This window comes from Tauraco erythrolophus, chromosome 2 (genome assembly GCF_009769465.1).
Source record: "Tauraco erythrolophus isolate bTauEry1 chromosome 2, bTauEry1.pri, whole genome shotgun sequence".
Classification (NCBI taxonomy): Eukaryota; Metazoa; Chordata; class Aves; order Musophagiformes; family Musophagidae; genus Tauraco; species Tauraco erythrolophus.
The window spans coordinates 51,717,886-51,854,214 of NC_141466.1; the positions used below are offsets into that span (position 1 = coordinate 51,717,886).

The 136,329-nt window shown below is 38.5% G+C and overlaps 1 protein-coding gene across 1 annotated transcript; it reads right to left on the bottom strand.

The window, feature by feature from the left end:
• Positions 1 to 27,723: 27,723 nt before the first annotated feature.
• PXDN (peroxidasin) lies at positions 27,724 to 121,395 on the bottom strand. Its single transcript, XM_086608353.1, has 23 exons — positions 120,931 to 121,395; positions 92,715 to 92,786; positions 91,039 to 91,110; positions 82,484 to 82,555; positions 75,483 to 75,554; positions 74,847 to 74,918; positions 72,734 to 72,903; positions 71,292 to 71,409; positions 68,988 to 69,157; positions 67,746 to 68,018; positions 62,928 to 63,044; positions 61,325 to 61,483; positions 59,165 to 59,277; positions 57,984 to 58,140; positions 54,324 to 54,432; positions 53,741 to 53,898; positions 47,339 to 48,842; positions 46,411 to 46,545; positions 42,150 to 42,358; positions 33,237 to 33,357; positions 29,801 to 29,933; positions 28,465 to 28,578; positions 27,724 to 27,846 (listed from the first exon to the last, which is right to left on the bottom strand). The coding sequence occupies exons 1-23, from the start codon at positions 121,158 to 121,160 to the stop codon at positions 27,724 to 27,726; spliced, it is 4,473 nt and encodes a 1,490-aa protein (XP_086464479.1). The 5' UTR covers positions 121,161 to 121,395.
• Positions 121,396 to 136,329: the final 14,934 nt, after the last annotated feature.

Sequence of the window (136,329 nt, forward strand, 5' to 3'; positions counted from 1 at the left end):
ATTGCTCATAATTTAATGTATAAAACATCAGCTTGGTATACCGAAGATAGGGAATCATGCTGTTTCTGCTATAGAGATCGCAGAAAGCAAGAAGGAAATGTTCCTAGGAACATGGGGGAAAGGAAGAGGATCTGAGCATGAATGTTCAGCAGAGAATTGGAGGAACTAACTGAGAAAGATGAACACCTGGCATAGTAATTGAAGCTCATAACATGATTTTACATTGAACGTCATATCTGTATCAAACATTTAAAACTAGATATGTTAAATACAATTCGTAAAACATATATCTATGCTCCAAAACATATCAAAATGTCACTAGCATACAATAATATATTAATAATTTTAATAATGAACAGCTTTTCAGGGAACTAAAACACAGGAACCTTGATTCTGCATAAGTCAGACTGTAAAGTAACTAGTAAAGCAAAGTAGTATGAAGGAAAATTCCTGCAGTTCATAGCCAGATAAATATTGCACTTCATTTTAATCATTGTTTAAATAACTAATTGAGCATCCCACAATGCTTGAACTAGGAAAATAGAGTTTTCTACCAAATACATGATTACTTTATTTCTTGCATCTTGCTCTAAAGGTCAAAGAGCTCAGTCCTGCAGCTCACCAGAGCAGTGACTGCCATTGAAAGGGACCCTTCACGTTACGCCTCTGATCTAGGAAATATTTGCTCTAAATATAAATTTAGAAATTCGTCACCTCATCTTTCTCAGCAGCCACTGCCCCTTGAAATATCTCTCCCATTATCTGAAAAGGAGGAAGAAAAAATCCAACACATTTAGTTTGTTAAAGAGAGAAAATATATTCTCCTTCCTTTATACTACTACCAGAATTTCAGCAACAGATGTAATTCAGCTACCAAAGCTTCTGAGACCACAAGGGTTGCAAATTCCCTTCCTCTTGCCCTAAGTATATAAACTGTTGTCTAGGCAGTTTTTGACTGATACATCCTAGACAGAAACGTGCACATGTGCTCCACAGAACAAATGGAATGAGCTGGACACAGATCCAGGACACATGGAAACCACTGCGTATGTGATGCACAGATTGACCTCTCTAAGCAGAAGTGTGTGTTTGCAATAGGTCTGGTCCATCCAAAACATGGCTATCAGTAAGCCGTATGCACAATATTGTTAATACAGCAGTCTCATTACACCTAATGCACTACTAGCCTCCATTGTAGTAGGTATAGTTAGTGGCTAAGATAAGACAAATCGTCCTCACAGATGCCTTTAATCCTCAAATTCCATTCAGATAAAATTTTCAGGTGAAAAAGAGGACATATGCAGGACATGCCCATGACCATCTGGTAAATAATGCTACTTCTAGGGAATATTAACAGCGTGTACCAATTTACCCTCCATAACCAGAAATTATGTTTTTCATCTCTTGTCACGAGGTAGAAATTTTTAGTCATTTTTGTTATTGTCACCATTACCCTGAAGCAGCATTTATTTACTCACCAGCACCCCTTCTCTCTCACTGGAGAACACAAGTCTCAGAAAAATCACGACCATGAAAGAACACTGTTAGCAGCATCAGGAAGAAGATGGACCGACAATCTGGATTTGACAAAGCTTCAAAGCAAGGACATATGCACTCTTGTCACCCTTTTATCTCCTTTGCCCTTTATCAAAACTCATATCTTGCTACTCTTAACAGGATACTCCAGGGCATCCTGAATAGCATGAGGTCTGTCAGTGTACCTTATAAAATCAGTGAAAGTCCTTAGGTCTGCAGGGTCATGGGGGAATGAATGGTGTCACTTCAATCACATGAACACATAATTAATCAGATAGTAAAAAAGTGCTGAGCTCACAAGGTTGTACTCTTTCTCCAGTTACGCTGGCCTTTATCACTTCCAAGCAACTATTGAGAGAGCATGACAAGAGAAAAGAGCAAGGTCTCTGGATTATGAGAGCTCACTATTAATCCATATGTGAACTGCAAATATTGATAACATTCTGGGCTGGGCACTCAATTTCAGGTATCCAAGTGAAGGGCTGTTTTCCTCCTGTATGTGCTGAGGGAGAGCCTTAAGGAAGTTGTCCAAAAGCAGATTGAAGAACATTGCTCTCCCCCGCTGCACACCTCCCAGAGGAAGGGAACTAGTGAAGAATATACATAAGCGAAAAAAAATAAAAAAGACTGAAAAGAGGTTACAATAAAGCAGAAATCGGAAACAGGCATAAGTTAAAAACAAGAAACAGTCTAAATAGAGACAGGCTGGCATCAGTTCAAGTGATAGGACTTAAAATAATTTAGACAATCACTTTTAAAAAGAAGTCAAAAATGCCTTGGCTATGTCAACAACTTCAGACCTACTACACAGTTAAACCTCTGTTTCCCTTCCTTTCTTTTCTCTGTTTTCTCATGCATCTTTTCATTTCCCTTAGGTCCTGTCCCTCGCAGATAATTTTCCTTATGTTCAGAAAGGTGTTATGTAGACTACTTAAAACCAGGTTTTCTAATTATACTAATAAGCGGTGGTATTATTCCAGATCTTTGACAAGGGGTGAAATTTTTAAATACTAAGTTAATACAACATAAGTACTTGATATGATCTTTTTACTGTATTATGGCTCAAAATAATAAGGCAATCCAAAGTATAAACACTTCTGAAGAGATAAAAATGCTTAAACATTGCCATCTATAAAGATGAACAAATAAGAAAACCTAACATACGAAAATGTGGTTACCGTAATAAAACAGCCTGCTATCTGTAAGGGGATTTTTTTGTTATTTAAACGGGATAAAATGTTGTTGAAAATTCTTTAAAAAAAAAAACTTTTACAAAATGCCCTGTCACAGAAAACATGAATGGTGTTGGCTATGTCCCAGGTAGAAAAAAGCTAAAATATCTACCGTAATGTCATAAAGATTTTCCAGGACCTCCTTGAAAATGTGAAGTGTGTCACAAGGGGGATTTTCTTGATGAAATAATGTATAAATAATTTCAATAAAGTAAGCAAGAGAGTTAATTCTGGCAAAAGGGATCTGCTTTGAGTTATTGAGAACTTGCTCTCTCCTTATGTATCTTTTTCTGACAATTTAAATCAACAAATAGTACAACTCAAACCACCAGAGAAGAGTAAAAGGTGGGACTGTTAACTTATTACCTCATTGCCAGTCATAGATCTTGAGCTGCCAGGAACCTCCTCTGTCCCTTTTTGGCTCAGCACAGGACACTGTTCAACCCATCTGTCTACCCCTCTGCCGTCTTACCCCTTTACCCACACATACATGCACAGGAAAATCTAGCTACAGCTAGCTAGTTCAGAAAAGATAATTTGTTCCAAGCTGTTATGTTTCTCAAGTGAATATCAGATGAATTCGTAATTGTGGGAACTCTTGAAACGTTTCCAGCTTTACACAACATGTTTGTTTTAGGGCTCTGGTGACGTCTGTAATGTGTGGGTCTGCTGAGATTTGGAACAGATGCATTATTTTCCTCAGCCACCTGGAAGAAAGTAAAATATTGAGAAAAGCTGGTTTATAAAGACTCCCTGGTGTCCACAAACTGGTCTGGTTAATAAGAGAGAAAATATCTCTGATTTTTTTTCAACTGCAAAACAAATGGCTAAACATATAATTGCTGCTTTCCTTTAAGGATAGAAAAATGTCAAGAGACTTGCAAAGCTTAAAATTAACACACAGTAGCTTGCCTAGTGTCCTATTTTGAGGTGACACTAAGGATTTGGGAATGTATTTTTCAGACTTGTCCTGTAAACCTGAAACTGAAAAGACCAAAACCTCAAACCTGTGTGCAATTCAGTGTAAACTAGACAGCTTTAGCAGGAGTTAGAGGAAAGTCAGGAGGTTGGTTTACGTTCTTAAATTCTTTTACTGGGGAAAAGATACACTTGAAGTATACACTTGAGGTTGAGAGTAAAAGATCTTTGAAAAAAAAAAAGGGCCCAAGTTCAAATGGCAGTCCAGAGAATAGGTTTTTATCCAGATAGAGGGATGTTCAGTTTGTTGCAAACGTCCTTGAAATTAACAGGCAAACTACTTCCCATACACAAACATCACCAGCCATACTATTTGCTCAAGTCTTCCTTGGCTTCCCCTCAATACAGTTAAATGTGGCAAAATAGTCTGCAATCCCCATTCCCTCTTTTGAAAGACAGGCATCTGACTTCGGCTGTAGGCTGAAAAAAGGAAGCCTGTCCCTGCAGCCTTGAGCCTGCGAGCAGGCTGAGTGCCCTTCATCTGCCAATAGCCACCTCATCGCTGGAGCAGAGCCTCAGGCAGAGCTCAGGAGCACCTGGAGGAGACCCCACCAAGCTGCAGAGGACTCACAGGGCTGGATTTGCTGTTCTGCTCAGAAGTAGTCGCATGACCTCAGAGAGTCTGCAGTGGCCTCCATAACAAGAAATGCCAAAGCTGGCTCAAGATGGAGCTTCTCTTATGTAGCTGTCATTTCTTGACTATGTATAATGAATCTTCCCATACGCAGAGGCCATGGGTTGTTACAGGCCAGTCTACAGAACCTGGACATGTAGTTCAAGCCTTTAAAGCATCCCTATAATGTCTCTCAGTTTTGCCTATGCTATAGCACATATCAAAGATCTGCCTCATTTCTTTGTCTCAGATTCCTCTTATTTCTCTGTCTTGGAGTAAATCTTCATGATCATGGTTAAAAAAAAAGAGCTTCCAGCCACAAGGTTTCCCATGGACACTACTCTGGAGGACTGAGGCTGTGTGTGCACAGCCAATACGTTCTTTATCATCCAAGCAAACTATCCCAATCTATGGAACTGGGGACAGCAAGAGATGAGGCTGCTGGTGCCTCACCTTTACGTTTTTCATTGATAAACTATGAACAACCAAGTTAATGCATTGTATCCTCAGAACATCAGATTAGCAATCTGGTGAGAACAGCTGTTGAAGTAAATCTTTACTTTCTTTTTGTTGATGAATATTGAAAACATAAATATTTTTGTCTATACTGACTTTAGGATTTCTCAGGTGGCCAGGGAGAAACTTACTACTTTTTAAAAGTCTTTTAAAATGTCTTCACAGGCTGACCAGAGTTTTACCACATTAAGATATACAAGGTGTTGTCCAAATTTATTTACAAATTCACCTGAAACGTCATCACTGTTAGGTAAATGAGGAAAGGTATTTCTTAACTACTGCTTGGAATAGGGGGGAGAGAGTATATACAGCAAAACCCACTTGTCAGAGACAAGAGACTTTGTCCAAGATATACACATTTCAGAAGCAAATGTAAAAACCAGTTGCCTCATCAAACATCCTGAGCTGCTGGCCTTAAAATGATATGTTTGGGTAGATAATGTTCTAAAAGAGACAACTCTCTGACCAGCTGTGTTTACAGGCTTTACAACACTGAATCTAACTCTCCTTTACATGCTACAGATCAGCTCCAAGACACATACACTGGGATTTTCAAAGAACTAGGTTTTAGTTCCATATATTCCACTGAAATGATTTTTTGCATTTCTTGGCAACTATGAAATTTCAAAGAAAACAATCTGCATCTATCATCAAGAGAATATCAAGTTTAGCTGAAGATTTTTTTGCCTCTGCATTTTAGAGATTAAATGGCACTGATTAAAATATGATTCTATAACAAATTTTATGCATCAGTAACAAAACACTTGCATGTTTTTTGTGTGCTGGCCATTGCATAAGGCCAACTCTTTACCACAGTCAGTTCATCTCATCTTTGAATAATCATGACATTTATATAGCAAGTGTTGTGTAAAGGGATCAACATGAGAGAAGTAGTTGGCACTTCTTAAAAAAAAAAAAAACCCAAACAAATTGTTTCTTTTTCAAGCCTGCTTTCTGCAAAATGAGCTAGAATATGAAGACATTTAGTTATAATGTTAAAAAATAAAATACAGAATACATTCCCCTCCCCTCACCCCAAAAAATCTAAATCTTCATTACCTAGTAATGTAAAATTAGCTACATCTGCAAAACTGCATTGCTGCATTTGAAAATCCCAAAGGTCTTAGTGCAATTTCTAACAGATGTATCGCTGCTCTTACACAAAGGAGAACAATGGTCCAATCAGCTCTTCAGCCCACTAACCACAAGAAATACATCAAGTTATATATCCAACATCTGGTGATGATATCATGTCCCAGTTTGTTTTCCAGCATCCTACATGGACCTAGAGCTAGGTCTGGCTGTGAAGCTTAGCAACGAATTGCACTACAGTTCACTTCTTATTACCTTTTCAGAAATGCTATGAAATAATTCATTGAAATGATAAAGTATTTACGAAGTCTATTATTTAGTGAGCCATTTGTCATCCTTGCAGCATGGAAATAATGCAGATATCAGGTTTATAGGAAATGTCTGCTTATGTTAGACTCAAAATTGCTCTGCTGGGGCTTGTTGACATGCTTGATTCTTTGAACTAAGCTCATCTTGGAGCCAAAGTGGGAGGGAGATGAGCAGACTTGGATAAAAAGCTAATGTGAGTAGAAGGATTAAGATGAGGAGTTAAGGATGCAAGGAGAGGGGAAAGAACAAGTAACCAAGATGGCAATGCAGTAGAGAAGGCAAGATGAAGGGTGCATCAGAGAAGTGACAGCAAGGCTAGATCCAAATAGGGATTGTCAGCTAACATAGGAATTACGTAAGATTGTAGTCTTCAAGCTGCTCACATAATTGCCACTTATCCAAGGCATCATCTAGCTCATTGGTGTTTAGATGTCTAAAAATTGCCACTTTTTAAAATTCATTGGCCTGATTGTGCTAACTTTTTGGAAAGTGTTGCTTGGAATGAGCTGAAAGTGTGCAGGTTCTTTCTAACAACGCTCGAGTTTGCAGGTATGGAGCCTGTCATTGTTTTATTTACTGTCATACAGAGCTTCAGCATCCTGATCTCCTGAATCAGCTACACGTCAGCATCACTGCCCTGGCTTACCATCGGCTGTTCTTGCATTTAGAGCAGCCTGGCCTTGGGATTCTCAAGTCAGTAGAGAAGTCAGTCATGTGTCAGTATGTGGCGGGTTAGGCCACTCCGGCAACTAAACCCTACACAGTCCCCTCTCACCCTCCCCCACCCCAGGGATGAGGGAGAGAATCAAAGAGGAAAAAGAAAAGAGACCCGAGGGTTGAGATAAGAGCAATTTACTACTACCGCTACCAATATATATACAGATATGCACAAGGATAAACATATACAAACAAGTGATGTACAGTGTAATTGCTCACCACCCCTTGACCGAGGCCCGTCTCGTCACAAAGCTGCAATTCCAAAACAGATAAAACTCGATACCGCGATCCCAGATGAATGGGAGGCCCCGAGACAGAGAGCGAGAGAGAGAGAAAACACTCTGAGAGCCCGAAAGTGAGAGTCCCGGAAGGGCAAAAGCCCTTCTTTCCGGCTGACCCTCACTTTTATACTGGGCATGACGCTGCATGATATGGAATAAGGGGTGGATACCCAGATATGTTGGAACTTCAGTATGAACTGGAGTCAAAGGCAGCTAAGTGGTATGCTACAATTGATATCACTAATGCATTTTTCTCAATTCCGTTGGCAGCAGAATGCAGGCCACAATTCGCTTTTACTTGGAGGGAGTAACCAAGTGACAATGGGCCCGCCTTTAAGACGGCCATAATCTTTTCGAACATCTCGCAGCTCGCTCATTTTTAGAGATCGGGTGGTTATAGTCTCATCTACACCCTCACTTCTCTGGGGCGAAACGGAATGTTCCCGCTTCATCTCTCGTGATGGGCCTGGTTGCTCACCATCATCATCCTCTCCTCTACGTTCTGCTTGCTATCAGCATTCTTCTCAGAGCAAGCCTCTGAGTAAAAGCAAAACACGGAGCTCTTCTAGCTGCTAAAAAGAAGAGCTAACTCTGTCCCAGCTAAGACCAGGACACAGTACTACTACTGCTGTGAGTTTCGTCTGCCTGTATTCCACGAACATTTAATATTAGACAACACCTAGTTCTCGGCCTCTCAAGTACTCCTCTGCCACTTTACAAATGATCAAATTACTGTAAAAGCACTGAAAAAATTAACTCTCAGTTGAGTTTTAAATTGAGTGTTAGCAAGTAGCTAAAAATTAGCAGTAGCACGCCTTTTCTCGGTTATATGTGAAGGAAAATGTGACTTCACAGAATTGTTTTCAAAGAATAGCTAAAGTGTATGCTCAATGTTGTTTCCTGGAACAAGGAATGGCGCTTTAGCCTTCGTGGCACATGGAATATAAAGTCCAGACAGAGGTGATATATAATAACCTTATTCTCAGGATGTCCCTTCAGGTAAGTGTAGGTTGCTCACTGTTCAGCATATTCTTTTTCATACATCCTTTTCAAATTTCTTAGCTCTCATTCTGCATTATGTTAAGCTTAATATCCAACACTTCCATTTCAGACTTTTTTTCAGGATCTGAGTACCTTAAAGATAAATATTTATTTAAGGAAATTCTTCCATTCTAAGACAGTTACTTTTGAATATTTTCAAATTATTAGCTAGCTGGTGTGCTCACTTCTGTAGATTCCTAGAACCTTCACACTTGCAATTTGAACCTCTTACCCACAGGCCAAAAAGTCAGGGTACCCTGTGACCAAACACTCTGGGCATAAATGAATATAGAGGGACCATAGATGTGTCCTGTTTAATGTCATTAACGATCTGGATGACAGGGAAGAGTGTATCCTCTGCAAGTCTGCATATGACACAAAAATGGGAGACTCCCTCATAGGAGATGTTCAAAAGCTGTCTGAACATGGTCCTGAGCAACTGGCTTTAGGTGGCCTTGCTTGATCAGGGTTGGAAAAGAAGACTCTTCCAATCTCAACCATCTGTGACTCTGTGTCCAAACAGCTAATACAGTGAGCATGGTTTATATATTAGCATCAGCAGCATATTTTCAGCCTTTCTTTCGCTGTAGCAGAATGCAAAGCCAATCAGGTTCAAGATTTCTACAGCTATGAGTAAATCAGTTTGACGTTTGTTTAGCCAGATTTGCCTGACTAACTCACAGGAAAGGAAATTTGACTATTACCTTGAAACTGTAAAGATACTGTTTGTATTATAGCATCCAGTGTTTGCAAGCACTACTAAGAGAGTTCAGCGTTGAGTGATGTTAGAGAGTTCCTGACAGAGTGAATCCTGGATATTCATACTATCATGTAAAATCAAATAATAGCATAATTTTTACATTTAACAGCTAATGGAGTGATCAAAGCCAGAAAAGCCGTTACATTTGAAAAGGCAGGAAAATCTTGTGAATCATAGAATCATAGAATGGCATAGGCTGGAAGGGACCTCAGAGATCATCTAATCCAACCTCCCTGTCATGGACAGGGACGCCTCTCAACTAGACCAGGCTACTCAAGGCTCCGTCCAACCTGGCCTTGAACACCTCCAGGGAGGGGGCATCCACAACTTCTCTGGGCAATTTATTCCAAAGTCTTACCACCCTCGTACTGAAGAATTTCTTCCTAAGATCTAATCTAAATCTGTTCTCCTTCAACTGAAACCCATTTCCCCTTGTCCTATCAGTGGACACTCTTGTAAAAAGTCCCTCCCCAGACTTCCTGTAGGTTCCCTTCAGGTATTGGAAGGCAGCTATTAGGTCCCCCCGAAGTCTTCTCTTTTCAAGGCTGAACAATCCCAGCTCCCGCAACATGTCCTCGTAGCAGAGGTGCTCCAGCCCCTGGATCATCTTTGTGGCCCTCCTCTGAACACGCTCCAACAGATCTATGTCTCTCTTATGGTGGGGACAACAGAACTGGACGCAGTATTCGAGTTGGGGTCTCACAAGAGCAGAGTAAAGGGGTAGAATCACCTCTCTCGACCTACTGACCACGCTTCTCTTGATACATCCCAGGATGTGATTGGCCTTCTGGGCCGCATGAGCGCACTGCCGGCTCATGTTGAGCTTCTCATCTATAAACACCCCCAAATCCTTCTCTTCAGGGATACTCTCAACCCACTCTGTGCCCAGTTTGTATTTGTGCCTAGGATTGGCCCGACCCAGGTGAAGGACCTTGCATTTTGACTTGTTGAAGCTCATGCAGTTTGCACTGGCCCAATTTTAAAGCCTATCAAGGTCCCTCTGGATGGCATCTCTTCCCTCAAGTGAGTCCACGGCACCACACAACTTGGTGTCATCGGCAAACTTACTGAGGGTGCACTCAATGCCTTCATCCATGTCGCTGACAAAGATGTTGAACAGCACTGGACCCAGAACAGACCCCTGAGGGACACCGCTTGACACTGGTCTCCATGTAGACATCGCACCATTGACTACAACTCTTTGAGTGCGACCATCCAGCCAGTTCTTTATCCATCAAGTGGTCCATCTGTCAAATCCGTGTCTCTCCATTTTAGAGACAAGGATGTCATGTGGGACAGTGTCAAACGCCTTGCACAAGTCCAGGAAAACAACATCTGTTGCTTTACCCACGTCAACCAGCGCTGTAGTTTTGTCGTAGAAGGCCACTAAATTAGTCAGGCACAACTTGCCCCTAGTGAAGCCATGTTGGCTGTCACCAACCACTTGGTTATTTTTTATGTGCCTTAGTACAGCTACCAGGAGAATCTGTTCCATGATTTTACCTGGCACAGAGGTAAGGCTGACTGGTCTGTAGTTTCCCGGGTTGTCCTTGGTCCCTTTTTTAAAGATGGGGGTTACGTTTGCCTTTTTCCAATCTGTAGGAACCTCAACAGACTGCCAGGACCTCTCAAATATGATGGCTAGTGGCCTAGCAACTTCAGCCACCAGTTCCTTCAGGACCCGTGGATGTATCTCATCAGGTCCCATGGACTTGCGCACCTTCAGGTTCTCTAGGTGTTCCCGGACCTCATCTACTCCTACCCTGGGTGGTTCTTCACTCTCCCAGACTCAGCCAACATCCTCTGTGATTTGGGTGGCGTGGTTCAAGTGGTTGCCAGTGAAGACTGAGGCAAAAAAGTTGTTGAAAATTTCAGCCTTCTCCATGTCCTCAGCAACCAGGTCACCCGTATCTTTCCAGAGGGGCCCCACATTCTCTCTCGTTTTTCTTTTTTCTCTCACATACCTATAAAATCCTTTTCTGTTATTTCTAATATCGCTGGCCAGATTTGACTTTGTCAGGGCCTTAGCTTTTCTAACCTGGTCTCTGAGTACACGAGCAACTTACTTGTACTCATCCCAGGTTACCAGTCCCTGCTTCCATGCTTTGTATAATCCCCTTTTATATTTAATTTTAGTCAGGAGTTCTTTGTTTATCCATATAGGTCTCCTGGTGTTTTTGCCTGATTTCTTCCTTTTAGGGATGCAATGCCTTTGAACTTGGAGGAGATGATCCTTGAAAGTCAACCAGCAATCTTGGGCTCCCAGTCCTTCCAGGGCTTTATCCCATGGCACACTACCAAGGAGGTTCCTGAAGCGGTGAAAGTCAGCTCTTCTGAAATTGAGGGTTTCAAGCTTGCTGAGCTTCCCCCTCTTAGCTTCCCTTAGGATCTCAAACTCCACCATCTCATGGTCACTGCAGCCCAAGGCTACCCACGAGTTCAACATTACCTACCAGCCCTTCCCTATTGACGAGAACGAGGTATAACATGGCGCCTCTCCTTGTTGGTTCCTCTATCACTTGGATAAGAAAGTTACCGTTAATGCATTCCAGGAATCCCCTGGATTGCTTGTTCCCCGCCGTGTTGTTTTTCCAACTCATATCAGGGTGGTTAAAATCCCCAGTGAGGACCAGGGCTTGTGAACGAGCAGCAACTCCTATCTGCCTATGTAGGACCTCATCCACTTGGTCCTCCTGATTGGGTGGTCTGTAGCAGACTCCCACTGTAAAGTCTTCTACCCTTCCTTTCACCCTGGCCCACAGGCATTCAGTTCTTTCGTCATCACTTGCCAGGTGGAGCTCCATGCATTCTAGCTGTTCGTTGACATAGAGGGCAACACCCCCTCCTCGTCTCCCCTGCCTGTCCTTCCTGAACAGTTTATACCCCTCTAGTCCAACACACCAATCGCAGGAGTCGTTCCACCATGTCTCTGTGATGCCGATCAGGTCATAGCGCTGCAGGCTCACAAGCATCTCCAGCTCCTCTTGTTTATTGCCCAAGCTGCGGGCATTCATATAGAGACATTTGAGTTGGGTCCCTGATGAGGTACCTGGAGCCCCCGATGATGCTCAGATGCTTCCACAGTAACCAACCCCTCAACAACCCCTGTGCTCTGTCTGCAACCTGGCATGACACCTTGATCCCTTGCTAATTCACAAGACTGTGCGATCTTGCTAGTGCGTTCCTCTCCCACAAGCACTGGCATACTGCATTCCGGCTCCCTTCCAGTGATCCTCATTTCACCCCCACCCCCTTTCATACCTAGTTTAAAGCTCTGTCTATGAGCCCTGCCAACTCCCTTCCCAAAACCCTTCTCCCTCTGTGGGACAGGCTATTACCATGCCTTTCTAACAGACCTGGCCTCATGCAGATCCAGCTGCTGTCAAAAAACCCAAACCCCTGCCAGACACACCAGGCTCAGAGCCAGGTATTAATCTGTTGGTACTTCCTGCCTAATCCCTCATCATTGCCCACAGCTGGAGGGATAGAGGAGAACACGACCTGTGCTCCTGATCCCTTGACCAGGTGCCCCAAGGCTCTGAGATCCTTCTTCATTGTCCTTGGAGTGGTTCTTCCTAATTCCTCACTGCCTACCTGAAACAACAAAAGGGAGTAATAGACTGAGGGCCGTACTACGGAAGGAAGCTTCTTCCTGACATCTTTGACCCCTGGGAGGCAACAGACCTCCCTGTGCAGTGGGTCCGGTCTGCATATCGGGCCTTCTGTTCCCTTAAGCAGTGAGTCACCAATGTCAAATATTCAAATTACTTGCTTGAAAGAATACATCCCTTTATCTGATAACCCTCTTCCTCATGCTCCTCGTCCTCTTCCCTCTTCTTAAACAGCAGGTTTAAACCAGTTATCTAGATGCAAAAGTCTGTTAATTTTCAAAGACATCTCTTCCCCAGTGAGTGTTAGGGACACACATCTCTTCTGTAAGGTCTTACTGATGGTTTCAGTACTTATTACAGAAATTATTATCCTGCTTTAATGATAAAGTAAAACATTATTTCTATGAGGGTTTTATATTTTTGCAAAATGACAGCAGTATTGTACAAAGAATTGCCAATGTTGCACTTTGGGAAGGCCAGTGGGGACAGTTAATGCAAGTTAGGACACTAATGCTGGTTTTCATCTGGGGTAGTCTTATAAAACACTGTTCTGTAACATGGAAATGGGAACTTTGGAAACCAAGTCATATGATGTGTTTCACCATTAGAAAAGTAGACCAGTACAGTGACAACTCAAGGAGTTTTCAAAAAGATTAAAACGTTGGACTGCTTCTACCTCATGCATTCATGTGACAACAACAGAATGCTTATTCCATCGTAGGGCACGTATATAATAAATGCCCATTGAGCAAGACTGGAATATCACTCCTAGAGTCTTCAATACTATTAGATGTCACCTAAGCATAAAAACAAACAAACAAACAAACAAAACCACACCGCAACACCCCCCCGCCCATCTTAACCTGTTCTTCTGCAACTGTAGATTTTTCTTTTTTGGCCTCTGAGCACAGCCTTACAAAGACAATTTGTGGTGTTGATAGAAAGACACTTGAATTCTGGCATGAGGCTACTAGAAACATGATCATTATGATCAAAATCCAAATCTGAAGTAAATTCTAAAAGAACAAGAGGGCAGTGCTTAATGCCTATCTAACAACAAATTCTTGAGATGCCCAAAGTGATGTCATTGTAAGACTTTTGATGTTGCTACTTTTATATCACAGTAAAAATAAAATTGTTTTTCACTGAACTGTAATAAAACATCTATGTTGACAATTTTAAAAATAGACACACAAACACAAGAGTTACTAATAGACCCTGCCCGGAGTACTGCGTTCAGGTCTGGAGTCCCCAACACAAGAAGGACATGGAGCTGCTGGAGCGACTCCAGAGGAGGGCCACGAAGATGATCCGAGGGCTGGAGCACCTCTGCTATGAAGACAGGCTGAGAGAGTTGAAGCTGTTCAGCCTGGAGAAGAGAAGGCTCCGGGGTGATCTTATAGCAGCCTTCCAGTACTTAAAGGGGGCCTACAGGAAAGCTGGAGAGGGACTTTTTACAAGGGCATGTAGTGATAGGATAAGGGGCAATGGCTTTAAACTGAAAGAGGGCAGATTTAGATTAGATCTAAGGAAGAAATTATTCCCTCTGAGAGTGGTAAGGCATTGCAACAGGTTTCCCAGAGAAGTTGTGGCTGCCCCATCCCTGGAAGTGTTCAAGGCCAGGTTGGATGAGGCTTTGAGCAACCTGGTGTAGTGGAGGGTGTCCCTGCCCATGGCAGGGGGGTTGGAACTAGATGATCTTTGAGGTCCCTTCCTACTCAAACCATTCTATAATTCTATGATTCTATTCTGTGTTTACTATTGCATATAGTATTTTCTGTTAACAGCATCTTGATGGCTAGAAAGTTGTTCTTCCTATTAGAGATATAAATTAATATAAATTCTCTTTTGATGTTATAATATCAAGCAATTAATGGCTGTTCAGAAAATTTGCCACAGTGTAACAAGAACACCAATGATTATCATATGAATGTTAGTAAAATCACCCAGGCACACGAGGTAAGGAATTTAAAGACTGACAGAGAGTGAGAGTGCATTTAGGAAATGCCCTGCCTAGTTTTACCTTTGCTCAGCTTTTTACAGGGAAGTCTCTAATTGAACCTCTTCAATAGAATTAAAGCTTTCGACCCCTTTTGGGGAATGGGAATGAAAATGTAATTCATGCCTATAAAGATATATATATCTTTAGTCAGGAGAATTTGAATTCAGCAGTGGAATCCTGCTCTTCATCCGTTGCATTTATGAAAGGAGGCATTTCTACAACTTTATCAATTTGCCTGTGATGCAAAACTTAGAAGAAATAAACTCCCTACTGAGGAAGATTGGGCATTGCACGGCTGTGGAAGCTCTAGCGTGTTGAGAAAGTGGAAGTCTCATCTGATTCCATGTTTGCCTGGGAAAACCTAAGGAAGCGAAGAATGACAACAGGCTGTGAATTCAACATTTTCCAGACAAAGTTAGGCCTAAGTTGTCCGAAATAATACAAATTCTGATGAAAGACGGGCTTGAAGACTCATCTAACATCTCAGAAGTTAAACTGATGAAAACTTAATTCTATCTGCTAGCAATGCCAACATGCTTGCATGTGTGCTGTCTGACAATGATGATTTTAAGTTCACTGGGGTTCAGTAAAATTTCGGGATATTCTATGACTATTTTCAAACTGTGTTAACTGACATTTTCTCTTCAGTTTAATTTTGAGTGAGTAATCTGAGGTTCGAGTGATTTGAGGATTTATTTTTAAGAGCATAGGCTATCTGACAGGAATTAGATATGTGTAAGTATAGTCTTGCTGTTACTAATTCTCCATATGCCTAATTACATGTACATGAAAGGAAGGGAGAAAGGACAGAGAACGTCACCTCTAACCCTTAAAGTCCCCTGCAGAGCAGCTGGTGGGAAATGACAGGCACCACAAAGGCATTATCAGTCACTCTCAGACCTGGAAAACTTCTATAATAATCAGATCATCTAAACTTCATCTTCCCCCTCAGGTTAAAACTCACAGAGGTGGTGTAAATGGTAGATTTGTCTTAATTTGGTCAACCAAATTCCTATTGGAAATAAAGGCAAAGATAGTATAAAAATGAAAAACAAATGGGAAAGGCAAATAACACAGAAGAAGGGACAGCAGTAAGCTTTCTCGGAGACATAAAAGACTACTGGTGACCTTCAGCAGATTTTAAAAGACTTTACCCAGACCTGCATTATTATGTCTTTTACAGATGGGAGACTTCAACATCAAGAGATTAATGAATTGCCCATGCACGCTGAAAGTCAATGCAAGAAGAAAACCACCTTGTTTCTTATCTTCAAGGCCGTTCTGCCTTCAATCAGCTGTTCGAGATTCAGCCAGACAATGGTTAGATGTTTTTCCCTCTTTCTGGCTTGGCCCAGAATATTTTTTTAGGATCAAGATGGCAAATAGTATCAACATAGAATCTAGCAACTCTGGAGACAGGACCAGCAGCTCCGTTAGCCACACATCCTTTCCAACCATCCAGCAGTCCAGATGGTTTCTTTAGAGCGCTTTTGATAAACAATCTCTACAAACATATTGCAGTCAAACTTTTAAATTACTCATTCAAAACACAACCCATTTTAATGTGTTTAACAGCAAAATCTCCTCCTAAATTCCATTTAACTGCTTGGGCTAACCCATAGCTTGACTGGAAGAGCTGAAAACCATTTTTGCTCTTATTTAGTTTTGACAATTAATTCTACCTCTGACATTTATTTTTTTTTTTAGAAAAAAAAAGAGTTTTATTTCAGTTACATCATTTATATAAACCACATAAAGTACAGGATATTGTATACAGCCTGTAGAGTAGTCTCAAACAGCACATTTCCACTTCTTAGTACACAGGTCTGTGCTGCCTTCAGGTCAGGGAAACAGAATTGTAATAGAGAACAGAAAAGCCAGTTACAGGAAAGTAGCTAAAATATGGATCTATATGTAAAAAATACTTAAGTAGTATCAGATACTGGGAACAAGACACCTAATTAGTATAATGCTGTCACATTAATATCATTAGCAAATGAGTATGCACTTCAGTAACATAGTAAAAGCAACTTACCACCTAAAAAAATCCCATTTCAAATACTGCAGGTAGTTCTTATACCACGGTATTCCTTTCACAAAGAATGGAATGTTCTAGGTATGGATGAATAAATCAGTGTAAAAATAAAAGCAGGTATGATGTGTTTAGATATACTGCAATTCTTGCAAATAAGCAATTCATTATTTATTTTTGTGTACCCTGCACTTAATTTAGTAGAAATTTTACCATGAGCTGAACAGATGAATCTCTTCAGTTTACTTCAGGGATTATTTCACACTTTGATCAACTGAATAGAGTTGCTTAATGCTCAGTAAACCTTTTTCTCCTTCAAAATTGCATTCTATTTAAACCACTTCAAACAACCCCTTCCTTCCATTTTTCCAAATATTTCCTTCAAAATAACTGTGAATTGTTTTCTTGTTTGGTCATTTCACGATAGCCTTTTGACAAAAGCTCCTTTAACCTGCCTTGTGAAATCAGCCCCTGTGGTACCGTAAATGTTGTTTTTCTCTTAGATCCACTCCCTTTGACAGAATACTTTAGTGAGGACTTTAGATCCTTGTTTTAGGTGCAGAATCATCAGTGCCATGTAAGAGAGAGGCATGTGGACTATAGATGTCACTAGATAGGCATAAGAAATATCATATGCATCATAGAAATAAGTACACGTAATCACTACAGTCACAGAGGATTTCAACTCACAATAATATAAAATATTTAATAATTAAAAAAATATGTGTAATAAAGAAATACCATATTCAGTGGAAGTTTCCTTCCTGCCTACAGCTGGAAATTCATGTATTCCATGGAGATATTTTAACTAATTGGCTCTCAAGTTTACAGGACAAAAGGGAAGCATGGTTTTTCTGCCTGATTGCCAGAGATTTTATTCAGGGCCTGAGAGAGAAACGCATTCATGTAAATCATGATCCTGTGCAAGCTTCCTCGGTGTGGTGTGCCAAGACTGATGTAACAAGCTTTGGGAATCTTCACTGAAGACCAAAAGTGTGCTAACTGAGATCTGAGATAGCAGCCATCATCCTGACAGTCTGGCAAGCTGCCTAGGAGAATTCACTGTATCTGCTGGGAGAGTTACAGACATTCTTTGCAGAGTGAACGATTTCCTGAAATCCGGCCAAAAACACGTAAGTTAGGTTTTACACAGATTTCAATTTCATTTGTAGCTAGATGCTCAAGAGGATGGACCTGGTGCAATAAAAATTACTTAGAAAAAAAATTAAAAATATTTTCTACCATAATGTCACCAAGGCTTTTATTATAAAGTGACAAACCTGATGGTCTCCTGTAAAAGGAATTCTTTTAGTGAAACCTTGTCCTTAAACTGCAGTCACATACTATCTCTAGCAATCTAATTAGGAAAGATTTGTAAGCAAATTGGTTATAAATGTTTCTTGGGATACTTCTGTTTTCAGGAACTGCAACTGTAACTTTTCTGTTTATTCAGTTCTATTGTACTGGGCACCTGTAAACAAGGACGAGTCAGGACACAGGCCTGGGATGTTGCAGAGGATAAGATTTCTTCCTAATAAAAACACACTGTTTGGTGCTGTCGTACTAACCTGTAGTAGACTGACGTTATTGAAATTCATCTCCTGATCTTGTATCTTAGACACTAAATTCCTTCTCTCTTTTAAAACAAAATCCAGAACTACAGGAATACTATTAGATTATTTGGGGTGAAATTCTGGCCCAATGAGGGTTCTTGCCAGGACCGATCATGCAGTGTTGATGAGATTACCACATTGGCTTAGCAGAGACAAGATTCCAGCCCTGTCTTTTATCTCCCATTAACAGATTTTTATGGGATTTCAGAAAGAAATAAAAGCCACTTGGCTGGATGAACATAGGCAGGCGAAAGAGAAAAATAATGGTCCATTTAGTCAAGCAGTTTCTACAGCACTTTTGCAAGATCATACTTTATTAAAATCTTAAATCATAAGTAAGTGCTTAAATTTTCCATAATCCCATATTAAAGAATATGATTTTAAAACAGCTGAAACGAGCTGGCACAATCATTGCTGTCAGCTTTCTTCAGACCAGACTTAGTACTACTGTCTTGTTCGCTTTGCAAGAATCTGTGAAACTATACCATTTTCCATGAAGTCTGAGACGAACACTCTAGTTTCTATTTTAGTAATAAGCAGTCAACCCCTCAATGCTTGGTTTACAAAATGAATGCGTGATTGTTGTGGTATTTACATTTTCCTTTCCTATTCTAAAATATCGATTTTACTTTTACCATTTGAAATAGTAATCGATAAAAAAAAATACCATGAAGGCAACTTTTCTGTGTATCAATATTTTAATATTCCAAATAATTAGTATTATGGGTTTTAAGGTGGCCATAGTTATATACTACTGCTAATCTGAATGCTTCTAGAAGACAGGTAAGACGGTTTGCAGTGTTTCTAAAGGAGAATCCAAACCATTATCAGTAATTCTGCACAGAACAGAGAGATACTCCTTTCTACCCCCTTGCAAACAATTAATTATCACAAAATTATCACTAGATGAGGCTTTGAGCAACTTGATCTAGTGGAAGGTGTCCATGCCCACAGCAAGGGGTTGAAACTAGATCACCTTTAATGTCCCTTCCAACCCAAACCATTCTATGATTCTATGAAAACTCACCAAGACTGGTACTTGCAGTGTTAGTCTCAACAAAGACACCAAGGTTTGAATGAACTCAGGTTTTCATGAGTCTGAATAATTTTCCAGAGCTGTGGTGGAGTTCACTGGCACTGGGAAGTTCTCACATCTGCAAACCATGGCTGTTCAGTAGGCCAACAAGGCATTTTATTTTCCAGTGGTGCAAATCCAATACGAAAATATGCAAAATTCCTGACCACAGCTATAGCTTAATGGAGCCCAAACTCTTTAAACTTCTAATATAAATATTTTCCCCAACCATATTTTTCTGCTCTTTCATAAGTGTGGGCTATTCTTGTTTTAATTTAAGTTAAATTAAAGACAGAAGTACAGGCTGCAATGAAGACAAGTTTGTGGCCTGAAAGGGAAAGGAGAGACGAGATTATCACTAGGAACACACAACCTACACAGTATGTTACTACAGTGTAAATCCTGACTTTCCTATCAAAGACCCTCTCTCAAAGCTGTCCTACTTTTAAATAGTACATCAAGAATGAAGCAAACAGCAGCAGATGCGAAAAAGACAATAGTGACTGTAACCAGCCTTTTTCATTTTGTGAACAACTCTTCACCACAGAAAGGAAGCAGTAGCTCAGTCTTTATTTTTCCTTTACTTTCTTGCTCTCTCAAGTATGATCAGTCATGCTTGGCTGATTTTTTCTACAAGGAACATCAGAGAGGAATTCACCTGTAGCTGCATCAGAACCTCTATACCAGATTAAATTATCTGAAACCTTAAGTAAATTACTTTCTCTGATTAAATTAAAATAATTACAGACAAATCTGGATTGCTTTCTAGACTGAGTTTATCTGGTTAGTGTAACACAGTTAAATACAAGGTCACTCCAGGGGGAATAAAGAATGGGACTCCTACTTACATAATGGGGAGCCATAAAATAGCTAAAAGCAGCTTTAGCATCTGGCTGAATGTGAATTCTTCGTGTGATTTAGTGAGTAAGGGTCATCTTAAATTCTGAATGTGAACCTACAAAACTTGAAAATTTTTAAAATGAGAAATAAGAAGCATTATCTAATTTGCAAGTAGAAGTGAAACTCAGGGTCAGGATGAGCAGTGTGGTAGTTGAATACCTGGACATGTACACATAAACTATTCTAAGCTGAAATTCTTTTGAAAGTAACCCACTATTACCATGTACATTATGGTGATGCAAAAGCAACATTTTAAAATTTTCAGTTGAGACTGCATGTCTTTTCAAGACATTATTCAAACAAAAGACAGAGTCTTAAAGAGGATGAATTGAGTTTAACACGCTATGCAGATGCTAGACAGGACTGCAGTGACTTCTCCAGTCTTTAAAAGTATATTAATCTAAAGCAATAGGTAGCACTTTTTTTTTTTTTAATTCCCAATGTGCAAAACACTTGATCTTAAAAAAGTAAGGTCACATTTCCTGAATACATCTGATGCTCAAACGGAAAATATTTGCTGCTTGTGAGGCAAAATGTGGGGTAACAATAGCATTCCACTACAGAAAAAAAGGAAGAACATAAGATGAAGGTTTTAAAATCCACATTAACATTTGCCTGCACAAGAAACAAGCTGTCATTTTTTAACCTTAGGGCAGCTATTGTCTGTCATTGTCCAAATCGATTGTTGATATAAAACAAAATCCAAATAATCCCATGACAATCTGGAAATACTCTCAATAAAAGAGAATAGCCTGGCAACAAGTAAGGCTGTATGCAACTATGCCAAGCCAGTTCAGCTGAAACAAAACACTTATTCTGCTCCTACAAATGTCTCCAGTCCGCTGCGCTGCATTCAAGAATTCAAGAAGGCCTTTTCTACAAAGATTAATTAAAAAAAAAAAATCTTCCTTCTCTGTGACAGCATTTGAGGTTTTAAATAAAAGTATAGGTTGCAAAATAACTTGATTTCACCCAGATGGAGAGAAAACTCTTGATTAAAACAGCTTGAGTATTCCTTCAGTAACTGGAATTGTTCTCTCTCTCTATATGAAAGTTGTCACACTTGCTTCCCCCGTGTAAGAAGAAGATGGCTTTCTAGAGCAATGGTGACTTAGGAAAGAGCGAGCCCTCAGCTTGGTGTCTCCTCGCGGAGTTTCTTGGAACTGTACGACCATATTACGAAAATTTGTATCAGACAGTGCTGATACACTAAGCACGGGAAAAGGACAGGAACCCCAGTATGCCCCTTTGGTTGACCCTGAACTCTCCTCTGAAGCATCCCATTTAGGCCTCTAAGTCCTCATTCACCAGCTAGGACGTGCCATTCCGAGGGTTCAAGCTGATGATTTGCCCCAATAACCTTTTTGGCTTGTAGCCTTGAGTTCATATTTAAGTCTTTTAGCTGTGAAAGCATGGAGGAGGAAAAAAAAGAAAAGGTGGACTTCATTGAAAGAGAGGCAATGCCTCAGGGTGGAGGTAGGGAACTAAAAGCCTGCCTTACTACCACTCCAGTACCTGGTCAAACTGATTCCCAGTGCCTGGGGACTCTCTATTGCAGTCTAGTATATATGTTGCTTTGGCATAGTTAATCAGTTCCTGATGAACTGTTGGATTTTGCCTGAAAAAAATTCAGAGTACTTGATGAAATCTTTCTTCCTCCCTCCCTCCCTCCCCCCCCGCAACAAAGCGAGAGTTTCTTTTCCTTTCTCAGGACAATTCCTGATTTTTTTTTTTTTGCCTCTGGGTACATTTTTCATGCTAATCTCTATGAAGAGAGACATGAAGCACTTTACTGAGCTGATCCTTGGAATGGCTTTGAGCCAGGTTAACAACAGAGAACATCTCATAAAGATGTAAGTAGGTAATGGGATTTGTTTTGGCAACACAGCAACATTTTTAAAGCATGTGACTTGTGGGAATGTAAAGCTCTTTCACTGAGGGAAGCATCAAATAGACACAAACATCTTTACTGAATGCAACAATCGGGTTTACTCCTTTATCGCAGGAATTGCTGTTCTGTTCCATTTCTGAATCTAAACAGAGATATTCATTTCATAGCTTTTCAACTAAACACAGCTGGCCAGATTTTCTTGTAACTTAGACATATATGATCTGTACTCTGCTCCATCTGTTACCAGGCCGGAATGCTAAAGCACAGTGAAAGGACCATTCATAACACTGTCAGGACAGAAAAGATGTTGGGCAGAAAACAAAAGGAAAAGCATGTTGGAGTGCAGAGGTTTCCTCACTATGTCACAGCAGGCTAAGTGTGAAAAAGGGAAAGAAAAGGAACTCTTGCATGACACTAAGCAGCTGGGATAACTGCAAAGTAACAGTCTGATATTGCTAGGATTTCTGCTTTAAAATATGGTATTAGCAGACAACACTGCCTTTTCACGACTCAGTACCATCTCCTCTCATGCAAGGCTGGGTAGGACAGTATTACTATCTAGTAATTTCTTACATGTTTAGTAGTTTATTGATTTCCAATAGTTTTCATAAGGATAATGTTTCATTTCACTGGGAGTCTGAGTCTGACAAACTTTCAGCATGAATAAGCTATGTTCATATCCTCATATTGGTATTTTTTGTTGATATGCTCTATCTAACAAGCTTTTTGTCACATGTCGAATCTAATTTTTTCTTGTAGATAAAAAAAATTACTGTAGTGAATTCTTAAATATACCTCACTGAACCCCACATTGTAGATGAGAGAGACCATGAGAAGGCAGTACGTAGCCTTTGCTTCTACTGGTGATTTTATAATTGCATTATCCTGCATATGCAAAACACTTAGTCTATTTTAACAATATAACAACAGAATAATGCAGAAATTTTGAGAAAATTAGTCAAATACACCAGCTTTTGATACCTTATTCTAGTTTCCAAACTAAAGCCATGGAAAAGTCCCAACATGTCTAAAAACGTCCCTGCATTACTGATTTGGTAAATACTACAGGAAAAAAGCATGAAACTAGTAGAGGATTAAAAAGAAAATATAACAAAAAAAAAAATTAGATTATATAACGACATACACTATGGCAGCAAAATATTATTTTACAAAAGAAAGTTACTGAGTATGGGAGGTTATTCCCTATAAAGACAACTTTTATCATACTGCAGCCAAATGATTCTTAGCTGGAATCAACTAAAAGGAATAAAGTCAATTTACTCAGTTTATTTCAAACATAACTGAATCTTTTTCAAAATATACCAGTATCAGTCCAACAGTTTTATTCTAAATGTCTAAACTTTGTTTAAACGATTAAACTTGGTTTGTTTTTTTGTAGCTGTTAGCAGACTTCTTGGCAATTAACTATGTTGAACCCCGGCTATTGTCTTGTTTGGACTAAAACAAAGTTATTTACTGAAACAAAACTGTCTCTTCAAGGCTCTGATTGTTTTAGTTTCATGGTAAAAATAAATAATAATAATAATTAAAAAAAAAAGGTTGAAATGTAAATATTTGAGTAGTACTAGTTTAAGATTAGGAATTTAGGAACTGACTATGTTTGTTGAAAGAAGCATGCATTATCCATCTAAGTTACTAGAAAATGTATAGCAGTACTTTGTCAAACTAATTTTATCTGCATTTTGAGAAAAATAAATCTGATTAATATATGATTTTTTACAGGATAATGACTGAATACTATTCATCAAGATTTTGGAAGAGCAACAGGATATTTCAGCAGACTGCTGGAAAACACATAAATGAACCTATTGCGGTTCTGCTTTTCTAGATTTGCCTTATGCAATACTCAAAGTCAACCTATAGTGAAGCACAGTCAATCGCAACCTGAAAACAATTCTTAACTATGTGTCCTGAAGTCCATCTTTAACTTCTCCCATTTCGCTGCAAGGCAATTTATAATTATATTAATTACAATGATATTGTATCACAAAATGCTTTATTGTATGAAGTCCTGAAGAAACAGATGACTCTCAGGTGGATCTAACAAAGGAACTGACCCAGTGCCCTAGAGACCCTAACATCTCTTGAAAGGATGAGAGTAACTCATCCTGTGTTCAGCAGTAATTCATATCCTGTGACGGAGAAACAAGATGAGGTAAATAAGAAGATCTCTTTTGCACAGAAGACTCATTTTTAGCTGAGATTGTATGAACCTGGCTATCCATTTGTGAAATGATGGGAATAAAGAATGCATGTAGAATCAAATGCATTGGAAGATAAGTCATACCTGGATCTGTTTGAAGACATGAGGAATTGAAGAAACTGTGTAAGAACAGGCTGTATGTAAGGATTATGACATTCCCATGAAAATGGGAAAAAAACGTATGGCACTGAGTTTTCAAATATACATTTGTGCTAAGAAATAAGTGCGTTTTAAATACCCTTTCTGAGTCTACGTGTATTTTTTTCCCTTCACCTAGAAGAGAATAGTGAATACATAGTTTAATTCTATGTGTCAAAATAGTAAAGAACTTACTGAATCTACATGACCCATGGCTTAGTTCTCAGAAATGGCACCTTGATCATGACAATCCTGCATAATTAATATCAATCTTTGATACAAGCCTACACATTGAATTTTCAGAAAACAGTTTAAACAATACATGTATCAAGAAGAAATCACTTGGAATTTACTTGGAAATGTGGCCCATTTTATTTTAACTGAAAAGCATTCATTATACAGTGCAAACAGTTCTTTGGTAAATTTACTGATTAAAATAAAAACAACAAAGACTTTGTTTTAGGTAACATTAAAAAAGAAAATAAATATGTAAAATTTGCAACATATTACAGCAATATTCTCACAGTGGATACTGAGGAAATGGTCATAAGCCATTGGCCACTGTTTCAGAAATGTTAAAATCAATGCTGACTCTGCAGACACTGCAATAAAACTGAATTAGTACAATCCATGACTAATTACATTTTAAACTGTGGATAAAGACCTGTTTTTCCTGAACGGTTTATAATCGGATGGATGGCAGAAAATAACTCAATATTACACTTGTTTAAGCATATCCAGACCCCTAAGGCCATTTTATATACCATATGAATAAACAGTGAACAACGAAGAAAACCTCCCACTTTACTCTGGAGGCTGGAGAAAAGGAACAATCAGATATAAGGTACTATTTTATAATGTATAAATGGAAACTCTTCTCCTATAAGCGGAAATCTTGAGAAAGTTTATTTAATATAAAATTGGAATAAAAGAATGCAAGTAGTAACCAGCTGGATGTATTACTGCCTTATTTAACCGTTTAGACAGTTAAATTATATTTGGTTTAGCTCTGCAATCCTTCCTCTTTGAGGAATTCCTGCTATAGGTCAATGGGAGTTCCATCTGAGTTGGAATTACAGGACGAGACATGTGGTTTGGACACCCAACAAAAGTCAACAAAATACCAGAGTATCAAAGAAATACAGGAATGAGGAATGACAACCTCTAGGAATCATATGATACTCAAACATGCTCGCCACACACAATTTCTAAAAGTATTAACATAGAAAATTACATAAGTCAAAACATTGTATATAAAATCAATTAAAATATTCTTAAAAATATAAATCGTAGTTCCATGTGTACCTCTACCACACACCTTTAACACAGCACTCACATGTACATATTGCTCCTACCATAGTATGAAACGAGTTTCTGCAGTAAGCTTTAAAGATACACCAAAGTTTGAATGTGTGCCACGGTATCAGTTTATCAAATTAGAAATTATTCATGTTAGTAATCAGAGAAATTATGTGCCAAAAAATATTATAGTGGAACTCATATTGCTGTGCTAGGTTAGTTATTAGACAGGTATTTGATCTGCCATGCAATAATTAAGTATTCAGTCTGTTTGCATAATCTTAAATGTTTAAGATGAGAATGTTTACTTTTGTGCAGATTTCTTTGATATCCAAATCTTTGTTCCCTAAATTTGAACAATAACTCAGAAGTCAGTGAACTATGTAACTAAAGAAGAGCTCTGATTCTAGTTAGTCCTGACTTAGGACTTAAGGACAGAGCCATAAACTCTAACATATTAAGTATTCAGAGAGATAATCAATTCTGAATAAACACCAAAAAAAAGCTGTAAAATGAGGTATGATAGTTGTCCTTCACTGAATATAATATATAATTCCTGGTCAAAAATATGCAGTTTGTATTCTACAAAGTATACGACTTTGAAATGCCAGTGTAGACATATACTCTATAACGTTAAACATTTATTAAATGGGAGATAAAGTCCACTGGCAGACCATTTTTAACACGAATGATAAAAATATTGAGGTAAAAAATATATATGCATTAGATGAAACTGGAAAAAAACCCTACAAAAAAATCAAATACCTTGTCAGAAAAAGTAGTCAATCCACAATTAATCATGATGCTTGATTTTGGTTGTTCTTTTTTTCAACAAACAGTGCCACAATATAATTAGGAACATACGCCTATTGACAATATGCACAATGAATCAGTAGGAAACTTTGTATACAAAATGGCATGTGACATCTTTTCACATTTTCAAAACAGGGCCATACAAATACGTGAGCAGATCTGAGATGAAGAGAAGCAAGCTTTAAAACTGGACTGAATGGTCACGTTACAATGATTTCAAATAAACGCAACAAAAAAGTCGCCAAGCAATTACATATGTTTTGACAGGATTATATTCATTTTAAGACCAAATGCTACTGTGTCATTTACGTTTTCCTAGAATGAGGAACACTGTCAATTACATTTGTAAAATACATTCAGTTGCTTTTTGTATCTTCCAATTACATTTATTTATACTTCCTTAGTAATTCTAGCTTTTTTGGTTTGAAAATTTTGATTAATTTTGCTCCTTGAATTAATGAAAGGATGTTGAAAGGCGTCATGTAGTTTTCATTTCCTTGCTGGTCCAGACACAGAAAGGATAGTGTAATTCAAACGAATTTCCACGCTTAGGTGGGTTTGCAGAAACTGGCCCTCTAAGACATTGCTTTGGGCACAGTGACCTTGTGTCTTCCTTTTCCCTGCATTTACTAAATAATAACAAAGAGCTAAATATCAAGTCAGACTGGTACTGAAAAGGGATAGTAAACTTTTAATGTTGCTAATTAAAGTGTCCGTTTTAAAGTCTTAAGCCCAGTCATTTTGGGTACCTAAAACTACCTGACAGTGTTCTTTTAAAGTAGCACCAGTTTGAGTTTGTCTAACCTGAGAAGTTTAACACACAATTAACTTTGACCTGTTTGCTAATTTCCCTTTGATTAATTTTTGCATTGCGACTACCTTCACGGGCAGAAAATAAACTGATACATTATGTTATACTGTTACAGCACCATTAGAATGTTGTAAATCTTGATTTATTGCTGTTGTTAAGATTGTAGTTACCTGGTTTTGCCATCAGCAGGCATTGATATGATTTGAGGAGTATGCACCCTAAATTCTTAAAAAGCAGACTTATGGCTTCTTTTTGTTAATATTTTGTTTTAAGCAGACTGGACAGCAATCTCCTTTAACCTTCACAGGCTCTTCGCAGTCAGCCGGCGGGCATGATTCTACAAAACAGGTAATCTGACCAGCCTGCATGGGGAAAAAATTAACAAAACCACAACATACTTAGCCACGTTTTCCAAACAAGAAATACACTTTTCATCCTATTGAAGAACATGTTCTCATTCATCCTCTCTAAGATCTTGGCTACTAAGCTTAATTCCACATAGTTTATCAGCATAAACTCATACTGAGAAAGCTCTTTGTATTATATCATCTTCATGGAGCAGTATAGCATTTTATCTAACATTCAGGCATGAAACTCTGGGTACCAAGTACTGACATACTTCTTTAACTACCTTTCTAAAAATGTCACCATGACAAAAGAAAACAAAAATCTAGCACTAAGTTAGATGAGCTTTTATTGATTTTTATGCATTTTAGTAAACTTTTTCAAGAACTGCCAGCAAGCACAACTATACATGAATGTAAAAGGCAACATAATAGTACATAAAGGCTGGATTGAAAACTGGTGTCAAGGAGAGGGATATCTGAACAACATAATTTTTTGCACCGCATAACTGAAGGTCCATAAAAAAACAATTAGCAACTATTACCCAGAAATTAACAGGCACAAAACTGGAACTAATGTTTTAGAAGCAGAACCTAATATAATTTCTGTCTCAAAATGAGTGTCTACATACTCACTTTGCATTCACACAGAGTACACGGGTCCCTTTTCCAGGTTTCATTGCTGGAGTATGATTTACCCTTTTCATCAGTGCAATCAGTTTTACTGAGACGTGATTCAAGTTTCTTTATCTGAAAACATTAAAACAAGTTAATAACTGAATCAAAGAAAGGTTTTATATATGCAAGGTATTCTGTCTTTTATGCTACATAATCTGTGATTACTCGTCTGGGTTTTTCTTCTCACTACTTAGTTTTCATAATGCTAAAAGACTGGAAACAGGAAATACGTATGGAAACATCCTTTAAAAAGAAAACTAATAGGAGATACATCTTTCATGCCACTGGAATACACAATTAGAGCATACAAAGAGAAGCAAACCACATGTGACATACATGGAAAGACGAATCTAAACTTTCAAAAATGTCTGAATGAAAAGAAGGTGAAATAAATAAAAAAAACACTTAATTAAAAATGTTTGCTTGGATTTTTGACTATCTCTGTTTTTCCTTAATGATGAAAGAAGGAGTTACGTGATTAGCTCATCTTGCTGATTGTGTGCTTCTTGGGAAGGCACAATTTGCAACAAACTCTCAGTCTTTTTTACATCCAAAAAAGACAGAAGAACTGACTGAAATGTAACAAGTCTTAGCATAGTTTTTCCACTGTCAAAATGGGAGCATTGAAGACAAGTATGATTAATTAATACCATCAAAGACAGAATCAAGTTACTATGCAAATAAATACATGATTCATATCTATAAATTACATGGAAAAGCTGCTCTGGAGGAACTTATTTATTCTAGGCAATCATTTTAGCCTGCTTTGGATTTGCTTGTCCTGTATGGTATACATTTTTAAAACTGAATTCCACTATGGCTGAATTATTCTGAATAAAGAGTTTATTTATGCCACATTGTAAAAGTCTTCTCTAAGTGATCTAGATCTTAACTATGTTTACAAGTGTAGCTGGCATATTACTTCTTATGAAGTCCACATTTTAATCATAGTTTTACATAGATTCTATACGCTTCATATTGGAAAAGATTTTACTAACTACAGCCAAATTTTTAGAGAAAGACTAATCCCATGTTTAGTATACAATAGCTACATAAGGCATCAGATTCAAAAGTCAAGAGGGTCTAATTGTAGAATAGTTCAGTATGATTTCAAAACAACATAGAAATAAAGAATAATAACACACCATGTTCTGTGTTGTGTTTTGTTTGAGCTACTATGTGGTGGGTTTTGGCTGCAGTGGATGTCTAAATATTAAAAACATAAGAGGAGTGATGTTAGGAAAACATTATAAATTAAAACAACAATTAGAAGCTACCCATTATAGCACGTTACCTGGTTTCTTAGGCTTGAAATAGTTTTTTGCATTTCCAAAACAAATTCTTTGAAGTCATTCACCGCAGGCATGTTTGTATTTTCATTAGATGCTGATGTGGCATTACGAAAATATTTACTCTGTTTCATAGAACTGCAACAAATGAATGCCAAGTCAGGGTATTCATCTAACTCATTTTCATTTGGCTAGATATTTTACAACACTTAACAAAAGTAAAAGAAGAACAACCAACATGTGTAGGAACTGCATGAACCACAACAGCACACAAGATCCACTGGTGCCAAATACAGTCTCAGGTCAGGTGAGCTGTGGATTAATGTTAATATCACTAGCAACAGAGAATTTCTTCTAATTAGAAAAATAACAAATGTATTTAATGCAAGGGGACACACAAGCTGTCACAGAGCTTATTAAAGCTCAATGGCATGAGCTTTAATAAGGCCAAGTGCAGAGTCCTTCACTTGGGGTATAAAAACCCCAAGCATCGCTATAGGCTCGGGGAAGAGTGGCTGGAGAGCTGCCTGGCGGAGAAGGACCTGGGGGTCTTGGTTGACTACCGGCTTGATATGAGCCAGCAGTGTGCCCAGGTGGCCAAAAAGGCCAATGGGATACTGGCGTGTATCAAGAATAGTGTGACCAGCAGGAGCAGGGAAGTGATCCTGCCCCTGTACTCGGCACTGGTGAGGCCGCACCTGGAATATTGTGTCCAGTTTTGGGCCCCTCGCTTTAAGAGAGATATTGAGCTCCTGGAGCGAGTCCAAAGAAGGGCGACTAAACTGGTCAAGGGGCTGGAAAATAAAACTTATGAGGAGCGGCTGAGGGAGTTGGGGCTGCTTAGCCTGGAGAAGAGGAGGCTAAGGGGAGACCTGATTACAGCCTATAAATACTTGAGAAGGGATGGTGGGGAGGTGGGGGAAGGGCTCTTTACATTAGTGATGGGTGATAGGACAAGAGGAAATGGGTATAAGCTTAGCCAGGGGAGATTCAGGTTGGATGTTAGGAAGTATTTCTTCTCTGAAAGGGTTGTCAGCCACTGGAATAGGCTGCCCAGGGAGGTGGTTGAGTCCCCATCCCTGGATGTGTTTAAGAATAGGGTGGATGAAGTGGATGAACTACTTAGGGATATGGTTTAATGGGGATTAGGGACGGTTGGACTGGATGATCTCTAAGGTCTTTTCCAAACTAGAAATCTATGAAATCTATGAAATCTCCTTAAATTCACTAAGAAACCTCCTGAGCCTCCAGTAGGAAAGCAGACAAAAGTGAGAGAGTCTTAAAAAATATAACTTCCAAAATTGAAATTCACATTTTGCATTCAGATTCATAGGTCCTCCCTCTATATGCTCATTACCAGAACATGTATTTAAAGAAATATGTCTTTAAAAAGGAAAAATTTGTTTTTTGTAAATAAATGAGAAGTACTTTTTTGATACGAATATATTCCTTTGTCCTATTTTAACTAACATTTGAAATCAATACTGATTATCGTACACAAAATTTAGAGTCTTTTGTCTATAGCACTTTCCAGCTGATATCTGATAAGATATGTACAACATTAAATTGTGTTAATCAGTTCAATCTGTTGATGGGAAACAGTTATCAAAGGAACTGTCCATAACTAATAATATATTATTTGGCATCATTTAAAAAACATATATTCAAAACCAAGGATAACACTGAGTCACTTATAACACTAAGTCACTTATTACAGTAAGATCCTTGAATCCATATAAGCATTCCTATTTTCTTAGTGTGTCTTCTCCAGAGCTAAGGGATACCCAAAGAATGAACTGGCAAAGAAATTCTCTCTCAAGTAATAGGGCTCATGATTTATAATCTTTCTGCATAAATTAAACCAGCTTATTGGCAGGTGTTCAAGCTACTTAGTTCCTCATAGTTTTTAATCTAAATTAAAGAAATAGAACTCTAAACAACATAACATGCAAAAATTCAAGTAAACCAGCTGCTATCTGTATAACAAAAAGTTTAATCTTCCCCACCTGCTCAAATTATTGAAAATGAAATGGAAAAAAAAAGGAGGAAAAAAATCTTCTAACCACGAATGTAATTTAAATACAACATGAGTATAAGAACTGATGAGAATGTTAAAGAACTGAGGTTGTTTTATCTTTGTTTATGCTATAAATAAAGTCTTGTAAATTTACTATTTTGTTGTCTTAATTAGTAACTGGACTGTTGCAGATTTTTGAGCTTCATTTCAGAAATACAGTCAAACAGCAAGTTAACAAAAACAAGCTGCTTCTCAGATCTAAGCATTTATTTTTTCTTGTTTTAATTTTCATTTTTATTTAACCCTTCTACAGTTTTAGAATTATGCACCTAGCATCTTTAAAAAGTGAAAAGCTTTTCTGTAAATTTAAAAACTTCTAATATTTCACTTGCAAAGACAGACAAAACATCCTTCTTCTATGGTCTCTTCAAAGGAATCTTTCTTTTTCTATTGTCTAGAAATAAGTTTATACTTAGCTGCTGTCTTCTCTTGTCAAAAATTCTAAACACCCAAAGGCTCTGTTACTTCAGGACAGCTTCCTATCAATTAAGCGAAATATAATGGTGGTGTTTCTTCAGTGCTACAACATCTGCATGAGTATTTGAAACAAATTTACCTGTCTACATATCTGCCTAGCTGCTTTCCTTGCCAGAGTGGGTACACTCTGCCTGGTCGTCTTGGTCAAGCAGATAATTTTATTTGCTAAAAGAACACATGCTATATGGAAAGAGCTATAATGCAGAAGAGTCTCAAACTCACTCATCATGAAGGATCTTCATAAGAAACGTTTGGTCTAAGCAGAACTCATCTCATTTCACTAGTTCACAGGTAAATTTTGATCCCTTGGAAATTGCAGGGACACTGTGTAATTGATAATTTGTGACTGATATCGTGACTTACTTCCCTGCTAGAGTATTTTGAGGATTAGGGAGTGATAAATAACATTGTCTGCAGCAGTACTGTTCTCAATTCCTGCTCTGAGTATTTTGGTACTAGAAGCAATCCCTAACATTATCATAAACTTCTATGCTAGTGTTATCAACACTTGGTTTCCTCCTATTTCTACAGGAGGACCTAGCAGCTCAAAGGAGGAAAACATAATTTAATTTGGTTACTGCAGGCACAGCAGGAATATGGGATTCCAAGTCCCCCAAATTATGCTTCATTACTGAGTTTTTTCGCGAAAAGCACAGGAGTAACAAAAGCACTATACCATGTCACTCTTACACAAATTTGAGCTGCAAAAAAAAGTGGTTTACTGTTAGCAGATATGCAGAAGTGTCAGAATGAAATACATCAGTCATAAACCTGAGAAAGCAGACAGTGGAAAAAGTGGTATGCACTTAGAAAGAAATCATTCAGTTTCATTCCATTTTGAAAACAAATGTTTTTTCATAGTTCTTAAAAAAAATAAAATGTCTCACCTTACTGTTTTGGACATTTTCATTTTCTTCAAGGGCTTGTCCTCCTGAAAGCTGTAATCAAGAGAACGTCTTCCCCGAAAGTGATATGAAAATGCATTAAACTGTCCTCTAGTTCTACAGTCTGAAATTAGAAAAGAAATTACATATTATGAACTACAGTATAATTTTGCAGTTATAATATTAATATAGTTTTACGGTATCTTCTGAACTGGCAAAGGCAATTCACACATTCAGTCTGATCCCTCTGGAATCAGTTTGATGTCAGCTGAATATGTCTCAGTGATACAACATTTAAGCCTGCTAGATGCAGCGAGTTTGATTACTCACAGACCAGCTTTTTGGTATGAAACAAAGGAATAAAGATTATTTTCAGAAATATATCATTGCTACTTTAACTATTATTTTCACTTCTGAAATTTCCACTCTCTTGGCTTTTAATTATTTTCTGCTTTTGGAATAGGGTAGTTACATATGGAGGAACACAATGATAGAAAAAAACAGCCTATTGCTTCCTCATCCATTCCAGGCATTATTATTTGTTATTTTTGGCATTAGAAAGAGAATCTTTAATTAAATCCTGCAGAACATTTGCAGACATGCTTTACTGGTTGACCAGCCCTATTTCTAAATTTGAGGTGTTTGAAGGTATCACCAGTCACTTAGTCCATAAGACCTCAGCACAGAATGAAAATTTCAAGCCTGAGAATAGTCATGACAGAAATCTTTCCCTAAGATCCTACAGGGATGTCTTCACAGGATGAAGTACATTTTTCCTTCAGTTCACTTGATTTAGCCTTCCAAACACAGTGAGCATTTGGAAGGAGTCCCATTTAAAAAAGAAAACAAAACAAAACTGGAACAGCATTTTGGAGAGGAGACAATGAGAAAATATAGTTTTCTCATTTCTGTTCACAGAAGCTTTAAACCAAAAAGTTACAATGGGCCAAGCTGCAGCGGGAACCAACATTATGTTCAACTGTTAGAAGCAAAGAGTCTGCTAAGAAAACAGAAGGGAAAGCCGAAATACAGAATCCCATGGATGTATCCCAGCTAAGCCTGGTATTAGCAGAATAAGCCATGAAAGCAACTGAACAGGGGAAGAAGTCATTTTCCCTAATGTTTCTCTTAACTTGCACCAGAATAAATTTATTCAGAAGAAAATCAATAACATTTTCATAAAGTATTTTTCTGGAATTTAGCAGGAGCTAGACTGAAAACCTAAAGTATTAACACAAATTATTGCACAAGTTTCAAGTCAAGAAACCAGCCTTTAAACACTGTTGAGCTGAGTAACATGAGAAACAAATGTAAAGTTGCCCTGTGATTATATAAAAGTATCTTGGACTACTTTTAATTGTATTGGACTTTCACTTAAATCAGACTATTACAATTTCCCTGTTAGGAAAAATTTAATTTGTCCATGGCTTAATATCAGTTATCATAGGGAAAAAAAGACAAAAAAAAAAAACCCAACATTTGATTATTGGTTCAAAAGCAATACCTACAGATCATTCTTGAACTCAATTTACCCACACAATTCTCCTTCCCTCTTCTTTCCTTGCAGCTTGTCATATTCTTGAGTAAATTTATTACCTTCCTCCTATAAAAACAGCACCACCAAAGAACTAGATGATATTTACTGCCAACATATTGTTCATTCTTCTTGTGTGTTCTGCTGTTTTGCACATAATCTTCTTGCTATCCACTCAGAAACTAAGCTCTTTCAGATGGGAACAGACAACTGTGTCTGTAAGATGCTTGGCATGAAGGCATTTTTGATCACCCTTGGAACTTCTATATTTAGAATGGTGAGAAAAGGGGTCACACTCTGAAAAGTCACTGGAGAAAGAACCAGTTTTGGTCAGAGGAATTTTTTTCTTACAGCAATCCGTTGCTTAAAGTTATCCTGAGTGTCATAGACATTTCAGTCTCTCTTGGAAGCAATTTGCGAAAGGTTCTGCTCTCCTACTTTGATTAGTAACTGCTAAGGTAATCTCACATAATATAGATTTTCTTTTTTTAGTACAATAACACAATGACCCATTGTTGTTTTATACCTAGGTTGGTTTTTAGAAACAATGGTCTGAAATCCTGGGAAGGTTTTATCACCTTAGACTGGTAAATATGAGAACCATATGTTCAGTGGCAGCTTCAAGTACACAGACCTGACATTTCTGTAGCTTTTAAAGACTTAAATATGTCAACTTGCCAAATGAACAACTCATGTCCCTGGTTTCTATTTCAGGTACAAGGAAGAGGATTGTCACTGCTGAGAGGTGCAGGACAGAATGCTCTGGCTTTCAGAAAGCCTAAACCACAAAGCTTCTTACCTTCTCTTTCTTTTCTTCTCTATCTTAGCAGTAGTAGTAAATGAGAAAAACGAGCCTAAAATTCTGCTTTTTTTCAGTCTGCCTACAAATCTCAAATTAGCTACACTCAGTCCAATTTATTTTCTACACAAAAGTTGAATATTTAAAAGTATCCTAAGAATTCTTTTCCTCTATGGACAACATTATCTTCCAGAAACCAGGTATTTTTACACTGCAAGTGTCAAGATAATCCATTTGTATATATGGAAGATATGTTCACATCTTCAGAAAATCCGTTTCTCACAAGGTTTTAAAAATGCACCTATAAAGTAAATTGGATAGAAAAATCCCTGACATTTGTAAGTATTGAGCACTCTTAATTCCCAGTGAATCACCTCTCAAAATCTGGGTCAAGGAGAATTAATCTAACAGTAGATTAAACCAAAACAACTTGAGAGACTAAGGGAATGTGAAGAAAAGCACATATAATGTAACTATTGCTTCTATTTGATAATACTTCAATCCTCTGAGATTAATTGTAGTAAATAAGTTGCTGTTACTGCAAGCATTTGTATACATCTAAGAAATTCCTGTCATGTCAGTGGGAGCAGTAAAAGGGAGGAGAAACACTGAAAATTTTTGATTTTTTGAAAAAAATCAGATTTTTTTGAGTAGCTGTTTTCACAAAGCAGCTGCTTAAAAATCATACAACATAAGAAAAAGACTTTTTACCTCAAACGAAGTCCTAACTCAAAATAGCTGGTTTTGTTATTGCTAAATAGGCCACATCCCTTCACGTTACACTGTTTCTCTTTGTTTCTTCTGTTGAATAAGACTTTCTAACAAATGATGAATTAAATAGCAGCAAAAAATGTAATATATTAGTTTAAAATCCAACAGCAATCTGCTCAGATTGGAACAGATGCATTTTGCATAAACATATTTAAACATCTGAACAAAAATAATGGTATAGAACGTAGAAGATGAAGTGACAACCCAGACTGTCATCTTCCGGCTGATAAACTGAGAATTCTGATAACATATATGTTCTCTGTAGTTGACTTCAAAGCTCACAGACTGATGGTATCAAAACTAGGCTCACACATAATTGGAAAACCTAATATCCAAATAATTTAGGGAACATGACTATAAAAATTGTTAATACATGGCTAATGATAGCCTAAAGACATGTATAAACATATCATGTCTTTGTGATCTGAATAGGTTTTTGATGGCCTGCAGGAAGATAAAGAAGAACCATTAGGTTCTTGACACCAAACCAAAGCAAATCCAATCTCCCCAGCAGAAAAATTAAACAAGTTAGAAAGCTTTGCAGATCAAAATCATGCATCTTTTGGAATATAAATATCACAGATAAATAAGAAAAAAAATGCAGATGTAAATCCATGGAAATCTGGAAATTTGAAAAGTAAGGACGCTAAGAACTGATTTGCCTATTAGATTGCGAAGGTATCAGCGTCTTAGAAAGGCAGTTAACAGTTCACAGGGAAGAAGAAGGTCCTTCAACTGCCTAGTTTTGCAGAAATCACTCACACCCCTCCATCAGGATGCTTTCACAGAATCATAGAAAGGTTTGGGTTGGAAGGGACCTTAAAGATCATCTAGATCCAACCTCCCCTGTCATGGGCAGGGAAACCCTCCACTACACCACGTTGCTCAAAGCTTCACCCAACCTGGCCTTGAACACTTCCAGGGATGGGGCAGCCACAACTTCTCTGGACAACCTGTTCCAGTGCCTCACCACTCTCAGAGGGAATAATTTCTCCCTTTGATCTAATCTAAATCTACCTTCTTTCAGTGTAAAGCCATTGCCCCTTGTCCTATTACTACACGCCCTTGTAAAAAGTCCCTCTCCAGCTTTCCTGTAGGCCCTCTTTAAGTACTGGAAGGCTGCTAGAATGTCTCCCCAGAGCCTTCTCTTCTCCAAGCTGAACAGCTTCAACTCTCTCAGCCTGTCTTCAGAGGAGAGGTGCTCTAACTCTCAGATCATCTTTGTGGCCCTCCTCTGGACCTGCTCTAACAGGTCCTACCCATTTTTCCTTTACAGTCGATGGACATTGACACAGGAAGAGACTGAATGCTGAATTGCCCTCTAGAGGCATCTCTTTATCTACTGCCTGCAGTAGGACTTGGACAGGTTGCAATCTTAGATTTGGGGACTCATTCAGGAGTTTGGGTTTAAACACAATGAATGACAGTCTATTGCTTCCTTGTCACTTTTCACTACAGATGGCAACTACTGGCACGAGACCCTTGGCAGCAAAGGCAAAGCAATGTCATAGATTAAGTCTCCTTATTTTAAGTTTATGAATTAGAACTGTATTTCACTGATCACGGACACCTGAAAAAGATAAAATATTCTTGACTTGGATGAAATATAAATAAAAATACTGATTCTCTCCGTAAAATTTGTCATCACACAGAAATGCTGGACTATATTAAATGTACTTCTATTCAAAGGAAAATGAATGTAATTCTTATAATGACAGACCATGGAACTTTATTTTGGTAGCCTAGCACAGCCTGAATTGTTATTAAGCTAATAGACACCGTCTTTAAATGTAAATTTAAATGTAAAAAGATACATTTGAATGTAGAAAGAAAAAATAAATAGACATGACAGAAGCAAACGGCAAGATCTGTGTAAAGAGAAAACACGTTCAGGCATAAATTGCATCATTTTGGTATTTTTAAGAGTTCTTGGTAAACAACTTTCACTGTCACAAAAGATCTTGCAGTCTCACACTGAGACTGCTATTAACATTTTAAAATGTGAGTCTTCCACTTCATTTAGTGCTTAGCCCAGTGTTGGTTAGTATTTTCATTGAAGACAAAAGGGCAGAATGAGAAGCTCATAATAAGATATAATATTAGAAGTAAAAGCCAGACAATTTTTAACTTGGAATAAAGCACAATTGTTAAAACAAATAGTTGATGGCTTTCTAGAAGCAATGCTTAAATCAAAGTGATTATATGGTCAGTACAGAAGCACTGGATAGCATAATTGTTGGTCTGGTCTTAAAACACAGGAGTTCATAAATATAGGTCTGTCTTACTAGAAGACCATATATAACGCACTCAGATTAAGAATGTGTCTTAACTGTTTTAATAAAATTCAGTGGGATTTAAGCATGTTTAATTATAATTTGTATAAGGCTGTTTTCCTGAATTAAACAAAAAAGAACAGTATCTGATACAGGAAATACGTGGGTTGCTAACTGAGAATCAGTCAAGAAAAATCATCTTCCTAAATGAATGTACACTTACGAGGATGACTTGCATCTTGTCTGAATCAATTCTTCCTGGGTCATTGCTTGATATAAAATAAAAGGCTAAAAACATTTTTCATTTTGATTTAGAAAAAAAAAAAAGTGTGAAACTTTTAAAGTCTCAAAATGGAAAACATTTCAAATGTACATATTTGGAGTAAAAACATGTTTCCATTTGAGCCAGTATGTCTTTGCACCTAATTTCTAGTCTATTTTTTTTTAACTAAATTCATCTCACAAAAATATCTTGCATAACCATAAGAGTATGCTTATATGTGAGGGAAGAGATGTTTATCATTTCTGTGTTTTGGGTTCAGAACTGAGATACAAAGTCAGTAAAAGTAATCATGCAAGTGTACACTGAGTACTTTAAAACTAAAAAGTCTTTTTTTTTGCACTAGAAAGTCTGAAAAAAAGCACCAAAAGTTTCTTGTTTGAACAATATGAAGCTTGGATGCCCTTTGCTCAAATAAAGAGCTGCAGTAAATCTGCAGTAATTCCTCATCATCTCTGACAAGACAAAGAAAGGTAGGAAGTGAAGGAAACCAGAAGAAAAACTTGTGTACCTTAGTGGAACTCCTTCTTTTTCCCACCATAAATGAGTAATTCTGTTGTATGATTCATTAACTGAAATCTAAAGATAACCTGATATTGTTATAATAAAAAGTAATAACGCTCTGCTTTATAAGAGTATAATAGCTCATATATAAATACTATATACAGCTCATATATAAATACTAGCTTTACTCAAGAAATTTAAGAAGTAGCTGTTTGTAACTAAGAAGATTTTCTGTTCTTCATATGGAAAAGTATTTTGACTTGAACAAAACAGGAAGCGTTTTTTAACCAAGCTGAATCAGCTGAACATACGGGTCACTTATTAAACATACATAAAGTGCAATGAACAGTATTCCATATTCTAAATTTTAACCTAGGATAATTTTAATTATAAAATAATTAAATTATAAAATAATCAGAAATATTTTAAATGTGAAGAATATTGGTGTTTTTTTCCCTTTAAATAATAAACAATAATAAATTCAAAGAGACAAAAAAATGGAATGTATTTAACTTAAAGTAAATGCTACTCCTGAATGTATGCTGTGTATGCCCTCCACCTCAGAGTAGTAGTGAGTCCCTAGTGCCACAAAATGAAATAATGTTTTTTAAATTAACTGCTTAAACCTGGCTTCCCACCGAAAATGTCACACTCATTCATCCACGCAAGAAAGTGGTTCAAGCCATGCACACTTCATTTTTTCTTCATTAACCTCTGCACAGACTTCAAAAGAGTTCAGAAGAAGGCGATACAGATAGGCAATTTTTTAAAGAACATTCGTTATTTACCATTTGTTTTGCTTGGCAGTTGTCTAACTGAACTGCATCCAGTAGTACTCTCTGGTAGTAACATTCTTGAATGAAAATACAAGCTAGGCTGTTGAATGGCTGAGTACTTTAAAGACTTTCCAAAGATAACATCTGCTCTAGAAAGCTCAGTGATAACATAACATTTAAAGAATCAACACATAATTTCTCAGAACAGCTTTACAATTTTTCCAAATCAATATAATTAATGTATTTGTGAAGCTGTCTGCCAAATTTCATGAACCATGGCAAAGTGAACTTATCCTGAACTGATAAAATATGATTTATTTGCTTATGGTAAGGCATTTGAAGAGTGATAACTGATTTTCTCTCAATGCTTCTGACATATGTCAGGGTTATTCCGAAGAGATTCTGGAAGACTTTGCACTAAAATTAAAATCTAGAGTTTTGTAAGTTATATTATCATCTATTTGGGAATGGTAAACCTAGTAAATATTTTTTTAAAAATCTGAAAAATGTCAAAAAAAAAAAGGTAAAAATTAGAGTAACAGCTGAATGAAATTATATCTGGGGAAAATTGTACAAGATTTCATTGAAATCTGAAGTATTTATTTCTCCTAGTCTCACATAAAAAAATGACATTTTCAACCAATTCTTCAAGGAAGAATTTTCTTAGTGATTTATTATTTAAAGAGTTATTTACTGGATAAGACAATACAGTAGTCAGTTTAAAAACTAAATTGTGCAAAACTTTTGAATAGTAAATCTCCATCTACTTTTTAGATTTTTAATCATACCTGAATTTGTTCCCATGGTAAAGTCACACTAGTTAGAAACCTTCCTCAGTATTTACTGTATTTGTACCAGGTTGAAGGGACATCCTCCATGGGTTTACTCTTTAACTATGCCTTAAAGTCTGAGCTGTATCACCTAAGGATTCTGTTATCGAGAACAGAACTATATCTCACCAAAAGAGTTAAATGAACACTAGTGGAAGCGTGTGACCTCTCAGAAATACAATCCACTGCTTCCTTATTCATGCATATCTTTTGACAGAACATTGAATAGTCTACTCAGCAGTATTAAGAGAATCAGCAGTAGCAAAGATGAAGAACTCAGATCCAGGTATCTTTCATCAGTGAATCTACAAGATATTGGTATTGAAAGCTAGATTCTTACTAGGTAAATTAGAAGATTCTAATAATCGTCAACTGATAGTACCATTACCCTCTCTAATGAAAGCAAGTTTTTTAGTTATTAATTTGTTTGACAGAAATTTCTAGATAATCAGAGTTCCACAGAGAAGTTCCAAAAATTCCTAAATTTACTTTTTCAGCCCGAGCATGTCACTCAAGTTTTATCAAAAGAAAACAATAATAATACTGTCAAAGAGATCTCAATAAAGAGAGGTCATTGTCCTCTGAAGTATTTTCTTGTTGATGCTACCACAAATCATTCTGTAAATCTGTGTGATTCAGAAGATTCTCTGGGGAAGAGATCTTCTAACTATGTTACAGTTAAGTCTGATACGACGGCTAAAGAGACGCCACGCAAAAAATCTGTATGTGAGATAGAAGCCAACACACAGGCTATCAAGCAACATGGGATTCTCAGTGTCCTGTGCTTCATGTAGCTAAGTAAATCCTGTTCCAGAGAAAAAAAAGTTTATTTCTGAAGAAAAAGAAACCGCTCCACTGCCTTAACTGCTTTCCCGTCCTCTTCCTTTTGTGGATAAATATTCCTGTTCATTGCCATCTCCTTCAAAAGTTATCTACACCATGCAATACTCAAATGTATGCTACGTTTAGAAAGTGTCTATTTAATACAAAATATGGAATGATCACTCACACAACAAGGGCTGTGCTCCAGATTTGAGTTTGTAACATCTTGACAAAAACTGAACAACAGTCAAATTTCTTCTTAAAATAAAATGAACAGACACTAAACAAAGCACTGCTTAATACACCCAAATCCACCTGTATACAGACCTTCACAACAATCTTGCCACATCCTGAGGTCCAGTTTAGGAATATCTTCACAGCCAGTATATCCATGTGGGAATTCAGCCACCTTAAAGACATCATGTTGTACTCTGGTTATGTTGTCACCATTGTCACACAAAACTCTGGCGAGAGATATCTGCTTGATCTGAGTGAGCTGAGCAGGTGTGAACACACCCGGGTTCTCATACCACAACCTGTAATCTCACAGAAAAGACAAATTTGCTAGTGAAAAACCAAAATACACAGTTTTCCAGAGATATTGCAATACTGTATTTATAATTAAATTAATTATTCCATAAATCCTGTTCTCAACTTTACATTTTATCTGAGGGAGTCATCCAGATGCCAAAATGGAAGTGTTTGGTGTCATATCAGCCCTGCTTAGTCTCATGCTGACACTCTGAAAGGGCCCAAGTCTTCAACACATCTACTGACTTCTCTTCTAGTCCGATTTTGATGTCTTTGGTATCTCTGGACATCTAAAATGCCACTATACTACCAAATTTAGGGTTCTTTTAAGCTAGAGGTTTACAATATCATAGATTTCTTTCTCCAGGCAACTACCCTATGAGTATGAAAAAGTGTTGATAAAATTGCTGAGATTAGAAGAATGGTTAATCTATACCTAGTTTATCATCAAGATAAGTGAGATCGTTTAATTTACTAAGGAATTTATTTTCTGTAAACTATTTTAATGACTATACTAATTCAGGGACTTATTAATATACGCTCAGTTAATTCATTGTATTACAGGAGAAAACACTGTGGGTTTTAATAATTTATTTTTCACACATAAAGGACTAAAAGCCTGATATCAATAGAAAATACAAATAAGACATTACTATGAAAAGCAAGCCCTTGTAAAAGAAAACGTTTTAAGTTACTATCCAGGATTTGAAAACATTTTACACTATTCTAACGTAAAAGAACTATTCACTGAGATGTGGAGAAGGCTGTGGCGCTCCATGACTATTTTCCGCTCAGTATTTACTGACAAGTGCTCTAGCTGAACCACCCAAGTCACAGAAGGCAAAGGCAGGGACTGGGGGAATGAGGAACTGCCCACTGTAGGAGAAGATCAGGTTCAAGATCATCTAAAGAACCTGAAGGTGCACAAGTCCATGGGACCTGAGGAGCTACATCCACGGGTCCTGAGGGAACTGGTGGATGAAGTTGCTAAGCCGCTATCCATCATATCTGAGAAATCGTGGCAGTCCAGTGAAGTTCCCACCGACTGGAAAAGGGGAAACATAGCCTCCATCTTTAAAAAGGGAAAAAAAGGAAGATCCAGGGAACTACAGGCCAGTCAGTCTCACCTCTGTGCCTGGCAGCGTTATGGAGTAGATCGTCCTGGCGACTATGCTAAGGCACATGGAAAATAAGGAGGTGATTGATGACAGCCAACATGGCTTCACTAAGGGCAAATCCTGCCTGACTAATTTGGTGGCCTTCTATGATGGGGTTACAACATTGATGGATAGGGGAAGAGCAACTGACATCGTCTACCTGGACTTGTCCAAAGCATCTGACATTGTCCCGCACAACATCCTTGTCCCTAAATTGGAGAGACACAGATTTGATGGATGGACCACTCGGTGGATAAGGAATTGGCTGGATGGTCACACTCCAAGAGTTGCAGTCAACGTTTCAATGTCCAAGTGGAGACCAGTGACAAATGGTGTTCCTCACGGGTCAGTATTGGGACTGGCACAGTTTAATATCTTTGTCGGTGACGTGGACAGTGGTATCGAGTGCACCCTCAGCAAGTTTTCAGATGACACCAAGTTGTGTGGTGTGATCGACATGCTGGAGGGAAGGGATGCCATCCAGAGGGACCTTGACAGGCTGGAGAGGTGGGCCTGTGAGAACCTCATGAAGTTCAACAAGGCCAAGTGCAAGGTCCTGCATATGGGTTGAGGCAATCCCAAGCACAAGTACAGGCTGGGCGAAGAATGGTTTGAGAGCAGCACAGAGGAAAAGGACTTTGGGGTGTTGGTTGACGAGAAGCTCAACATGAGCCAGCAATGTGCGCTTGCAGCCCAGAAAGCCAACCATATCCTGGGCTGCATCCAAAGAAGCGTGGCCAGCAGGTTGAGGGAGGTGATTCTGCCCCTCTACTCTGCTCTCATGAGACCCCACCTGGAGCACTGCATTTAGTTCTGGGGCCCCCAACATAAGAAGGACATGGAGCTGTTGGAGCGAGTTCAAAGGAGGGCCATGAAGATGATCTGAGGGCTGGAGCATCTATCCTCTGAAGAGAAGGCTCTGGGGAGATCTTATAGCAGCCTTCCAGTACTTAAAGGGAGCCTGCAAGAAAGCTGGAGAGGGACGTTTTATAAGGGTGTGTGGTGACAGGAAAAAGGGTAAAGGCTTTAAACTGAGAGTAGATTCAGATTAGATCTAAGGAAAAATTTCTTCAGTGTGAAGGTGGTGAGGCACTGGAATAGGTTGCCCGGAGAAGTTGTGGCTGTTCCATCCCCGGAAGCGTTCAAGGCCAGGTTGGACAGGGCTTTGAGTAAGCTGGTGTAGTGGAAGGTGTCCCTGCCCACGGCAGGGGAGGCTGGAACTAGATGATCTTTAAAGGTCCCTTCCAACCCAAGCCATTCTATGATTCTATGATATCATCTACATCACACAAAACTATAATGTTATAATTCTATATTGATCCTATTTCAACCAAAAATAAATAGGAGGCTCTTTAAACTTGATGAAAAATCAGTAACGATTTTGTATTAACCATAGAATGGTCAACGAATTTCATTTTACCTACTTATTCTATCACTTTCGTAAGGCACTGGACAGTGGCCAAGGAATTTCCACGTTCTGGGATCAGAAAAAGAGATTCTGAAATTTCCATCTTGACATGAAGTTAGGGTCCCTTCAAACATCACTCATTTTTCCTGCACAGGCACATTTGTTTTGCATGGCGCTGGCAGCTTTGATCCTCTGCCCATTGTAAGGCTTTTCAAAGAAGTGAGAGTTGCTTTCATTATGTCTAATAATATTTTACTACTTGCTGGCATGTTGCTTCAAAACATTTGTATTCTTTGGACAGCAGAATCCCATTTCCTAAGTACTCAATGTTTTCCTATAGTTTCTAAATGTTGTTTCAGAAAAAGGAAAAAAAAAAACACCTTTTGCTGGAAAAACGCAGAGAGATACACACAAAAAAATTAATATCATTATCCTGTCGTGACAGAAATAGATACTTGTTCACCAGCAATCTGGAGCTCATAGTGCATATATTTCTCCTTTTACTCCCTCTGCCTCCATGCATGAGTTTTATGTTTCACAGCTTAATTTTGGAATAGATTTTATAGAAGAAAGTTGTTTTTTTAGAAAGTATGCAATAAGACTTGTGTTACTGACTACAAAAATAAAAATGCCTTTATACTATCTTAAGTAGCAATTCTGTAACTTACATAAAGCAAATAACACTCAATAAAGTGAATGGAATATAATTTCCTAATTCTTCCTCTTTTCCCCTTTCACTAGGATGACACTAATCAGCATAAGCCTTTCTACCGTCATGCCATGCAAAAACCAGGATTATAGGTCACAAATTATGTTAAAATGAGGGAAATGTTGATTTTCAGATTCCTAACGAGTGCTGAAAGTATGCAAAGGAGATCTGGCTGCTGTAACAATAGCAATGACCATTTTCTTGTTTCAGGTACTGTAGAAACTGAAAATGAGAAATTGCTCATAACCCGCACGTAAAGTAATTTAAGAACAATTATCAAATTTCGTTCTTTGGGATAAACTGTCTACTTTTAACACTCTTTGTGCACAGACTGCTTGTATTGTAATATGCATATGAATTGTATACACAGAGTGATACTTTTCTAACCTATGCTTAAGTAACAGAGATGGTCAAAGTGTCTCAACCAACCACCACAACTCTTGTCAATAAAATAATTAAATACCAAGGAAAGGACATGAGTAACATCTACTTTTCAGAAAGGAAAGTGACTTGAATAACTGATAAAAAGAAACTCAGCATGTTAGCTGTAGTGCTTTTTGGAGGTCAGTATGACATACTCACCATGAAAAGTAACAGATTTAAAATATAAATTAATCATAGCTTCTAACAATGTTTTCAACCTGTATTCTTCATCTTTTCAATTTTATATTAAAATCAGAAATTAATATAAAATGCACTTTGATTTGGCAACAAGACATTGCAGCTGTTATTAAACATCCTCAATTTAAAATTACTTTTGGTTTCCATGGTATTTCAATTTACCTGTCTCCATCCCGAATACGCCTAAACTGTGTGCTTAACAGACACATCAAAGTTGGCCCCAGTCGGCTCCCTGGAACTAAGTCTTCTACCATTAGAGCAGGAAATAAGTCTATGTTCAGTGGGGAACCATACAACCTATGAATAGAAACACACAAATATTGAATATCAAATATTTTACATTTACAAAATAACCAGTATGTGGTAACACTAAGGCTAAGAGATAGAAAAACTCACCATAAAAGAGACAGTGATAGTGCTACATCTTTTGTGAACAGTTTGTAGGTGTATATGCAAGAAATCCTGCAATGTAGGATTTCCTTTCTCCTAGTAGTTTTCTTCTGATTTACTAGAATTGTGAGTTTTTTTCAATAGCTTCCCTTTCCTGTCCCTCTGTACACTTTTTCTTTTACCGTAACTAAGATTAATTCTCTGATTTTGTGTAGATAAGCTAGGGGTCCCAGGTAGCTGAAGACTTATTTTCAAACACTGATGCTCTAAGAATAACAGATTATTGGTAGTGAAGGATGTTCACATGAAAATTCAGTGAACGATATTCCCATGTGTTTTAGTGTACAGAACGGATGGAACTGGACATGTAAATACTTGCATGAGACTGGTATTAAATATGACCTTACATTGAAATAACATTCGTATTTAGCAGCATTTATAAAATCAGATATTTCAAATTAATACTTTAATGAACACATACAGTATATATTAACTTCTTGTTGTTCACAGAGATGCAGAAGTGGAGAAATTATCTGCATGTGGGAATCTTCCACATCTATTTCCTGGTACAAATGGAAGTTTCTTAAAAATATCCCTTTACGCCTTTCTTAACAAATATTTTCTTCCAGATAAGACCTTTAGCTACTAATTTTGCATGCACATTCAGATAATTGACTGTTTTTCTTCACCTCAGGCTCACCTGCTAAGTTTCTCCCTGATTTCAGGATTCTTAATTTCATTTTTCAGATCTTCAAAAGTCTGAGCTGAAGAAAGATTACAGTAAACTCTAAAATCATGGTAGGGAGGAATTCCATGATCTCTGCCTCTCTGAATATTCATAGCTGCCAGATCTAAAGCCACAGTACGTGCCATGGAGAAGAGTCTTTCTGTTAATTCTGTATTGAGTAATTGTGATGGGACACGCATCTTACCAGCAACACCAAACAATCCCCTTAGAAGTGGATCAATGCCTCCTTCATTTACAATCCGAAATGGAGAGAAGAATGCCTTATGAAGAGGTAGATGGCCTTGTGGAATAGGTTCAAAGTTTTCATCCAGTCGATACAGAAAAGGATTAATGAGTGTGTGACCAAACCTAAAAGCGGCAGTTGCAAACTCATTAGTTATGCCAGAATTAACACTGGGATCATAACCCTTATATTCGCCAAGCATCTTCATGCCTACCTCTCCAAAGATCTTAGGTAGCCAGTGGCTAAATGTTATGTGTTGCATTTCTGCACCAACAATTTTGCGTGTTTCGTGATATATTGTGTCACCATCCCAGTGTGGATTGAGTTTCAGTAGCTCTGTGGCAATTCTGTTGTGTTCTCTAAACCACAATGTGTGGATGCTGGTAAGACCCAGCTGTTCATTAGAACGCTGATCACCAGCTAAAAAGCAGGGAATTGGGCTCTCATTTTCATCTCTCATACATTCTGTTGGTGGGCCAGTAGCGAACGGAAGAAGGGGCTTGCCAGATCTCTGTATTATACCCTGTCTCAGAAGACCCCTTTGACTTGCCAAGTCTCTGATTTCTAGTGCTTCATGGTCCGAACTGCCATACACATTGGATGCATCAATGTATGAAGTCAGCTGGTTGATTTGTTCTCGTGGGTACACAGAATTCATCAGGAGAGATGTCATGCCGCTTCCACAAACTGGACTGGAGCGTACAAAAAACATGCAGCGTGCGCCGTTTCGAACTCTGGGATCATTTGGTGGTATCATTATCGAAAAGCATGGAGGATCATTTGTACAAACTGAACTGCAATGCTGACCATCTGAAAACCTGGCCTCACTTAGGGCAGCCACAGTGAGGTCAAGGTCGTGGTCAAGAAACTGACCCCACTGCATGAGCATGTGAGTGTACTGGTCATCAGGAGTTATTGTTTCTGTTCCAATTAGAGTAGTTGAAACCAAGCGAGGCATCGGGAGCGCGTAGCCATTAGAGAGCCTCTTGGGTTCAATTCCCCGAGGCAAATTAAATCCATTTTCGTAGACTGACTTTAACAGACGTTCAAATGCTGTCAGAGAAGCCCCCCACATGGGATGCTGAAGGTTGTTGCATGTTCCATCGTGTGTCCTGTACTTCTGGTGGAAGCACATATCTGAGCAGTTGTTCACTCGTCGATGGGCTGTACAGCCTGAGAGATTAGCTATCAGATTCAAGTACTGTGGGGATACAAGGTCGTTATAGTGATAACCTGAAATCGGAAGAGAAATGGAGAGAAAAATCAATGACTTCATAGACTCATGGTCCCCACAAATAATGAATTTCTTTGAAATGTTATTATATTGCATTTTCCACCAGATTAAATACACCTATTGTTTAAAAAGAACAATAATAATAATACATGTAAATTAGAACATTAGCTCACTTAAGCAACAGCCACTATCATGTCAGGAGGGAACTTTGCAAAATGTAAAGTACAACTTTTACAAAATGTTTACAAAAGGAGCTCATTTCTTATTCGGTCACTTAAGAACGCAGAGATATTTTCAGAAATGAAAGTCTCAAATTTTTCCCCATGTCAGTAAAAGCATTTAAAAAACTGTCAGTAACAGTTACATGGATTTCAAGACTTTATCTTTTGAGACTTCAAAATTCACTGAACATTACTGTTTTGTTTTGCTTTATTACAGCTAAAGTTGCACAATTGTAAGGAAAAAAATCCAACAAAAACCACAAAAGAAAACAATCACAGGCGATATAACTAAAAAGAGGAGTGATCTCTAGGAAAAGTGATGTGCAGTAACTCACATTTCACATTACCCAGGACTAGTTTCTAAAGAAAACTGGTGTTTGCGTAACACTTGGCACAGGTTTCCTCTGCAATCCACACCTTTCACCTCTGGGACTTCAACATACTTATCGCATTCCTGCATTTTTTTCTCAGTTCATAGAAAAATAATATATACAAAATATATACTGTAACTCATTAGAATTATGTTTTTGTAACTTCAAACTAAGGCTATGCGTTGTATGATCTCTGCTATGGTATGACAGCATGTGGAAGGATTGAAGACCATAGGCCTCCTAGTACAGTGTTGAGTGACTGCAAATTGAAGAACAGTCAGGCTGTGCCTTATTCATGCTGTCTATTAGGAGTCATTTAAAAAGGGACTTTTTCTTAGAAACATTTGGGCTTCTTTTTCAGGAAAAATGCCATTAATTTGCTATATCTACATTATCAGCTTGTGTATACTAACAGAAGTATGTCTCTAGAGTGAAATTTTTGATGCTTAGAAAGACATCTCTACTGTATCCACTGTGTAATAGGAACAGAAAAGCTTTACTTTGTTCTCCTTGACTGAATGTGGCCCTGGACCACATTTTTCACTTAATTTGAAAAGAATCCACGCTGTTCAAGACCATACCACAACTCACACCAAAGCATAGTAAGTCAGGACAACTGGGAGATTCACTTCAAATGGGCCCTGCTGATCCAAAGCACAGGCACCACCTTGAGCGATTAATGGATATACACTGTGGAGGAGTGAGATTCTAGGATCCAGGAGAGATCTCAGGACATAGAAAATTTAGCAGTGCAGATGTACTTTTAGCTAAGAACCATCATAAGCCACTACGGTTCTTGATCTGGAAAGCTTACAGTCAGGAGTAAAAATGAACAAGCAGAATACAGGCAAAAGGAAAAAAGACAATGAGTGATTGTACAGTGGTACTGTGTTCCCACAGGCTCACAGGGTTCCCACCACGACAGTAATCACTCAAGAATATGAACTGAATGCAATTTTGAAAGAGGTCAGTGCAGGCTAATTGCGCACAGTCAGGAAATGTTCCTTTTAATCCTGAGCTCAGTCCCAGAGTGCCTGCAAAGACAGACTTTAAACTACATTCAGCACATAAATGTGTCCTAGACGCACTGTTGCTCTCCGCCAATTGCTACAAGGCAGGACAATTTCAAACAAATCACCTAAAGCCCCTCTGTCTTTGCCTTGAAAGGGACTGGATTGCTCATAGCTGCTCAGCTGGGACAGGACCTGTGCTCAGACAGGAGATCTATATTTCCTCAGCCTCAGTCTATGTGTACTCCAAGTGGTTAACGAGTCAAAGTAAAGACATCAGACATTTACTGCTTGTATTAGGCAAAACTAATCTGTTCTTGTAGTGATAGGACAAGGGGCAATGGCTTTAAACTGAAAGAGGGTAAATTTAGACTAGATATAAGGAAGAAATTTTTCACTCTGAGGGTGGTGATGCACTGGGTCAGGTTGCCCAGAGAAGCTGTGGATGCCCCATCCCTGAAAGTGTTCAAGGCCAGGTTGGATGAGGCTTTGGGCAACCTGGTGTAGTGGAGGGTTTCTCTGCCCATGGCAGAGGGGTTGGAACTAGATGATCTTTGAGGTCCCTTCCAACCCTAACCATTCTATGATTCTATGACATACGTACATTATTTTATGGAATACTCCAGAGTAGGAAAAGGAAAAATAAAGCACAGAGCGAAACCAGTAACTGCCACTGGCTAATGCCACAAAATACACTCTTTGCGGATATTATTGATAATATATTATAATATGCTGGTTACTGGGGCAGTTTAATTCTAAAACTACACCCAGAAAACATATATTCTTCATAGTAACACTCCTTTTTAAATGATCTTCATTCATCATGGGTTCTTTCTTTATGATCATTGTTCACGCAGTCTTTACATAAACATTTGTCTGCTGTGGTTATCCTGGCTGCCACTCACATTTCTGAAATCAAGTTGTGACTAAAACTCAACTATGAATGTTTTGGGTGGAATGATCTTCATTATCAATTTAAAATAAAAGGCTCAGCTTCTCTGTTTAGAAGTTCAAGTTGGAGGCAATGCCTCAGCTATGGATTAGATTCAATGGATTTCTGAGCAGAGAGGAGGCTGCCATAAATGCCAGTCTCAGACCCTTAATTACCCCTTGTGTAGTAGGCACTAACTCTGGCTCTGCTTTCTAAAAGGCTGGGCACTGAGGAAGGTGTTTCATAGACTCATAGAAATATTGATTAGGAGGGACCTCTTACCCATACCAAGCTCCTGCTTGAAGCCAGGCTGTCTCCAGCACTGGATCAGCTCAGCTGTATCCCTGTCTAGCAGGCTTGAAAACCTCCAAAGATCATGGAGCTTCCAGGTTCCTACGGATTTTGTAGGGCTGAGAAGAAAGCTCTGGTTGTGAATAGAATTTCCAGTATCACAAAAAGTCACCTGATTTTGTTTTCATTAATTTGTATTTGTATGCTTTAATGACAATTTTTTGTAAACTTTAGATGGTTGATTTTCACTATTACAAATCCTAGTGAAAAGCAGTCAAGACTCCACAAAGGTTGAGTCTTCTCAGCCTTTCTGAGTAAGTTGTTCCAGTGCTGCCCTGGCCTCCTGCTGGGAAAGTGTTTCTTAACATCCAGTCTGAACCTCCCAAGCAGCAATTTGTGGCCATTCCTCTTGTTACACAGCCTGGCACTGCAAAGGAGAATTTGGCTCCACAGTCTTTCTTTGGGATATTTCAAGATTTTACATGAAAAAAAGTCTCTGAATGGGAAATTGTCAAGTTTCTCAACTGTTCCCAACACAAAAGGGCTAAATAACACCTTTCATTGGGCTCTGCAGTTTGAAACAAAACCAAATAAGGACAAATATGAGTAATAAAATCTAAACATTAGACTATTTAAATGAAAACAGATTTATTTTACTATTCAAGTTTCCCTAAAAGCCAGGTTTCTATGGATTTTGTAGGGCTGAAAAGCAAGCTGTGGTTGTGAACAGAATTTCCAGTATTACAGAAAATCGCCTGATTTTGTATTCATTAATTTTTATTTGTATGCTTTAAGGCCAATTTTTTGAAAACTTTAGGTGGTTGATTTTCACTATTACAAATTCTAGTGAATAATCAAGCAGTTCTGACACATCAGATTACATATGTTCCTAGTATTATATTCAATATGGTGGCATATGCGTCTAATCAGAGAACCAAATTAAATTGGGTTGCTTTTATAAAACACAAGCCTTCAAAGAATTTTGAATAAGTTTTTGTGGTAAACTATTCATCACAAATTATTTACTCAGCTCTAATAATGACTAACAAGCTTCTTTTACTAGCAAATGTTACGGTACTCCACAAAGCTTGCAGTCTTTGGTCTTATAAATACTTGCCTAGTTCACGATCGGAGTTAAAGTTTTCGGAAGTTACAATAAATACTCAATTATAAACATCAAAAAGACTATAATAAGTAAAAATATTTCCTCTAGATTTTCAGTGTAGCTTTTGGCTATGTCTCAAGTCTCAAAAGCTCTCCTAAAACTCTATCATTATTTCCAAATGTCTCAAGCCTATCCACACACATATCTACACACATTAGCTGTATACGTTCCAGCTGGACTTCATGAATTTGAACGTAGACTTCAGCAACTAAAAGGCAGAAATATTAAACCTCGCATTTTTCTGCTATTTATAAAAAGCAGCAAAAATTGTATTTCTCATTACATTAGATCAGTGTTAAAGGAAACAATTAACTTAGTTTGAGATGCACTTAAAGAATGGGTGGCAAATAATTCTTTGAATACTATTGTGGTACATGCAGAAATCTTAGTTTGTAAAGTATACAAATCCTTCTTGTTATATCATCTTTTCTCCTTGCCAAGGCACGCCAACGCTAAATGGTTTTACTTAAAGAAACATGAACAAAATACTCATTATTTTTAATACATAACAGAAAAGCCTGTTCTGCTATTAAACAATGGTCCTAACGAATTAACACTCAGGGAGTTAACAAACTGGATGCATTATGCACTTCCACTATACCAAATTTGACCAGTAGAAGAATCTGAACATGAATTTTTCCCTAATATGTCAAAGTGAAGAAAAATAAAAACACTCAGAGAACTCAAACACACTGAGTTACACCATAAAGTAGCAATATGCAAACCAAGGACTGAATCAGGCAAACACATAAATTTGGTAAAGTTTTGCAAAGCCAAATACTCCACTGATTTCAATGTAACGGTTCTGCAACTGGGACCCAGACTCAGAAAATAAACGTCTCTTGAAGCATAATGACTTATGGCGGCAAATACACATCAACACAGGAAAATAAGGAAAGAGTACTGACTTGTTCCATTCAGGTCAACCATTAGACCATCTTGTACATGATCTTGAATAAGCTGTAATGTCCTTTCAAATATTTCCCCAGCTCTTGCTTGCTCAACAGTGTATGGATCCCTTGGGTATCGAAATAAGGCTAGCAAATCATTTGGAGAACGAGGACGACTGACAGATAATTTGAAAAAAATAGTAAGTGTACACAGGAGTTACAAATGAACAATACTACATAAATCATGTAAAAGTTCAGCAACATGATTAGTACATACCTTGGTTACTCATCTCAAAATGGAAGGCAAACAAAAAAAATTTTAATAAAATAATAAAACATTAAACAGTTAGTAGCGATTAAACATTTAGTACCCTTTTAATACACATCATCCCAGCAGAAAAACTGCTGCAGCAGAGATCCCAACAGGAGTGTTTAAATAATAGGAATCCTTACATGTTAAACTGTTAGCATTCCCAGAACTAATCAGATGTTAAGAATATCATTTAAATAATAAAATGGCTTCTTGCTTAATAATGTTGTATTATTTCTAGTATATACAAAATTATTTTGACTTCTCAATCCAAAAAACAGAAGAGGATACCTGTCAAACAGATGTGTACGTGTTGAATTTATTGCTCTGTCAACAGTTGCAATTGCTTCCACAATTGATGTTTGTACAAAAGGATCTCCATTTCGGCTGACATTGGGGACTATAGAAAGGGGAATTCACATGTTATTGCAAAAATGGCCACACACAAAAAGATACTTCTATAAAACAGAGTCTAGACACGACATCATTTCAGTTATACAAAGTAAACCCCTGTTTTTTAAGCATTACTTTGTCCAAATATAAAATTCTTAACCATTTTGGAATCCTATCAAAGCCTATTACAGTAGAGCAAAACTCATTTAAAACAGAAGTTAATGTAAGTTTAAAAGTCAACTTGCTTATAATTCTAAAACAAAGTGAAGATAAATGCATATGGCATTTAACTGCCCATTAATTAGTCCTACAATTTCAAGTAAAAATTGACCAAAGGAAAAAATGAATTATTATTAAGAGTTTTTTTTCTGGTGTGGCGTATTATCAGCTTTCAGGTGTTGATAACAAGAGCCTGACCTATATTCACTGAAATCAGTGCAAGTATTCCCTTTGCTTTCAATTAGTACTGAATTAGTACTGAATTCAATGTAAGAATTTAAAAGGTTTACAGGAAGGTATTACAACAAGTGGAAAACACGTGCAGATTTAGTTTGCCTTTTAGAACTCATGCATCACATAAATTCAAAGAGATTTCACAAAAAAATGAATTAAAAAAATATTTAAAAACCCCACAGAATTTTATATATACCCAAGTAGCTACAGTAAATTAACATTGGTACACTCCTGAGCTTAGTCTAGTAAGTAACACACATTAATTTCAAAGGGCCATAAATATTTTATTTATTTTGACCTTATTTTGTTTTCTACTTTAAAATTATCTAGCTTTTTAATACTACGTTAAAAATCACATGCTTAAAAAGCTATTTCACGACTCTGCCTAATACTGGAAACTCACTAATGTATAGGCCCATTCATGTCTTTTTATACAGTACTCAGTTGCAGCTGGATGTTTGTACAACATATCTAAGGCTAATAACCTTCCTTTTAATCTAAACCAAGAACTACCAGATCCAGGGGCAACAGCTAACAATTTCCAGAGTGTTTAGATTGGAAAAGTCACACAGGAAGGAGGGTAAAGTAGGGAAAAAGTCCAAAGCAAACACACTAGAACAAAATCAGCAGATGTACGAAATCAGCTGACATAAAACCCGTTTTTTGCAAGCTTTTAATGACTTTTTTTTTCTTTTTTTAGGTAATATTTCATTATCTCTTCATAACTGGCAGCTTAGGCTGTGTCTATATGAGTTTCTGAGTCTAGACCTGGGTAATCAAACTTAACCATCTACACTGTCAAATAAAACAGTCCCTGGCAGTCTGTAGCTGTAGCTGCAGCCCCTTTCTCTGCCCTGAGGCCAGCTGCCTTGGGCTGCTGACAACATACTCCCAGCATCCAAAACGAGCTGACCCTTTCCACAGTCCCTGATCTGCCCTAATTACCAACTGTCTTCCTTGTTTGACAGCTTCATTTTCATAGCAACTATGCAGAAACATTATCAGATAAGCTACTTATTTTAAGGAGAAATATCATTTACAGGTTTGCTACCCTCATTTTAGTTGTTTCAGAGTGCCTGTGTGCCATGAACCATCTTAATGCTGCCACATGGCAGACTATAAAAATCCGGTGGCTGGTTACCTTCCCTAGGGCTGTCTATGATAGACGTCATCTCAATGTTCACTTTAGACATGCGTTTTGCAGAGCTTTCTTTCTGATTAACGGTACACGTAGGCTGAATCATAAACCTGGGTCAGATGTTAACTATACTGTGCTTCACTTGTGTTCAGACTATTTGCTGCCAGTAGTTGTCTTTTTAGACTGATAAATACTAAAAGTTAAAGGCTCCCTGCAAGCCTTTCACACAATATCTTTTTTTTTTTTTTTGAGTGGAGGGAGAAAAATGGCAATTTTTTCAAGGAACGAAAACTTAATTCACGCACATCCTGCCTTACATTTAATCCAAAGACTCTTATGAAACAACAGAAAAGGACAGAATAAAATGGCAAAAGAAAAGCATCTTAAAAATATTATCAAACATAGCCAGCAAAACCTGCCTCCCAGCTTCTACACACTTGCCTTTATTCCGTCTCAATGTTAAGAAAATACTTTTATGCACTAAGAACATTCATAAAACATTAACTTTGTTTAAAATAAACGTTGACATGCAAGTTTTTAGGCACTTCTGGCTATGCCATTATTAATACTATCCAGATAGCAAGTATCCAGTATTTATAATCTGTCCACTTGTCCTCCTTGCTTCTCTGACACATTCATTTTTTATAGCAACCATAGAGAAACAGTATCCGGTATCCCACTAGTTTTAAGGAGAAACATAATTTATAGTTTCAGGCTGCACGCAGATTAATCAAGGGTAGTTTCACTAATTTCAGTGCTAATTTATTGATACTATAGTTTACAAGAAAAATAATCACATGACAATTAAATACTGCAAATCAGCTAGCACCAAGTTTTATAGTTTGCTGATTTCAGCAGATGAAAATGAGCAGTTAACGCCTGTACTAAGTGAATGAAACTGGTTTCCACTGGGGTTATAGTTCAATTCATGGTTTCATTTTTCAGAGCTGTTATTGATTTGAGATTTGGCGAATCTTTTTTTAAAATTTTTTAAACAAGAAATTTTTTTCTATGCATCTCCAGAGTAACCAAGGTTAACCGATTTTTATGGACTTTCATTTGCAGACTTCATATATGTAGATGAAATCTTATCATTGAATGATTCCCAGCCCAGTAGTTTTTCTCTCAGAAATTATCTTTACAGATTGAAGGAATATTATTTTTGATAGAGGAGGGGATAGATTGATAGTCTACTAAAAGCAACTTAAGTCAGGCAACATCATAGTTTTATTGATACCATGTGATTGGTATCATGGTAATCAATACATTAGAAAATCACTGATACATATTTATGAATTTGGTAAATAAAATACAGAACAACAGATCTAACACTGGGAAACAAAATCCAATATGTTAAAGAAATCACTGCTCAATACTCATTTTTCAATTATACAAAAATATGCCATATTTTCTATTGAAAGACACACAAAAAAATCGCAGTTTCCTTAATATTTTCCATCAAAACGAGTCTGAAAAATCTGCCATTATTACTTTCAAATAATTAGAATAAGCTCAAGTATTCTCATTTTCTTTCTCTTCTCTCCTTTAGCTTATTTTGACTTTCCTAAATTCTTTCACAATGGTTGCAGACTAATTTTCAACCAAGTGCTGTTAAGGGCCCCTTTAAAGGTACCACAGGACTTTTTGTCCAGTTATCTATCCCTAAAGATTAGACTGTGCATTCAACTAGCAAATTCTAACAGGTTCAAACAATATCTCAAGAGGAAAGCAGTACGACTAACTGGAGCCCAAAGCATTGTTTGTTTTGAAGTTTAACTCCTAGAGGCATTTTGGCTGATATATTTCCGTCTTACTCACATCTGTGCAGATAAAAAAAGAGGATTATGGAAGAAAAATATGAATAAAAGAAAGAATTTACCATTTAATTAACTTTTTTGCATCTTACAAATTCAGCAATTAGAATAAAACTAATATTCTAACTCATACCTCTGATTCATACACCTTACCATTAACACTAAGCACCATACTAACAGAGGAGTATCCTATGGTATTCCGGGCAACACATTCATATCGACCTTCATCAGCTGTTCCAACATCGCGAATGGTAAGAAATCCCTCTGGACTAACATGAAATTTTCCACTTTCAGTTACCTGTACTCCATCCTGCAGCAAAGCACAACGCTTAGTTATTCTAAACGCTTTTTGTTTTCAAACCTGAATATTTGTCTTCTTTTTCTCTTTTCTTTTTACATTTTATTTTATATTTCTATTTTGTAAGCAGAGATAGTACTCAAATAGGTTTAGATAAGCTTACATAAAAACCTCACATACTGTTATGTTGACAGGAGGACTTGCATGTACTTCTAAATTGCACAGTGTATTCATTTACTTTTAAAAGTACTCATTATTATAAATCAAATTGTTTTAATAGTTAGAGCTCCCCACCACGTACAATTTAGGACCCAGAAATAAAATAGCACCTCCTGAGAACATACGCATTTGATTTTACTCAAAATTAATCAACTAAAAAAGATCTCAAGAGCTTTATATGTATCAATTCTTCATGTGCTATGCATTTAGAAGCTATTTAAGGTACATTAAAGTACATTTTCTAATTCTCACTAATTGAAGAGAAGAAGATAATCAGGAAAATTGAAGATCAACATCAGCAACCCAGTAATTCACCGGTAACTCTACTCATAATTCTAACTAACAATTTGATACAACAATTATTGCACCAATGGAAATCGAAGCCAGAGATAGTTTACCAAAGATTTACCGAAACATGTTCTGGTTGAAGTGTCAACTAACAGAGTCAAAGGGCTCAGCAATACAGTATTTTTTATTGCTTTATACCTATAAAACCATTGAAAGTGTGAATATTAATATATGATATTCATACGGAACTGTCACTAAAATATATGTCTTTCAAGGCCTACATTACGAATTCTAGTTGATTTGTATAATGATTTGCATAATCGTATATATTTTTATATATATATATAAAATTCAGGCTGGGTATCTATATACATTCTCTGTATTAAAGAAGATATGCTGATCGAACTTCAAGTAATGTTTTCAGACATCAGAGCAAGCAATGACTTGACAACGTGCACTTTAAATAGTTAGTTATGAAGAGAGAGAAACGCCACTGCCTTTCTGCAACAACCAAACAAATATCTAGTACCTTATTCCATGTAATTACTGGCTCCGGCTCTCCTTGAGCGCTGCATGGGATCTGCACGTTTGTGCCAACCTCCACTGTCATGTCACTGGGAACGCTGGCAAATACAGGAGTCACTAAAAAACAAATGATACATTGACAAGGTATGAAGTACATCTTGTGCAAAAAACAATCTATAAAGAGGTCACCACTGTTTATTTTTTTCAGTTACCCAACATTTCTTAATCTATAATCCTATTCTGTCTGCAAGTTTTTAGTTGCTTATAAGTTTGTCTTATAGATAAAACTCCTTATTCCTGTCTGTTTCAGGCATTTTTTTTAAGGACCCAGCGTACGTAGTTACCTAAATCCAGTGTGAAGAAAATTAACACGTTTTTTACTCCCAATTTCCTTCAAATCCAGATTGACATCCAGCACTCGTATATCATCACGAGAAGCACATATAAGATTATGAAGACATTAAGAATTGTGTTTCTGCTGTAACATATCAGTATTTTGGAAGGAGTGGGAGGGGGCTGTGCTTTTACGAAGATGTATTTGCCCACACGGCATACATTTATACTACCAAATCTGGCCCTGGTGTTAAATTGTTTGTACGCAAATGGCTATCAAGGACCAGAAATCATTTCAAACAAGGCATCCAGAGGCAGGCGTCCAGCACTGGGAGGTAAGAGAGTTTGGCTCTGTGGATGTGAGTCATGTCATGCCAGCAAACAGACCTGGGCCATTAATCTGTATTCCTTAATATAGATTTAGCCCCAGTGACCGCTGAGATGAACAGTGCTTTTGTTAGAAGCACAGAAGAAAATGTTTCCTCTTCTTGAACAACTGAAAATTGCATACGCAGCCTTCAGTCTTGTAGTTACTATCTTCTGGTGACTGGAGTCTGCAACCCAAATTACGCAAAAATCATTTTATTAAACTCTACTCAAGTTCAGTGAAGTGTAACACAGCTGGAAGGCTATAAAACTTTTTAAAACTGACTTTTGTTTCATGGAATTTTAGTCAACAATTGCATATAGGTGAAAAAAAATCTCAATTTTGACGAATCAGTCTCCCAGTACTGCTCTTAACTAAGAAAAATCAATTGAATTTTTTTGCTAAAAAAGAAACATCTAAGCTCAGGAAGACATTTGAGCCCCTTTCACTAAAATACTGTTTAAAATGAGGTTATGAACAATAAATGCTTTTAATTAAATGTTTAATCTACTTGAATTTAGCTAAACACCAAAGTACTTAACTAAATTATAACTACTAATATGATTCTAATTAATCCTAAAGTAGCTTGCTTAGAATTTACTTGAAGAAAAGCATAAGCAAAATGGAATTATTTTTTTTCCTGTGTCAGCTTATTTTGAGTATAACAACTTTCCATTGTGAATGTCATTCTGCTGTGGTAAAATAAAGTGTTCTGTTTCTGGACATGAAAACATCATGTTACTAACACTATTTAGTTAACAGCATAGATTCTTATAAGAAACTAGTCTTTTTGCAAAACAAAATATTTTCCCAAGCATAGGAATACTGTCATCCTCAAAACAAATCTCCATTCTTTCAAAAAAAGAGCAAATCAGATAAATCTTTTTCACAGAAGACAGATTGTTCTAAAGGAATGATACTCTGTACAAATACTAATAAGTATTCATACATGTTATTTATTAAAAATCACCTGGAATTGAAAAATAGATAGAAATAATGTTCAGAAATATGAAACGTTAGCAGTAGCCAGAACAGCAAGGTTTTTAAACAAAAAAATTTAGCCTCATTCTAACAAGCTTTTATCAAAAAAAGCCCATGTTTAGTTATAAGCTTATGTAGTCTCGAAGTGTCTTTGAACAAAGTCTATCAGGGCACACTAACCCACATGCTTTGTTTATAAAAACTAATAAAACATCTTCTAATTCAAAACCAACCACTTAGAATCATTGTAAAATGTACCAAAAGTCCTGAAGATAAACCCAAGCATGATTCAAGCTCTGTTTCGAATGTTTTTTAGTTCTAAACAAAGATAAACTACTTCATATTAACATTTTGTGCCATCAAAAATAACTAATTCTCAATCTTACATTTTAGGAAAAAAAAGTAAATCAGACACAGTACTGCGTATTCTCGTGTAAGTTTAAATCATTTTTTTTCCTCAGCAGCTGTACATGGAGAACATACCTCTAGGCTGTACGGTCAGGTACACGACAATTCGTTGAGATCCGATAATGTTGACAGCTTGGCATTCATACTGTCCCTGGTCATGCAGAGCAACCCTGGAAATCCTTAAGGTTCCAGAGGATAGAACTAAGTGTCTTCTGTCAACAGACAACTGGCCTCCTGAAACACAAAGCAACAGCATTTGCTATTTATAGCAGCACAGAACAAAGTCCCTTTGTGCCAGAAAAAGGGAAATCAAGTTGCGTCAGGGGAGGTTTAGATTGGATATTAAAAAAAATTTCTTCACGAAAAGGGGTGTCAAGCATTGGAGCAGGCTGCCCAGGGAAGTGGTGGAGTTACCATCCCTGGAGGTATTTAAAGGCATGTAGATGTGTGCTTAGGGACATGGTTTAGTGGTGGACTTGGCAATGTTAGGTTAACTGTTGGACTTGATGATCTTCAAGCTCTCTTCCAACCTAAACGATTTTATGATTCTATGAAATCCAGAAGATTTTATATTTGATAAAACATTGGAAAAAATAAAGTGTCTTTAAAAAAAAATGGTTGAAACCTTTACTTCCTAGAACATAAACACACAAAGCAAATAAAACATACATATGCACACACTCATAATCCTTCTCTCTTCTCTGTTTGTGGTAGAAATAAATATTTTCATTTAAGGAGCATGATAAAGCATCTGAATGAGAAGGCACCATAAGCAGAACACCAACAAGTATTACTGTTCGTTTCATGTTATTGCATGTGTGTAACACATAATTCATCCCATCTGCCTAGGCCATCTACAGAATCCATAGGAAAATACATACAGCCCTAAAAAAATGGAATATAATAAAAATGAAATAAAAGGCACGTCAGTGTCTGTACCATAACCTTCCTTTCTGGACATTTCATTTGATTGGAGTAATCTTGGTAAAGGGAGAAACAGACATTACCAGCATCAAAATAATCAAGAGTGTGTCAAAAATCTGTTTATTCTATCATAATTTAGAATTTCCTGAGAGCTGTTTTGCCTGCTAGAGTTATTTCATTTGATTCAGATGGAATATTTACTTACTGATAAAACACCCACTACAGTATTTCTCCCCACTGGATTTGGCTTAATGGCTTTACAGCCACAACCTGATAAAACAGTCAGCAGAGTGCACCCCAGTGTTCCTGTCAATGCGCATTAAGTGACAGAAACGCAGTTATACGGATGCCAGTTACAGGTTGGACTGTTCTGGTTTCTGAAGAGAGCACATCCCACCTAATTTCAGACCTCCAGTTAATGACAGTCATCTCCATTTCTTCTGCAGTAAACCAGTAGTGATAGGTATTGCCACATGCAACTTGTCTCATATTTCTTAAATATCTATTATTAGGAATCTAGTATGGAGACATATTTTAGTGACTCTTTTTTACTGAGCAATGAAAAATGCTTGGGCAGCTAGCTTCTGTGGGACACCTTGCCTTTTCTAGCTAAAGCAGAAAGAGATGAGCCCGGTTTCCTTCAGAGACTGAAGCATCTAAACAAACACATGCAGTTCCTTCTAATGAATAATTGATTCCAAAATGACAGCTAAACTATTCTAGTAGTTTAAAAGTGAAAACAGAACACTCTTACCTCCTTTAGTCCAGGCAATAACAGGCTGGGGATAGCCTTGCGCTTCACAAGGGAAGTCAACGGTTTGTCCCTCAATCACTGTTTTGTCTTGAGGAGTGACCGTAAACTGAGGCAGAGCTACAGAAGAGAAAACAAACTGGTTTAAAAAAAAAAGCAACTGAAAAACTCACGACTGTCCGAAATTACATACCGTTTCCTGTGTGACTTGAATAGCTCGTATTGGTGGGAAAAGAGATGCTAATGGGATTCTGCTATTGTGATTGCTACAGGGCAGAGGGTTAGAGCAGCCACTTGTGCAACAGAAACATCTCCCTCACAACCTGGCCCTGGTGTCAGTGGAGGCCTTGGGAATCTACTGCCATAGATCCAAAATAAGAAGTATGCTAAGACTTGTAGAATCAAACACAGAGTGTTCCCTGGATTAAAAATACCTCCTTCTCTCTCAAAAAATCCTCAGCTAAATTGTGAAGAAAAATGCAATGTAGTCAAAACCATCCTCAGCTGCTTGTTTTTCTCTTTACATACAAGGATAGCAGTGAGTGGAGCATGGGCCAATTTCTGCAGTAACATCATGGCATTATCAGTGTGAGAACTAATTTGTTCAGCTCTCAAGACACAATCATCTATTGGTGAATAATTCATAGATTTCTAGGTTGGAAAAGACCTTAGAGATCATCGAGTCCAACCATCCCTAATCCCCATTAAACCATATCCTCAAGTAGCTCATCCACCCTATTCTTAAACACATCCAGGGATGGGGACTCAACCACCTCCCTGGGCAGCTTATTCCAGTGGCTGACAACCCTTTCAGAGAAGAAATACTTCCTAACATCCAACCTGAATCTCCCCTGACTAAGCTTATGCCCATTTCCTCTTGTTCTATCACCCATCACTAATGTAAAGAGCCCTTCCCCTACCTCCCCACCATCTTTTCTCAAGTATTTATAGGCCGTAATCAGGTCTCCCCTCAGCCTCCTCTTCTCCAGGCTAAACAGCCCCAACTCCCTCAGCCGCTCCTCATAAGTTTTATTTTCCAGCCCCTTGACCAGTTTAGTTGCCCTTCTTTGGACTCGCTCCAGGAGCTCAATATCTCTCTTAAAGCGAGGGGCCCAAAACTGGACACAATATTCCAGGTGCGGCCTCACCAGTGCCGAGTACAGGGGCAGGATCACTTCCCTGCTCCTGCTGGTCACACTATTCTTGATACATGCCAGTATCCCATTGGCCTTTTTGGCCACCTGGGCACACTGCTGGCTCATATCAAGCCGGTAGTCAACCAACACCCCCAGGTCCTTCTCCGCCAGGCAGCTCTCCAGCCACTCCTTCCCGAGCCTATAGCGATGCTTGGGGTTTTTATACCCCAAGTGAAGGACTCTGCACTTGGCCTTATTAAAGCTCATGCCATTGGCCTCAGCCCAACGATCCAGTCTGTTCAAATCCCTCTGAAGAGCCTCCCTACCCTCGAGCAGATCGACACAGCCTCCCAGCTTGGTGTCGTCCGCAAATTTACTGAGGGTACGTTCAATCCCCTCATCCAGGTCATTGATAAAGATGTTAAACAGAACTGGACCCAGCACTGAGCCCTGGGGAACCCCACTGGTGACCGGCCTCCAGCCGGATTTAGCCCCATTTACCACCACTCTTTGGGCCCGGCCATCCAGCCAGTTTTTAACCCAAAGGAGAGTGTACCTATCCAGGCCAGCAGTTACCAGTTTCTCCACCAGAACACTATGAGAAACTGTATCAAAGGCTTTACTGAGGTCCAGGAAAACTACATCCACAGCCCTTCCCTCGTCAACCAGGCGGGTCACCCTGTCATAGAAGGTGATCAGGTTTGATTGGCAAGACCTGCCTTTCATAAACCCATGTTGACTGGGCCTGATCACCCGGTTAACCTGTATGTGCTCATTAATAGCACTCAAGATAACCTGTTCCATGACTTTGCCCGTCACCGAGGTCAGACTGACAGGCCTGTAGTTCCCCGGATCCTCCTTCCGCCCTTTTTTGTAAATGGGGGTAACATCCGCCAGCCTCCAGTCCAGCGGAACTTCCCCAGTGAGCCAAGACTGCCCAAAGATAATGGACAGGGGTTTGGCAATGACATCCGCCAGCTCTCTCAGGACTCTCGGGTGGATACCATCAGGCCCCATAGACTTGTGGGCATCCAGCCGAAGGAGCAGATCCTTGACCCGTTCCTCTTGGATCACAGGAGCTTCGATCTGCTCTCCCTCCCTGCACTCAGACACCGAAGGCCAGCTCACCTGGGAACTGCTGACCTTATTATTAAAGACTGAGGCAAAGAAGGCATTAAGGACCTCAGCCTTGTCTTCATCCCTAGTGACTAACGTACCCCCTGAGTCCAGTAGGGGCTGGAGGTGATCTTTAGCCCTCCTTTTGTTATTAATATATTTATAGAAAGACTTTTTGTTGTCCCTTACGGAGCTGGCTAGTCTAAGTTCCAATTGGGCTTTTGCCTCCCTGATTATCTCCCTACATGTCCTAACTTCCTCCCTGTATTGATTCCTGGATGCCTGCCCATTCTTCCAAGACTTGTAGACATCCCTTTTTCTTTTGAGATGTTCCCAAATCTCCTTTGTTATCCAAGCTGGTTTTCTACCCCAGCGGCTCGACTTCCGGCACACAGGGACAGCTCGCTCCTGTGCCTCCAGAATTTCCTTTTTGAATAGTAACCATCCCTCCTGCACCCCCTTACCCTTGAGAGCTGTCTCCCATTGGACTTTGTTAACCAGACTTCTAAACAGCCCAAAGTCAGCTCTCCCAAAGTCCAGCTTGGCCGTTTTAGTGTTCCCCCTCCTAACTTCCCCTAGAATTGAGAATTCTATTATCTCGTGGTCACTAAGCCCCAGGCGTCCTCCAACCTTCACATCTCCCACAAGACCTTCTCTGTTCACAAACAGCAGGTCTAGGGGAGCTCCTTCTCTAGTCGGTTCACTAACCAGTTGTGAGAGGAAGTTGTCCTCCACACTCTGCAGGAACCGCCTAGACTGTTTCCTGACTGCCATGTTATACTTCCAACAAACATCAGGCAGGTTAAAGTCACCCATAAGGACAAGGGCTAGTGAGCGCGAGACTTCCCCCAGTTGTTTAAAGAATAGCTCATCAGTCTCACTGTCCTGATAGGGTGGCCTGTAGCAGATACCCACTACAATATCCGCCTTCATAGGCCCCTCTTTGATTTTCACCCACAGACATTCTACTAGGTCATCCCCAACATTTAACTCTAAACAGTTTAGATCTTCCCTTACATACAGGGCAACCCCACCACCCCTTCTACCTCTCCTATCCCTCCTGAAGAGTTTGTAGCCATCCATGGTAGCACTCCAGTTATACGAGTCATCCCACCATGTTTCAGTGATGGCAACTATGTCGTAGTTTCCCCGGATAGCAAGAGCTTCCAGTTCCTCTTGTTTATTGCCCATACTGCGTGCGTTAGTATAGAAGCACGTAAGTTGGGCTTTCGACCCCACAGCACCCCTAGGGGGGGAAGTTTTATTACCTGAGCTGTTATTTATGGGATTCTCTTTAACCTCTAGGCAACTTGTGTGTTGCTCTTGACTACACATATCACCCCCTACTATCACTGAGGCAGCAGGCCGAAGGCACCTGCCTACACTCCTTTCATCAGACAATGGAGGGCCGTCCTCGGCTATTAATCCTCTAAGTCTGACAATACCCCCCACCCCCTTCACATCTAGTTTAAAGCCCTGTTGATGATCTCAGCTAGTTCTGTAGCGAGCAGCCTTTTCCCCCGTGGAGACAAACCCGCCCCGTCCCTAGATAGAAGATCTGGCATTAAGGTCAGCCCGTGGTTAAAGAAGCCTAGGTTGTTTTCCTCACACCACTTTTGTAGCCAATTATTATGAATTATTATGTAGCCAATATTATTATAATTATTATGAATTATTATTATGAATTAGTATTATAATTATTATGAATTATTATTATGAATTATTATGTAGCCAATAATAAATGAACAAACCACACAGACAAGTTCTTTTGCATAGCTTGAAAAACTGAACTCATAAGAAAGCATTTGCAACCTAAACTGTTTGCCACCTAGAGATCTTAACAGAAGAACAGAAATAAACTGAAATTTCAAGGTTACTCAAAATGTTTTGCAAATAAAAGTTCCAGCATGAAAACACTTGCAAAAAATATTCTCCATATATATATAGGGGGCTTTTCATATATTTTTCTCAAAATACTTTCTATTCATACTACTGACACACAATACCAAAACTCTTGTCATCACAGTGAGTTAGAGTACTTTTACTTTTGTTTTGCAGAAGAGCTATGCTAACATCGCAAGTGGCAGAGTGATAGTTTCCATTAAACTCGGCAGAAAACGTTCCCATGTTCACTGAAGTGTCTACAAAAGAAAGGCAGCACAGAGTGTACTCAAAACTCCATTTCTAGTACTCCAGGTACAAATTCTAATTTCTAGGATTGCTGCCTGTTACTGAACAGTTTAATCCACCACAAACTTGACACTGCATGTTTATTCTTACAGGGAAACAAAACATAATAAGAAATAAACATTTCAAAACCTCAGTGATTAACATCTGAGAATAATCAATGAAACTTAACTTTCAGAGAATTAGTACATAATATCTTACTCTGAGTGAAATGTATAGCAGCTTTCCTATGGACTACGCTAGAATATTGTAATTAAAAGAAAAAGCTTACGGTGTAAGTTCGGCTCTGACGATTCAGAAAAAGACAAACCCCACAATTTAAAGTAATATACTCTTCCTAATACGTTTTACAGCGTGTCACTCCTAGTTTAACATTACTCACCTTGGACTATGATGTACGCAGTCGCATGGATGTTATCTATGCTGTTAGTTGCAAAACAGGTATACTCGCCACTGTCCTCCTGCTTCACATTTTGTATGTAAAGTCCTCCTGACGGAGTTATCGTGACGCGAGGGTCGCTAGGTAAAGGGGTTCTGTCGCCTTTGGTCCAGGTAATTCGCGGCTGAGGGTGCCCAGTTGCGCTGCACTCCAAGGTAACGCTCTCTCCAACTAGCACCTCGGTATTTTGTGGATGAATCACAAAACTTGGCCGGGCTGTGAGAAAAGAGCAATGTCTAAACATGACTTTCAGCTCACACAGCACTAATTTAGCTGAATATTGCAATAGTTTGGGGAATCTAAGGGGTTTTTAATAGCTCTGTTCCAATATGCTTCTAATCTTGGTGCAAAGTCTGCCTTGCTTTAAGCCTAATCTAGCTGCAGACATCTGTAAATATCAATCGATAAAAAAATAAAAGCTCATATAATTGCATTGGCGTTTTTTCTTAACTCCCTTTAAAAAAAAAATAAAATATTTCCTTTTCATTTCCTGATCTTTTTAAAGGCCTCTTCAGAGGCACAGATACTGAGACTCAGAAAAAAATACTGACTAAAAATTGCCCTAAGTGCACAAAAAGTCAAAACTGATTAAGCTACATTTTAGTAACTTTTCCCAACTACATGTGTGCTTTGCAGTGACATTTTAAGATCACCTGATGCTGAGTGTCAAAATAAATTTCTCACAGAAAGGTTTGGAATTCAAAAACATTACAGACCTGGAAAGGAATTCAGTCCTTGCAAACACGAAGCACTGGCTAGGCAGAGATTCAGGCTGAAAAGCTGAATCTATGAAATCCTATGCAGCAAGGATGGCTGCATAGGGTGTGCCAAAGCTTTCATGAGTGGTCTGTTCAGAAGTTTGCAGTTCTCAGGTATTCAGGGAGAATATTATAGCACTGAGCAACATTGTAATGCAACAGGCTCTTTTCCTAACCCTTCTACAAAGAGCCTACATGACCACCATCAGAATTGCATACTACAATAAAGATAATTTTAATTAAGTGGCTGATTTGTATTTTTGTTCTAGGGATATTATAACTTCATGATCTAGTTCTTAAAGATGCCCAAGCACAAGAAATCTACATGTCAAGAACATACATGAGCAACAGCATATTATCTTTTAGCAATATTATTATCAAAACAATTCTCTATCTGAATGCAAAATTCAGACTTGATGTTCTATACCTGGTGACTCAAAGTATCTTAGAGTAACTTCCTGAGTTTTCACTTCTCCGGCCACATTTTTTGCCATGCACTGGTAAATGCCTTGGTCTGTTTCTTGAGTATTCTGAATCATTAACGTGCCATCATCTAGCAAGTTTAGACGGGAATCTTCTTTCATACTGAGCTCATTACTGGGAAGAAAAGAATCTGCTGGAGTTAAACATTTAAATCACAAGCACAGAGAACTACCAAATAATAAATCCCAAAATATATTACCCCCAAAAAATTGGGCGATAAAAAAAACCAACCACAAATGTTTTACTGTGTTAAGTAAAATAATAGAACTTCTAGTTTTCTCCTAAAGAGAAAAAAAAAACAAAAACAAAAAAATGAACCATTTTGCTTATGCAAGTATTGCATCTTCAAAATGAAAAGCCAAAATACTTTTATGAGTAAATGCTTACAGAGAAAAAAGTGAATAAAATAGATATAGCTGGTCTCATTTTCTTTTAAGGCTTCTAACTGGCAAATCAATTTAAAATGTTTCTGCTGGAAGTATATCATTTAAATCTAACACTCAAGATACTTTCTACTAGGAGAGGCATTAGCTGCTATAAAACATCTTTATGACAACCTCTGTCTGGATTGCTCAAGGAACACAAATGAACCCGATTATAATTTGTACTGGTTTGAAATATAAGTTAAGATCAGGTGTTCAGGCTTTCTGTGATACTAACTAAGAATAGTTAAGGGTTTTTATTAAAGGAACTGTTTCTCACTCCATCCCTCACTACACGATAAAGAAAGCACAGAGGAGGGACGAGATCTCACCCCCTATGTACAAAACCCAGCCTGACTGCTGACCTATTCAACACACCGCTCAACAGGTCAATGGCTTTTGACTGAAATCTTGCCATATTCAACTACCTTGCAAAGAGCTTTGCTCTCATTCAGGCAGCCAGGAAACAAGCCAGAGTCAATAATCCCACACCCCAAGCTCAAATTTCTTCTTAAAACTCTTTCATATGTGTGAATATATGTTTTCTTTGTTTATTATAAAAAGTACATGAGCCAAGGAAAATTTTAATGGAATAATTATACCATCCGAGTTTAAGGTTCCGTTCTTGACATACTGCATAAATGCTGTACTCTCACTGTGCGTGGGGTTTGCTGATACCAGCATAAAGCTACAGACCAGGATTCTACGTTGTTCCATTTTATCAGCAACTAACAAACTAAAATGGTTCTTTTGCTAATATAAAATGTAAGGGAATTTATTTTCCAGATCAGGTTCTCCATTTGTATAAGAGCATTACCAAGCCAAATTCTGAATAAACTAGTGGTAAACTCACAATTCATGTGTCCATCGTAAATTTCCATCAGTTTAAGCGGGTGACGTGCTGCCACGTGGCTAGTTCAGCCATGCTCTGCCCAGCGCTGCTGGAGGGAGCCAGGCTCTGGGCAGAGCTTGAGCAGCCACTCTGCAGCAGGATGGCCCTTGGGCTGCTGAAAGACGCACATCCTTTACAGGTCCTTCCCTCTCCATCCCCTAAGCAATGAGGAGAAGCAATGGAGCAGGTTGCCCAGAGAGAGCTTGTGCCACCTCCGTCCTCGGAGGCTTTTAAGACTCAACTGGAAAAAGCAGCTTGGTATGATCATGCTTTGAGCAGAAGGCTGCAATGGAGACCTGCTGAGATCACCTCCAACCTGAATTACCCTACGGTCCTATGCTATGAGCACTTATCTGTCCTCCATGTATTGGTCTGGGGAGCCTGGAAACTGATATGCCTCTTTTCTCCTGCAATGGAGCTACACCTCAGAGGAAAGCTGTCTCCAAGGAGCTGGGGCTCAAGGAAGACCTCTAAAACCCCACTCTTATCTAGCTGGAGTCCTTTAAAAAACTAGCTTTTGCTCTGCCTCAAAATGTAATGCAAACAGACCTGCACAGAGTATGCAAACACTAGCTAAACCCACAAACCGCACGTGCAACACATCCATATTGGATTGCCTGGTTCTTACATAGAAATGATTCACAATTTTACAGGTGTGAGCAACTTTGCAGGTATAACTATGGTTGAAAATCTTACCAGTAGTATTACAGTCATAAATTAATATTTTCTAAAGTTATCAGCTCTTGAGTGTTTAGAATTACTAATACAACAGATCTAGGCCATTATTACATCACATACTTGTAATTATAATATGTTTTTGCTGTAACTGTTCCATACATTAGCAAGCAATGCGTGTGGACATGCACCCAGAAATGTACACACACCCACACAAACCTACATACATCGAGTTTCTCTCTTCCTCTTTTAAACTTACTTGTTTCGAAGCCAGATAATTTCTGGTTTAGGATTGCCTTCAGCTCGGCAAGTGAAGTACACTGTATTCCCTGAGGTAACGTCCACATCCTGAGGCTCTGATGTAATTCTTGGCCTCTCTGTATCAACAATAAAACATATAAGGAACTCTTACTTGTTTTAAAACTACTAAAGAATGGTTAATAAAAAATTTTCCATACACCTTGTAGAAAAATATTTTTCACAAATGTTTTAACTTAAAATATTTAGAAGCTTAATCAGGATTAAACCCACTTTTCCCTGTGCAAAAGCAACTGTGGGCTTTCCGACCTCCTCCATTGCTCCTTAGAAACTTTTAGCAGACTGGAAACGTATTGTGCAAATTTGTATCAGGTTCTAAAGTAGCTGTTTTATTTATTTGAACAGAGGCTCAATTTCCTTATGAAGGAAAAACTATAAAGCAGTAAGCGCAAGTGGCATTTAAAATAACTTCCTCTAGATAAGTATCAGTGCCTTAACCTGCCTCCTACAGAATAATTTTGTCCAGCTTGCTTCCTGCAGCTTCCATAGTCAGGCTCCTCAGATGTGCAGAGAGCTGGTAGGATGCCATGTGAACTATTCTTTCAACAAATCTCTTTTTACTATCTTTTTCAAAAACCTTGAAGATGCTTACAGGTATAATTCTCAGAACTACTTCCAATAAACAACCAATAGAACAGTTTACTGATTTTATATCTTGCCCTCATCATTGGCTGGGTGGGCAAATGCCCATCACGTGATGAGAAACCTGCATTTTGTTTTGAAACAGGAGAGGTGCCATGGCTGAGCCCTGGGATGCCCACAGGGCACAGCCTGGGCACCCCTAGCTGATGGAATACAAATGAAGAAAGAATTACAATAAAAGTGATTATCCATTAATCTTTCAGTGGTCGGATTTCAGTGCCTGTGCAGGGCACTCCTTGCAAGCACAGCGGAGTAAAAAAGAAATCCAGTGGCCCAATCCCAATAACATCAACAAGAGTTATAACATTAAGTCCTGCAAAATCAGGAGCAATTCTGTATGGTTTCTCTTCCCTGTACAGAAGGGAATAAAGGACACCAAACAATATTAACGTAACACCCAAAGACTCTAGCTGACAATCCTTTTATGATCAAACCTGATATACAAAAAGGAAAAATAAACTCTTTCTGGATAATCACATGTAGTTCCTCAATGAAAAATTTCAAACATGGCTGTAAATGTTTCATTAAAGACAGGCTGAGGGACAAAAGCAACCAGTTCTGTCAGAAAGAGACAGAAACTGAGAAGGAACACAGGGAGAGTTTCAAAAATAACCAATATCGACCAGAGCTGGTCAGCATTACTGAAGAGAACAGAAGAACAATTTCTAACAAAACCAAAAAAAAATACAGTTTAGGTACATTTAACACATTAAAGAAGCCAGCAGGAAGTAGCAAACCCACCACAGTTCAGTTCTTCTGGTGTAATCGTGGCCACGGATCTCCCCTGGATCCTTCGTGGATACTCACAGGTAGCTGCAGCTTGAGCGTTACCCGACTCCGCGTACGTCTTCAACAGCTCCGCCAGCCACAGGATTTCACAGTCACAGTGAAGAGCGTTTGAATCCAAACGCCTGTACAAAACAAGAAGCAGCCACAACACTTGTTCACAAGCTTTGACTATTTTGCTAGGATCAAAATGGTTCTGCAATTCCAGCAGTGCCTTTATCTGTGAATACAGGCAACGGGCAATATGGAGTACAGGTGACGGTCACTTGCCTATATTCATTCTGGTAGTCTTTATTACAAAAATGTGTATTATTTTTACTGCATGGGTAGGACTGTGTTCAACATAGCAAGCACCTAAACGTTTCTTTTTTAACCCCAGCATTCAGTGAATAAATCAGATTTTGTTTAAATGTTACACAAGCTTTGTTTAAATAAGGAACTCATACCATTCTCTACAATTTTTTTTCTGTTTAATACTTATTACTGTAATAACTTCACAGCTAATCTGACATTTTTACAACTTCCCATTTTGCTGATCAGGCAAATGAGACAAAGGCCCACAGTTTTACTTAAGCATTAAGCTCTTGTTGAGTTCAATGGGTCAGTAACTTTGTAAAACACCTGCCTACTGCGGATAACGAGAACCCACAAATTCAGTTGACTTTCCTTCCAGTACTTGAGGGCCCTGTTACTACACGAAGCACCACACTTTCTGGTGGAGGGCCCTGAAGGAAAACATAACATTAAGTACAGAAATCTGTACCATTAAATATATCTACATATAGATTGGAAATAAAGTTGCACAGAAAAGCAACCTCAGTTTGGTGTATCTCTGCGGATAGAAACCTTTTAAATCTTTTGTCTTTTACTATTTCTTTAAACTCTTGCACAAACACCCAGATATTATTTCTTCCCTGTTCTCCTATGAAAAATAGGCAAGAACAAGGAAAACTATTTTAAAAGTTACTGTACAAATGTCTTCTAGTATATCAGATGTTACTGGTAGAACTTAAATCCAGAAGATGAAAGTCATGATGCGACCTTTAGAGATAAGCTGTCCCAGGTCAAAGGACACCAGGTCAGTATAGCCCAGTGTCCTGTTCCAGTAATAGCCACTATTAAAATTCCCCTTTACCTAGGAATTATGTGGTATGAGTGAAGCAGCTACTACTGCAAGGTGCATACATCATCAAAATTTACTTTATTCTGCCTTTCACCTGCAGCTGAAGGTATAGTTTCACAACTGTCCTAACCCAGCAGGACAGTCTTCCTGCCACAGCCCTTGCGATCTCTTTTCCCGGTAGAGTTGGTGCTGAGATTCGCTGCACAGCACACCCTCTGTCGTCCTCCCAGAGAGTGGGGTATGAATGCGTCACTGCCTTTCTCCAAATGGCAGTCTTGGGTAATTTAAAGAATTATCCTAGATCAGAGGAGATGTGACATGAGGGATAGAAAAACCTCTGAAAGTCATCTTACTATGGTACTCTTATTGAATTCAAGCTTTCAAATACTACTAAAGGACTAAGAAGCCTCTAATTTTCCAAGTTAACAGCACTTCAAGAAGAATTGGCTTCTGCAGTTGCTTTTCAAAGTAATATCTATATTCTTAAACCATCAAGCACCTTTTTATAACCATGTTTTTATCATCAGATAAGGATGACAAGTAAAACAATTAAAAGAAAATATCAAAATAATAAATATTGAAAGCCATCATAGAAGAATCACCCAGTAAGACATAGATAAGAGGCGGAGACACCTCCCCAAAACAAAAAAATAACCAAGAAGCATTCATGTATATTATTTAGTCTACAAAACAATACCCTATGATTACAAATAATTCCAAGACAGGAAACAAACATGATTTAGTCAATCACTAAAGACAGTAGGATACAAAGCAAAGGTCTCATCTACATACGTACTAGAGTACAGCTTAGGAAAAATTATTTAATATTTAAAGCAATTACAAAATTAAAGGCATTTGCAAAGAAGTAAAATATTGCAAGATGAGATATAGTATAATGAGATTATTTAAACTTTCTTTAGTTCAATAATAATTCAATTTACTTACAGTCTCTTCATAGATTCTAAGTGACTAAATGTTCCAGGAATCAAATGAGCTATTCTGTTGTTATGCAAAAATCTGTCAAAAAGCACATAAATATGCATGTAATAATTCAGACTGACTTACATTTACATTCTTCTGAAAGTCCTTTAATAGAAAGTAATTTTACAAAAAAGAAAAAAAAATTGAACTTTTTTCAGCAATTCATTGGCTGCTATTTTTAAGTGGCTTCTAAGGTGTATTTGGTGTGTCCATATGGGGAAAAAGAAGCCATAAAAAGAGAAAGTAACACAAAGGAAGGGAATTCATAAGCATTCAAATGAAAAACTAAAAAAAAAAAAAAAAAAGGCATAATATAAACCTACTTCTTCATTCATAACATTTATTTTAGGTCAAATATTGATCACAGCTCTTTGGGAAATAGTTTTGCAATAGAAAAATATACCACAGGTAATGCTCACTTCTGCATGCCTCTAGGGTCAGTCTGACCAAAGACTATCTAGTAGATACAATAAAAAATTTAGATTAAAAATAATCTATGGAAATGATAAAAATATTATTCTCCAGTTTCAAATATTTGATTCAACTTAAACAAAGCAGCAAGCTGACTTCTGAATCTTACCCCAAGAAAAACAAACTTACAGCCTTTCAAGTTTTGGAAGATGGGTAAAGGATTCAGGTTCCAACGTTTCTATTTGATTAAAGTGCAGATACCTGCGAACATGTTAAACAAAAAGAAAAATATTGAAACAGTTTACTTAAAGAAGCTGAAATATTATAAAGCATTTGTTATTTTTACACACTGTTTACACATCTAAATGGTAATAGTGATGTAGTGGCTTAACCTTTTGTTATCATCTGAATCCTGTACCTGAATCTGAGAAATACAAGACATGACAAACAAGAAGGGTTTGCAGACCACTAAATAGTGCACGTGTCTGTGTCTGTGTGTGTATCTGTACATATATATGCAAAAAGAATTCTTTGAAAACCATTACTCTGGAGGTTTTGGAGATAATACTTTGAACGCTCTTTTGCCAAGTCTAATTTTCATTAGTAGTCATACTCAAATAAACATATATAGAAGAAAGAAATCTATGGGTTTTTTACAGGAAAATGTTGCAGGTGTTTAGAAAAGATTTACAGTTTCCAACAGAACCACTTTTTTGTGGGCAACTGTCTTCATTGCTATCACACTGAGTGAAAATTTCAAAAGACGCTGAGAAGTAACCTGCTGTAGACCATAAATACGGGCATTTAAAGCTATGAACGCTCTCAAAAGCTCAAAAATTCATAATATAAAAACAAGTTTGATTGAACCGCTTTTAGACAAAGGGCTTCCCAGCAACTGGTGTATAATTAACCACCACAGCTGTGCTCTGTTTGATGCTCTGTTGATGCTTATGTAAGCTATTAATATTACACAGCAACAAATATTACACAGCTGTTAATCCTGTAAAACGGAAAAAGCCCAACATAACAAGACAGTTAACCAGATTATTAATCTGTAACTGCTGCGAAAATGAACTGCAAAGTCAGGATCATTCCAGCCTTAACTATGTCATGGAGGTACTCCATTACCTTGCAGACGAGAAAACAAGAAGTAATTGATAAGACTTGCACAAGGAACTGTGAAAATTATTTAGAGACATTGGATCCTGATTATATCCAAACGTATCCAAACCTCCTAAAGTTTCCTATTTGACCTCTGACAAACTCAGAAACATCTGGAGTACGTGCATATACAGAAATCACCGTAGGCTAAGAAAGAAAAAGCCCATCACTTAAACACAAAGAGAAAATCTCAGACCCCAAAATCTCCCAAAAAATCAATCCTTCAGCATGAAAAGTAAAAGGAGAAAGGAATTCCCTTGCGTTGAAACACCACACATGCTCTACTCCCTGACCCGAGCCAAACGGTCGCTGCAGAGAGAGGGACGCGGGAGCGAGCGGCGACGCCAGCAGAGCGGCTGCAGCGAGCCCTGGCAGGCACGTGCGGCGGGGAAGCCAGGCGCGTGCCTGGCAGCCTCCCAGATCCCCCGCCAGCAGCAGAACGGCCTGAGCCGAGCCAGCGAGCCATGCCAGGGAGCAGTGAATGGGGACCACAGAAAAAGTCAATAAACCAGCACGAATGTGATCAGGCACATCGGAGCATCAAGCCCGCTTACTGCCAGGGCAACGCGTGGCTGTGTATCGTGGCGAGCACAGGGTGTGATCCTGTTTGCATAAGGGAAGAAGAAGTGCGTAATCACGCTAAGGCCTGCCAGTCTTCCGCTCCCTTTTGAAAATACCAGCCAATTTCATCTAAATTCAAAAGACACACACCTCAAAGGCAGACACTTCCTGTAAGGTTCATTCGAATCGCCAGCGGAGAGAAGAGAGACCTCTGTCAGGTCCACGTCTGAGGAAGGACCACCAGGGCTCGCCAGGAGCCAGGGCTCTGCTCGTCAGGAGCCAAGGCTCTGCTCACCAGGAGCCAGGGCTCTGCTTGCCCACCTCCCCAGCATCAGCAGTGGGGCAAGGCAAGGTGGGGATCACTGCAGTGAAAGTGGGTGAAGGGAAAAAAGAGGCACAACTATAGGGTTTGTTACTTCTTCTGAAGCATCTTTGGTTTGGGAAAAAATTATATGCACTACTTCTCATGCAGCCTTTTTAACTTCGTTAATTCTACTTGCATTTTTATGATTCATGAGGCATCTTGCAAACTAATCTATCTTCCCAATAAATTAATCTCTTGTACTTTTTTGGCACTGACAAGGCAAGATTTGTAGGTACAAGTAACAGCTTTTACTAGAACAACAAATAATGTTGGTAAAAGCAGGCACACAACCTCTTCCTCAGGTCCATGGATCAGAGGTGAGATTAGCAAAGAGAGAAAAAGAAAGGACACCTCTCTCAGATGGTTTAAGTGATGTATACATCATTAAACTCAAAGCAACAGCTCATAACTGCTGTTCAGTATTCAAGACTACTGTAATTAGAGATATAAAGAAGACTTCATGTGCCTGAAAACTCATCTTGTTTTTTCAACTAAATTAATCAGTCTAATAGAAACAATACTTCTGTTATAAACCTTGCTTTGTCTACAACCTCAAATCATCACAGACACAACTACAATCATTCAGGTGCTGAAGCACATTAAAACAGTTAACTTCACCTCATCAGAAACCATGCTGCCTAAAGTAGCTCAAAAAATCAAATCATGCATCCAACTGGAAAATACTCTTAACTGCTACTATGACAAGTTAGTTGGGTTTTGTAGGTCTTTAAATTATGACCTCAGTAAAGTCCTGAGCAACTTATCAGGCAATTTATGAACAGAATGAGTTGTTAAATATATGGACAAACTAATCAGCAACAAGTGTAATTCTAAAAAAATAGATGCATAAACCAGATGGCATTATAAGTCTACAACAAAAAGAATAAAAAAATCTTTTGCATTACGACCTACAGTTTAATCGTGTTTTATCACTTAGGTTTATCACATACAGTCTTTTCTTCTACATATCACAGGAATGCTTTTTTAAAGTATTTTTAATATTTTAATTGAGAATTTCTTGGACTGGAAATTCACTTTAAAGATAATCATATTCAGGAAATGATCTCACACCAAGATGTCTTTATAGACATCCTTTATGTTCAGAGTATAAAATGCTCTTAAAAATAGGAGTATGATGCAATGAATTTGATATTAAAAAGACTTTCATAATGGAAATTTAAAGAAAAAGCATGCAAGAGTGATTTTTAAATACTCCTGTGTCTTCCTTTTTTGATTCCTAATTCACAATAAAAGATGAAACAAAGGGAAAGAAAATATTTGAAGGGTAAAAAAAAAAAAGCCCAAATCAAAAAGACCAAGAGGAAGATAAAGATTTGATCAAATAAGCATGGTACAGATTTTCTCTTTGTTATTATTAGTCTTGGACGACGAACATTTACAGTAAAATTCAGTCCCAGTGGCATTTTTCACAGAACTAAATTTAGAATTTTTTTTATATATATATATATATATATATATATATTATGGAAGCCTCTCTTTAAAAACTTTGAAAATAAGACTAGATAAATATCTGTTTCCAGTCATCTAGGTTTGTTGTCCCTAGCTGATCTTATTTTAGAATAATAAGGATGTACTTCTCAAGGCCCTTTTCATATCTTTTGGGTTTGTTTGTCTGTTTATTAACTAATTCTCCTTCATTATTGCTTACCACAGGTCTTTTTATCAGCAGTGAGACTTTAATGTGGCTCTACTGTGTTAAATGTGCATAACTGCTCACATACAGTTATACAAAAAACAAGAACTCTTTGTAATATAAAACTTAAAAAAATTCATAGCAACATTTCAAAACTACTGAAAATTGAATGGAGGGAAATAAAATTAATATAACAAGCTTCATTACTATATGTAACACAACGTTTTCCCTAACATTCATTTTCCCTAAAATGTGTACATGCGTACACAAACTACGGCATAACTCTAATAACAGCTTATGAAGGGTAAAATTAGTATGTTAATATGAAAGTTAAAAGAAAGTGAATAATTAGTATTCCACTAAGATTAGGTAAACGGATTTAAATAATTCCATTAGTATTTGGGGATCCCACTAGTCAAGGACTGCAAAGAAGACTTCTTGTTCCTGATATATACAGCTCTTAAGATGAGAACTCAAAAAATATAGTAGATACTTGGAAGAAAAGCAACGAACACACATCTGGAACAGACTGCTTTTAGAGCTCAATCTTGCAATCCAGATACAGCAAAACTGTGCTCTCCCAAGCCAGGTATTTGTGACCTTTCAGGTGGAATTCAGGTTCAGTTGTCTAAGCACAGGCATATAGAGGCATACAGCGGTTGTCTAAGCACAAGCATACAGAGGCAGCTTTCGTTGCCTTTGGGGTGCTCTAGCTGCCTTCCGGCTGCTGCTCCAAAAAAAAAGTTTCCTGAAGCTTTGTGTTGCATTTGCCAGACTCAAACATATGTCTTGCAGATTTAACAGGGTCTAAACTGGTACTAAGCGGCTACTTTTCATCAGCTGACTTTCTCCCTTCATGCCCTGCCATGACTGAAGAGTTAAGTGACGAAATATGTACGGCTCAGTGTGTGAGCATCTAAAACTGCCAAGTTTTTTTCAGAATTTACTCTAGCAAAAGCTAGTTTCAAGATCTGATTCAAGGTTCTTACTCCTTTGGCAGAAATTTCCAGAGAAAGAGATATTTCTTCTACATCAGCAGCTAAGAATTCTGTCACGGAGGTTTAAGAAGGATCCTGCCAACCGCAGTTAATACCGGGTGTTCTCTTCCCTTACACATTCAGCAGGCCTCTTAAATCACACTGTATTTACAATTTCTCTCAAAGAATAACAATAAAAAAACCCAAAACAAAACCCAGAAAAGCGTTTGCTTTGTTGCTCTTTTTTTTTTAAAAAAAAAGCAACGATCGTTTTCATCCTACTTCATTGGAGTAGAAGAAATTACTACGAATCAAGTCTTTCCCTGAGATATGGACAACAGCATCTACTTCTGAGAACTCTGCTGAGCATTGAGAAGAGCGTTCGGCTGAGTCAATACATTCAGTAGCAAAATGTGTTTGATAACTTAAGGTCATAGAAGTCTGAAATGCAGAAAACATCGACTGGGTAGTCGATACAGTCCCAAACTGAAGTCAGAGAACTTGGGAACTTGTTCACAAAGACTAACTTTTGTCTTGTGAAAATAGTTTTTCTCCAAAGATAATGTGACAAAACAGACTCGGTAAAGTCAGAATCTATTTTTATGCTAAATACACATAAACAACAAATCTCTCATGAACTACAAATCTTAATTAATATCTTCAATTAAATTTATTTCCAGGCCTGCCACTGGCTTCTCGTGCTCCCATTTTCCCACCTGGCGAGACTTCTTTTTAAGATCTGCCCAGGAGAGGGACTCTAAAAGAAGCGAGCTTTCTGATGCGCACCAAGGAGGGCAATAACCCTCCCCAGCAGCTCACCAGACCAGCCGTAGGCACTGCTTGCAGAAACTGATGCCATGACACAAGGGCAGTCACTGAGCAGTGACTGTGCCAGCCTCCGTTCTCCTACTTGCCAGCTAGAGATGAGACTCGAACCGTGTTTAAAACTCAACTTCATACAGAGTAACATCGATGACTCAAGTTTGAGCTTAAGCTGACACAGTGCAGTATCCCTGCAGGCAGAGAGGCTTAACTGCAACCTAGCAGAAAAGTACCTTCAGAAGCTCTTAATATTCCAAAGTGGTTTATGTTTTTCAGCCATAACGTAGATCAACAGGAAATAGAGCAAAAGAAAAAAGGAGAAATGTTGCCACTTGCAGTGTATCAGGCTTGTGGCATGGGGAAGAATCTTATTTTGGAAGAATTAGTAATTCAATAAATGGGCCTCAATATTTAAAATTCTACACAGAAAATAAGAATTGCTATTAGCATGCAAGTAAGCCCTACCAGTTGCTCTCAATATGCTGCAGTAATAATTTCTAGAGTAGGAGGAAGAGGAAGAGAAAGGCATTAAGGAAATAAATGACATTTATATATGCTTTATAATTACCACTTTTGTTTTATATAGAAGCTTTCCTTCAAAAGGCATCTATTGCCTTCTAAAATGAGCATGTATTCTTTTGTACCCATCGGAAGTGTCATTTTATTTCAGATACACACTACGTCCACTAATATCCACTAGAGGTTTATAGCAACAGGGAAACTGGTACATATTATAGAAAACTTGTGATACACTCATATCCGCCAGGAGCTGCAAAATATATGTTGTCCCTAGAAGAAAGACGTTTAGCCCCCAAAATGCTACACAACTCATTGATCTAGTACTGTTATTAGGCAGTCAAACTGTAAAATAGCTATGTATTTATAGCTCTTTCTGTTTTTCTAGACATTACCACAATGAACGTACAGCAATGTTTTCTGATTTTAAAACAAAATACAGTTAAACTAAATGGAATCAACACAATGTTTTTGTCATGCTAAGGACTACATTTGTCATTCTTTTTCAATAAAATTATTCTTCAGTCACTATACAGGAAAAGGAGTATGATTTTAATCAATCTTTCTAGAAGACATTACTGAAACATCTACATTACAAACAATGAACTTTCTTACTTTTTAAACGTCTGTATATGGCAATGATTAACATATATCAATAATAGTAAGGTCTTAATTTTAGAATCTCTTCTTGTTTTAAACTATACCGAAACTGGGTTAAACTTCAAGAGACTAATTCAGCTTCAGTTATGCTGCATAAAACAAAGTAACTGCTGCAGTCAAAGGAATTGCAATTTTATAAAAACCTACAGAAATGAAATCAGAATTTCTCTCTAAGCAATACACATTAGTGTCAACATTTTCCACAATAATGCTGTTCCTTCATCAAAGCTATGTAAAAATGTACAGGGACACCGGGAACGCAAATCACAAATAAAAGACAAACACAGAAATGAGGAATTTGACACAGAGATCAACTGTGCATTTTGACATGCAAATGACTGTGGGGCTCTCTGCCTAACAACCCAGGGCGTGCAGACATGCAGAGCATGCAGGCAGGATGGATGGATCAAGGCGTGCACTTTTCCTCTGCGGGGGAACCATGGAGATGACAGCACAGAAGAGAAAAGGCACTTACAGTTGTTCTAGAGAGGCAAGTCCTTTAAATGCTTGCCTGTCAATTGACTGGATTTCATTCTTGTACAAATAGCTGAAACAAGAAACAATCAGTAATATTAGTACACAAACAAGAGCTACATGAAGGTGGAAAAGAAGAATTAAGTTGACACGTGAAGACAGTTTCTCAACTACATATTAGGAAAAAAATACAAAACGAAAACTAAACACATACACATAAAAATACTTTGTCCTTGAAATTTCATCCCAAACGTTTACCAGGAAAGACAAAACTGTGGGGCCCTGTAGGCCCTGAGGCTGTCTCCCGGATGGTCTCAGGCTTCCCAGTGCTCACTGTTATTACTTACTGTTTCCTTGCCCCTCAGTTTCTTGATGGGCTTGCCAAAAGTCAAAATAAATTCAACTTAATAGGACAGAATTGCATCAAAAGTGCCTTTACCAGAACACACCGGGGATGCTATTGGCCTCTTACTTTCTTTAAAAATATCTCTTCCGGATATTGGTGCAAATATTCAAATTAGAATGGAATTAGTCTTTTTACTTGACTTGGAGAACAAACAGTGAGAATTTCTGTAACTCTGCCTGTGTCACCTTTTGAATATTTATAAAAAAATACAAGTTAGAATATTGGTATTGCATCCATGAAACAGCATTGTATATCTGTTTTATTACTGTGTAGAAGATGGACATTAGATCCCCATTGATACTCTATAATATAAACAGAAAAAGCACACTCAGAGTACCAGTACGTTCATGTGTGCTGTTTGTACCTTTTCTACAGGATAAAGAGAAATGAGGATGGATCAGTGTATGTGCTCATGTTCATCATGCTTTTAACAGTAAGGATGGTTTAGCGAGAGGGTGTTGCAGAAAAATCACACATTTTAGCTGATGACTGCTGTTTCTGCATGGAGGCACTCATGTCAGTCACTCTCTTTTTGTGTTAGGTTAAGAACAGGATCGCAGCACGAACTTTCTCACAATTATTTGACAAATGGTTTGAAACTGACATTAATAAGGCATGGATTTCTATGAAAAAGGGATGAAGAGACTTTGGTCCACAAATGGCTTTATTAGCAGGCACTTTATTAGTAGTGGTTTTGGCTTTTCTATTATTACAGCTTTCAGTAATTTACTGGAAATATTGCAAATTTATTTTGAGGCAAAACATAAAATACTGGCTCTTCTGGAGTCGGTGGCAATTTTTACACCAACTTGACAAAAGGCAGCATTTCACAACAAGCCCTAATAAGGAAAAAAGCTGTAGACATCTGATATTCACCTCATGACAACTTTGAGGGACAATATGGAGTCGCATCTTTCCCTTGAATCTAAATTTAGTTTTCCAATGTACTGCTGGCTGAGTATATCTTCATACAGGTATATACATATATATGTATGAAGATATACTCAGGTGTGGTTAATTAACATAAATATCTATCTGAACAAGAAGTAGAGTTCCTCCAATAATGGAATAACTAATAAGCAAAAAATTGTAAGGTTTTTTAAAGGCTCAAAATTCTGAACAAATTAAACTGGAAAAAAAAAAACTGTCATGTGAAATGACTGTAAAAATTCTAAAAATAATTTAAAAGAGAATAGGTGTGATACACCTATTTGGGATGTGGAATTGTTTTTTATTAAATTTTAAAAAAATATCATTTCACAGGTACTCAAATATTTGTTTTGACTCAGATTTACCCATTCATTTGTGTACCCAGGATATGGAGAAGCCTGAGGTACTCAATGACCTCTTTGCCTCAGTCTTCACTGGCAAGAGCTCCAGTTGCACAGCCCAAGTCACACAATGCAAAGGCAGGGACTGGGAGAATGAAGAACTGCCCACTGTAGGAGAAGATCAGCTTCAAGACCATCTAAGGAACCTGAAGGTGCACAAGTCCATGGGACCTGAGGAGCTACATCTGCAGGTCCTGAGGGAACTGGCAGATGAAGTTGCTAAGCCGCTATCCATCATATTTCAGAAGTCGTGGCAGTCTGCTGAAGTTCCCAATGACTGGAAAAGGGAAAACATAGCCCCCATCTTTAAAAAGGGGAAAAAAGAAGACCCAGAGAACTACAGGCCAGTCAGTCTCACCTCTGTGCCTGGCAAGATCATGGAGGAGATCCTCCTGGTGACTATGCTAAGGCATATAGAAAATAAGGAGGTGATCGGTGACAGCCAACATGGCTTCACTAAGGGCAAATCCTGCCTGACTAATTCGGTGGCCTTCTATGACGAGATTACAGCATAGATGGATAAGGAAAGAGCAACTGACATCATCTACCTGGACTTGTCCAAAGCATTTGATACTGTCCCACATGACATCCTTGTCTCTAAACTGGAAAGACATGGTTTTGATGGATGGACCACTTGGTGGATAAGGAATTGGCTGGATGGTCGCTCTCAAAGAGTTGCAGTCAACGGTTCAATGTCCAAGTGGAGGCCAGTGACGAGCGGTGTTCCTCAGGGGTCAGTACTGGGACCAGTGCTATTTAACATTTTTGTCGGCGACATGGACAGTGGGATCGAGTGCAACCTCAGCAAGTTTGCTGATGACACCAAGTTGTGTGGTGTTGTGGACATGCTGGAGGGAAGGGATGCCATCCAGAGAGACCTTGACAGGCTGGAGAGATGGGCCTGTGAGAACCTCATGAAGTTCAACAAGGTCAAGTGCAAGGTCTGCACGTGGGTTGGGGCAATCCCAAGCACAGGTACAGGCTAGGTGGAGAATGGATTGAGAGCAGCCCTGAGGAAAAGGACTTGGGAGTGCTGGTTGATTAGAAGCTCAACATGAGAAGGCAATGTGTGCTTCCAGCTCAGAAAGCCAACCCTACCCTGGGCTGCATCCAAAGAAGTGTGGCCAGCAGGTCAAGGGAGGTGATTCTGCCCCTCTACTCCGCTCGTGAGACCCCACCTAGAATACTGTGTTCAGCTCTGGAGTCCCCAACACAAGGAGGACATGGAGCTGCTGGAGAGGGTCCAGAGAAGGGCTACAAAGATGATCCGAGGGCTGGAGCACCTCTCCATTGAAGACATGCTGAGAGAGTTGAGGCTGTTCAGCCTGGAGAAGAGAAGGCTCTGGGGTGATCTTATAGCAGCCTTCCAGTACCTAAAGGGGGCCTATAAGAAAGCTGGAGAGGGACTTTTTACAAGGGCATGTAGTGATAGGACAAGGGACAGTGGATTTAAACTGAAAGAGGGGAGATTTCGATTAGATATAAGGAAGAAAGTTTTCACTCTGAGAGTGGTGAGGCACTGCAACAGGTTGCCCAGAGAAGTTGTGGCTGCCCCATCCCTGGAAGTGTTCAAGGCCAGGTTGGATGAGGCTTTGGGCAACCTGGTGTAGTGGAGGATTTCTCTGTCCATGGCAGGGGGGTTGGAACTAGATGATCTTTGAGGTCCCTTCCAACTCTAACCATTCCATGATCATAGTCATTATAATTTTATCTCTCCTTACTTTCCCTCTCTGTATGGTATTAAATTCCTATCTTATTTTCCAATGAGAATTTTAGATGCACTATTTCTTCACACTCCTTAGAAAATTTCAAAGACCAAACAGTCAAAGTGTTATTTACCTTTCTTAATACACTCCACTTCGCAGTTTGGAAATTCCTCGTATTCCTTGGAGTGCTAAACTTCTGATCAGACCAGTGAACCAGAGTGGGCTAAGGTGTTTTTAATAACTGACCTTATTTAAGTATCAGTTCTGGGTATTTCAAGAACTTTATTTGAGTAGTTTGAATTAATCCAATTTAAAAAAAAAATAGAAGTTTGACTAGAATCACTGATATAACTTTTATTTTCTGCAGACAAAGTAGGGCAGAGTGAAGAACAGGGTGAGTTAGAAGACCAGCATATTGACTTTGTAGTTTCACGGACTTTTACCACCATAGTGCAGGGAAGGAAGTAGCCTTTCGTGTCCAGTTTTGGAGCTCTTACCAAGCCACTATTGTAGGACTTTATTTGGGATTCAACGTCAAACTACAACTTCTTCTGTGTTGAACAGAAAGCTCTGAAGCTGCAGGACACTCAACTGACCTCAGTCCCTCATGTCCCCTCTCCACAGAGAAACCCCAGCAACCCAAGTCTACAAAAACATATGTCCTATGACAGATGTGTTAACCACTTTTCTGTTTAGTTGTGTTCATGTTTCCTTGAGGATATTAACAGACAGGTTAGAAAAATACATATTTGCCTAATGAAGAGAGAGATGACAGAATACAAAATGCAACTAAGTAGCACTCACAAAATTTATATCTTTCTGAAATGCTACTATGCCTAAAAAGAAAAATCTCAAAAGTTATCACAGTCGCATTAGCAGAAAACTGATTTAAAGTAAAATTAGTGAGAAAGTAATTTACCACTTGATTTACCTAAAAGCTCTATTACACAACTGACCCATTAGACTTTTTCAAAGGATAAATAAACAGTGGACTAAGATGACAAGGGATATATTCTATCAAGACATTAAATTTCAGAAACGCAAGCAAGGCTGATAGAGGCCAGAGGTCCTGGCCATACGTTTGGGAAATGAGCAAAAAAATAGGTAACCAGTTATTAGAAAATTAGAAAAAAAGTAGCTTTAATTAAAAAGTTCGATAGATACCTTATGAGGATAATTTTTGGTTTTTATAGATTGTATTGCAAGTCATGCAATTTAAGGAAAGCATGATCCAGATATATTTGTTTGGAACAAGAGGAAAAAAATATGTTTGAAGTAACAGTAATATCAGGCAGTGTAGAGCAAAACCCGTCAAGTAAATAAATATAGCAAAGAGAAATTTATATAGAAACATAAAAGAGATAGTTAGTGGAATGAGCAACATGAATTGCACAGAAATGAAACCCGGAATCACAAGGAGGTATTCAAAGGGAAAAAGTAACATGACCATGACAGCAAAAGTGGCAGAAGGCACAGAAAGAAACATGACTTAATCTCATTTCTGGAAAGGTGAGGTGAGCAGCTCTGCACTCTGGCAAATCTACCACTATTACTTCATTCACCAAATGCAAAACACATCTTGCATATTCGCTTTTAGTATTTCCAGAACTGATATGTTTCATACAGTCTTAATTTCCATTTATCATTTGCCTATTGCACTGTTGCCATGTCTAATTCCTCACCTCCCCATTTCTTACTAAGTGAACACATCTCAGTGTTGTTGCTGAAGTAATTTTCATTTTCCATTTTTATTTCCTTCCCACTCGCTTCTCAGTCACTGCTTCGTAACTATCAAGCACCTTCTCTTTATCTGGAAAGCTCCTGGTAATAGCTAATCCATATTTCATATCTTCCCACAACTACTCCTTAAATTCCTTCTGTTTATCTTAACCTTATTTTTTCCACTGATGATTCCAAATGTTCTAATATCCTACAGGTTAAAACTGTAATAGATCTCTAACTTCAGTTCCCAATTATTTTCTGTCTTGGAGAATAAACTATTGACTTTCAGGATCAGGAAGAATTATCCTATCACGTCTCCACAAATCTGCCTGCATCTATATTATAAGGTTGGGAAGTTCTTTCTCATCCTTCTGTATTACTACCTCTAGTCAGAAAACTGAATAACTCAGAGGAAGTCAATTAAATATATTCAGTGTACCATACACATCATGTATACATATACATATACATCTTGTATATCAGGAGCAACAAATTACAAACAAGTTAACAATTATTTTGCTCATATGAAGACAACTTTTTAAGTTTATTTTAGACAGGATTGTTTACTTTATCCTTTGCAAAAGGGTGAACATAAGACCAAAAAAATTATACGGAATCACTGAACTGCATAAACAAATTGTATTGTGATAGGGTCCGAGCTACTAAGGCCTTTTTGATCCTTCTTAAAGAACCATATTGCCAGCACTAAGGTATATGAAAAAATAAAGCGAGACAGAAAGGCAGAAAGGAAAAGTATCCTCTTGGTTTCACAGCAAAACAATAATAATGACATCTATTTCTTTCCAACTTTTAGTATATGAACTCAGAAACAAATTATCACTACAAACAGCACAGCAAGATCACACAAAACTGTTTACAGAACTGTCAAAATTTCAATTACATAACGAACAAGGACACAAATAATCCTAAAAAATAGGATTAAAAAATCATATGTGCATAATTTTCTTTTTATAACGTAGGGATCAACTTTTACAATGATGAATATTTTTAATGCACAAAAAATTGAGAAAATATTATTACTCTGTCAAAATTTGTTCTCTATACAACTAACCTGAAAACATATATACCTCATAAAACTCTAAGCTCAATTTCAGAAACGAATGGTACAAAGAAGCATTTGAAAATCCCAGGGCTTCTTTGAGACTTGCTGGAAAAAGTTTTGTCTAATAGATCAAAAACTGCAGCAGAGATACAGGAATGGGCCTTGACATCTATCTCTCAGACACCGACTTTTTTTTTTTTAATATTATATTATCTTTTATACTTACATATTTTATATGTAACTATATATTTAGAAGTATTTTTATGCATACTTACATAATTATATTACTAATAGTTATACATTTTATATTTATGTATACTTATATTATGGTAAATCAAAGCCACTGAGATGACAGGTTTTCTAAAATTACTCAGTGAATTATACATTTTCAGACCCATCTGCAATCCAGTACTTCAATTCTCATAAGAACACAACTAGCGTCATGCACTAATAATGTCACTTTATTAAATAAGACAATACAAGTTAGGTTTGCAAATATCCATAGGATCAGGTCATTCAAAGCCTGAAATATTGCAGATGATTTGGCTACACAATACTAAATTCTGAAAAATATTTTTTACTTTTAAAAAATAATATGGTTTCCATCCTCGTGATTTCCACTTCAGTTCATCTTATTGGGAAAAAGTACTCCGTTTTGTTTACTTTGTTTCACGGAATACACTTAGCATGTACGTACTCAGCTAACCTTTTCACAGCTAAACTGTATTTGCTACATTTGAGCCTTCTGTATTGATATCTGACCAGTACCACCATTTTTGTAACTGTAAGGCTGTACAGTTTAAGGCTAAACATTTATATCTCAGCCATTGAAACAGGCAAAAAGATGTTAAAAGTTCATTTTAGCAAAACAGGGAATGGCTTTAAAGAAGAGCCCTTTGCAGCCAAATCAACTATCACATTGAACTTCATATTCAAATTTTCCAGGGAATAAGAGGAAAAGGAAAAGATCTTCCTCTCAACAATATAGATATAAATATTACTACATGTATATGTAAATAAACAAAACATAGTTCAGTTATGTCTTTTCACTCTTCTATTGAACTGATCAGAGTGTATAGCTGAGTGTTATCTCAGGTATACTACAGCTAGGCAAGGGCAAGCATGTGAAAACAAAGAACTAGTAAGAACCAAGTAGTACTTCTGCACAGTTGCTGACTATGGAAAGAAGCTTAGCCATCCTGAACTAGTAGACCTTATGTACTGCACCACCAGATCCATCATACAAACACATCTTGTTACAAATACAATCATCATGGACTTTAATAATTCGTTAGGGATAGTCTGTTTAGTATTCTTTTTCCTCTAGTTGTATATAGTTTAAACAATTTTATTACTGAAAGACACATAAAAACGAGACCATGAAATGTAATCAAACACAGCGTGGAAAACCAGGTAATGTGTCTGCACAAATGCACATGATTTTTACTTTCATCTCTTCTCCCACCTCCTTAGAGCTAAGTATTCAGGCTGCATTCTTGAAAACTAGATGGAAAATTCAGTTTCTGAATTGTTTCCAAAACAACGACATCTCAAAATGACCATTTTTTTCTGTACAGCACTCAAGAAACGATCAATACATCAAGACGACAGAGTGAAACTTTTCTACATGACACTATATAAGGTGTCTAGAGACTAGAGCTGAGAATCCATGACAACTTAGGTCTTTTTGGTAGACAAAAATTGATTTTTTTAATACCTTTTGTTTATTCAAATAACTAATACACTTGGTATGTTTGTTTAGAATGGGAGGAGTTATTCTTAAAATATACAAGTTGCCTGAAGATGCAGACCACAAAGATACTTTTCTATTTTGTGTTTGACTTGATTTTTCTCTTACGAATTTATGCTGCATCCAGTGAATGATTTAGGAGTAGTCAAAACGCTTGCACGAGTTACAAGCTTCTGTAAACATAAATCTTGGACTAGCTGCTTTTAAACCACATTCCAAAACACGAACTTAAAAATTACTGGTATGAAGGTTTCAGTGAACCTTTAAAGAGGTGACCTCCTAAACCTGAAACATATCCCTTTTTAAACTATCTTTCAAGTTGCAAATAGTAAACAGTACCTAGTAAGTCCTTTAAAATCTACTGCTTGCAGGTATCACAGTCTTGTATTAGCAAATCTCTAAACATCTACAAATATTCACAGTTGCCCCCACCCCATAAATTCATTTCACAGGTTTTCAAAGCAGTTTAACTCCTGAGATAGCGAGTCAGATTAAAACACAATCTCAGATTAAAACCCTTTCCCATTGAAGAAGTTCCATTACGTATTGATGTAAAAAACAACATTCATGTAACTTACAGATATTTCAGATTTTCAAGATCCTCAAATGCCCCGCTAGGTATTCTTTTAATTTGATTGTTGTTTAGAAGCCTGTAAAGAGAAATAAAAAGCTATTATTTTAACTTACTTGAACAGTAGGGAAAAAAACTAAATGTGTAACAGCAGGTATAAATATAGCATTAAAAGGATAACTTAAAAAAAATTTTTAAAAAAAAAGCTTTTTCCCTAACAGTAACTGGTAGAAGACAAAAAGTGACATGCTACCTTGCAGGATAACACTAAAAAAAATTAGACAGAAACAAAAAATTGAAAAAAAATCTAAAACCTGAAATTATGTGGCTTTTTGTGAGTATCTGAGATGAAGATGAAGAAAAAAAAAAAAAACAATCCTGGTTCCAAGTCTACACAGAGGGTTGAAATTGATAAAATTGACATTATCAAAGATTTGTCATTAAGAGGTACATTGAAGTGACTTTTCCTAGATGTTTCTTAGTGATATTCTGTGCACTGGGTCCTTTACACTGTATAGGAACACAACTGTCTATCTTCACAGATTTGCACTCATTTCTCATGCAGTGGTTTTATGAAGAGAAGGGAATCCAAACTTCATTAATCTTGTCTTTATTCAGGACTTGTGGATCTCAGATCAGCGATACGAACAGCTAAAACTTAAGGCTGGATATCTGACAGAAATTCTAATTCAAAACTGGGGATCAACTGCAAACAGAGGTATGATCAAAGGTGACTGGGACTAGGGATTGCTAGTAACCGTGTCTTGATAACACAGATTTGGACAATATACCTGAGGGAAAGATCTATCATTTCTTCTGGTGTGAATATACAGTACAAGATGTCTCAATACATTTTTTGTTATGTGCTTGCAGGATACATAGATAGTAACGATCCAGAGCTCACTGATATTCTATTTCAGTTCCCACACTACTTGTGTTCTAGAAAACCGTCAAATTTGAAATCATAAATTACAGACATTTAGAAGTATGAACAACTGTCCATTATAATTCCTCATGTCTGCTAATACAGTAGAGAAGAGAAACAAACATACATTTGTTCAAAAGTGATGATTGAAGGAATGACAAAGGAGATATTAATTTAAATCTATAATACATATACCATTGGCATTATGGGTTTGTAAAACGTTTTTTAGAAAACAGACTCCTCTTCACAAACAAATACGGTAACCGAGATCTCTGTAAAGGGAAGCTTAGTAGGAACAAAACCTTCCAACTTCTGGCAGTTCTGGTGAGCATAGTACAATAGGAAAGTTCAAAATATTATAGTTTGTCAAACGTTTTCTAACTGCAACACATTTGCACATCTAAGCCTTTGAATAGCTTTCTTGTAACTCCATGATTTATTATGTGATATTCTACCAAAGTAATTTAGCACAATTTGGAAAAAATGATATAGTAAAGGCCTGTGTTTTTCATATTTCAAATTAAAGAATGTTAATAAAACATTAGGATGTAAATAATTCCCTTTTTTATTCTAATAGAAAAATACCTGGTTTTACTTTCAAATACATTGGGCCTAAACCTCACTCTCACCTGCGCAAATACTACAGCTGAAATTTGTGAGACTACTTACCTGTGAAAGGTGAGCAAATTTGGCACATTATCAAATTAATCATACTAAATCAAAAGAGGGAAAGCCCTTAGGGTTGAAAAAGAACTTACAGTGTGTTCAGGTTTTTAAGCCGTCTAAACTCTCCAGGCTGGATTTCTTTAATCCTATTAAATCTGAGGTCTCTGTAGAATGAAGAAAAAGAAACACGTTATAAAAAAATTTAGACTTTTTTATAAGAAAAACTGAAATAAATACAAGTCTTTTGTGACCACCATGACCAGCCTCTGTCCATAAAATCCAGCCTCAGAAGTCAATGCTGAAGGTTGTATCTAAGTTGTATGAGTGATCATGAAGGATGTTCTCTTCCACAGTGAAGCACCCTGTAACGGGATGTTGCATTGTATTTCACTACATTGAACTGTCTTCGTATTTTAAAAGTTGCTTGTAAATAATACAGTGAAACAGATAGAGAGAACTGAGATCAGAAAAAAGCTCAGAAAAAAAGAGACAGCTTTCAACACTTCTAAGCTACTTCATTCTTCTGTTTTGGGTAAGAAGGTTAAGGGCCTGCTTTTAAAACCTGTAAATCCAGCTGCAGGAAGCTATTGATTTTCTTATTTAATTTTATTTTCCCTTAATTTTTGGTATGTTTTTATTATCTTCAATTTCCTGTTATAACCTTAGCTTAATGAGAATTTCTCCAAGAGGGAAACTCCAGCTTCTCAAGTAAGGTTCAGTAGAGCGAGCAGGGGCAGGAAGCAAGGCGATAGTGGCGCATGGACATTGGGAAACGCCATGGTTGTGCCAGGCTTACACCTCTCTCACGCTGCAAGAATCATAGAATTATAGAATGGTTTGGGTTGGAAGGGACCTCAAAGATCGTCTAGTTCCAACCCCCTGCCATTGGCAAGGCCACCACCTTTCACTACACCAGGTTGCTCAAAGCCTCATCCAGTCTGGCCTTGAACACGTCGAGGGATGGGGCAGCCACAACTTCTCTGGGCAACCTCTTCCAGTGCCTCACCACTCTCACAGCAAACACTTGCTTCCCTGGATCTAATTGAGGAAAGATCGGGACAAGGAGGGCAGCAGGTCTGTCCTCTTACCTAACAGCAGACCAAGGACACCAGGACCATATAGTCTCTGGCAAGCGAATAGAAGGGAAACAAATGGAAAGTAAGTAAAATCTGAAAGACTGTAATCACATTTACTGCACTCTCCTTCCTAGAACACACACTTATCAATTGCTTTCAAAAAGTAGGACATAAATATGTCATAACTTCAATCTTGGCACCAAAACCAGTCCTAATTAAAACATAAATATGCGCTGCATTTTAACAGGCAATACCTTATTAAGGAAGCCTCTCTAGAATTTGGTATTAGTCAAAGAAAATACAAAAAAGCAGACAAAAAGTCAGCTTCATACTAATCCCATATAACCCCACTGGCTGAGGTTGTAGGTAATGGGGGATATAGTTTCCTGCAGTCTTTAGCAAAGAACATACTTAAGCATCATTCCTCATGAATTAGTCCTAAAGTCTTATTCAGCTCTGGAATAATGGCCTCAGAAGGACTTTTTCCACATAAGCGTTTTAGGATGTGGCCTACTGTTCATTGTAAGGAAAGGATTAGACATGTGGTTTTGTTTGCATTACACTCCACCAAAATATTTGATCAGTGACTGGAATAAGTGAGGGATGCAAACTGCTGTCCTTATTGAGATGTGCAGTTAGTTAAACTGCCTGTAGCTGTGCAGGACAGCCCCCTTACTCAACTCCCAGCTGCACTGAGGATCTCCAGACTTAGAAGCATAAATTGTCATAGCTTGAATTTGCTCTTTACAAAAGCACTTTCTTTAGTTATAGCTAAAGTGTGTTACATTTTGTTCATCACTCACACGAGAAATACTCATTTATCACACTCAAAACACACATGTCCCGCATAAGAAAGATGCTGCCTATGCGGAACTGAATCTCAGGTGCCGAAATTTTCTAAATAAGCATTGAATGTTGTAGCATGCACTGAGAGAAGATACAGCAGATCCCTCTGTAAGCATAACATGACATTCCACTTTACTGAGAGTTTTTTCTAGATTATATGAAAGCTTACTGTGTTTCAAGGAAGCATTTTAATTTTGATTAAAATAATCAAAAGTGCAAAAATCCAATGTTCATGAATGGAATATTGAAAACTGACTGTTTTTCAAAAGCTTCAAAATACCATTACAACTAGCAGTATTTAGTTCCTAAACAACACAGGACTTTGCAATTTGATTTCTTTTTTAAAGTTCCACAATTAAAAATAAATCGTTACCCAAAGTAGGCACAGACAGAAGGCAGAATGTCTTTAGAATGTCTTTTTAGATATAAAAGAATATACATTCGTCCATATGAAAAGCAAGCCTATTTCCTACAGTGAAGCAAAGCTGATAAGAACGTAACTTTCATGAATACAATGAAGGAGCCAGTACTCTGAATCAGCATCAAAATGAGCACCCTTTTGATGTGTCAAATCCATTCTGCAGTAACTCATTAGGATAACTAGGATTAGCAACACCAATCAAAATAGTTTATATTATTTTACCATCGCTGCATATAAAAATATTTTATCCCAACTCCTGGCACGACTGCCCTTCTCATATGAAGTTAAGTGTAAATAATACATCATGTTTGAAACTCTACCTACTCATTTTCATTCTGCATATTAAAAAGGAGCCGTAACAAAACATAGCACCTAAGTTTTCTCTAGAACCCAGTGCATTTGGTATCTAAGTAAAATGTTCCACAGAAAGCTATGATGACAATAATACATTTTTATAAAGATTAATTATATTATTTGTTTAAAGTCAGTATTACAATTACATTAAAATTGGAGAAAAAACTGTTAATCTTACTAAAATGTAAGATTATGATTTTGGTACATTCCTTCAAAGAGGAGCTCTTTCTTCAACGGAAGTAACGCTTCTAAATGTTATCTCAAAGTTTTTTTGTTTTCGTATGGCTACACATATTCTGGAAGACGTCTGAGATTTGAAACAAGCCTTAAATCATATAGCCCTCAGAAGTGGAAGTAATTAACCGAACAGCGAGGAGACAGGGAGAACCTGACAGCCACCAGTTCTTTTAAAACCAATTAAAGTTTCAGCAGATGGCAACAAAAAATGTAAAAAGCTTCAGCCACCACTACCACACCATTGTAGAACAAAAATATTCCATACTAAACAGGAGCACCATGTCGCAGGCTTGAAACGTCACCCTCCCATGGTCCAGACCCCATGTCCAGCTCACGAGAACCAACCGCACTTCAGGGGACAGGAGAAGAGCACAGAGCAAACGCGTAACAGCAACCGCAGTCCAGGGATGTATCACCTCGGAGAACGGGCGGCAGGAATGAGGACTGTGTTACACTCAAAAATGAGTATCAGTAGCTCAAGCGAGGCCATTACGATCCAGATTTTCAAAGAAGGCATTTTGTGTCGCTGAAATAATGTGGGGTCAATAAGCATGATGAGGCTTCTTGTCCCTTCTTCTTCAGCCTAGTTCCTGCCCAACCATGCTGCCATGTGTCCTTTTACTCACAAAAATCTGTTCCCTCCCCATTCATTTCTCTTTCACCTTTTTCATTGTACCCCATTTTGCTCTCACAAACTGCCTGCGCCCTGGCTGCATGCTGTGCTTCGGAGCTCAGTGAGTCTGACTGCACCGAAAGGTTAGAACAGCAGACTGAGGGAGCCCACCCCAGTTGTTGACTGTCGTTTTTCCCCTTCCTAATCGCCAAATAGTAAATGAAATAAATAATAAAAATTATGCAAACATCTATGATGAAAGCATGGGATTTTAGGGTAACATAATAACTTTTGCATAACAATCCAAACCTAAACGTCATGCATTCAGTGTTTCAAATAAAAATCTAGTACACATCACTCCTAATTCAGATTTTGTCCTTTATTATGTGTTTTCCAGTGAAGATATTTACTCCTTAAAGTTATATCTAGACAACATAAGAATACTTTTAAGGAAGAATATGTTACTGCTGCTTTCTTGTATTGAATTCTCTTAGCTTGCATCTTCCTTCAGAGAAATTCTGCCTGACATCTCGAAATGCTTTGCTAACAGTGTTATCTTTCAGCTCTCATTCTCAAACACAGCCACATGAATATATATATGTAAAAAAACAAGGAGCCATTACAACAAAAAAGAACCTTCTCTTCTACATAAAGCCCTAAAACTCGTATTTCTGTCAATTCACAAAAACATCCTAAACAATCCTAAGTGGTTACCACTTTCCTCCTTCTTGCAACCCTCCGCATTTTAATGGTTTAAGTTGTAAAAATATGCTTCAGCCACACAGACTTCCACAGAAGTTAAGTCCATCACTTTGAAGCATTACACCTCCCCTGATAACACAAACAAAACAACATATCAATGATGCCTCGTAAACTGAGTACTCACTCTCAGTTTTATTTTCCTGGCCTCGTGTCATCTGCTCTGTGCCAATTCATGGAGTGTGACCAGGAAATGGCAGGGGGGTTAGAACTACATGATCTTTGAGATCCCTTCCAACCCTAACCATTCTATGACTCTATGATATGAAAGGTTCCACAGAGTGCGAGGCTGCGTGGGCCAGGAACGTGGCAGGGAACACACTGACAATTCAGCAATTGGATGCCCCGAGAGTCGCGTTCCAGCACCTGGGAAGGGCCGGGGTCCCACAGCACCACGCAGAGCCGTGGGTCAGGACATGTGCATGCCAAGCAGCGCGCAGCAAGCGGGGCGCACATACCCAGGTGCTTAGCAGGCTTCCTACGTGCCCATGTGAATGAGGTTTTATGAAGATCTGTAAGATCTAGACATATGGCATATAAATACATACAATATTTTTATGTTTTCTTTTCTGTGGCAAAGCAAACGTGAACTGTGCTGCAGACATTTTTGCCTGGATGAAAACAAATTCTATTCCTAATAAATTCTTTATATGAAGTAACTGTGTCCATTTGTCTCTCCCTCTTAGACTGCCCACTCTTAACAACAGTAAACTGTTTCCAATTTAGCACTGAAAATTAACTTTTAACATTACTTTTATCTAATTAAAGACAGTGAAAATTTCTATATATATAAATATTAAAGAACATCCTGCAGCTGTTACTGTCCCGTAAATCCAATGCTTCTGTGGCAGCTCTTGGCACTCCAGAACGCCCTATTTAAAGTTTGCACTGACAATGTGCAGTAATGAAAACTGTGGGTTCTCTGTTCACACATCCTGACGGAGCAAGGCAACATTTGGGCATAGAAATTCATTGCAAGTTTACAAAACAATAGTTTATAAAACAAACAAAGTGATAAATACTAAAAGGCATTAATAAATACTTGGAACATGAAAATCACACGGGATACACAGAAAACAATGCAGCTTTCAAATACGTTGATCTTAAACATCAAGCAACTTACACGAAAAGTCAATTAAAGTTTCCTACCACTCTCTTTGAAATACAGGAATCCTTTTTGGAGAAGGGACTGTTTTTACGCAGAACAAACCATGCATTGAAATTAAAACTAACTTTTTTATAAAAAATACATTAAGTGTAGATTTTCTTCTGTTTTCCAATTACTGCAAAACAACATGCCAGCAGGAAGGTTAAGCCTTTACATTTCACTACTTTTATAAAAAAAACCAGACTTGATGTACTTTAATAATCTTAATTCAGATTTCTTTTTGCGTGTATTTGACTTTTAAAGATTCTGTTGCTTCATCAAACTAAGAAAAATCACGAACTGTTCTAAGTCAAACTGATGTAAAATAGGGCTGCCAAGGCAACATTGTGTATCCCTGTCACACACCTCAAAAAGTGGCAGCCTGTGGATCAAGCTGTGGATACTCAACACCAAAACAAGTCACCCCCAGTCATCACCCCATTGATGATAACCTCTTTGATGCCGAGTCATGAGCACTCAGTAATCAGGAGCTAATACAAAATGTGTTGTGCTAAGTAAGGCAAATGGGCAAATTCTTTATGAAGAATTGCTGGAACAGCAGCAGGAAGGGCCATGTCCTTCTCTTCTCTGCCTGCAGACTAGCACCCTGCTACTTATCAGGGCTTGGAGGATTTCCGTGATATCCCCTCACTACTATAGAGAAAGTATATAGGAAATGGCTTTCCATTTTTTCAATTTTAATTTGTGTCAGAAAAATTATGACACAAAAACATTATATTAAGATCTTTAATAAAAAAAGGAAAACGAAAAAATACCATGTTAAGCTACTGCTTCATTCATAGCCATGTCTCTCTAGATATACACATATAATTAGCCAATTCTAGTATGGATACAGAAACACTTAATAATGTGATGATTTAATTAAAAACATTTATCTTGTGACATAAGGTATGTATGCAAAGCATACCATCAGGGCACTAGCAAAAAACTCTACATGTCACACTCACATCTGACAGAAATGGTGCAATTACAGAGATTTCAAATCTCATACCACAACTACAAGTATTCGTGTCATTTGTAAAGGTTATGCAATTTTTTTATTATACACAGTCTTCTATGAATTCATTCTAGTGCACTTAAATCCGAATGGAAAAGCTTTCAGAACATTAACTTTAAATCAAATATCTTGTAAGAGCAAAGACAGAGGAAAACATTCCGGACTTTGGTTATTCATTTCCCATCTTCTGTATAACTTTCTGATATTGAGAGATATAAGAAGTCTGAAAAATATGTATATGTGGAAGACAATGCATGCTTATTTATCTTATTCATCTGTAAGGCTAGTTAGTCAAAATGTTGATTGGCACCAAGAAGTGACAAAACAGAGAAATAACAATTCCATCAGCTGAGTGATATATACTGAATATGGAAAAAAAAGTGCAAATTAGTCAATCTCCTTTTTCTTTAAAAAAAAAAAGGAGGGAGCAATTTAATAGATAAATAGTAGATTTGTAGATCTCTTAGATTGAATAGGTTAAATTAATAATCTTAAATTTATTTAAGTTAAATTAAATTTATTAAAATTAAATTAATTAAGTTAACTTAATTTAATTAAGTTAAAGAATGACCCTTGCATTTATCATTTGTTTACCTCTCTTCAGATGTTTTTATAAAGTAGGAATTGCCACAACTGGATCACTCTACTACTGGCAAATTCAAAAGAGAAAAACATTCATTTTTTCTGATCATTGAAGATTAATTACTACCCAGCAGAAATAACCTATACCATAAATGCCAAACTACTATGTTTCTCAACACAGAACAAAAGATCTGCAAATGCCAGCAAGACTACATTGCTTATGTCTACTTTATTCTTATTCTTTTTTTATTCAAGGTCATCCCAGCAGGAAATGAAAAACAGCCATCAGCATAGTAAAAACATTCAAACAGAGCAGAGCATGAAAATTGCACAAAAGAGGTTATATAATCAAGTCAGTGCAGTAACTGGATGATGTCAATGGCACTTTAATGCTGCTTTAACTACTGCCTTGTTAAAAAATGCGTCACTTTGTTGAACAAACAAAGAGAAGGCCACCACTTTAAAAAAATAAAACCAAATCTCACTTTCAGCTATAGCACTACTTATAGTAATCCTCACTGCTGGCAGCCTAACATTTTCTAGAATACCAGAGAAATCAAGTTTGGGTTTGGTTTTTTTTGCCTTGTTTTAAGATTTTTAGTGATTCTTTTACAAACAAAATTACATCATTCTCCTTTTCCTTGGCAATTCATTTTCTGGATAATTTCTTCTCCGATCTAATTACTAGATATGATATGTGATTTTCTCTCATTGACATTGAGAGACTTTAATATCTGTACATCAGCACTCAGCACATAAAATAAAGCCACTGCATTTTCAGATGGGAAATCAAAACATAATTCTTACATGATGAGTGGGTATCATAGTCAATAATATTTAGTATACCACAATTTTAGTCATAAAAGTAAATGGTAGGATGACAAAAACATTGAAAACTGTAGAACAGGATACAGAACATTTGGCAGTACTCACTTTGATCATAAAAACTTGTATGAAAATATAAAGCATTAAATCTGAATGACTTATCAATTATCCAATTAAAATAATACCTGTTTTGCACAAATATGCAAGATTTGTTGAAAGGGACTTGAAGTTTGTAAGTCTTAAATAATACATTTATGAGGTACAGCTTTGGTGCATGGAGAGCTTACGATACAGCCTTCTCCAGGAGCTAAGGATTTGTTTTAACTAACAATTATTTTGCCATTAGAGATGAAAGGAAAACATTTAAATGTGAACTCAATGAAAAGCAATACGGCATTGTCTTACTAAGTCTGTAGATCCCTCTGCTGCCCTTGTTGCCAATTTTTCCAACCAGCTATGCAGTGCCATTAATAGCACTCAAGCAGGATTTGCTAGTTCAAAGTTTTAGGCATGCAGGCTTAATTGTCAAGAATTATACATGAAATTTTACTCTGGCATGATCATAGCTCTTTCTCTCATCCACATTCAGAGTCTCCCAAAATCCATCCGCTAAGGAAATACTGTATTTTGAAATTGGAAATTTTATTTTATAATTGTTTCTAATTCGCATGCTATCTTAAAAAACCAAAACCAAACCAAACAAACAAAAAACCCTAACAACAAAACCAAAACAATACTAAACCAAAACTCACAATCAAAAAAACCCGCTCCTTTTAACAGTGTGTGTAGAATTCAAAGAGATGTAATGCTATTTTTGCAGTCTAAAGAAATAACAAGAAAAGGCAAAATCTGTCTTTATTCCTCACAGGGGGATCTATTTCTAAAACTGAACAATGAAAAGGTTGTTGATGGTACAGTGATATGATTCATTACTGATTATTTTTGACAGAAATATCCTTGGGAAAGGACTGCTTTCTTGTCCTGCATTTGTGCCATGCCCAGTAAAATAGGGCATGACAGCCACGCATGAGTGCTGTGCTACCATAAATACATGATGGTTCAGGTCTTGGATCAAGCAAAGACTGAACTAATGGTTGACACAGTCTGTAAAGAGCTACTGATACATCAAAATATTTTTAGAGGACTAGCAACAGTTGGAGATGCAACCTTTTCTCAGTTTCCTTCTCAGTACTGACTGTTTCCACTGTATTTTTCCATAAAAAAAAAAAGTTTCTCCTCTATAGTAGGCTAAAGAAGACACCAAAAAGGGAAGCTGACTAGTTTATAGCATACCATGAGCAACTGAAACAAATGCAGTAACAGCTTCGTTTGGTTTGGTAGTTAGTAGTTGTGTGAATTACTACTGTGAAAAACCCCACAGAAATACTGCTTTTTTGCTATAGTCATAAATTAGTCTTCCCCTCTCAATCTACCATTTTGCAAAATAAATAATGTTTCTGCACTTCTCTGTCTCACAGGGATGCTTAAGTCTAAACTCCATATCCATGAAATATTAATTCTCTCAGAGGAAAGAACTGAAAGCCAGAAAGAAACATTACTATCCCCTGACATCCCACACAGGACAAGTCACACAATAGTAGAGAGCTCCTGTCTTAAGGCAATTATAGCTGTCACAGTTGAACCATCTTTTTGAGAAAAACATAAAACTGTGATTCAAAAAGACCATAAATCAAGCAAAACCTAATAACTTGGCTAGTCATTCTAGTACTTAACTATATACACTGTTAAAAATGGGATAGTCTCACCCTGTTTCCAGCTTGAGTGTGTTTACCTTCAGTTTCTGCTCACTAGAAGTAAACATCTTCCAGTACCTAAAGGCTGAGGGACTTTTTACAAAGGCATGGAGTAATAAGACAAGGGGAAATGGCTTTAAACTGCCCTGAGGAAAAGGACTTGTGAGTGCTGGTGGATGAGAAGCTCAACATGAGCCAGCAATGTGCACTGGCAGCCCAGAAAGCCAACCGTATCCTGGGCTGCATCAAAAGGAGCGTGGCCAGCAGGTCGAGGGAAGTGATTCTGCCCATCTACTCAGCTCTCGTGAGACCTCACCTAGAATACTGTGTTCAGCTCTGGAGTCCCCAACGCAAGAAGTACATGGAGCTACTGGAACAAGTCCAGAGGAGGGTCACGAAGATGATCCAAGGGCTGGAGCATCTCTGCTATGAAGACCGGCTAAGAGAGTTGGGGCTGTTCAGCCTGGAGAAGAGAAGGCTCCAGGGTGATCTTATAGCAGCTTTCCAGTACCTAAAGGGGGCCTATAAGAAAGCTGGAGAGGGACTTTTTCCAAGGGCATGTAGTGATAAGACAAGGGGCAATGGCTTTAAACTGAAAGAGGGGAGATTTAGATTAGATATAAGGAAAAAATGTCTTGCATTGAGGGTGGTGAGGCAGTGGAACAGGTTGCCCAGAGAAGTTGTGGATGCCCCATCCCTGGAAGTGTTCAAGGCCAGGTTGGATGAGGCTTTGGGCAACCTGGTGTAGTAGAGGATTTCTCTGCCCATGGCGGGGGGGTTGAAACTAGATGATCTTTAAGGTCCCTTCCAACCCAAACCATTCCATAATTCTATGATTCTATGATCTCTAAGTGAGAATCAGCATTGATCATTTTCCTTCAAACAGGTCCAGAGGAGTTAAGCACTGAAGTTTATACATTAATTTCTTTTGCAGCAGTTCTTAAAGACTTAAAAATAAATAAATAAATAGATAAATGATAAAAACTTCAAAGCAGGAAAATATACTCAAAATTCTCTGCAATTTTTCTGATTTTGTTCTATGGCAGATTAGTTCGTTTGTTTTTTACTGTCAGAAAAATGGATGCAAGCACAATGCAAGGAAATGAGTGTGCGCATTCATAAAAGAAAATATGCACTAATGCAGAAGAGTCACCCGCATTTTCCCAGAGTGACAGAGGTCAGATCTCTTCTTAAGCCTCCTTCTAGCTCTGACACTTCAGCTCCTCTGCCCCAGGAGTACCCAGCTGGGTTCACTCTGCACTAGGTGAGCATCAGTGCAGAGCAGAGGGCAATGAGCTCTCAGCAGCAGAAGATCCTACAGCTGAAAACAGGGATGTGTGCGAGGGCTGGGAAAGAAGTAACAGATCAGGCAAGTAAACTAATATACTAGTATAGAAGTGTGATTTCTCCATCAGTGCAGTTTTGGGCACTTTTCTTTCCTGAGGGCAGGCATTGATGGAGCACATGTGAGCTTGCATTATATTCATTACACCAATAAATAACATCCAGCATCTACAATGCCAATGACCTTACTAAAGAATGCCCATTTTGTCTCCTTCAATTAAAAAGAAGCCTTGCAATACAAGACCAACATCAAGCCAAAGGATGTGGAAAACTTAAGGAATTACTGCATCTAAAAATAACATCTAAATTTGACTCAAAAGCCCTTATTTATTGTAAATCTATGCGTCACTTCCCTCCCTACTAGGCGGATTTTATCAGAACGCATTTCCAACCATTATGCAGTTCCCAGTTACTTCCAATACAGAGATTGCCGTATTAGACTCAAACAGACCCAAAGGTGTTGTTAGAATTTATCTGGGTGCTTGTTCTTATAGAATGCCAAGGACATTTTACTATTAATACGGAAAGCACTATTGGCTTCCATAAAGAGTAAAACCAAAAATTCAGGTGCTTGGCTGCAGACTGGCTTCCTGGTTTCAGACAATGCGACTGCTCTTCCTTCCGCTTCATGGAAAATCCCAGGTCACCTCACTGGAAAGGCTGCAGCTCTTAGAATCGTATTTTCTGCTTCCTGAGGTTAACAACAGGCTGTCAGAGCAGATAAGTTAGCTATTTTCTTGCTCTGCCTCCAGCTCCTCCTGCTCCTAGCAAAGCAACCTCAGAACAAGAACTGGGAGTGACAGGGCTGCGTGAGGACTCCTCCGATATTTATCTCCTCATTCCTCATCAGCACAGACAGCCTCAGCAGAGGCATCTGTGCATTCCTGTCTCTTGGGAGAAGAGAAGCTGCTTTCTGCCTATGAAGAGCAAAGGAAGTGGCTACTAAAAAAGACACTAAAGTACCCAACTGAATGACCTTCAGTGAAGGGAATCTCTAGGAACAGATTATTCCTTCCTTTTTCTTCTTGCTATGTCCATCCTAACATCAATATCAAATTTATAACCAAAAAACTATTAAAGCCATTTTAGAGCTACTCATTTCCCACTCCTGCTTCCTACTCATTATTGAAAAAGCTATCTGACAGAACATATCAAGAGAATAAATAAAATATAATAATAAATATTACACTTTATACATTTTAGTCATATCCCACAACACGTAGCATCAATCAACACTCATCTCGTTTCACCTCCCATGCCGAAACTAGGATTGAGCTAAATAAAAAGCCTACAACTTCTTTCCCTGAACATTTCTTTTGTTCTTCCTCTACTCAAAGTAAATCTTGATTGACCAGATTAAAAAAAAAAAAAACAACCAAACTTAGAAAACTGGATTGCTGCAAATTAGAGATGTGTGTGAAATTTCCAGAGAAGTGTTACTAGTGTTGTGTTTGTTAGCTATTTAAAATCCCAGGGGCCTCGGAAGATCACATCTATTTTGCTTTAAGTCACGCACTCTCTTCCTAGCAGTTCTAATACTGTCAATATGAAGTCAACAATTAATTAGAAAGCACTTTTTAATAGCTCTGTAATTATTTCATCACATTAACAAAGTACTAAAAACATCAGAAAGAAGCACGGAACACTTTTAGACAGAAAATGTTTTTACACAATTGCATGTTGTTCCTAAGGCCAAAAAGTTCATTTCTGAGTATACACGAAGACAATTCTGTACTACTTCAGTCTTCACAGTTTAATGCCATTTTTAAAGTAATCTTCTATTAGTCTGATCTTCCATTTTGAACACATTTCAACTTACATCCTTGCTTTCATCACCCCTTATCAGTTACAAACCAGCTATCACTCAGGCCATATAAATACCATTCAGGCCCCATGAAGAGCAACTTCACAGGCTTCCCAGTAACACATCATAGCTAACATGGGCGCCTTTCCTAGTGTTCAAACAGAAAGGAAAATGCTTCCAGGCATATGCATATGCAAAAAATGGGAAGACGTTAAAACATTTGATTAATCTTACCGAAACAGAATAAAAAACAAAACAAAACAACATTAATTTTAAACCTGCCTTTTAGGAAAATCAGATGTTTTAAAACAAATGCTTGACAGCCCAATATACAGCCAGGCTGGATGAGGCTTTGACCAGCCTGGGATAGTGGAAGGTGTTCCTGCCCGTGGCAGGGGGACTGGAACTAGATGATCTTTGAGGACCCTTCCAACCCAAAACATTCTATGATTCTATAGGAGATTAATTAAAAATTAATTCAGGAAAGTCAAAATTTTCAACGTTTCCAAAGAAAGACGTTTGCTGTTGCTGCCGGATGGGAGCAGCACCCCCCAGGGAAGCACAGAGCAAGGGGCGGGTGACTCTCACTTCCCTGGCAAGAAGGGAAAGTGGAAGTGGACTTTTTCTGCATGGAGGTTTCAGCGGGGGCATTTACAGTCCTCTACGTGTGCAGAACCTGGCCCTTCAAGTTGTATCACAAACTCGGCTTATTTTTGAGGTTTTCCCTGAGGGCAGGCCACTTTCGGTGAGGGCTCAGGGGCAGGTTATCAGGTTCCCTCAGGAAGCAATTCCTGCCCTCCCGCCGCCTGCCAGGCCACCTTCTCACCAGGGCTAACACGAGCGGCCACGGACATCACAGGCCACAAAATCAGGGAAATGAATCAAGTGAAACCAAACTCTGAGAATTAACTGAGAAAACCACAGGGTGGAAGAAGCCACTACTGCTGGCACTCAGCAGCCAAAAGAAACCCAGCTACCACTCACAGGGTAGTTTAAGGTTGTTTTTTTAACTGCAAAGGAGTACAATCTCTATTTTTTAAATTAAAACATAAAATTGAAACAAAACAAGTAGGTACATACTAGCATTAATACACTAAATAGACCAGCTGCTTAAATAGATTACCTACACTCTTCTTTTAGTGTACAGTATAAATAGTCATCTCAAAAAAAGGTTGAGCACTATCTGCAGCCAAAAATAAGCAGATATACCTAGTAACTTCTTTTCAGCTTTGAATAATAGATTCTTAGAATGTTTCTACTACCTAAAATTACATATTAACATGTCTTGGAAATGTACAAACTACTAGTACTCCACTCGACTAAGAACACTGCCATATATATGGCTTAAAAGCCAATGAAAAAAATTCTTTCCCACAAATATTATTCACCAAATTTTAAATTCATCTGAAAAAGAATCTTCTTGGACCCACAGCTAAACTATCATTGCTGTAAGACTGGTCAGAAGTACAAATATACCTTCTGATCTAGAGGCGTACAAATGTCAATTTATGGCTGGGATTTCCAGAAATACTTAAGACACCTCAAATAGAATTTAAGAAGCTGAGGAGCGCGAGCCACAAACCCAGGACTTAACCTCTTAAGCACATAAATTTCTACTGGTAAAGTTTCTTCAGGCATCAGATGTAGTGCTACTACAGTAGTGTCGTGGCTAAAATCTCCCCTGACAGATTATACACTTGCTCTGGTCTTTCGAGGGACAAATCCTTCCCACGTCCAAACCACAGGGCTAAAGATAAGGCTGAGCTGAATGGACCTTTTTTTTTCCCACCCTCTGAAGCTTTGTCACTATACAGTTAAAACCAAAGATTTATGGAATGAAAGAGACATCAACCAAGACAAAAAAAAAAAAAAAGCAAATTTTAAATCTACAAAGGCATTCAACAAGTTTTTCAAATCCTGACGCTATTGGAACTTTCTTACATGTGGCTCCAGATCTTAAAAAGAATTTATATTATGGGCATCTACCATCATGTCCAATTATCTCCAAAGTTCAAAGTTAAAAAATAAAATAAATTAATTCCACCTCAATCATCAGCTTATTTTAAAAGCAATTTTTGTTTATACTGTCCAGAAGATTGGCTCCTGAAAAGTGAAATATCCCTTCAGAGAAATAATAAGAAATAAGGATATTTTCAAGGCAAAGTCAACCTGCAAAAGCCAAAAAGTAGATAAAAGATATTTTAATACTTAAGGATCCTACAAATGCAGATTCTACTTCAAGTAACAGACTAAGATGCATTTATTACTATAGACTAATAACGAGATACATATATTTTTTCTGATTTTGATTTTCATGAAAGGAGTTTAGGAAGGTAATTACGGCAGAACAAACCAACCAACAAACAGAAACAACTGGGACAGAAATTCCATGATAAACAATATCCATGAGGTATTGTTTTGTAAAAGCATTAGCATAGAGCAATGCTATTACAAAACAATACCTCATGGATATCCACAGAAAAAAAAAAGTACATGAAAATAACGGAAAACTTGCCCAAAGAATACAGGTTGCACAGATATTACTGGTTTCGTATACGTTGGGGAAATTCAATATTTTACCAATATTGAAAAGACAAAACTAGCTTGAATTCAACTTGATATTGTTGAATGGTGAGTTCCAAACCATACCTAGTTATCATTTCTTTCTTTGATTAATAAGGGATTATAAACACATGCCACGAAGTTACAAAACTGACCTACATAATACACGTGAGTACATGAGTGTGTGGGCTGTACACAAGTTATTCACTTACCTCTTATATCTGTTCTCTAAGTGTTGTTCACATTGCAAGTTCATTGAAAATGGAAAACTTCCCCTGTACTATCTAAGTGTTTGGCATACCCACAAATTTATTCAAAACATAGTTATATCTTACATCCCTCTTTTATACAGATACAACCAGTATAAAGATTGACACAGAATGCTGGTTAATATTTTTTTGCTATAAATCTTGCTTTCTGTCACTTAAATTACTTTGCCAATCTGTTCAGTTGGCAATCTCCAATGAATATTGCATCCCAGACTATTTTCACATTTTAGACAATACTTCTTCTGTTTCCACTACTTTTATGCAATCACTCACATGCAAGATGTATCCAAAATGTATAAGGAAAATAGATGATCTCAAAAAGAAAACATCTACTCTAGAAAGAACATGAAGTTGACACAGTATAAAACGGCTCAGAAAATACTTATGTTATAATGGGAAGATTAGAAGATTTTCTGGCTAAGTTTTCAAAACGATTGTTCACTGAATCAAGAAAGATGTTTTGGCATGTATCAAAATTTTAGAAATTTCAAGTGATTTAGCTTATTCATAGAGCACTCAGGAAAAAGAACAGTCTGAGTTTTAAAAATGGCTTTAAATAAAGAATAGGAGGTGTTTGTATACTAAGAAAGGTCTTTACAGACCTTTAATAATTGCCTGGTAGCAATTATTTACACTCCTGACAGCTATGTCTTCAATCTACACATAAATCATGTTTTATCTATACATAAAAGTCTAACTAGCGAACATTTTAATTGATTTACTTCAGCTGATTCTACCCCCTACATAGGTGCTATTACGCTTATTTAAGCTTTGCCCAGGCCAATAAAATTAAATCAGAAAGTTAATGACTTGAATCTGGCCAAAGCAAACCACCTACTCACAGAATCAAATTGCTCTCACTGGCTCTTGGAGCCCTGTTGCAGCTCTGCAGCTCTTCCTGCCCGATAGAAGTCTGTCCTTTCTCTGGCACTTTAAGCCAAATGCCTGGGCGTATTTTATTGGAGACTGAGAATGTTACCTAAGTCAAAGATCTGAATTTTATGTTTCAGTTTATGTCTTTAAAAAAGAACTTAAAATACTCCCACCCCTGAAATTTCGCAGAGAGTTTACCAAATTTTTTTTCTTGGAACTCAAATCCGTTATTATCCCAAAGAATGAAAAAATATCCCTTAAAAAACATCCTGCTTTGATGGGCAGCTTCTTAGCAGCAAATCAATAGCTGTGTACTTTTTATATAAATACGCCACACCATCACACTGCTGCTCCAACTTTTTACATTACCTTAGCAGACAACATAATGTGGCATATACTTGTACTTATCTTGAGTTTTGAATTGCTCACTAGAGTTACCTGTGCACCAGACCACACACTGCCCCACATATTTTCCACAATATTTTTGAAAAATTGATAAAACAAAACTGTTTCCTCACCCACCATTAAAAAACATTATAAGACTTTGACTCAGACACACTTTAAACACCCAGCAGGTCAGGGGAGGTGATTCTGCCCCTCTACTCTGCTCTCGTGAGACTTCACGTGAAATACTGCGTTCAGCTCTGAAGTCCCCAACACAAGGAGGACATGGAGCTGCTGGAGCGAGTCCAGAGGAGGGCCACAAAGATGATCCGAGGGCTGGAGCACCTCTCCTATGAAGACAGGCTGAGACAGTTGGGGCTGTTCAGCCTGCAGAAGAGAAGGCTCCGGGGTGATCATATTGCAGCCTTCCAGTACCTAAAGGGGGCCTACAGGAAAGCTGGGGAGGGACTTTTTACAAGGGCATGTAGTGATAGGATAAGGGGCAATGGCTTTAAACCGAAAGAGGGAGATTTAGACTAGATCTAAGGAAGAAATTCTTCTCTCTGAAGGTGGTGAGGCACTGGAAGAGGTTGCCCAGAGAAGCTGGAAGTGTTCAAGGCCAGGTTGGATGAGGCTTTGACCAACGTGATCTAGTGAAAGCTGTCCCTGCCTACGGCAGGGGGGTTGGAACTAGATGATCTTTGAGGTCCCTTCCAACCCAAATCATTCTATGATTCTATTCTATGATTCTGTGATTTGAATATTGATGACAGATTTCATCTGATTATCATGATAATCAGTCATTAAATAGAAGTCACCATGAGATATCAGAGTGAGATTTTATATCAAAGTGGCTGATCAAAACTGTGTAAAACCAGAATACTTACCTTCTGTAGAGCACAGTGGACCTTGGACAGAGGCTATATAAGCCTCTGAATTCAACTCTTTCGAGAAGTCTGCACTGAATTTCATGCTGCCCCAGCTATGCCTCACACTGCCTGGAGATAAGTCAAGGTGAGCATGGACTTGCTTATTTTATATTTTTTTCCTAGGAAGGAAACCAGCAGCCATATGGCTAATGAAAGCCTATTAAACCCATCAGTCTGGCTAACACAATGCAAATAACTTGACAATTAGCAGTCACCATCCTGCTTACCAAAACCAGTCATTAGTTAAGGTAACACTGTGTACAAAGTAATCTTCTTTTCCTTTTTTAGACCAGCCAGGCAATAAGCAGACTGCTGTAATAAGTGATTTAAGGGGAAAGAATGCTGAAAGAAAATGTTTCTGAAAGATCCAGGGAGTGGTAACTGGAAAGAGAGTAAAAGATCTGAAAGTTCTAGCAACAACAGAGCACAACAGAAAATGGAGCAATGTCACAGTCATTAAAACTAATTTTGGAGTTAAATACATATGCTCATCATTTCCCTTAGTAAAACATAGAATAAATTCAGAAAAAAAAAAGGAGAACACTACATTGTACCAAACTCCACAGTTTTGATTCTACAAACTTTCACAAGGTTCAAGAAACTATGCCAGGCACTGCGCAAAATTTCAATGTCCTAATCTTTGCTAATCTGTGTAAATACAGATTAAAAAAAAAGGCATGAAGCTGAGAGCCCACACCAGTCTCTCCCTCATGTGTCTTTCTCAAGACGCTTGCGAATCTTTGTTATTTGCAATAAATTAAACATTCATTCAATTTTCTTTTTAAAAGAGTCACTTGACTCTCATTAGCAACAGTACCAACTCCATACCAAAACGAAAACAAATTTGGCAGCCTGATAAGCAAAGGGAGGAAAAGGAAATATTTGAGTCACTCCATTCCAGCTCAGCCAGCTCTCATTGCACCATCTCTTTGGATTGTCTTGAAACTCTGCCCATGTTTGCAATAATAAAGCCTGTAAATCTATTTTTGTTTTGGTTTTGTTTTTTTTTTTTTCATCAAATCCAAATGGAACAAATGATAAAGACAATTTGGCTCACTTGTTTCCATTTTACTGTGTGTATATACACACACGCACACATCCATCCATCCATACAATATGTACAGAATGTATACATATATAAACATACATATACACAAGTATTTAAAATATTAACTTATTTTTATACATAAACTTCTCCAGAAAGACAAGCAACTATAAATATTTAGCCTGTGTGATACAGATTTTAAATGTCACCTTCATAAACGGCCTTTCTCTGTAAATGAAGTCTTAGCCTATCAGGCTGTAAACGCTTTGGCTTGCTGGAAAGAGACTCAGCAAACGTCCAAGCCCAGGAAGAATCAAAAGCCTGGGGATTACTCATATATACAAAGCTAAGCATAAGTTCACATTTGCAAGATGAGATCTAGAGCATACAAAATATTCAATCAAACAAAACAAACTACAATAAGCTTTGAAATATGAATCCAAAAAGAAGTAATTGAAAAAATACCATTTTGAGAGATGAATGAAGAGGGGTGAAAATGTACAGTTTCTTTTTCAATTGTTCAAAACAGAATTGGGGTCTGAAAACATTAAGCTAGCATTTTCATTTTACCCATTATACACAGTAAAGTATTCCTGTAAAAGGACATTTTGTAATTCAAACAATAAAATATTATGCAATTTTACACACCACACACTGTTTCTCTTCTTTTGTTATCTTCTGAATAGTTGTCTGCTATTTTTTCATATCATAACAGCAATAGCAATTCTTCTATTATATTATGCTGTTTTCTTTCCACAACTTCCTTCTATGTTTACCTCAAGCTCTGTTCTCTTCTTTACTGGCTCTACTTTTTATTTTTATTTTCTCCTACACTTTCATGCTTTTAATTTAAATTTAGTTTACTTACAAGTCAATCCATAAGCACACATGGGCAGCCTAACATTTATTTAATATTTAAATGACCAAGTTTTCTGCTGGTTAATGACATGCCCATCTCATCTCTTAATGAGCAGTGACCTCACCTGGGAGAGAAGTCAGTAAGAGCTACTCAGAAAAATGGAGGAGACTGGAATATTTATTAGTCATATTTTTCTCTTAGGCATGTGTTTACCACAATGTTAGATGAGACAGTCACTCCTCTCCTTGTGTCTCAGATCCAGAACCTCTTGGTGATGCAAAGGATAGGCATCTCCCTGTTGTTTTTCCACTAGCCTTCTTTGGGAATTAAGAAAGAAAGAGTACATTTACTTCTTTCCTAGCATCCCTTTCTTACTTTTTCCAGTGAGTAATCCCATGTTTGTCTCTGCTACTCAAAAATTTCTTATTCAATGTCTCTCATGCCCCAAAATTCCCCAAAGTAATGAGGAAAATTGACATAACTGCTCACTTCTAATTTTGTTGTTGTTTGGTGTCGTGGGTTAGGCCGCTCCAGCAACCACGGGAAAACTGAGTAACAGCAGAGGCACTGAAGCTATCTGTTAGCAGAATCAGGAAGACAGAAAAATATTTAAAACTATGATTTTCAACTGGGGACCTAGACAACAAGACCACATGATCCACTGATATATATAACCTTCATGGCTTTCTAAAACGTTTCAGTAGAACAAACAAAAAAATATTGTGCAGACCACAGTCCAAACTCCCAAAGCTTTGAGAATTAGACGACAATCTTTTGAGACAGCTAGAAAGCAAATATCCTACACAGTCCAGATGAGCATATATAGAGATGCTGGTGGTAATGGCAAATTTTCATAGTGGGAGAAGGTCACCAGTAGAGTTTCACAGAGAGCTGTGATGGGTTCTGTGTTGTTCAGTTTAGTCTTAAGCGGAAGAAGGATGAACACAGAGAACAAAGTTTTGCTTATGATATTCATCTACTTTATTAAAGTCTGACTAGGGAGAACAGCAGAAGGACCTATCAACGGTCCATGAAGGGCTACTAAAATGCAGACCTGATGCATACTAATACAAAGTAATGTATATGGAGAAAACCAAACTTTACAAATGGTGGGCCTAGAATTGATCATTACTGTTTATGGACAAGATCTTAAGGTACTCTTGATAATTGCATGAAAACAACAGTTCAAGAGAAGGAAATACGATGTTGGGAATTATTAGGAAAGGAACAGAAAATAAAAACAGAGACGATCCTAATGCTGCTATATAAATCCCCAGTTAGCCCACATACCAGATCTGTCCATGGAAATACTGGGGAAAGTTATAATTCCCTCACCTCAAAACACAGCAGAGCAGGGAAGGAACAATTCAGAAGATGAGAGGTTAAGAACATCGACCTTTTTGTGAGAAGGCTCCTCAACTTTAAAAGAAATTAATGGAGAAGTTTAGGATTAAAGGTCATACAATCATGGTTGGCATTGAGATGACAGAGGGGGATCAAGTATTCATGGCCTCTTCCAACAGAAGACATGGGGGACACCAAGTGAAGCTAGCAACTTGCAGGCTTCAAACAAAAGAAGAGAGCAATTTACACCGTGTAGTTTGTGTAGTACTTGTCACCAAAAGTTACCAGTGTAAGTGACAGCTAAATTAGTTGAAAAAAGAGGTTAAACAATTTGTGGAGGAGAAATCCATCAAGATTTACATGTAATACGGAAACAATCTTTAGCTCAGAAAATCCCTAAGCTGTAAATTATTATAGGGATGAACCACTATATGCTGCTCTATGCTGTCTACTTGTCTATAAGCTGGCCTTTCAGTCACCCTCAAAGAACGGATACTAGGTCAAATGGTTTTGCTCATTACAGACATCTTTCTGTAAATAAATACATATTTAGCATTTTAACACTCAAATGCTAAGTATTTACTGCTCAAAAATACATCTTAGTAAAAAAGAAGAAAAACAAATTATTTTTATTAACTGTAACATAAGACAATGTATTTCTCTTGTGACAGTGTGTTAAATATACAGTAAGATACTTGCAGGAAACGATGGGTATGATTCTGCTCCACGTTTTCCCAATCTTCCACAAAGAATTTGCTGAGGGTTAACTTGCTGCTGAGACGACAAAAATACTTTCCCACTAGTGGATCTAGTGACTTGCAGATACGTTCTTGAAACGGAGACTCATTTGGGCCTTCCGCCGCATCCCTCAGCAGTTTTCCCTAATGTCTCCCAGTAAATGCCAAACACCCTACCAATGTTGTGCTGTTCTGCCCCCTGCTAACAACCGCACACATTCTGCAACCTCTGCAAATGTCTCCTTAACACATTCCTGCCTTGGTCCTGGCTCGTTCCATCAGCAGCACGGACAGATTGCCGGGGAATGGCTTCAGCAGGGTTCACATCCTCCACGCCCTCAAAAGTTGTTTTGCTGGGGAGGTTTGGTATCTTTTGCAATATCCATTTGATTTCTTGGTACTCAGAGAATAGGGCTTAATGGAGGAGATATACTGTCCTTCTAGCAATGATTAACACGCTTTAAGTTACTTTCTGTATTGTGTGCGACCCCTTAGCCTGATTTTTGCTAGTTTCTTCCTGTCAAAAACACTATGAAAACATTCTCTTCTGAAAAATATGTTAAGCTTTTGTTTAGACAAATAAATATCAACACCTACATACAGATGTTTAAACTCCTTTTATTGTCAACAGAAGACTAGTCAACACGCTCATGCTGGAGAAGGCTGGAGAATGAATAAACTGCCCAAACAGTAGCAGCTTAATTGAGATGTCAGAACAGTGCTAGATATTATAGTTAGCAAATTAATCAAGTCCTAGGTGTCCCCTTTCGGATGAGCCAAGCCCTGCTTCAGGCACTACGGACGGTATTGGCTAAATTGCCACTCACTAGAAGGGAAGCTCAGACACCAAACATGGCTGTAGACTCCTATGTAGAGAGACCTAAATATAGGTGTGAATCTCAGATTGAATTCTTCACTTGGTCACAAAATTTCCATGAAGGAAGACCTAAAATAATTTTTATTGAAATAATCTTATGTTTTCCCCCTGGTTCGTGTAATTCAAGCAAACATCATTGGTATCTAATGCAGTTTGCTGCCCAGCCATGATCATGTCTGTCGAGATCGGTGTCTGTATTTGGTTATTCTCAAACACTTCCAAGTAAACCTTCAGCACTTGCTCTTCTTTTTTGAACACTAAGTATACACAAATCTGTGTGTCTTAAATAAAATCTTATACCAGTGCCGTTATCTCTCGACTACATCCTACACGTAAATTGATTCTCAGCAGTGAAGTGATCGAGCTTACTCACAGACCAGATTTGAGACTACAACCCTTTGTCCTTCACAGTGTTGAGGTGTATTTATTTGCTTAGCTACTTAATATACTGGAAGTTTTCTAAAAGGGTTTAAAAGATCTGATCAGAAGCAAGGATCTTGCGTTTTTCAGAAGAGAATGGGCAGGTGGTTCGCTGACTGATAATGCACCACTTGCAAACAGCAGATCTGCAAATATCATGCATCCTTCTGCTATGATAGCCCAGAGACTCCTACATGGACACAATCCATACATATCATCCATTTCTTTTCTGTCAATGCCTTTGTTAAGAGGTATAATGTTATCACAAATCAACACTGAAATGCAAAATGTCATTATGTTTCCATTACCCCTCTCTCTTTGGTAATTTGTGAGCACTCCAAACAGATGTGTGACTTGTGCAATTCAGTTTTGTTTGTTTGGGTTTTTTTTTAATTGTATTAAGATAGATGCTCTTAAAAAGCATCAGCAATGCTTTTCACTGGCACTGTGAGTGTACACCAGATTCCACAAAAATTCTCACGGAGCTATGAAAAAAATATAAGTACTTCTTATAAAGCTGTCTAGAAAGTCACCATAGAACTAAACAACTAATGCTTTCTTCTTTTCCCTTTGATGGATCCTTGATATTTACACTACAAATCAGAAACTTAAATAAATAAATAGGTATTTAGCGTAAACTACCCAATATACTGGAATCATGTAAACAAAAGCAGTAACAAGCAACACTGAGACTGTTGCCTTCAATTTAATTTCAGTGACTACCTACAAAAGCTACTCATTTGGAATGACTGCAATTTATAAAGTCCTAATAAGGTCCGATGACTTAAAATTATACTTGCATATTGAAAAAGTCTTCTATTCATAACAGACATGCAGGAGCGCCAAAGTAATAATTACCTGTACCAAATATCATTATGAGTGATTTATTTCAAAATAATTTTTTCCTCAGTAATTTGCATGCCATTCTTAGTGCAAATCAAGTTCACCTTCTTTTGTGACAATTATTTTTCTGTCAATTGCTACCTTTTCTGCTTACAACAGAACATTAGTTTCTATTCTTGTTCATTCTTTGAGTCCCAGCTCCAGTGAATTAAGGCTCCAGGGTGATCTTATTGCAGCCTTCCAGTACTTAAAGGGAGCCTACAGGAAAGCTGGAGAGGGACTTTTTACAAGGGCATGTAGTGACAGGACAAAGGGCAATGGATTCAAACTGAAAGAGGGTAGATTTAGATTGGATATAAGAAAAAAAAAAATTCACTCTGAAGGTGGTGAGGCACTGGAGCAGGTTGACCAGAGAAGTTGTGGATGCCCCATCCCTGGAAGTGTTCAAGGCCAGGCTGGATGAAGCTTTGGGCAACCTGGTGTAGTGGAGGGTTTCCCTGTCCATGGCAGAGGGGTTAGAACTAGATGATCTTTGAGGTCCCTTCCAACCCTAACCATTCTATGATTCTTCAAATAACACAGGTGGAGCTAAAGGACAGACATATCAATTACAGCCAATAATTCAGACCAGATCCCAGACAAGCTGTCAGTTCTGCTCACTGCTTATCTTTTAGAAGAGGAAAACACTAACACAATGAGAAATGCTGCATAGACCTTTGATTTGGTAGCTGATAAGGCAGAAGGAAAAGCACCCCGTTCAATCTACCAGCAACAAGCTCTGCTGCAGACAAAAAAGCAAAGTCATCTTCCCTTTCTCTGGTAAGGCTGAGAAAAAGTAACTTGCATCTATGAATGCAATTATGCTTGTAGAGTTAGTGAAAAATCAGACAGCGCCCAGGTGCTGCCAAGAAAAACTTTGAACAATTTTCAGTATTGGTCCGAGTATGGGTATGTTCTGTAGAACAGGTTTGAATTTTGGTTGTGCTTAGGCAAGATATAAATAGTAACATATCACATAAAAATTCAAAAGACCCTGTCAGAATTACAAACACTATGAACTGGAAATGGCTGTAAAACACAGAAATCCCCTAAATAAATGTAAGATAGGCTACAATTTGGGGAAGAGAGAATAGCAATAGTATTGTATCCAGAATTTTACAGTCCTCAACCGTTTAAATGGTCTAATACAAATATGTTTCAGCCATTTCTGTGAATGCATGAGCACTCCATATTTAGTCAGAGATGAAAGGAAACTTCCAGGACTGAACTTAAGGCATGAAGCGGTTTTGCAAACTGCTTTGGATGCGGGTTTCCATTCTTAAGGGAAGGCAAGACAGGACCTGTTGACTGGGATGCCAGCCCTAGTCCTACAGAGAGTCTGGGCAATAATCTCACCTTGGGTGAAACACATGCTCATGTAAGGCTCCACCAGCACTTTCGAAGCTGGCAGAATCCACCCTGCAGAAGAAATCTAAGCCATGGATCCCAGCCTGCAGCAGGGAAGGGGGAAGTGCCAGAAAGTGGGGGGAGCAGGAGAGAGTGAGAAAATGTACAGCCAGAAGTAGCACTGGCAAGGTCAGCAACTAGTAATGTTATGAGCAGTCTTCAAAAGAGAGTCTGAGATTAGGAGTAGACATTTTTGATATGTGGGGAAAAACATTTGGCTGCACCATTGGTCTGGGCCCCATGCTGTTTTAATCCATATAACAAATTATATGTGAAGTAGAGCAAAGTCAACTCAGCTTCCAAAATGGGCCAGTTTTCAGAACCAGTGCTCAACAAAAACCAATAGAACTATATACTTATAAATGAGGAAAAACTTATGGCGATGGTATTTTACAAAATTACTTTGCACGGTCAATCTGTGTCCTAGGGAAGAAATAAAACACACAAGAATGTGGAATTTACCAATGCCAGTAAAAATGGGCTTAACTCATCAGCAACACACTTTGCAGGATTTCCAAAGTCCATGTTTTAAAGGGGAAGGTGTTCAACTGAAATTCATTCATTATTTCTAATTATCTAGCTATCAACACCACTACTAAAGAAAATACACTTAATATACAGCCTCCACATGAAAGACAAACTTTAAGAGTCAAACTAGAGATGAAATAACTGCTGCTTATTTTCATGCTGAAAAAAGAAACCATTCTTGAGCATAGAAAGCCTTCTGTGGGTGATGGGCTACCTCCATGAAGCATAACACTGCTGTGTAGAACCACAGTTCTACAGAGCAATAAGGTAGAAATGAGTGGTAAAACATCTGGTAATTCAATGAGTACCTCAAACATGTAGTAATTATTCTGAAAGGGCATCCTACAGCTAAAGGTAGGCAATTCATATACAATAGGAAAGCTATTTCTCTATAATTGTTACCTTCAAACTACTGATTACTAAATAAATTCTACCATTGTTCTTTGTCCTAGAGATTCATATTGCCTGACTATCTTTGGCCCATCTCCTTCCCATCCACAGCCATTCAGCAGAACTGTGCCAGGAGGAGAAATTGTGCATTTACAGATGTAGTATTATGTATTTTTTTTTCTAACAGTCTGCTAGTTGGTTGGTGAAAAAGGAGAATATCCATTGCCAGATGACAAGTAAAGCCACCATTATGTTTTGAAGAATGCTAGTCATCCACAGGCATATTTTGAGAATTACTGTTCTCTATCGAGCTGAAAAAATGTTTTTAACTTCTTTTTCATTACTTCCGCCGTATTGTAGCTTGCTTTATACCAGACTGATAATTCAGATTTGGGATACTAGACCATTTGATATATTAGTGGGGTTAGAGGAGTATAATGCTTGCATTGTTCACACGTTCTCCTCTGACTCACTGCAAGATTATAAATACCCACCATAAGGGGAGCTCCACCCCCTGCTACATTTAATCTAATACTTTTTGCTGTTGCAGGCCCCTCTACCTTTAACATGAAACCAAACCATTAAGACCTGACTCTAAAGATTATTTTTTTTTTACATTTAAGATGATTCACAAAACTAGCTTTACACAGTTTCCTGTAATTTCAAGGCAAAAGGTGTTCTGTAAATGTACTTTGTTTCAAATGTAAGAAACATTAACCACCCACTTCCTGTATTGTTCCCTAAAAGGTTTACAAGTACTGCAGGACTAATCCCATTCTGCCAAAAGGCTCTGCTTCTTGCCAAAGAGCGACTCAGTTAATGTTAAACGACTGTACTCTTCACATTAAATAAAACTTGGAAGCTGAAACACACCAAGGCTCTACAGATCCCTTTTGAAAATATCTGACAAAGTCACAAGTCAATTTATTACAGGAGGCCCCGCAGAAAATTCCTAGGGCCAAGCTCTGCTCAGCTTCCCCGGCTGCTTGTGCGTAAGGGAAGGACGGGGCCGGTGCCAAGAGCTGTCTGAGCCCAAGTAACATATAAGCAGGTCAGTGGAACAAATCCGCTCCTCACAGTGAGCCTCGAAACAAAATAGCATGTGATGTTCGTTGAGATCCTTGCATTTATTACAGGGAAATACGGCTGGAAAGGTCACCGTTGCAGTAAAATCAATGTGAATGAAATCCGTTTTAATCCTTGTCAATGTTGAATTTTATAGCCTACACAACCCTACTGCAAACAGTGAGTGGACCCTCCAGAAGAATGGTCGGGCACAACTGACAAATTAGTGCCTGAATTAAAACCCAGGACACAGAACTGTAAGTTGGCATGCCCTCAGTCCTTTGCAGGAACTTGAACCTCGGTAGCCTTCGGTAAACCCTAGGTCTGGGTCCCGGTTTGCTCCCACATCCCAACCATGTCTCGGAACAGATCAGAAAGTGCTACATGTGTCCCTGTGGATCCTCCCGCCAACTGAATATGCTTTTAAACAAGATACTAAGGAAGCAGCAAATTTTTTTCTAGGGACGAGTGAGCTCGAGATACAACGCCCGCAGGATTACCAGAATATCTACCTCTAACCGCCCCCGCAAAAGCCGGGGCACCGGCCAGACCCCGCCCGCCCGCCGCGCTGCCAAAGCTGGGCAGGAGCGCGGGGCACCGCCATCCCCCGAGACCGGCCGCGGTGCCGAGCGGGCAGCGGGGCCGGGAGGCGGCGAGGTCAGTCCAGCCCAGCCCCGCCGAGCCGCGGGCAGCCCCGGGCCGCCCCCCGAGGAACGCCGCCAGCAGCAGCGGAGTCGGAGGGGGGGTTGGGGGGGGGGGGGGGTGGGCGGCACCGGGGGCCGCCCGGGCAGAGCTACCGCCGCGGGTCCAACCCCCCTCCCTCGACCGCAGACAAAGGGCTGAGGCTCCACCGCCACCCAAAATGCCTCCCACCCCAGGTATCCCCTCCTCCTCCCCCGCGCTCCCTCTGCCCCGCTCCCTGCCCGCCGGCGCGGCAGCCCCCGCCCGGCTACTCACAGGATGGTGGTCTGGGGGGACACGGCGGGGACGCTCTCCAGCATGAGATGCATGCAGCGCACCGTGCTGCGGAAGCAGAGGCAGCGGCTGGGGCACCACACGCTCCCGCGCTGCGGCGGCGGCGGCGGGGGCTGCGCGGCGGCGGGGGGGGCGAGCCCCCCGCTGCGGAGCAGCAGCAGGAGCAGGAGGCAGAGGCCGGGGGGGGCGGCCGCCGCTTCGCGCGGGGCCATGCTGCGGGGCAGGAGGAAGAGGAGGAGGAGGAGAGGGGCTCCGGCAGGTCCGCGTCGCGCCCGCTCCGCTCCCCGGCCGCGGCTGCCGCTCTCGGTCGGCGGCGGGGCGATCCCGTCCCCCCGGCGCAGGCTGGAGGAGGGGACGGCGGTGGGCCCGCCCCGGCTGGCGGCGGGCTGGGCGGCCGCCCCGCCGCGGGGGATCCGCGCCGCCCTGCGCACGCACCGCCGGGCAGCGCCGCGCCGAGCCCCGGGGCGAGGGGCCCGACCGTCGTCCCCCCCGCCCCGGGCTGCTGCTCCCCGGCCCTCGCCTCCATTCCCGGGAAGGGAGGGAGTGAAGGTGCCCCCCGAGACGCACGACTGCAAGCAGCCGGGAGGGGAGAGGAGAGAAGGAAGGGAAAGTGAAGGGAAGTGAGAGGAGTAGAGAAGGGAAAAAATAGGGGAAGAGGAAGGAGAGGAAAAGAGACGGAAAGCCAAGAGAAGAGATGGGGGGGGGGGGGGGAAGAGAAGGGAAAGAGAAACCCTTATGGGAAGAATTGATGCCCCATCCCTGGAGGTGTTCAAGGCCAGGTTGGATGAGGCTTTGGGCAACCTGGTGCAGTGGAGGGTTTCCCTGCCCATGGCAGAGGAGTTGGAACTAGATGATCTTTGAGGTCTCGTCCAACCCAAACCGTTCTATGATTCCATGATTCTAAGAAGCAAGTCCAACAAACTAAGTCCTCTTTCTGCCCTAGTCTGACAGACCCACATACACAGTGTTTGGACTAGCTCTTAGCACTACAATTTACACTGCTGAAACAGGAAAATCTGTTGGATTTACCCTGAATTGTGTTCAGTTGATGTCTTTGGGTAGGTGTGCATACTGGCAAAGTGGTGTGAGAGGACCACCAGAACGTGACTGCACTTACAAGAATAATGATTACAGTCTTAGCTCCCATGATCTCAACGCTTTCTCAAAACAAATGCTGCATGAGAACACAAAACTAACATGGAGTTTACTAACATTGCCCTAAACGTGTTGTAACTCTGTGATATCAGATCCGAAGTAGACAGAAACTTTTTCTCCAGCTGTCTGCATTGACTATCCCAGGTGAAAACACTGAAACGTCATTTCTATAACAATAACAGTGATCACGACTAACCTATTAAGTGTAACAACACCACATTCAATTACGCTTCCACCCCAGAAATAAGCCATGGCACTTCTGCAGGGTTGCCTGCATATCTTTTTCTTCAAGGAGCAATGTAGAGGCCTAAAGCTTAACTCTAGTAATTCTTACTCTGAATCTCACTGTGAAAACGTGGTTTTAGCATGAGTCAGGGAAAGACTTTTTTTTTAACACCAAGTCAAACACCTCATGTAGGAAACCAGAGGCTGAATGTGTGCTAAGAGTGCTGGAAATCACTGATGGGCCCGGAATCAAAACATGCTGAGATGAGTCATTATGTGTAACTTACTTTCTGCAGAAGTACTCTCCGACTACGTTTTTTCTGAGTCTCTTCTCTAAAGCGGGTTGTGACTGCTTCTATCTTAACAAGGTGCTAGCTAAGGGAAACAGAAGTGGTTTTCTTGCTCTAAGGAGTCCTGAGTCCTTTAAAACACCCTTCGACTTCTCAGTGAGCTGGAAGCTGGCTAACTGGGAGCCTGTGGGCTCAGTTTGTGCCTGGAGATAAGGGTGGTTTACTGAAAGTGCCATCAGTAGTGTGATTGCAGTTTCTAGGGTAGTCAGAGACTCTTACAAGACTCTTACCGCTCAGATACACTTCCAAATTGGATGTGTTTCTAAATACTGTTGCAGAGCTCGGCTTATTCTGCTATTTCAACACACTAAGTTGCTCAGAAACTCCCATACACATCAGCGGTTTTGCGGTAGAGGATACCAGTCTGAAGAAGAGACTTTACAGAACAAGCAGGTTAAAATGTGCATCACCTCAATATCGGTTCAGCAAGCAGCTGCTATGTGTATCACCTCCTCTGCGTTTGTAATCAGTGTTGAGACACATGCATGTCTTAATCTGAAAATTACATTTGTTTCCTGGCCCAGGAAGAGCTCAGGCACTTTTGACCTGCAAAGTGCAAGTGTTGGTGCAAGTAAGTTTTTGTCCCGGAAATGCCACTCACATCAGAGCGTCCTGGTGGTTGTAAATCTGTCATCCTGCAGTGCCCATTCTACAAGCAGCAGAACATCTGAGGTTAGATAATTAAACACAGTAAAATAGAGATACCACTAAATCGGGATATTTGTAGCATTTAGGAAAATGCAATGACAGCTTATTTTGTGGCATTTTGGTGCTTTCTGACGATTCTTCTCAAAAATAAAGTACATAGTCAAAATTGATTATGTTTTCTATAGGAAATTACAATTGTTCTGAAAAGTTTTTAGCATTTGAGGACTTGTTAGACTATTGTACTATGCATTAGAAGTATCTCTGCTATACATATGTAATTCTGAGAGTGAGATTAGAAGTGCACAGATATTTTCACTCTAATTAGGCATTTTAGCCTTAACATGCTATATAGCATTCTTGCCATCTACTTTAAGTTACATGTAATCTCCAGGCTCTTGGTTAATGTGTCTCATAATAATTAATGCCTCATAAGTCATTTAAGTTAGACTTTTTTTCATGCCCTGTGGCATTTGGTAGAGTATGAGGTGGCATGCAATTAGCTCAGCACTAGACACTGGATAGAATATTAATGCTTCTAATTAAAATGTAATGCAGATCAACTTGACATTCATTGAGATGCTCAGACAGCAGGCAAGTCCTTCCTTGTCTGTGCACTGATTAAAGAGTCAGGGCTACATTTTCTGAGGCCAAAAACTGCATCTTATTTTCAGTCTATAAAATGCTAGTTTGGCAGGGAATAGAGGAGAGAAATACGGGTAGATTGAAAAGTCTTCACAGAGATGAATAAAAAGATCCAAAAAAGCTTTCAAGAGATTTTCTCCAGTAGTAAAGGGGAAGTTTAAAAAGATGCTTAGAGGGTGGATTTAAAAGGAAATCCATTTTACTTAAAGCTGCATAGGAAAGGTATTTATGTTATTATGTGTTGTAAGTTAAGCTAACTTTTGGAAGTTAGTTTTTTAACTGTTCTTCACAAACTTTCTGGAATAAGAGTTTTCGTGCCCAGATTATGATTTTTTCTTTGAATTAAGTAAAATAAAAAACTTGTGGAAAAATGTCTTTTATTAAGACTATTTTAATGCAGTTGCCTAAGGGAGAAAGCAAATTTCTGGTGTTTCCCAAGTTTTTTATTGTTTTATTTTACAACCTCTAATATTTTTTATTCCTTTTTTTTTATTCCACAAACAGTTTTTGTGTAATAAAACAACAGGAATAAGAAGTTTATCTTGAGCAAACTTGAGGCACAAACTATTCAGGGCTACTATAGCTGAAATCAATGAGAAGCAGTTCAGTGACTTTGGTAAGTAGAAAATCAGACCCAAAGGCTTCTTCTGTGTGATCTTTCATAGTATTCAGGATACCACAGTTTTTATAGATTGGAGAAAAACTTCTGCTATGAATTTAATTAAACTCTCGGTCTTCTGGGTCTTGCATGGTTTTGGTGCTGAAACTATAGACATCACTTTTCAATAATGCTCACATCCTTTTTGGCTTCTGACACCTCTGTTACGATTTTAAATTACAGTTGTCCTTTTTTTCTGGTTTATCTATGTCTAATTTTCTTTTATAAAATGCACTGCAAAAAAAAATGTATAATGATTTTAATATTGATTGCATGCTATTCTAAATTGATGGTAGGGAAGGTTTTTGATAAAGTCTGGTAAATAAGGCTTCCAAATGATTTTGATATATCTTTCTATTCTTAGCCAGTTTTCATAGAAGAACTTTTCTGAAATGTGTAGGGTCATTTTTGTTGACCCTGCATATAAATATCCATGGGAAATTTGTCTTCTGTTTCCAATTTCTCTAGTTGAGGAGTTGACCTTACAAAAAAGTAAGATATTTATGCTGAAAATGAGACGTCTTTCTTTCTGAATGCTAGGAGAAGTGCTTACCTTATAGTTAGATACAGCATAAATCTCCATTTGCTTTTAAGTTTCCTACGTACCTCTCAGATTTTTGTCAAATACTGCCACTTGCTGGTTTTATTCCATACCAGTAATATAGTTTTACAGTTTTTGCTTTGCTGGAGTAATAAAAAAATAACTTTATAAAAGATCAACTTGTAATAATTTTTATCTTTTGTTTTGTTAAAAGTTAAGATATAAGAAATAGAAGCTCAAATCTCCTCACTTTATTTTATATCTGCATGTTAATGTTCTACCTCTGGATATCAAATGAGACATTCAAGATATTTCAATATATCTTCAGATACCTGGCAATGGAACTGCTTTGCATTGAATTTGGCAGAAACAGAATCATGACCTAGTTTATTATTTAGGACTATTTTGGTCAACAATAACAGTAACAGTTGAGAGGAACAGATTAAATAACCGATGAAAGAGCACTATAGAAACTTATATTTAAAGTGTTTCTATTATAATATACTAGCACAGGACCCTAAAGCTTAAACACATTTGATCTTTAATTTTTTAAAGGCAGAAGGAAAACTCAGACTGGTTTTGAAAGTGTATAATCTTGCCTTTTATTTCTATTATATATGCGAAGTGAATGTCATGGGGTAACTGGATGGCATGTCAGCAAGGGTGTTAAACTGAGGGTACCAGATAAATCAATTATATAAATCCATAATTGCTTGTTCATAAGCTTTTCTCGACTATCCAGGAAATCTTATGCTGTACTCAGATACATACTTGTTTAAATGCCTCATGCTTCTTCATATTCTTCTTCCTCTCAGTGGAGAAAGTGATGTTGATATCTTTAAAAGCTGCCATTCTCCTTTCCTGAAGAGAATATGAAGTTACAGGGAAAATTACTCCTTTGCTGATTATGTTATAGAAAAGGTTCCTTCCAAGTTCAAACAAGAGTATACCATTCTCTGGAATGTGCTAGGGTAACTTAAATTGCCTCATGTCTTGCAGATCCCCTGAACATGCATTGTTAGTTTCTTTGTAATAAGAAATTCCTGGGACAGGTTCTGCATAAACTGGCAAGAAAAGAAAAAGTTCTCTTCCAAAGTAACTTTGCGTCTTCACCCCAGCCAGGCTACCTGGTGCTAGTGTGTGTGTGTGTATCCAAGGAAAGCTGCCTACCATATCTTAAATCAGCCAGCATAACTTACATTTGCCAGATATTTCTGCTCTTTCTGATAATGTTTTAATGCATCCTCCCTTTCAAAGAGAGGGTTTGTTAGGAGTAGCTATAGGAAATGGACCTTGTTAACGTGTTATCCGATATTTAGGGAAAATCCTGTAAGATTTTTTTTGTAATAACTGTGCAATATGGCTCTATTAGTTAGATCTATTTGCCTTTTTCTTTTCACTATTTTTTTATCCCACAGAACTATCACAGATGACACAGTAAAACACTTAGTGACCTGCATTGGCTAGTGAAGCCAGGCTCAAAAAGTAGATAACACAAAAGGATAACCCACCTTTTATTTTTCTAGCTTTTTAAACGATATGCTAGAAACAGAATATTAGATAAAAATGAAAAATAATATTAATCCCTGCTTTGCCAAGCTGCTTAAAGGTTCTTAAGCATAGAACCTTGCCCAATAGCCAGCTGATATACCTAGTGGAAGAGTTAGTCTGTAATGGAAAAGGAACCTAGGAAAACACCCTGAAGAAACTTTCCCAAAGGAAAGTGTACTCGAACCAATGAGCTCCCAGTTTGCCACAGAGTAATTTTCCTCAATATCAGTATAAGGGGAAATTGGGTGTTATTAGTTTAATCCTTTGCCTACACTAAGGAAATACCTCACCCAGAAGAGATTCCAGGCTATTATTTGTACTACAGCTGTGCCTGGAGGCCTCAGCCAGGATCAGAGCCACCCAGCCACATGTTTTACAGACATAAGTAAGAACCGGTGTCTTCTCTGAAGAGACAAATGCGGCAGGACTGTACCCATTTCCCAGATGGGGTCGTGGGTGTCCAAAGTCCAGGGGCCTGGCTGTTGGGGTGCAGGGTCAGCCTGGGAAGAGCAGAGCCATTCACTGCGGAGACGGAGCTGCTGTGGGGAAAGTTACAGTGCACTGTGAAGGCAAAGAGCTCTGCCCTTAAGCTGACCGTTGTTCCCAGCTCCATCCCCATGGCCCCGCTCAGCCATCCCAGGGCTGTGTTAGACCTTGGTTCCGCTCCGTGGGCCTGATCCCAACCCCAACCCATGAGTCAACAGCCCAGCCCAGCCTCAGCCTGTCCCCATCCCCAGAGCGATGCCTGATTCCCAGGACTCAGGCCACCTCAGTGCTCCCCCGCTGCCTTGCTGCTGCCCTGTGCAGCTCCACACTGCTCTCAGCCATGGGCATTCCAAATCCTGGGAAGGATCCTACAGGCAGTGTTGGACAAGCCCTGTTGAACTGCCCAGAGGGCTATAAATGTTTTCTATTCTTAATTTTAAAGGAATGAGCATCATCAGGAGAAACATCATCAGCAGATCAAGGGAAGCTGCTTTCCTCCTCTGCTAGTGCATGCAAGTCCTGCCTGGAAGGACATATCCCATTTTGGGCTCTCCAGATCAAAGGGGATGACGAGAAACTGGAAGGACCCCAGCAGATGACCATCAGGATGGTAAGGGCCATGAGTGCATGATCTATGAGCATAGACTGAGGGATTTTTGCTTCTTTCGTCTGGTGAAGTGGAGGCAAAGTGCCATCCAACAGCAACCTATGACGCCTTGAAGAGAAATTAAAAAAACCAATAAGGTGAAACAATTCTTCGCAGTGACAGATGATATATATGTATAGCAATGTGCAATGGTTGTAAATTGTGACTTGAAAAGTTTAGGCTGACATCAGGTAAAAAGATTTTTCACCAGGAAGGTAGTGTGGCACTGGCACGGGTTACCCAGAAATGCTGGGAATCCGCATTCTGAGAGAATGATTAGACAAAACCGTGGCTGATCTGAGATAGTGCTGGCAATAGTCCTTGTCTGAGCAGGAAGGTGGACAAAAGGCCTCCAGAAATCCCCTCCAGCTGACATCTCTGTGGTTTTGTCATCAGCTGATTTGCCCTTTGGGAATGTCCATCTCCATGTTAACTATAGTATGAGCCTAGGTGACTAGCTTGGTGTAAAATGCCTCACAAGCCTAAAAGGTGAGTCATTAGCCACTTTACCATTATGACACAATCTGGGACAGGAATGGTCTGCTCTAGTCATCACTGCCTTAGCTTCCAGTGAAATGCAACAGTTCTTCTGGAGCGAAATCACCTTAACATAGTTTGATCAGAATTTGTAGTTAAACAAAGGTCTTTCAAAAAACAGAAGTAGTGCGAGGCTTTCACAGGACATCCAGAAGAAATTTTTTTTTCTACATAGATTTTTGTCTTTAAAAATAATAAACCAGAAAGATACAGTTCCTCAAACTTTCAGATCAGATACCAAAGTACACTAAGAAGCAAGAAGGTGTGTTCAGCTAGTTTGTTTGAGATTTGGGCTATCAACAGACTTCCCTCAATTCATCCATATTTCCCTGGCTGATTAAAGTTGATAGGACTGTTCAACTGGGGTGGGCTAGCTCAGTCCTGTTCTCTCCCTCAGGGTGGTTTTGATGTCCTCTAATTGCTCCCCGGATTGCCTAATTCCTATTTGATCTTTCTCCTTTAGTCACCTTTGATGTTCTGTTGTTGTTTGTTACAGGATCTCTGGGTAGGATTAAGTCATTTTAGACAGTCAGACATTCCTGCAAAGGGGAATACAGATAAATAAGTACTAAAAAGAGAATAAAATGAAAATATGTTCTTTGCTCCAGGTGACCAGTCCTGAATTACCACATTTGAGTTACAGTAGGAGTGAAATCAGAGGTCTTGATTTGTAACTCGGGTTATTGCTTCATGACTAAAATTTAATGTCCAGCGTCTATTGCTGTCTAGTAGCAAACTGACAATTGATTGACATTTTACTGCAAAATTTTGGCCCTTGAAATAAAAGAAATAATCTCAGCATCACTTTTATGATCATCGTGAACAATAGACTTTTAGTATTTTAGTTTGTAACTTTTGCAGAGGCACCAGAATTAAAAGGACACAGTCATTAGTTCTTCATTTCAGACTTTCTTTTTTATCCTTCTTCTTAATGTTTTCCCTGCTCTTTCTCTCCAAGGCACAAAGTTTTTAGGTCTTAGATTTAAAAAACAGGACATTAGAAGGTGCTTGAATGATTCCTAATTCCATATTCTATTTTTGAGTCATGGTGTTCATTTTATTTGATTGTTATAAATTTGTGTTATTAAAGAAATATCAAGGGAAGCCAAACCCAGTGGAACAGAAACAGAAGGGTTGCTCCTTCCTGTGAATGCTGGGGCCTGGAGGAGTTAACACCTAAGGGAGTTATAGCAGAGATCGGGGAGTCACATCTCAGAGAGGGTCCAAAGAGCTTCCTGGGACCAAGGGGCCTAAGCAAGGGCTGAGTCTGTAACTCAGAAAGTCATTGCTTAGCTTGGAAGTAAGGACATGCTTGCAAGGAGCACATGGGGACATCTGTACAATCTTTTTTATTTATCTTCTAGCTGTTCTGAGCCTTCCTTGTTTAAAAAATAAACTTCCTACTTTCATTCAAAATCTGTTTTTGTTTTTTGTTTGTTTAAAATCTTTTTGGTCTTCTTTGGAGAGCTTACTGTAAAGAGAAGACCTAGGCAGGTCCTTTTCAAAGCCAGCTCAGGACCATGTTACACATTTTGAAGTCCTGCTCATTAAAGTAATAGTTTCTCTTGACTTCAGTGAGATTTTGAGGGAGTGCAGTTGGAACATTTAGAACAGATGACTCAGTAAATAAGTATTAATAATAACAGGTAGCATATATATTTTACCTTTTATCTGTGGGTTTGTTTGTAATCAGCATTTAACTAAGTATATCAGTGAAATAGGGGGTGAATTCAAATTGCAGTTTGAAAAGTCAAGCTCTAGCCAGGACTTTCAAACTGAAGCGTGTAAGAACAATAATCTTCCCGGGTGCTGAGCACCTCTGTTCAGACAGCTTCTGATCATGTGTAGACAGGATGCACCATGGGATGGTTTTCGTGATCCCTATCTATAGATAAGATCACGTCATGTGCAAGGCTAACAGCCTCACCTGAACCCACACATCCAATTAGAGGCACAACCTTTGCCACGAGAAATTATCGCTTCTGGCTTATTTACCCACCTACCCTGAAAAAGATTGTCTTTTTGTGCCAGTCAGTTCAACACGGCTTATAATCACACATAGTCATATAACTTATGACTACGAAACCTTAGCAGTTCAGCTGATCATGCAATATCTGGTTTTAGACATACCACAATTTCGCTCTTAATTTTAAATATTTTGCATCAGCTGTCCTACAGTAAACGCAATTGTTTAAAAAGATCACTCCTTTTTTTCTCCTGGAATGAATTATTCTTCCAGAACATGTGTTCCAGACCTGCTTCCTGGGGTGGAAATTCAGCTTAAGTTATTTTCAGACATTTTCCCCACATGTATTCTGATAACCATAGATGGTGCAAATGAGAAAGAATGGAATAGCTGGAAGTAAACTTCAAAGATTAAAAACTTTTTTTTTTTTTTAAGAAAGTAGCATATAACTAAGGAGGTGAGAATAAGAAAAACTGACACCTGACATAAATAAGTTTCTTCTGAACAGGCTTGAATTAGTTAAATTTGCTGCTATTACTGTTGACATGCTAGTTTCCTGGATGAAGCAGCAAAACTAGATTTTACTGTGAACTTTTCTTTTTTGCAGTTTACTGGAAGTATTTGTGAAATGTAAGCTAAAAAATAAAATTCATTCTTTTACCAAGAGACATACCACAGAAAGGCTCTCCTGATCCATCTTTTCTTAGGAAATATGAAGTTTTGGGGTATCACCATTTTCAATCAGAGGAGATTAACTCTAAAAATGTCTCTGGCTATGTAGACATGAGAGGTGAATAGCTATCATATCATGTGTAATCAGAAGAGCTGAAATGTCTATTTTAGCAATAAGGGTTAGACACTACTCATATCAGAGTGGAGACCTTACTTCTACCTAGGCTTAAACAGGGCTGTTCTTGGAGGTGTTAATGTTGATCTGATTAAATACGAATGTGGCTAACACATCTTGGGTGTCCATCTGGGCAGAGCCTGAGGGCTCTGGGGCATGGCCAGGGATTTTGTGAGGCAGGGAACTTCACAATTTAAGATGATGATGTGCACCTATGCACACACTAGTCTTTTTCGTTAATGTTACAAGGATAAATTAGATCTAAATTTTCATGCATGTGGAGAATAAATGTTTAGAAACAATGTTTCAGACAAGGACAACATGGTCCATACAGAGAAAGATTTAAATGTGTAAAAAAATCTCAAAACCTGCTTTCATTTTGCTGAATTTCCTTAACATGTAAATCTGGTAATGACTTGCACACTTCTGTTCTCTCTTTATAAAAGCCATGGTCAGTGAAGAATGAAGTAGAAACAGTTCCATATGTTAGGAGGATCATCGAATAGTCCATTCTAAATAAACTATATTATTTACTAAAAGCACGCTGTTCATATCCTATTGAATATAACATGCTTACTTGTATTAATTCAAGTAACAAACCCATTCAAAAATAACCACAACCAGCTCAAGATCACCACAAAAAAAAATGGATAAAACATGCAGCTACTTGTACTGTTCCCATTGTTAGTAATCACTGCATATAAATTGATGCCATATTTTCATGACAAATAACTACAGAAAGGAACTAAACTGAGAGTATTCTCTAAAGCATAATTTGAAGCAGTTAGTGCTATGGTCACCCCAGTGACCTCTCTGCTGCAGCTGCTGGTGTCCCTGAAGACCCTGGGACCACTTGGTGCCTGGAGCCCTAGAGCTACTGGTGAGGCATAGAAGGGCAAGGATCACCAGAGGAGTCAGGAGCAAGGGACATCCTCATATGAGACTATAAGATCTGACAAAGAAGATAACCTGGCCCACGACTCTGTTCTTCATAGAATCATAGAATGGTTTGGATTGGAAGGGACCTTAAAGATCATCTAGGGGGCAGGGGAACCCTACACTACACCAGATTACCCAAAGTCTCATCCAACCTGGCCTCGAACACTTCCAGGGATGGGGCATCCACAACTTCTCTGGGAAACCTGTTCCACTGCCTCACCACCCTCTGAGTGAAGAATTTCTTCCTTATATCTAATCTAAATCTCCCCTCTTTCAGTTTAAAGCCATTGCCCCTTGTCTTATTACTACATGCCCTTGTAAAAAGTCCCTCTCCAGCTTTCCTGTAGGCTCCCTTTAGGTACTGGAAGGCTGCTAGAAGGTCTCCCTGAAGCCTTCTCTTCTCCAGGCTGAACAGCCCCGACTCTCTCAGCCTGTCTTCATACTCACTCGTCAAGTGTTAAATGAAAATTAGATGCTCAATCAAAATTACGGGTGCCCACAAACGTAAGTCATGAAACACACACAGTGTCTTGGGGCTGGAGAAAGAAACTTGATCAGTAATCCCAACAGTACAGTTGGCTGCTCCTCAGACATGTGCTCAATGGGAAGTGTGTGCGGCCCTAATGTTCACTGTGCAGCAGAAGACAGAATTTTGGTTTGGTTTTTTTTTTTCAGTGAAGCATTGTTTGACTTTTCAATGTTAAGAATTTCTTATTTTCAGATCATAAAAGCAGGACACTTTTGAAGCTAATTTAAGATTAAAGCTTCTCAGCCTAAATCATACAGCAAAAGGAGCAACGTTTTCTGACAGGGCAGAGCCTAGAGCCTAATGCAAAAGCAAGTAGTAAAGTGCAAGTGCTACTATATGAATTTCAGAAAAACAAAATTGCTTCTGAACAATTTCCCCTGGGCATGCCTACATCCTCCAGCTCCACCATATCGTGCATCCTTTTTCTTCGTGATATCTTATATTCCCCCAACATAAGAAGGACATGGACCAGTTGGAGAGAGTCCAGAGGAGGGCCACGAAGATGATAAGAGGGCTGGAGCACCTTTCCTATGAGGACAGGCTGAAAGAGTTGGGGCTGTTCAGCCTGGAGAAGAGGAGGCTCCGGGGTGACCTTATAGCGGTCTTCCAGTACCTCAAGGGGGCCTACAAGAAAGATGGGGAGAGGCTGTTCAGGAGGGCCAGTTGTGATAGGACAAGGGGTAATGGTTTTAAAATAGAGGGAGGTAGATTCAGATTGGATATTAGGAAAAAATTTTTTACCATGAGAGTTGTAGAACACTGGAACAGGCTGCCCAGAGAGGTGGTGGATGCTCCATCCCTGGAGACGTTCAAGGCCAGGTTGGACGAGGCCCTGAGCAACCTGATCTAGTTGGAGATATCCCTGTTCCTTGCAGGGGGGTTGGACTAGATGACCTTTGAGGGTCCCTTCCAGCCCTAACCATTCTATGATTCTATGATTCTATAGCACAACTGTTCCTATCTTCTTCGTTACTTTCTCCAGTTTGTATGCTTGCATTTTTGATGGTCTGACTCTGTCCTATTTCCTTTGCATTTTACTGACCCGGAGCATTTATTCTACAGCATTTTATTCTGCTATTTTGATCTCTTCCACAGACAGTTTGTCTGATCATGCTCTTTGGAAGCATTTGTGAGAGGAGTGATTTCCAGTGTACAGTCAGTGAATCCTGAAGAATCCACAAATTATTCCTCACAGTCTATGAGAGGTAGTTGACAAAATCAAGTCTACTGTCAGCAGGGTTAAATGTGCTGTTTAGAGATCAATGCCTTCATTGAAAAAAGTGTCTGCAATGAAAACTCTTGCTCTAGACTTAGATCTGATTTTCTCCACAAAAAAAATGTTAAATGAATAATTGATTGCACATGCCCCATTCCACATCATCCCTCACTTTATGAAGGAAGTAAAACTTCTCTATATATAGTAGTGACAAGACAGAGCTCAGAGTTATTTGTGAGTATAGTTTCTGCAATAGTTTTTCTCCTTTTGGTACTACTGGGGCAAATAATCTCATTAGTGATCTTAAATAAAAATACCTGAAATGGTCAAAGATGGGAAGATTGATCAGCACAGAATTGTTAGATTTTACATGAAGAACTTGACGACATGACACTAAATAAAAAGGCAAGGTTAGAGATTATTTACAGATAATATCTTTTTTTTTTTTTTTTCTGTTTTCCAAAACTTGATCAAAATGTAACAGTTGATCAAGGTCTAAGAGTCATCAGCGAACAGGTAAGAAAAATGAAAATTTAATATGAAGATGTAACAACACGGAAAGTATTTCTGGGCAATAGCAACAGAGAGATCTAGTGTTAGTGCTTAGTAGATGAGAGAAAGGCTGTGGGTGTTGTCTACCTAGATGTTAGTAAAGCCTTTGACACCTTTTCCCACAGCGTTCTCCTGGAAACACTGGCTGCTTGTGGCTTGGACGGGAGTACCCTTCAATGGGTAAAAAACTGGCTGGATGTCCTGGCCCAGAGAGTTGTGGTGAATGGAGTTAAATCCAGTTGGCGGCTGGTCACAAGTGGTGTTCCCCAGGGCTCAGTATTGGGGCCAGTTCTGTTTAGTGTTGTTAACAATGATCTGGACAAGGGGATCGAGAGGACCTCAGGAAGTTTGTAGATGACACCAAGTTGGGCAGGAACGTTGACCTGCTGGAGGGTGGGAAGGCTCTACAGAGGAATCTGGACAGGCTGAATTGATGGGCCAAGGCCAATTGTATGAGATTCAACAAGGCCAAGTGTCGGGTCCTGCACTCCAACAACATGCAGCGCTACAGGCTTTGGGAAGAGTGCCCAACGGAAAAGCACCTGGGAGTGCTGGTTGACAACTGGCTGTATACAAGCCAGCAGTGTTCCCAGGTGGCCAAGAAGGCCAGTAGCATCCTGGCTTGTATCAGAAATAGTGTGGCCAGCAGGACTAGGGAAGCGATCGTCTGTTCCCCTGTACTTGGCACTGGCGAGGCCTCACCTCGAATACTGTGTTCCATTTTGGGCCCCTCACTGTAAGAAAGGCATTGAGGTGCTGGAGCGTGTCCAAAGAAGGGCTACAAAGCTGGTGAAGGGCGTCAAGCACAAGTCTTATGAGGGAACTGGGGTTGTTTAGCCTGGAGAAAAGGTGACTGAGGATAGACCTTTATCACTCTCTACAGCTACCTGAAAGGAGGTCATAGCGAGGTGGGTATCAGTCTCTTCTCCCAAGTAACAAGCAATAGGACAAGAGGAAATGGCCTTAGGTTGCACCAGGAGAGGTTTAGATTGGATATTAGGAAAAATTTCTTCATGGAAAGAGTTGTCAAGCATTGGAAGAGGCTGCCCAGGGAAGTGGTGGAGTCACTATCCCTGGAGGTATTTAAAAGACGTGTAGATGTGGTGCTGAGGGACATGGTTTAGTGGTGGACTTGACAGTGTTAGGTTAATGGTTGGACTCAGTGATCTTAAGGGCCTTTTCCAACTTAAATGATTCTATGATTCTACGATTTATGAAGGCATTTCTTGGATACTGGGCACAGTAGGCTCAAGAAGGATTAAGTCAAACAAAGTTTGAGAAGGATTAAGCCTACAGGCACAGAGAAGGGCCTGTTGATCACAACAATGGAAAAATAGCCTTATGAAACTAGAGGAGTTTGCTCATACCCTTTGGCAGGATTTTCAGAAGAAATACTAATGCTGGCAGGAAACAGAAGTGGGGAGTGAGTATGACCTACTTCAGCTACTGCTGATCAGCTGACTACTAACATAGAGAACACGATGCTTTTACGTATCCCGCATCATACTAGTCCACTGGTGCATTGAATTAGGTCTAGTTGGATGTACTTCTTTTCTCGTCACAGTGATCCATTTCACTAGAGATGAGGTGACAAAATTATAGGCTTATATTTACAGCTAAATACATTCTTTACATTTGATGTACAGTGATTTGCCTGCTTATCAGGATTGAACACTGCCATAGTTAATCCTTTTGTCCTGTAGCTCTGGATTGCGTACAAATGCAGTCTGATATTACAAAAACATGTCATGCATTAACTGAAAAAAGCTTTGGTACTCAGATTTAATATCAGAAATAATATATATATATATGTGGTGCAAAAATGTATTGTTGACTTTCTCCTGAGAGCTGCTAAAGGACACTATGACTGAAAACATCTGGGCAAGAAAAATC

Bases quoted from the DNA above. Each gene is read 5' to 3' on its own strand.
- PXDN (XM_086608353.1), bottom strand. From the start codon at position 121,160: ATGGCCCCGCGCGAAGCGGCGGCCGCCCCCCCCGGCCTCTGCCTCCTG. The intron at 61,484-62,927 runs GTAAGAGTGTTC...TTTGTGTTTCAG, and splicing joins TATTGCCTGGACTAAAGGAG to GAGGCCAGTTGTCTGTTGAC. The intron at 28,579-29,800 runs GTAACGTGCTAT...TAATGTTTTCAG, and splicing joins TTTCAAGCCTAAGAAACCAG to ATAAAGAAACTTGAATCACG.